General features: G+C 49.8%; 3 protein-coding genes and 2 pseudogenes across 8 annotated transcripts; 2 read left to right on the top strand and 3 right to left on the bottom strand.

Moving 5' to 3' along the window:
• Positions 1-5,752: 5,752 nt before the first annotated feature.
• On the top strand, positions 5,753-60,921 carry Nudt3 (nudix hydrolase 3). 2 transcript variants are annotated; one of them, XM_045155689.1, is made up of 5 exons: positions 5,753-5,977; positions 36,064-36,162; positions 56,169-56,213; positions 57,023-57,107; positions 59,352-60,921. In XM_045155689.1, exons 1-5 carry the CDS (start codon positions 5,879-5,881, stop codon positions 59,522-59,524), a joined length of 501 nt encoding a protein of 166 aa, XP_045011624.1. In that variant the 5' UTR covers positions 5,753-5,878; the 3' UTR covers positions 59,525-60,921. The 2 variants fall into 2 exon arrangements, with proteins under 2 accessions (XP_045011624.1, XP_045011623.1); XM_045155688.1 differs by having other exon boundaries at positions 5,757-5,977; positions 36,064-36,174.
• On the bottom strand, positions 20,943-21,627 carry LOC105944686 (annotated as a pseudogene).
• Positions 51,103-52,556, bottom strand: LOC105944739 (annotated as a pseudogene).
• A 17,822-nt stretch (positions 60,922-78,743) lies between the features above and the next one.
• On the top strand, positions 78,744-81,028 carry Smim29 (small integral membrane protein 29). Of its 3 annotated transcripts, none has more exons than XM_045157402.1 (5): positions 78,744-78,849; positions 79,848-79,962; positions 80,182-80,207; positions 80,400-80,505; positions 80,625-81,028. In XM_045157402.1, exons 2-5 carry the CDS (start codon positions 79,912-79,914, stop codon positions 80,688-80,690), a joined length of 249 nt encoding a protein of 82 aa, XP_045013337.1. In that variant the 5' UTR covers positions 78,744-78,849; positions 79,848-79,911; the 3' UTR covers positions 80,691-81,028. The 3 variants fall into 3 exon arrangements, with proteins under 3 accessions (XP_045013337.1, XP_004649623.1, XP_045013336.1); XM_004649566.3 differs by having other exon boundaries at positions 79,848-80,022; XM_045157401.1 differs by lacking the exon at positions 78,744-78,849 and having other exon boundaries at positions 79,883-80,022; positions 80,182-80,271.
• Positions 81,029-81,093: 65 nt separating this feature from the next.
• On the bottom strand, positions 81,094-89,486 carry Hmga1 (high mobility group AT-hook 1). 3 transcript variants are annotated; one of them, XM_045157403.1, is made up of 6 exons: positions 89,346-89,486; positions 88,941-89,056; positions 86,041-86,183; positions 83,657-83,740; positions 83,158-83,208; positions 81,094-82,234 (listed from the first exon to the last, which is right to left on the bottom strand). In XM_045157403.1, exons 3-6 carry the CDS (start codon positions 86,140-86,142, stop codon positions 82,181-82,183), a joined length of 291 nt encoding a protein of 96 aa, XP_045013338.1. In that variant the 5' UTR covers positions 86,143-86,183; positions 88,941-89,056; positions 89,346-89,486; the 3' UTR covers positions 81,094-82,180. The 3 variants fall into 3 exon arrangements, with proteins under 3 accessions (XP_045013338.1, XP_045013339.1, XP_004649624.2); XM_045157404.1 differs by having other exon boundaries at positions 81,094-82,231; XM_004649567.2 differs by lacking the exons at positions 88,941-89,056; positions 89,346-89,486 and having other exon boundaries at positions 86,041-86,198.
• Between the last annotated feature and the right edge of the window lie 18,666 nt (positions 89,487-108,152).

The following is a 108,152-nucleotide window of genomic DNA, read 5'->3' as shown; positions in this document are numbered from 1 at the left end:
GGTGATCCTCCTATTTCTGCTTCCCAAGTGGTAGGATTAAAGGCGTGTGCCACTATTCTTGGCTTGTTTTGAGGTTTTAAGACAGAGTCTCATGCCTATAGCCTTGAGTGGTCTGGAACTCACCATGTAGCTCAGGCAAGTCTCAAACTCATTGAAATCTTCCTGAGCCACCCTTCTAAATGCTTGGCCCACAGGCATGAGTCATGTAGTTTGATTGTAAATTGTCTCCCTTAGATTCATGTGTTTGAGTACTTAATCCCCAGTTGGTTTCACTGTTCAGGAAGGTTGTGGAGCTTTTGGGAGGTGTGGAGCCTTCCCAGAGGACGTGTGCCACTGGAGGTGAACCTTAGGCTGTGTGGGCAGGTCACATTTGGGGCACAAAGCTTGCTCTTGCTACTTGCTCTCTGCTGGTGTGAAGATGTGATGCCAGGCTACCCACTCCTGGCATGCTTTCCCACCATGATGAAACTACCCCTTGAAAATAGAAGCCAAAGTCCTTCATTCCATAAACAGCATCAGCAACAAGGAAGTCACTGCTACAAGCTGCCATGCCAGCTCCAGAGTCATTTAAGCATGGAAAATTTCCAAATGTAAACTTGCAGGGTCTCACTCTAGCCCAGGCTAACCTGGAATGCGCTCTGTAGTCTCAGGGTGGCCTCAAACTCAGGACGATCCTCCTAGCTTTGCTTCCCGAGTGCTGGGATTAAAGGCGTGTGCCACCAATGCCTATTTTTAAATTAATTAATTAATTAATGACAGAGGGAGAGAGTATATGTGTCCACTAGGGTCTCCAGCCACTGCAAACAAACTCCAGATGCATGTACCACCTTGTGCATCTCACATGGGTTCTGGAGAATCAAACCTGTCTTCTTAGGCTTTTTAGTGCGTGCCTTAGCCACTAAGCCATCTTTCCAGTCCTTTTCACATCTTTTTTTAAAAACATTTTTTTTTTAATTTTTATTAACATTTTCCATGATTATAAAATATATCCCATGGTAATTCCCTCCCTCCCCACCCCCACACTTTCCCGTTAAAAACATTTTTATTATTTGAGAGAGAAGTAGGCAGGGAGAAAGAAAGAGAGAAAGAATGGGGAGGCTAGAGTCTCCAGCCACTACAAACGAACTCCAGATATGTGCATCTGGTTTACATGGGTCCTGGGGCATCCAACTTGGGTCCTTTGGCTTTGCAGGCAAATGCCTTAACCACTAAGCCACTTCTCCAGGCCCCTCCTCACATCTTGAAGGAGAGAATGGACAGGAAGTGGGTCCCTGGAACAAGCCCTCAAAGCCTGCCCTCAGTGACCCACGTCCTCCAATGAGGCTCCACCACCTTTCAAAACAGTGTAACAAGGAACCAACTGTGTAAACACAGATGCCTGTGGGGGTACATTTCACATTCAAAGCACAATAGAAGAAAAGAGATATGTCAATGATACCTCTGACTTAGGAAATCGAATAAATTAAAAAAATGTTTTTGGAAAGCCAGGTGTGGCGGCACATGCTTTAATCCCAGCACTTGGGAGGCAGAGGTAGGAGGAATGCATCAGTTCAAGGCCACCCCGAGACTATATAGTAAATTCCAAGTCAGCCTGGGCTAGAGTGAGACCCTACCTCGAAAAAACAAAAACAAAACAAAAAAAATTTTGGAACTGGGCATGGTGCCACACACCTTTAATCTCAGCATTTAGGACGCAGAGATAGGAGGACCACTGTGAGTTCAAGGCCACCCTGAGACTACATAGTGAATCCCAGGTCAGCCTTGGCTGGAGTAAGACCCTGCCTGAAATAAATATTTTATTTATTTGAGAGGCTGAGAAAGAGAGAAAGAAATAGAGAGAGAATGGGTATGACAGGGTCTTGACCCACTGCAAACACACCACAGACACATGCACCACCTTATGCATCTGGTTTTACATGGGTACCAGGGATTCGAATCTGGGTCCCTAGGTTTTGTAGGCAAGTGCCGTAAATGTTGAGCCATCTCTCTAACCCTGAAAAAATTCTTTTTATTTTTTTGACATACGGTCTCGCTCTAGCCCAGGCTGGCCTGGAATTCACTATGTAGTCTCAGGGTGGCCACAAACTAATCCTCCTAACCTCTGCCTCCCAAGTACTGGAATTAAAGGTATGTGCCACCATGCTAGCCCTAAAAATATTCTTCACACTAAGGTGGACATGGGGAAACAGGCAATATTTTACATATTAGGCATTTTTCTTTTTTTCTCAAGTCAGGGTCTTACTCTAGCCCAGGTTGTCCTGGAATTAATCTCAGGCTGCCCTGGCACTAACAGTGATTCTCCTACCTCAGCCTCCCCAGTGCTGGGATTAAAGGCATGCACCACCATGCCCAGCTCCTTCATTCCTTTTTCTCTTTTCAAGGTAGGGTCTCACTCTAGCCCAGGGTGACCTGGAATTCACTCTGTAGTCTCAGGGTGGCCTCAAACTCACATGGATCCTCCTACCTCTGCCTCCTGAGCTCTGGGGACTAATGGTATGCGCCACCACGCCCGGCTAATACTAGACTTTCCAATGACAGGGATCAGATCTCAGGTCTTGTGCCTACTAGACAAACACTCTAGCTGGGCTACGCCTCCATCCCCTAGTATTGTTTCAAGTATTATTTGTCTTGACTCTCTAATTTTATTAATTTGAGAGAGAGAACGTGGCAGTGCCAGGGACTCTAGTAACTGCAAATGAACTCCAGACTCATGGGCCACCTTGTGCATCTGGCTTTATGTGGGTACTGGGGAACTGAACCTGGGTGCTTAGGCTTCACAAACAAGCATCTTAACTGCTAAGCCATTTGTCCAGCCCCAATTTTTGGTTTTCTTTCTCTCTCTTTTTCCTTCCTTCCTTCTTTCTTTCTTTTTTGAGACAGGGTAATACAGTGTAGTCCAAATTATCTTCAACCTTACTATGTAACAGAGGATGGCCTTGAATTCCTGATCCTCCTGCCTCCACCTTCTAGGCAGACCTGGAACTCACTCAGCCAGACTGACCTCAATCTCATGGCAATCCTACCTCAACCATCTGAGTGCTGAGATTAATAATCTAATTCTTTTAAAATATTTTAGGGCTGGAGTTATGGTTTAGCAATTAAGGTACTTGCCTGAGAAACCTAAGGACCCAGGTTTTATTCCCCAGGACCCACGTAAGCCAGATGTACATGGAGTTCCTTTGCAGTGGCTAGAGGCCCTGGCACGCCCATTCTCTCTCTCTCAAATATTTAAACAATTTATTTGAGTGAGTGAGAGATAGAGAAAATGGTGGTGAGCCAGGGCCTCCAGCCACTGCAAAGGAACTTCAGACACACGTTGTTACTTTGTGCATGTGGCGTCATGTGAGTACTGGGGAAATGGAACTGGGTCCTTAGGCTCACAGATAAGCACTTTAACTGCTAAGTCATCTCTCAAGTATATATTTTGTTCTTTCCAAGGTAGGGTCTCTCATTTAGCCCAGGCTGACTAGGAACTCACTCTATAGTGCCAGGCTGGTCTTGAAATCAGTGATCCTCCTAACTCTGGCTCCTAAGTGGTAGGATTAAAGGCATGTCCCACCAAGCCTGACACTACAGAGGTTTTTATTTTTAGTTTGGTTTTTCGAGGTAGGTTCTTGCTCTATCCCAGGCTGACCTGGAATTCACAACGTAGTCTCAGGGTGGCCTTGAACTCACAGCCATCCTACCTTTGTCTCCCAAGTGCTGGTATTAAATATGTGTGCCACTACACCCAGCCAGAGGTTTTTAATAAAGTAATATAACATGTATCGACTTATTTACTTGTGTATTTATTCTGGTAGGAGGACTGAACACAGGGCCTCAGGTTGCTGGTAGGCCAGCGCTGTCACTGAGCTACATACAGTGGACCTGGGATTGAGGTTACAACAGGTTTACTATACATCCTGTTTTTTTTTTTTCATTTGTTGCTGATTTTTTTCCTCTTTTTTGCTTGTGTACGTGTGTGGGGTATACACGTGTATGTACCCCTGCAGCACTCCATACACTCATCTGCGGTGGGGGTCACTGGCCTGCTGAACCCATTATTTAGAGACAGGAAGACTTGGTGCACCAGGGCCTTGGCTACTGAAATCGAACTCCAGACGCTTGGGCCATCTAGTGGGCACGTGTGACTTTGTGCTTGCCTCACCTTTGTGTGTCTGGCTTTCGTGGGATCTGGAGAGTCGAACATGGATTCTGATCTTTCACAGGGGTCTTAAACAGCTAAGCTATCTCTCCAGACCCCGCTTTAAGTGTATTTATTTGCAAGGAGGGGGTTGAAAGAGAGAGGAGAGGAGACAGAGAATGGGTGTGCTAGCATCTTCAGCCACTGCAAACAAACTCCAGACAGATGTTCTACTTTGTGCATCTGGCTTACATGGGTACTGGCTAATTTAATCCAGGCCATCAGGCTTTGCATGCAAGTGTCTTTAACCACTGAGCCATCTCTACAGCTAACCCCCCCCCTTTAAACTAAACCAGGGCTAGAGAGATGCATTAGCAGATAAGGTGCATGCCTGTGAATCCTAAGGACCCAGGTTCAATTCTCCAGGTCCCACATAAGGCAGATGCACCTGGTGGCGCATGCATCTAGAATTCGTTTTCAGTGGCTGGAGGCCCTGCTGAGCCCATTCTGTCTCTAATAAATAAATCTTAAAAAAAATAAAAAGCGAAACCTAATACAAGCCGATTCAAAGAGGGTAACAACCCGGCGTGGTGGTGCACGCACTTGGGAGGCTGAGGTAGGAAGACAGCTTTGAGTTCGAGGCCACCCTGAAACTCCATAGTGAATTCCAGGTCAGCCTGGGCTAGAGTGAGACCCTACCTCGAAATCCCCCACCCCCAAAAAGAGGGTAACACACTGACCAGCCCTATACAGGACTTCCCAAACCATTAGGGTATGGAAGTGATACTGTAGTTGGTTTGGTGTGGGCCACATTTTCCCTTCCTCCTGACGAATCTGATATCCACAACAGATATTCCTCGTTTACTGTCAGAAAAGAAGCTTCATGCTGTGCATCCCCCCAAACTTGTTTATTTTTCCCCGATGTAGGGTCTCACTCCAGCCCAGGCTGACCGGAATTCACTCTGTAGTCTCAGGGTGGCCTCGAACTCACGATACTTCTGCCTCTGCCTCCCTAAGTGCTGGGGTTAAAGGGACACCACGCCCGGCACACCCCCGACCCCCCACATTTTTGCAGCGCTGGGGATGGGATTCAGGCATCGCTCATGCCACGCAAGGTCTCTGCCACTGAATTCCACCCGCGGCCCATCGCCTGCCTTCTCCGGCACCCGTAACGGAAAAGGCCCGCGTGGCCCGGGCCCCGGGGACCTGCAGCGGCTCCAGGCTGCGCACGCGGAGCGGCCACACCCCGCCGCGCTTCCTCCCTCTCCCCCGGGCGCCCCGCTTTCTCCTGCAGACCTGCCGGGTGGTCCGCGGCCCCTCGGTGCCCAACGCCGAGGCGCGCGCGGGCGAACGGGCCGCCGCGGGGGACCCCGTCCTCGCCGACGCTGCCTTACGGCCGCGCGCGCCCGGCGGGCGGGGCGCGATTCCCGAGGGCCGCGAGCGCGCGGCCGTCCCGTAAGCCGCGGCGGCCTTTTACGCCGCTGACGCAGCGCGCCCAAGATGGCGGCGGGGTCGTCGTCGGGGGTGGCGGCGGCAGAGGGGGCGGCGGCCGTGACGGCGGCGACGCGGGACGTGGGCCGAGGGGAATGAGGCGGCCGCCACGGGCCGGTGGCGGAGCCGTGTGAGCCGAGGAGCGGATCTCTTCTTCGCTGCGCGCCGGGGACGCGCGCGCGTGGGGCCGTGCGCGGCACGCTCCCCCTCCCCCCGCCGCACCCCATCCAAAGACAAAACCACGAGCCCTCCCGGTCCCGGACGATGATGAAGCTCAAGTCGAACCAGACCCGCACCTACGACGGCGACGGCTACAAGAAGCGTGCCGCCTGCCTGTGCTTCCGCAGCGAGAGCGAGGACGAGGTGAGGCCGGGCCGGGCCGGGGTCGCGGCGGGGGAGGGGCGGCGGGGGCGGGGCGGCCTCCGCCGGGGCCTCCCGCGACGTACCGGCTGCCGGCGGAGGCCGGTCACCCGGGAGGGTCGTGGTCAGGGCTGTCCTTGGGCCCCAGCGCTGGCCAGCCCCGACGCACGTGCAAGAGGCGCGGGCGGCCTTGCTGGCAGGTTGGGGGGCTCCTCCGGGGTGATGGATGGATGGATGGATGGATGGATGGATGCTGGAAGCGGGAGGCGGTGTGCGCGCGTCCGGGGTGGGGTACCGGCAGGCATCCGGGGCTCCGGCGTGCACTGCCACCTTCATCGTGCACCGACTGCCTGTGGGAAGGACGTTGGACAAAATTATTGTTGTAGATTTAAAAAAAAAAAAAAAAGGCCGGTTGTGGTGGCGCACGCCTTTAGTCCCAGCACTTGGGAGGCAGCGGTAGGAGGATGGCTGTGAGTTCAAGGCCACCCTGAGACTAGAGTGAATTCCAGGTCAGCCTAGGCTAAAGTGAGACCCGACCTCGAAAAACCAAAAAGATTTAAAAAAATTCTCCTTTATTGGAAAGACCCAGAGTGGTATTTTATGATTTTTTTTTTTTCCTTGACATTCTGCTGCTGCCCCGAAGGAAGACCCTTAGGATTGAATTTGCTAGGAAAATGGAAATATTTTAGAGAATCCAGTTCTTACTGCTTAGGGTACTTGAAAAAAAATCACGGCTCTCCAAAACCGTTTCTGTGGTGATGGAGAGAATTCCGAGAAGGCACGTGTTTTGTAAATCCACCAAAGAAGAGCGGCTTTGGAAATTCATAAGATGCTTGTGGGGAACACATTTCGCTCTTGTGCATGGTGGCAAGATGGCAGTTAGCCTGGAAACAATGAGGACAGTGAAATTGAATATGATGTATTCCGGCATTCAGCAATGGGCTATGGGAAGCAGCCTGCAATACAGTGTGTCTGTTGAAATGGGGGAGAGGAACTTGACCCGTTAGCTATGAAAAAAAGCTGTGATGAAAAAGACAAGACGGACTGACTGCCAGGAGTTGCTGCCCAGAAATATTTAGAAGGAAGAGGGAATTTCTAAATTACGGCCTGAAGAAAATGAGTGAAGTGTTGATTGTGCTGTGAGAGAGATTGGTTGTGTGTATAGTCCTTTCAAGCAAAACTGATTTGGAAATTATGTGTGTGTCCTAGCCTTTATTATAAAATAAAATAAAGAAAAAAGAGGCCTTGTAATGGGAATACAAAGCTGGGGATGTCGTAAGTTAGCTGGTGTATTGAATACATACTTGAGTAAAATAAAATTATCAGGGTGACTAGTCCCAAGGTCTTGTTCTCGTCATTATCCTATGGGAAATCAGATGGGATTGCAGGACCATAACTGGGGGGAAATGAATTAGCATAATAACATGCCTAACTACACTAATATGGATGGGTAAGTCTAGCAAGCACCCCAACAATAAAGTAGAGGTTGTGTAAGTTAGTTCTAAGAATGACGCAAGACTTTTTGTTGTAAAAAGATTGTCTTAGAAATTGAAAAGATGACTGGAGAGATGGCTTAGTGGTTAAGATGCCTGAGAAGCCTAAGGACCCAGGTTCAATTCCCCAGGACCCACATAAGCCAGATATGTAAGGTGATATATGCATCTGGAGTTTATTTGTAGTGGCTGGATAGCCTGACTCACCCATTCTGTTTCTTATCTGCCTCTTTGTCTCTCTCTCCCTCCCTCACTCTTCCTCTCTCTCAAATAAGTTAAAAAAAAATTTTAAAAAGAAATTGATAGGCTGGAGAGATGGCTTCACGCATGGTTAAGGATCTTGCCTGTGAGGTCCAGGGACCCAGGTTCAGTTCTCTAGGTCCCATGTAAGCCAGATGCACATGGTGGTGCACGTGTCTGGAGTTTGTTTGCAGTGGCTACAGGCCCTGGCTTGCCCATTGTCACTCTGTCTCCTCTCTGTCTCAAATAAATAAATATAAATCTTTTAAAAATGTTAAAAAAGAAATTGAAACAGTGAGGATTTGGGGTAGATTGAAAATCTTTACAGGTCACAAGCACAGCAAGGACTCGCCACTCCACTTTCTGTTAACAGTGTGCCATAGTCTGGCTTTAGCAGCGTGGGTGCTGCTCAGGCCTTCTTGGTGTTTTGGCTCCTTCTTTGCCTTGTACAGGCCAGGCAGGCCTAGGACTTGCATTTTAGGAGCTTACTATTTTAAACTGTTAAAAGACCTCTCTTCAAGGGATTAAAGTACTTCCGAGTTTCCCTTAGTGAATTTCTTCTTGCACATTGGCTAATGAGCAGAACAATCGTGGAAGTCTGTAATTATGGACTCATTGGGGGTCATAGCTAAAGCCTGGGAAAACAGGAAAGTTGATGGAAGTGGGTCCCATTTTAGACTGGCTTCTGTTCAGTTAACCAAGCATGGCTTGCATAAAGGGTCCAGCAAGGGGCTGGCTGGGATTTGAAGATAAAAATCCTTGTCTGCCCAGAGTAGTTTTAGAAGTGGGTCCCTCAATTGGGAGGGATTTTGCACCACACAGTAATCCTTAGGGTGCTATTCAGTTCTCAGATTATATAATTGTGTTGGAAGTAATTTGATAGTTCCAGGAGAACTTTTATGTTCTAAGTAGCTATTGCCAGAGACTGAGGTATTTGCTGCCCGCCACACACTGTGGGAAAGTGAAACACTCAATAGGACATGCAACCCAATTTTATTTCCTTATTTTGGTTTTTTGAGTTTGGGGCTCTCTCAAGCCCAGGCTGACCTGCAATTCCCTGTGTAGTCTCAGGGTGGCCTTGAACTCATGATGAGCCTCCTACCTCTGCCTCCCAAGTGCTGGGATTAAAGGCATGCACCACCACTCCCAGCTGCCAATTCTATTTTTTAATATATTTTTAATTTTTATATTAATTAATTAATTATTTATTTGAGAGTGACAGAGAGAGAGAGAGAGCGAGCACGCGCATGCATATCAGGACCTTCAGCCACTGCCACTAGACTCCAGATGCATATGCCACCTTGTGCATCTGGTTTACGTGGGTCCTGGGAAATTGAACCTTGAATCAGGGTCCTTAGGCTTCACAAACAAGCACATAACCACTAAGCCATCTCTCCAGCCCCTGTATTTTTTTTCTTGTTATTTTTTTTAATATTTTGGTTTTTTTAGCCCCTATGTCTTTTAAAGATTTATTTGAGACAGAGAATGAGAATGGGCGCGCCAGGGCTTCTAGCCACTGTAAACGAACTCCGGATGCGTGCACCACCATGTTCATCTGGCTTATGTGGGACCTGGAGAATTTTTTCTTGTTTTTTCGAGGTATGGTTACACTCTAGCCCAGACTGACCTGGAATTCACTATATAGTCTCAGGATGGCCTTGAACTCATGGTGATCCTCCTACCTCTGCCTCCTGAGTGCTGGGATTAAAGTCAGTTCTGTTTTTTTAATGGACATGAGTGGCTTGAATCAGAATTGTGGGGCTGGAGAGATGGCTTCGTGGTTAAAAGCTTGAAAGCCTTATGGCCTGAATTCGATTCCCCAGTACCCATGTAAAGCCAGATACACAAAGTGGTGCATGTACCTGGTGTTTGCAGGGGCAAGGGGTCCTGGCACACCCATTTTCTCTCTCAGCTTACAAATTAATAAAAATAAAATATTTTAAAAGAGAATAGTTTATAGATTATTAGCCTAATAGGGTAGTAATGTAAATACAAATGGGATCTTAATTCATAACTTTAATTAACTAGTCTCAGGAAACATATACAATTTGAAAAAAAAAGATGAAAATATTAGAAGGTAATTGAGGGGCTTGAGAGATTGGCTCAGTGGTTAAAGATGCTTTTTGTAAAACCTGTTGGCCCAGGTTCTATTCCCCAGTACCCACGTAAAGCCAGTTGTACAATGTGGCACATGTGTCTGGAGTTCGTTTGCAGTGACAGGAAGCTCTGGTGTGCCCATGCTTTCCCTCTGTCTCTCAAATAAATAAATAAAAATACTTAAAAGAAGCCAGAAGCGGTGGTGCACTCCTTTAATCCCAGCACTTGCAGGATCACGGTAAATTCAAGGCCAGACTGGGACTGCAGAGTGAGGTCCAGTCAGCTTAGGCTGGAGTGAGACCTTACCTAAAAAAATAAAATAAAACAGATTGTTTATTTTATTTTATTTTATTGTTTTTGTTTTTTTTTTAATTTATCTGAGAGCGACAGACAGAGAAAGAAAGGCAGATAGAAAGTGATTGAGAGAGAATGGGCGCGCCAGGGCCTCCAGCCACTGCAAATGAACTCCAGATGCATGCGCCCCCTTGTGCATCTGGCTGATGTGGGTCCTGGAGAATCAAGCCTCGAACGGAGTCCTTAGGCTTCACAGGCAAGCGCTTAACCGGTAAGCCTTCTCTCCAGCCCAAATTGTTTATTTTAAACTAAAATAAAAGATGAGAATTGACTGAATCAAACCCTCTAGCATTCTGTTGTTTTGCCTCAGAAATCTAGTGATGGGTCAGCAGTGAAAGCTGACATTCTGATCCAGTTAGGACATTTGAATGCAGTTAGCCAGTGTCTTAAAGACTCACTGAGTGCCAGGCTCTCCATCCTGGTCTGAAGACTGAAGGGAATGGAGCGTTCCGTGGAAGAAACAGAAGAATGGTTCCAGTGCAGGGCATGCAGTTTTTGGTGGCCTTTCCTGTTGATAAAATGAAATTTGCTGTGGTGCTTTGAGCCTGGTGTGCAGTGGGCCATCCTGTAACCAGCCTCCTCCACCTCAGCCAGCTGAGCAGTGTGCTTGTCACTCAGCAGGCTGCCAAGTCTGGAGTTCCCTGGCCAGGGTATCCTGTGTGCTTGTTTAGGTCATCATACATCATATATGTTACATGTTGCTTTGATGATGCAACTTAAACATGATATAAGCCAGTGATATTTGAATTAAGGATAGTTTGTCTTTTTTTTTTAAGGCTTTTATTGTCATAGTTTTGTGAGAAGTATTTCACTTTTAAAAAATATTTTGTGGGCTGGAGAGATGGCTTAGCGGTTAAGCGCTTGCCTGTGAAGCCTAAGGACCCTGGTTCGAGGCTCAGTTCCCCAGGTCCCACGTTAGCCAGATGCACAAGGGGGCGCACGCATCTGGAGTTCGTTTGCAGAGGCTGGAAGCCCTGGCGCGCCCATTCTCTCTCTCTCCCTCTATCTGTCTTTCTCTCTATGTCTGTTGCTCTCAAATAAATAATTAAATAATTAAAAAAATATTTTGTGTATTAGAGAGACAGAGAGAGGAAGAGAATGGGTGTGTCATGGCTTCCATCTACTGTAAATCAACTCCAGAAGTGTGTGCTCCCTTGTGCATCTGGCTTACATAGGTCCTGGGGAATCAAACCTGAGTCTGTTGGCTTTGTAGGCAAGTGCCTTAACCGCTAAGCCATCTTTCCAGCCCTTATTTTACTTTTATTAACAATTTATTTTATTTTATAAATATTTTTATTTATTTGACAGAGAGGGAGAAAGAGAGAATGGGCACACCAGGGCCTCCAGCCACTGCAAACAAACTCCTGATGCGTGCGCCCCCTTGTGCATTTGGCTAACGTGGTTCCTGGGAAATTGAACCAGGGTCCTTTGGCTTTGCAGGCAATTCCCCCCAGCCCTATTAACAGTTTCTTTTTTATATAGATTTTATCTATTTATTTATTTATTTTGAGAGAGACAAAGCGGGAGAGAGAGATAGAAGGGGCACACCAGGACCTCCAACCGCTGCAAGCGAACTCCAGATGCATGCGCCACTTTGTACATCTGGCTTATGTGGGTCCTGGGGAAGTCAAACTGGGATCCTTTGGCTTTGCAGGCAAACACCTTAACCACTAAGCCATCTCTCCAGCCCCCTATTAACAATTGTTAAACGTGTATTAACATATTTAAAAACAATAACTTTATTTACTTAGAGAGAGAGAAAGAGAAAGAATGGATGTGCTGGGGCCTCCAGCCACTGCAAAAAACACTCCAGATGTGTATCTGGCTTATGTGGGTACTGGGGAATCAAACCTGGCTCCTGTGGCTTTGCAGGCAAACTCCTTAACCACTAAGCCATCTGTCCAGCCCTAAGACTTTTTTGTTTGCTTGTTTGGTTTTGTTTTTCCAGGTCGGGTCTTGCTGTATCCTAAGCTGACCTGGAATTCACTATGGAGTCTCAGGGTGGCGTTGAACTCACAGCGATCCTCCTACCTCTGCCTCCCGAGTGCTGGGATTAAAGCCCGGCCTAAGACAGTTTTTTAAAAACATTTTATTTGGCTGGGCCACCCTGAGACTCCATAGTGAATTCCAGGTCAGCCTGGGCTAGAGTGAGACCCTACCTCGGAAAACCAAAAAAAAAAAAAAAAAAAAAATTATTGGGCTGGAGAGATGGCTTAGCGGTTAAGGCACTTGCCTGTAAAGCCTAAGGATCCAAGTTCGATTCTCTAGGTCCCACATAAGCCAGATGCACAAGGTGGCACATGCATCTGGAGTTCATTTGCAGTGGCTAGAGGCCGTGGCACATCCATTCTTTATCTATTCTAATAAATAAAATATTTTTATTTATTTACTTAGAGAAACAGGCAGAGAGAGATATTAATGTATTTTGATCATAATCTCCTTTTATTATCTTCTCTTGTTCCTCTACCTGTCCCCCTTTCACTGAACCCCTTCTCCTCTGACGTGTGTGTGTCCCACTGAGTTTAGTTATGGGTGAGGGATTATTCACCAGAGCATGTGCAGTTTACCAGTGGCTATGCCACTGCAGAAAATGTCTGTAGCTCCTCCAGCAATCGTTAAAATGCACAGAATGGCGCATGTGTCTGGAGTTCATTTGCAATCCTGTTCTCTCTTTTCCTCTCAAATAAAAACATAAGTAAATGTTAAGTAAAGGAAAAAAAGATAGAGCCAGGTGTGGTGGCGCACATTTTTTAATCCCAGTACTTAAGAGGTAGAGGCAGGTAGATCGCTGTCAGTTCAAGGCCACCATGAGACAACATAGTGAATTCAGGTCAGCCTGAGCTAGAGTGAGACCTTAACCTCGAAAAGCCAAAAAAAACAAAAGAAAAGAAAGAAAATAGAGACAAGGGGCTGGGGAGGTGGCCCAGCGGTTGAAGGTACTTGCTTACAAAGCCTGTCAGCATTGAAGCTAGAGCTCATGGTTTGGTTAGTCTAGTTTGCCAGCTTGTCTGTCTCCACCTCCTGAGTGCTGGGAGTATTGCCCCCACTACATAGGTATTGAGATTCAGAACTCAGCTCTTCACACTTTGCTGGCAAGTGCTTTACCAACTGAGCCCTCTCCCCAACTCCTTCTTTTCTTTTTTTTTTTGTTTTTTGTTTTGCCTTTTCAAGGTAGGATCTCACTCTAGCTCAGGCTAACCTGGAATTCACTCTGTAGTCTCAGGGTAGCCTCGAACTCACGGCAATCCTCTTACCTTTTCCTCCCTAGTAGTAGGATTCATGTGCACTACCACACCTGACTTCTTTTCTGACTTTTAATCTGTCATAGCATTCAGTTGCTACTTTCAACACCAAATACTGAAATCGGGTGATATGACATTCATTTTTAAAAAAATTTTTTAAATTTTTATTTATTTGAGAGCAGCAGATAGAGAGAGGGAGAATGGGCGCGCCAGGACCTCCAACCACTGCAGACGAACTCCAGACGCATGCGCCCCCTTGTGCATCGGCTAACGTGGGTCCTGGGGAATTGAGCCTCGAACTGGGGTCCTTAGGCTTCACAGGCAAGCACTTAACCACTAAGCCATCTCTCCAGGCCTGACTTTCATTTTTGCCACATGCATTTTGGGCCCTCCAAAAGCAATTCCTGTTCCTTTTCCTGGCTCCTCTGTCTTGAGACTGGACAGATGGTGGGGGTAAAGGCTGTGCTTTTCTCCTCCTGGTGGGAGGGCTGAGGAGTAGAGCACAGGAATTTCAAACAGTTGAAATTCTCGGAATGTGTGATATTCTGAGAAAGGTCATGATGCTGAGTACATACCAGATGATGTCGCAGTGCCTGGGAGCACCAGCATGGCTCTGTGGAAACTGAGTCCTCAGCATGTCAGTCACATTCCCTGTGTGGGCCTCACTCTAGTCCAGGCTGACTTGGAACTCACTGTTAGTCTCAGAGTGACCTTGAACTCACAGTGATCCTCCTACCTCTGCCTCCTTTAATCCCAGCACTCTGGAGGCAGAGGTAGGAGGATCACTGAGTTTGAGGTCATCCTGAGACTACATAGCAAATTCCAGGACAGCCTGGACTAGAGTGAGACCCTACCTCGAAAAAAACAAACAAAAAGTTTGGGGCTGGAGAGATGGCTCCACAGGTAAGGTGCTTGCCTGCAAAGCCTGACAGTGTGGGTTCAGTTCCTCAGCATCCATGGAAAGCCAGATGCATGAAGTGGCAGATGTGTCTGGGGTTTATTTGTAGTGACTGGAGGCCCTTGTGGGCACATTCTTTATGTCCCGTCTCTTTCTGCTTGCAAATAGAAAAAGAAAAAAGAGGGCTGGAAGGATGGTTTAACATTTAAGGCACTTGTCTGAGTAGCCTATGGACCCATCTTCAAATCTCCAGGTCTCACGTAAACCAGATGTGCAAGATCCCACGTGTGCACAAGGTGGTATGTGCATCTAGAGTTCAGTTGCAGTGGCAGGAGTCCCAATATTCTCAATCTCTCTCTCATAAAAAAAAAAAAGAAGAAGATAGCCAGGTATGGTGGTGCACACCTTTAATCCCAGCACTTCGGAGGCAGAGAGGTAGTTCAAGGCCACCCTGAGAGAGACTCCATAGTGAATTCCAAGTCAGCCTGAACTAGAGTGAAACCCTACCTCGAAAAATAATAAATGAATGAATAAAATAAAAAGAAGAAAAACTCACTTGACATCACATTCCCTCTAGCTGTTCTCCCATGTGTTCCCTTTGGTGGCAGAGTGTTTGCATGGTCACTCTGTGCCCTTCCTCTCTTCTTTCCTCTCCTGAACTCATACCAGCCAGGCGTTTCCTTCTACCATTTGCCACTCCTTAAGAAAATTCGCCCATCTTGTAGTCCTCAATCCTTATGTTACTTGGCTTTTTATTTTCCATTTCTCTCTTGTAGTCTACAGAAAAACTTTTTTAAAAAAAGGGCTCTCTTTTGAGCTGGGCATGGTGGGCCTTTAATCCCAGCACTTGGGAGTTTGAGGCCATCCTGAGACTGCATAGTGAATTCCAGGACAGCCTGGAGTAGAGTGAAACCCTACCTTGAAAAACTTAAACAAAAAAGCTTTGTAGTCTAGGCTAGTCTCTAACTCACTCTCTAGCTGAGGGTGACTCCTTGTTCTCTTGCCTCTATCTGCACCATGCCTGGTTCCTTTTATTTTCTTCACTTTCTTCAGTTATTTATTTATGAGAGAGGGAGAGAATGGATGTGCCAGGACCTCTAGCCATTGTAAACGAAATCCAAATGCATGTGCCACCTTGTGCATCTGGCTTATGTGGGGACTGGGGAATGAAAACTGGGTCCTTAGGCTTTGTAAGCAAGCACCTTAACTGCTAAGCCATCTCTCCCATCTTTTCCTCTTCCTAGTGTCTCAGAGAGGGTGTTTGATAATGTTGATTATCAGCCCAATGGAGTCTATGGTTTATATTGTAAATCTTTTCTGAACCTTTTTGTGGAGGGGGGATTGTTTTGAGGTAGGGTTTCACTATATAAGCTTAGGCTGGCATTGAACCTCTTGATCTTTCTGCCCCAGCCTCCTGAGAGCTTGGATTATAGGCATGTGCTACAAAGTTCTGTGTGTGTGCGTGTGTGCAGCTGACCTTCATATTAGGCAGGTTCGCTTGTTTTTGGAGTGCCTGTGGCATGGGCCCACCTTTCAGACCTGGCTACTTGAATTTTCTGAACCACCTTATAGTAAATACCTTTTAGTTTTAGACAATGAGGCGTGGTCTCTGTTTTTCTAAGAGCCTCAGTGTATCATCACCTTGGTGGTGGTGAAGTCAACCTTCTCAATAATCCATTATCTCAAACAAATTAGTACATGTTGACTCATAAAATTTTAGTCTGTTTTCCTGTGAGAGCTTTTTCATTTTTTTTCTTATGAAGTAGGCTTCAACATTTCTAATTTTTTGGAGAAGGAATTTCTTCATATTAAAATTTGTAAAATTTGTTTTATTTATTTTTGGTTTTTTGAGGTAGGGTCTCACCCTAGCCCAAGGTGCCCTGGAATTCACTATGTAGTCTCAGGGTGACCTCCAACTCACAGTGATCTTACCTCTGCCTCCCAAGTGCTGGGATTAAAGGCATGCACCACCATGCCCTACTGTAAAATTGATTTTAAATGGGAAAAGTAATCCAGTCACATTAGAGCAGATGTAATAGTCAGTGCCTGCCCTCTGGCACTTGAAAGACATGCTTCCTAGCATAGTCATGCTTCCCCACACTTGACACTTAGTTTCCCTGTGTGTGTGTGTGTGTGTGTGTGTGTGTGTGTGTGTGTGTGTGTGTGTGTAGGTTAGAGGACAGCCTCAGGGTGTTGGTCCTTGTCTTACATCTTGCTTGAGACATGGTCCTTGTCTTTCCCACTGTCAGTGCCAGACCAACTGGCCTGTGAGCTTTGTGAATCTCCTGACTCTGCCTCCCTTGCCACAGGCATGCTGGGATTACAAATGCTTGTGCTTCCATGTCTAGTTTCTTGTGGGTTCTGAGGATCTGAACTCCAGTCATTTTGAAGTAGGGTCTCACTCTACTCCAGGCTGTCCTGGAACTCACTTGGATCCTCCTACTTCTGCCTCTTGAGTACTGGGATTAAAGGTGTGAGCCACCACACCCAGCGAGGTTCCTTTTTTTAAGTCAGATCACCTTTTGATTTATGGGAAGTGTTTTGTTTTTTCTTTTTAAGGTTTTATTTTTATTTATTTGAGCCAGAGAGAGAGAGAGAATGAGCATGCCAGGGCTTCTAGGCACTGCAAATGAACTCCAGATACATGCAACATCATGTACATCTGGCTGACGTGGGACCTGGAGAATTGAACCTGGGTCCTTAGGCTTCACAGGCACGCACCTTAACTGCTAAGCCGTCTCTCCAGCCTTTTTTTTTTTTTTTGTGGTAGGGTCTCTCTAGCCCAAGCTGGCCTGGAAATCACATTCACTACGTAGTCTCATGCTGGCCTGGAACTCACACTGATCTTCCTATCTCTGCCTCCCAAGTATTTGGATTAAAGGCGTGACCTACCATTCCCGACTCTATACCACCTTTATAGGAGAGGTGAGACTCAAGGTTACCATATTCAGATTTGTAAGCTTTAGACATGACCTATCCAGCTACCTCAGTGAGATACAGAAACTGAATGCACTAGGACATTCTAATTCGCCTGTGCAGATATTTCTGGGAAACCAGTATACAGAAAGACAGGACCTGAGCCGGGCGTGATGGCGCACGCCTTCAATCCCAGCCCTTGGGAGGCAGAGGTAGGAGGATCGCTGTGAGTTCGAGACCACCCTGAGACTACATAATGAATTCCAGGTCAGCCTGGGCTACAGCGAGACCCTACCTTGAAAACAAACAAAGAAAAACAAAAAACAGGACATGCATGTATTCTGACAAATTCACAAAAGGAGTTTAACAAGTAGAACAGAAAATGTTTGAGTAAAAATATATTTCTGCAACAGACTCTGCCAGGCAGCAGCAGCATGGCTCTGTTTTCCCCATTAGCCGTGGCTGATCACGAAGCCTGGCACCAGGGCATGGATATTGTAGGCAGAAGACCAGTTTGTCAGAAACACAGCTATTTTGGACAAATATTAAATGCCATGAAACATGTTTGAAGGCCAGTATGGTGATCTTTTTCTCATGGTAAACATGCTTCACACTAATCACAGCAAATTGGAAAGACTCTTCAGAGCCATCAGGGTGTAAGTTAGCAGAGTCCTCACATGTCCCTGGCTGCATGGTGCCGCGCGGTGGCCAGCATCACTCTTCCTCCAGCCCCTGGGGTTCGGTTTTACAACACGGCCGGCTTGTCTTGTGTGCATGTGAGCAGCTTGTCTTCCTAGTCTGAATTCTGTCCATTTGTGCCCTAAACAGATAAACTCACCCCTGTTGTAGATACTGGAGCTGGGCATGGTGGTTTACTCCTGTAATCCCAGCACCTAGGAGCTGGAGACAGTAAAGGACGGACTTCAAGGTCAGCCTGAGCTACATAGTGTCAGAACATCCACCACTCTTAAGGAGTCTGAGAGGCTCTGAGCAGGGAAAGTGAGGAGTTTATTTTCCGGCGCTTGCCACAATCAAGTGCAGCCCCCAGAAGATGGTGGCATCAGTCTGAGCACAAAAAATAGCTTCCGCCAGGTGCGGTGTGCACACCTTTAATCCCAGGTAGGAGGATCACTGTGAGTTTAAGGCTAGCCTGGGACTCCAGGGTAAATTCCAGGTCACCCTGGGCTAGAATGAGACCCTACCTGGAAAGACCAGGAAAAAAAAAAAAAAGAAAGAAATGTGAGGTAGTGATTATGATTATACTTTCTCATTTCCCATGTTGCGTCTGTGTCCACTGGATATGAGACTTATTTTGCATTAGCTGTAAGTTGCTTTTTAGGACACACAAGAGTGGAAATAGATTTTGTGTGTGTGTGGAGCTGAGACTTGGAACACAAGGCCTCACACATACCAGGCAAGAATCGTACCGCTGAGCTATATCCTCAGCCCAGTAGTAGACAGTTTTATGGCGTCTTCTCTGCGTTGATTGTTGCCAACAGATGAGCTGAAACAGTAGTTGTGTGGAACATTTTTTAAAACGTCTGTCCAGCACACTGCACACCGCTGACTTGACGGGCAGTCCAGTCTAAAGGTAACGCATGGTTCAGGTGCTCAGAAAAGGACGTTGGGCAGAGACTTCCTAGTTCTGGCTCAGCCTCTGTGTGATAGCACTGTCCTTTGGCTGACTCCCTAGCACAAAGTGCTTCCCAGAGTGCCTTGCAGGTTGGGGTGGTTTGTGACCCAGAAGCAGAACAGATGTGACTGGCCTTGTTCTCACCTGTTCTGTCTCCAGTAAAGTGTCTAGCATTGTAGCCACTACTTTATAAAAAATAATTAAATCTTTTTTTATTTGAGAGAGAATGGGTGCACCAGAGCCTCTAGCTACTGCAAAGGAATTCCAGACACATGCACCACCATGTCCATCTGGCTTATGTGGGTTCTGGCAAATCTAACCTGGGTCCTTAGGCTTTTCAGGCAAGGGCCTTAACTGCTAAGCCATCTCCCCAGCCCTCAGCCACTACTTTTGGTAGTGAGGTGACACTCACAAGGAAATATAGGATGCATGGTTACAAACGCTGGGTCATTATGGGGCCACCAAATGGTCAGTCCAGCACACGTTCTGTCTTCCTCACATTTCCAGTTGTAGAAAGAACATAATTTTGTCTGTGGTTCCTTAGGTTCTCTGAGTTTCTACTGGATACATCGTGAAGCCCTTGCAGAGTTAACCCTTGACCTTTCCACTCTGACTTCTCCTGTGCTTTAGTTCTTCTAGATTGGAGGTGGGGAGATGGCTCAGTAGGTTAAATGCTTGCCACACACTCAGGAGGACCTGAGTTTGAATCCTCAGTACCCTTGTAAAAATGCCTGTCATGATGGCAGGGACAGGTGGATCCCTGGTTGAATCTGTGGCTCTAAGTTCACTGAGAGACCTTGTCTCAGAACCTGAGTTGGAGAGCAAGAGCAATTGAGGCGGGTCACCCGAGGTCTATCTCTGGGCTCCTCATGCATGTGTATGTATGTGTACAAACACCCATACATGTGTGGTCCCCCATATGCACACACACGTGCCAAAAAGCAACTCCTTCAGCTTAATGACTATTGCAGTCAGGTTCGTATTGCTGGTAGAAATCACCTGACCAAGAGCCGCTTGTGGGAAAAAGATATTTTGGCTTACAGACCTGAGGGAAGTTCCACAATGGCAGGAGAAAACGGTGGCGTGAGCAGAGGGTGGACATCACCCCCTGGCCAACATAAGGTGGACAATAACAACAGGAGAGTGTGCCAAACACTGGCAAGGGGAAACTGGCTTTAACACCCATAAGCCTGTCCCCAACAATACACTGCCTCCAGGAGGCGTTAATTCCAAGTCTCCATCAGCTGAGAACCTAGCATTCAGAACCCCTAAGGACCCATGTAAGCCAGATGGATAAGGTGGCACATGCTTCTGCAGTTTGTTTGTAGTGACTGGAGGCCCCCTGGCATGCCCACTCATTCATTTTCTCTTTCTCTCAAATAAAGTTGTTTTTTTTTAAAAAAAAAAAAAGCTAACTTAAGCATATTGGCTTTTTACCCCCAAGATAGGGTCTCGTTCTAGCCCAGGCTGACTTGGAAGTCAATATGTAGTCTCTGGGTGCCCTCAAACTCATGGCAATCGTTGGCTTCTTGAGTGCTGAGATTAAAAATGTGTACCACCACACCTAGTTTGGCTTGCTTTTTAAAAATCACTAAAACAGGGCTAGAGAAATGGCTCAAATGTGCTTGCTTACAAAGCCTTATGGCTCAGGTTCCATTCCCCAGTACCCAGGTAAAATGAAATGGAAAGAGTTGTTCATACATTTGTAGTTCATTTGCAGTAGCAAAAAGCACTGGTGTGCCCCATTCTCTCTGACTTTCTGCCTCTGTATGTTTCTCTGCTTGCAAATAAATAAAAAATATAAAAAAAAAAAGTCAAGCTAATGCATCTTGGTCATCCTTACACAAATGATTCTGATTGGTGTACATTTTCTTTTTGCTTATTCAGCAAATCCTGAGTGAATTCTCAGTCAATGATTAAATAAATATCACTTTAAGGAAATAAAAATGTTTAAAGCAGTCTTAGATCTTGGTGTCATTTTGAAGTTGCAGCAAAGTTTATGTCGTGATATGAGGGCCCTTTATCTGCTTTTACTTAGTCTGGGTTAACCAAATAAAAAGCACCCTTGCTTCTGAACAAATCAGCAACAATGTAATTAAATCATTACTTGAAACACTTTATATAGGAATAATTTATCTCTTTACACTGTGAAGCCTTGCATTTCAGTATCTTCTATAGCTTCTGTATCATCACCTGAAATTTGCATGCCGGCATTGAATACACTTCAGCTGTTAACAGTACTTTTTATCCCCAGATTTGACAAGCCACCTTTGATTAGGTCACATGTAAATGCTACCGATGATTTGTCCTTAGATTGTCAATTTGTTTCTTGAATACTGTAGTCCAAAAATCTTTGCATATGAACTTTATGATGTCTAACTCATCCTTGAATCTTGCCGTATCTTTTGTAAACCTGGAAGAAAATTTTCAAATCAATACTGCTCACCTTTTTATCAATCCTTGTCCCACTTGTAATCCCATGTTTTCCAGCTTAGTAATGCATCGACCATTTTCCACCTCACCCTGCTCCACGGACTTGTACACTCCTGACATCATCTCGTTGTGGAGAAGCAAAAACAATGCTTGGTCGGCCACTTCCGACTTATTCCCACACACTCCAAGAGGGTTTGGTTGCTGGGCCGCTGCCCTGCCCTCGTTGCTGGGAGATTGGGATGGCACCTGGCTCTCCAGGGCCCGGCTCTCCAGGGCGGACAGAGCCCTTGCCCAGGGCCACTGAGCCCAAGGGCTGAGCAAGGGCGCTGACGCCTGTGCCACCGCATCGACACCGATGTGGCCCTGAGCGGAGGGCCAATACCCTTCTTTTTGTTTGTTTTGAATAAGGTTTTAAGCTATAGTCCAGGCTGGCCTCGAACTCACAGCAATCCTCCTACCTCAGCCTATCAAGAGCTAGACTTAAAGGTGTACACTACCACACTCAGGTGCTGTTTTAAACTCTTAAAAATTAGTGAAAACCTAAGGCTGGAGGGATGATTTAATGGTTAAGGTGCTTGCCTGTGAAGCCAAAGGACCCAGGTTCGATTCTCCAGGACCCCTGTACACCAGCTGCATAAGGGGTGCGTATGTCTGGAGTTCATTTGCAATGGCTGGAGGCCCTAGCATGCCTATTATCTCTCTGTCTGTCTCCTCTCTATCTCTTTCCCTCTGCTTGCAAATAAATAAATTAAATAAAAATTATTTTAAAAATACTTGTTTCTTTACAAAATTAGTGAAAACCTAAAAACAGTTTTTAAAATTTTAAAAGGGACTGGAGAGAGAGCTTAGTGGTTAAAGCGTTTGCCTGTGAAGCCTAAGGACCCAGGTGCGACTCCCCAGAACCCACATGAGCTAGGTGCACAAGGTGCTGCATACACACAAGGTGGGACACGCATCTGGAGTTTGATTGCAGCGGCTAGAGATCCTGGCACACCAGTCCCTTTCTTTCTCTGTCTCTCTCTGTCTCTCTCATAAAAAAAAGCCAGTGAATGCCCTACAAGAGCTAGCTTTCTAGCTGGGACTCCCCGGTCTGTCTTGCTCTCCTGGTCTTTGAGACAGTGTCTTGCTGTGCAGCACAAAGCAGGCCTTGAGTTCTCAGCAGTCTTCCTAACTTCCAGATTACAGAGAATGTGCCACATGCCTGGCATAAAATACAGAAATTTAAAAGTAGTTTTGAAAAGACAGCAACAGCACTAGAGAAATAGTTCAGCAGTTAAATGCATTTACGGCCCAAGTATGAAGTCATGAAGGGGCCTGAAACTGCCTGAGTTAGAATCTCCACATCCCTCTCCTGCAGCTGGGGTGGCCTGTAACCCCGCCCCTCCAAAGCGAGCAGACTAGGGGATCGGCCACTTGTAAAAAGCAGCTGGAATGTGCCACTTAGAGCAGTGAGTCTCCTCTTGCCTGAGCTTGATGCAGGGCGGTTAGCTAGCACATAACCTCCCTGTTGGGGAGGATTTGTGGGAGGCATCCATGAGTCTTCCTGCTTATTCCTAGGCCGTGCCCATCACACCCACCCACACGTCAAGCCTGGAGACCGGGCTGGGAAAGAAGGGTGCGTGGTGGGAGGAGGAGCTGTCCGTCTGGTTACATGTGGGGCTCTGACAGTGGCTGTGTAGCATTTCTGAAGCTCTTAGCTGGGTTCATTTTGAAATGGACATGTGACAGTAATAAATGTAGCATTACTAAAAATATGTGCTGGTCAGAAGTCTCACCTCGTTGTGCTTAAGCTTCTATTTTGGTCCACTCCCCCACTGCCAGGACTTCCTTGCCTCCCTCGCTGCTGAGCCTGCTTCTTGCTCTTGAGTGACAAGGCTGCTGCCTTTGCTCGCCAGCGAAGGCCTCGAGTTCAGCTACTTGCCAGTGCTGCCTTGGACAAGTTCAATCTGCCCTTTCTGTTTTTCTTTGCTTTTGGTTACTTGCTACTCTTGGGAATCTCTTTTACCTAGCTACCTCCATCTAATGAAAGTTACGAAGTACCAGTTGAGGGCCGGAGAAATGGTTCAGCAGTTAAGGCACTTGCCTGCAAAGTCTAGCGTCCGGGTTCAGATTCCCAGTACTCACGTGAAGCCAGATGCACAAAGCAGCGCATATATCTGGGGTTCATTTGCAGCGGCTAGAGGCCCTGCTGTGCCCATTCTCTCTGTCTCTCTTTCTCTTTTTTCTCTCTCTGCTTAAAAGATAAATAAAATAAATAAATGCCAATTGACTATGGATATAGTTATGATCAAAGTTAACTTGCAAAGGGACCCAAGTTTCCCCTTACCTTTGGCTGAGTTAAGAGGATTGCCATGAGTTTGAGGCCACCCTGAGACTGCATAGTGAATTCCAGGTCAGCCTGGGCTAGAGTGAGACCCTACCTCAAAAAAAAAAAAAAAAAAAAAAACCAGGGAAAAAAAACCAAAACCCTTTAAAGCTCAGTGCAAGCATGTAACAGAAGTAAATCCACTGACGTCTACCTCCTAGAGTTATGTGAACATTCAGTCAGATTATATATGCATGAATAGAACTTTCCAAGTTGATTTAGAAACATCAGTCATAGCTGCTATCCATAATTTTATGAACTTAGATTAATACTTTGCTGACCCATTGAAGTAATCCAACATTCCTGTCTCTGGATTGGGGAGGATGGCTCAGTAAGTTAAATTTAGACCCTAGAACCCACATACAGCTCAACACTGTAGTGGGCGTTTGTGATCACAGCTCACCTCTGGCAACATGGAATGTGGAGACAGGAGACCCCCCCAGAAGCTGGCCTGGTGAACACAGTGGTAAATAAGAGACCCTGCCTCAAGACAAGCTGGGAGGCGAGGATGACACCTGAGCTTGTCACTGACTTCATGTAGTTGGAAACATACAGTGTGGAGTTCTTTCACACTGATTTTTTTTGGGGGGGAGGAGTGTTTCGAGGTAGAATGACCTAGATTTTACTGTGTAGTCTCAGGGTGGCCTGGAACTCATGGTGATCCTCCTGCCTCTGCCTCCCGAGTGCTGATTAAAGGTGTGCGCCACCACACCCGGCTTGTGACTGTTAAAAAAATACATTATTTTATTTTATTTATTTGACAGAGAAAGAGGGAGGGGAAGAGAGAGAATGGGCATGCCAGGGCCTCCAGCCACTGCAAATGAACTCCAGATGTATGTGCCACCTTGTGCATCTGGCTTACATAGGTCCTGGGGAATCAAACCTCTGTCCTTTGGCTTTGCTGGCAAATGCCTTAACTGCAAAGCCATTTCTCCAACTCTGGTTGTTTTTAATGTTGTTATTTTTTATTAGTTATGTACACAATGTATACAGTCACGTTGGTACCATCGTTAGCCTCCTCCTTGCCATTCCCCCTCCTCAGGGACCTCCTTGTTGGGGAATATGGGTTGTACCTTGTAAGGTTAGCCATCAGTTATGGGGAAGAGACATTGTTTTTGTGCATAATGGCCTCACCCAACGTATGGCTCTAACATTCTTTCCATCCCTTCTTCCGCGAATTTCCCTGAGCCATGTTGGGTTCATTTTAGGTCTGCTTCAGTGATGAGGTTTTGGGAGCCTCTGTGTCTCTGGATGTCTGGTTTGGTAGGAGTTGAGTGTCCTCTGTGTCTGTCTTCTTCACCCTGGTGCTGGTACCAGCCCTGGTTTTTTATCTTTTGTGTATGCATGCATATTCATGTGTGCACCACTGCACACGTGTGGAGGTCAGAGGGCAATCTTGAGCGTCAGTCCTTGCCTTTCCATCTTTCCTTGAAGCAGGTCCCTTGTTCACAGCTGCTTGTCAGGTTGGCTGGCCCTCAAGCTTCCTGGGACTGTCCTGATTTCTTGTCCTGGGTGCATTGAGATTAGAGATGCTCATGCCTCGCACCACCTTCCCATGCGCTCCGGGGTCTAAACTCGGGTCCTGCGTGGGGCTTTATCTGTGGGGCCATCTTCCTGCCGCCATAGCTTAAGTGTTGACTAGAGCTGCTGATCAGGTGTTTGTTGCTTGAGGCTTGCAGGAACGTTTCAGATCCAAACCATAACGTGTTGCCTGTGATCTCCGAGACTCATGGCCGTCATAATGCAAAGTTACTTCAACTTGAGCCAGAGTCTTCCTAGTTCGCCACTGCTCAGAAGTCTCACTGGGGGGTGGAGCTCAGTGGTAGAGCACTTGCCTAGCATGAATTTAAAAGCGACACAAAAGCCTAAAGTCTTCTGAGACTCAGGGTAGTTTCAGCCATGACCCTCTGTAGAATCAGTTCTAATCTTCCAGTGTACAGCAACACGTAGTCAGCGTTCGTATGCCAAAGGAGGAATAGGCTGGTGGCAAGGAAAGAGTGGACCAAAGCAAGAACAAAACCCAACAGGACAAACAGCAAATCAGCAGTTCCACATCCAGGATCTGGGGCATGTGTTGGCATCTGGTTTCCAACAGGGAAAGCAGCCCCGCCCTGATGGCTTTGCCATTTTTAACACAGGTGGCCTCTTTCTTAAGCCAGCTGCACTGGTGTTTGCCCTCCTTTCTCAGCAGACACCCCGCCTTCCTGGCATCGCCAGTACCCTGGATCTTCATTGCAACGTAGGTGTCACCTTCATAGCTTCCCGCGTAGTCTGCTCACAGGTCCCTTGTAGGGAACCTGACCTTGCTGGCCTCTCCAGCTTCTCTCTAGAACCTTGTATAAGCTTCATCACCCTGTCGCCCTTGGATTCTGCATGTCTGCAAAGCCAACACTAGGTGGAGGGTGCCAAGTTCTGCCAGCCAAAGATGTAATTGGGCCCTCCTGGGCCACAGCTGCACTGCCCTCTGAATGCCTGCATGGCTGAGCCTGGGACAGCATTTCCCTGGGCAGTCTCTTTCTAGCAGGGTATTCCTTTGGCTCTCTCTCTTTTCTAATTTATTTTATTTTTCATTTATTTTTAACTTTTAACAAATTATTATTTTTATTTTATTTATTTATTTATTTTTATTTATTTATTTGAGAGCGACAGACACAGAGAGAAAGACAGATAGAGGGAGAGAGAGAGAATGGGCGCGCCAGGGCTTCCAGCCTCTGCAAACGAACTCCAGACGCGTGCGCCCCCTTGTGCATCTGGCTAACGTGGGACCTGGAGAACCGAGCCTCGAACCGGGGTCCTTAGGCTTCACAGGCAAGTGCTTAACCGCTAAACCATCTCTCCAGCCCAACAAATTATTATTTATTTTGAGAGAGAGAGAATGAGCATGCCAGGACCTTCATTCACTGTTAACAAACTCCAGACACATGCGCCCTCTTGTGTGCATTTGCGACATTGTGCAATAGTGTCACTGTGCGTCTGGCTACGTGGGCCATGGAGAGTCAAATATGAGTCCTTAGTCTTTACAGCCAAGCGCCTTAACCCCTCCGGCCCCCTGCCTTTTTTTTTTTTTTCCTCTTTCTTTCTTTTCACAGGCAAGAACTTAACCGCTAAGCCATCTCTCCAGCCCCTGCCTTGTTTTTAATATAGGTTGTGGTGATCAAATTCAGGGTTTCATGCTCACAAGACAAATGCTTTACCAAATGGGATAGGGATATAGCCCTTTTCGTTTATTTATTTATTTATTTATTTATTTATTTTGTTTTTTTGAGGTAGGGTCTCACTGTAGCTCAGGCTGACCTGGAACTCACTATGTAGTCTCAGGGTGGCCTCGAACTCAACCCTCCTACCTCTGCCTCCCAGGTGCTGGGATTAAAGACGTGCGCCACCACGCCTGGCTCATTTATTTTTTTCATATAGGGTTTCACTGTGTTAGCTCAGGGCTGGCTTGGAACTTGTTATTAGGCAGTCCTCTTGCCTTGACCTCCCAAGTGCTGGGACTACAGGCGTGCACCACTGTGCCCAGCTTCCTCATTCATCCTCTTCTTGGTGCCTGTGTACATGTGTGTGGTCATGTGTGTGAGTGTGAATGCATATGTGCCACTGTGTATTGGAGAGGTCAGAGGACAACTTTGGGTGTCAGCCCTCGCTTTCCATCCTGTTTGAGGCACTCTGTCTTACTGCTGCTCACTGCTTGGTTCTTCAGGCTACCTGGGTCACAAGCTTCTGGGTTATTCTTCCATCTCTGCCTCCCTTCTTGCTGCGATAGGCACATTTGCGCTGTAATGCCTTCCTGGCTTTTCGGTGAGTGCGAGGCACCTGAACCCAGACACCTGTGCTTGCTCAGCATGTGCCGTAAACTGAGCCATCGCCACCTTGAGTACTTTCTCTCCCTCCCTCTCTCTCTCTCTCTCTCTCTCTTTTTTTTTTTTCTGAGGTAGGGTCTCACTCTAGCCCAGGCTGACCTGGAATTCACTATGTATTTTCAGGGTGGCCTGAAACTCATGATGATCCTCCTATCTCTGCCACCTGAGTGCTGGGATTAAAGGTGTTGTGCCACCATGCCCGGCTATACTTTCTCTTTTTTTTAGGTGAGAATCTTTGATGAGGTAGAGAAACTGAGGAATATGCTTGAAACTGTTGCCTGGCTTCCTCGAAGATGTACATGCACGCACTCCCATAGACTGGAGTAGAGGAGCGGGGGGTGGAGGCTCGAGCTTTGTGCTTTCACAGCCGGTCAGCAGGGTGTGGTGGGTGTCTTGCCTTTCCTTTTGGCCCTCTTGTCCCAGCGCAAAGCGAGGCCTGCTTGTCTTCAGCTTTAAACACATGACAAATGGCACACTTTCCACTTTCTGCTCTACTTTTTTTTTTGAGGGAGGCCTCACTGTAGCGCGCGCTGACCTGGAGTAGCCCTGGGTGTAGCCCAGGCTGGCCTAGAACTCATTGTCATCCTCCTGTCTCCTGTGTCTTGGTTTTAAAGTGTGCACCCCACACTCTACTTTTCTGCTCCACTTTATACTTACAGGTGCATACGCGTATGCACACTCGTGTGTGTGTGTGTGTGTGTGTGTGTGTGTGCGTGCGCGCACATATGTAGGTATGTGAGCATGGATGCATGTGCATGTTTGTGCGTGTGCTTCTAGAAGCCCGGGGACAACTTCAGGTGCTTTCTTCAGTTTCTCTCTTCCCTGTTTTTGAGGCGAGGGCAAGCACTTTACCAGTTAAGCCATCTTCCCAGGCCCTTTGCTCCACTTTGGCTCGACTGTGCCATGGCCTGCTGTATGCTGTCTTGAAATTTCTTCTGATCAGCCCACCACACTTGTGCTCGCTCACATTCGCAGGTTGTGAGCAAGACTCACTGAGCTCCCTCGCCAGGATTGCCGTGAGTGGCCCCTAACCTGGCTCTTCAGTCTGGTTCCCTTTGTGAGCTTGAAAGCAGTCTCCACTGCCTGCCTTTCTGTTGGCAGTCTGCTTTTCCTAACTCCCCAAGTACTGGACCAGTACGCGGTGCTTACAGCATCTCCAACTCCTTCCACACTCTTTCCATAAGCTAGGTCCCGGCCTGAGAACCGCATGGCCAGGTTTACTTACTAACCCCTCCCGTGCCAGTGTTTGGTATTAGTTATTTTTACATCACTTTGAATATATACCTGACAAAACAGCTTAAGGAAGGAAAGATTTATTTTGGCTCATGGCTTCAGAAGGGTTTCAGCCCATGATGGCAGGGGAGGCAGGGCAGTGCCCCGGGCAGCAGGACCCCATGGCAGACGCTCCTCATATTCTAGCAGACCAGAAGACTGAGAACACAGGCCAAAGCCAGGGCACCTATACTTCAAAACCTATGTCTGCCAGCCAGGCCCCCACCTATAGGCTGTAGTGCCTTCAAAATTGTACCAAAGGGGCCTTTGTTCCCAGCACTCAGGAAGCAAAGGGAGGAGAAGCTCTTGAGTTCAAGGCCAGCCTGAGACCACAGAGTGAAACCCTACCCTGAAAAAAACAAAAACACACAAAAAAGTGCCACAGGCTGGCAACCAAGTGTTCAAAACCTGAGACTGTGAGGGTATGTCTGATTCACAGGACAGGCCTCTTCACTTCCCCCTGTTCCCTGGCAGCTAGCAGTCTCTTTTCTCTAGTTTCACTATATTTCACCTCAATTTAAAAAAAGAAAAGAGCCGGGCATGGTGGTGCACACCTTTAATTCTAGCACTCGGAGGCAGAGGTAGGAGGATTGCTATGGGCTCAAGGCCACCCTGAGACTACATAGTGAATTCCAGGTCAGCCTGAACTAGAGCGAGACCCTACCTCAGAAAACAAAACAAAACAAAAAGCCAGGCTTGGTGGCACACGCCTTTAATCCCAGCACCCAGGAGGCCGAGGTAGGAGGATCACCATGAGTTTGAGGCCACCCTGAGACTCCATAGTGAATTCCAGGTCAGCCTGAGCTAAAGTGAGACCCTACCTTGAAAAACAAAAAAACAAACAAACTAAAATATCAGTTTTATGATTCAAGTTTTGTAGGGCTGAGGATTGAACCCAGAGTCTTGCATGTGCTAGTCCAGTGCTACCATTGAGCTGCACCCCAGATCTCAGTCATTTCTTCAGGTGTTCACGTAGAATGGTCCTCTCTGAAATGTCAACTTACGCTTTAATTGCCTGGATGAAAAGGCTTTGTTTTCTGCATATTTTATTAGGTGGGTGTTGTGAGGCTTTCATTCTCAGAATGCCTTTAAAGTACAGTTGAAAGACAAGCCTAGCATCAAGTTTTTCTTTTAAATAAATACAATTAAATTTTTATTTATTTTTGGATTTTCGAGGTAGGGCTTCACTCTAGCTCCGGCTGTCCTATGTTGTCTCAGGGTGGCCTCAAACTCATGGGGATCCTCCTACTCCCGAATGCTGGGATTAAAGGCGTGTGCCACCATGCGCAGCTAATTTTTAAAAAAAAAATGTTATTTGAGAGAGAAGCAGATAGAGAAGGATAGAGAGAGAGAGAGGAAAAACTGGGTGTGCCAGGGCCTCTAGCCACTGCACACAAACTTCAGATACTTGTGCCACCTTGTGCTTACGTGGGTCCTGGGGAATCAAACCTCAGTCCTTTGGCTTTGCAGGCAAGGACCTTAACCACTAAGCTATCTCTACAGTCCTAAATACAGTTTTAAAAAATGTTTATCTGCAAGGAGAGAGAGAGAATATGAGAATGAATGTGTGTGCCAGGACCTCTAGCCACAAATGAACTCAGATGCATGCACCACTTTACATGGGTAGTGGGGACTCAAACCCAGGTCGTTAGGCATTTCAGGCAAGCACCTTAACCACTGGGCCATCTCTCCAGAGCCAGGATCAAGTTTCCAAACAGCATCATAAGAATATAGGTAAACATAGGCTGCGAGTGGTGGTGTACACCTTTAATCCCAGCACTTGGGAGGCAGAGGTAGGAGGATCGCCATGAGTTCAAGGCCACCCTGAGACTACAGAGTTAATTTCAGGTCAGCCTGGACCAGAGTAAGACCCTGCCTTGAAAAACCAAAACAAAAAATAAAATTAAATACTCAGCAGGGAGTGGTGGCGCACACTTATAATCTTAGAACTCGGGAGGCGGAGGTAGGAGGATTGCTCTGAGCTCAAGGCCACCCTGAGAATACCAAGTGAATTCCAGGTCAGCCTGGGCTTAGAGCAAGACCCTACCTGGAAAAACCAAAAGAAAATAAATAAGTAAATAAATAAAATACTAATACTGTGGAGTATAGATAAATAAACCAAAATGGACAAGTGATCATCATTGAAGCTAGATAGTACTTGGGTATTCACTGTATTTTTTCTCTGCTTTTATTTATATTTGGAATTTTTCTATAATGAAGTCTTTCCTTTTTTGGGGGGGGCTTTCAAGGTAGGGTCTCACTCTAGCTCAGGCTGACCTGGAACTCACTATGTAGTCTCAGGGTAGCCTCAAACTCACAGTGATCCTCCTACCTCTGCCTCCTGAGTGCTGGGTTTAAAGGCGTGTACCACACTGGGCTATAATGAAGATTTTATTTTATTTTTGTTTTTTGTTTTTTCGAGGTAGGGTCTTACTCCAGCCCAGGCTGACCTGGAATTCACTATGGAGTCTCAGGGTGGCCTCGAACTCACGGCAATCCTCCTACCTCTGCCTCCCGAGTGCTGGGATTAAAGGCGTGCGCCACCACGCCCGGCTTATAATGAAGATTTTAAAGTTACGAGTTATTTAAAAAAGCGTTTAGACACAGTGGCCAACCATGCATTCCCAGTTCTTGGGGAGGTTGAGGTGATGGGATTACGTTTGAGATCAGCCTGGGAAATGGAGGGGGACCCTCATACCAAATAACAGCAAAGAAACAAAGAGGGCTATGGAGGCTGCTCAGTAGTAATCTCAGGGTGGCCTCGAACTCACGGCAATCCTCCTACCTCTGCCTCCCCAGTGCTGGGATTGAAGGCGTGCGCTGCCACGCCCAGCTCATGTTAACATTTGAGGGGCCACCAGGCTGCTTTCCCCAGGAGCTGAGTCACTTGCGCCCCAGCAGTCCTGGTCTCCTCACGCAGCGCAGGGCTCCTTGCCCTTGCCGCACTTTTCCCTCCTGCCCTTTGAGTCGTGGCTCTCCAACTGGGGTGAGGGAGGCCTGGACCTGCAATGTAGAAGAAACTCTTACTAAGCAGAACACATGAGACATTCCTCCCAAGAGCCTGTGCCAGAGATTGACATGCATGAAAAGGAGGCCTGTACCACCACTCACTGGTGACTCCATTAAGAGCACATGAGGTCCTCCCTCATAAATACTGTGTTGCTTGTGCTTCTGGTGTCATAACTAAGAATTTGGCATATCTGGCAAAATCTGAAAATGCAGAGATTCGCCTCTCTGCTTGATTCCGAGTGCTTAGGTTGTTAGTCTATTTTGAGTCCATTTTGAATTAATTTTGTATCATCTGAGCTATGAGTCCTGTGAGGACTTTGTTTAGTGTGTACATGAGTGGTGTGCATGTTGGTGCATGTTCACAGGTATGTGGGTACACATGCACATATACACATATGCACAAGGAGGCCACAGGTCAGTGACAAGTGTCACTCACTCTCCACCTACTTACTCTTTGAGACAGAGTCCACTGAACCTAGAACTTCCTGATTTGACTAGTCTAGCTAGCCAGCCTGGCCTGGGTATCCTGTCCCCCACCCCATGAGTTCAAGGCCACCCTGAGGCTACATAGTGAATTCTAGGTCAGCATTAGGTAGAGTGAGACCCTACCTAAAAAAAACAAACACACAAAAAAACCTTCTCAAAACAGTGCTTGTAAGTATGACATTATTTTCCCAAATTGTAGTTCATATGTTAATGACTACAAATGGGCTCATAGGTTCCTTTCCCGCAAGTCCATGGTGTCCTTCCTTTCTATGCATTGTGGGGCTTTTTAATTTTTTTAATATTACTCATCTCCAAGTAGAGAGAAAAGACAGAGGTAGAGCCGGGCGTGGTGGCGCACGCCTTTAATCCCAGCACTCGGGAGGCAGAGGTAGGAGGATCACCGAGAGTTCGAGGCCACCCTGAGACTCCATGGTGAATTCCAGGTCAGCCTGAGCCAGAGTGAGACCCTACCTCGAAAAAAAAAAAGACAGAGGTAGAGAGTGGGCATGCCAGGGTCTCTAGCCATTGCAAATGAACTCCAGACACACGCACCACTTTATGCATCTGACTTCATGTTGGTACTGGGGAAGTGAATCTGGGTAGCTAGACTTTGTAGGCAAGTACCTTAACAGCTAAGCATCTCTCCAGCTCCCCATTGGCTTATTTTATTTTATTTTTTATAATGGTAAGAATTAGGAGAATCTATCAAGATGGGGGAAAAAGAGATTAAGATAAGGTGTAGCCAGGTGTGGTGGCACACGCCTTTAATCTCCGTTCTTGGGAGGCAGAGATAGGAGGATTGCTGTGAGTTCCAGGACAGCCTGGGACTACAGAGCCAGTTCCAGGTCATCCTGGGCTAGAGTGAGACCCTGCCTCATAAAAAACAAAAACAAAACAAAGAATGAAGATGGAAGGCTGTAGAAATGGCTCAGTAGTTAAGACTACTTTCTGTGCAAGCGTGAGTGTCTGAGGAAGCCTGTCCAAGTTCAACTCTTTGGATCCTGTGTAAAACAGCTGGGTGTGGCCATGTGTACCTGTAGTCTCAGCCCTCAGGGGAGCAGAGACCTGGCAATCTTGGGGGTCCCCCAAGCTGTGGGAGCTGTGAAAGCAGACTGGCTCAAAGCAAGATGAGGTGGGAGATACCCAGATGTGGAGCACATACATGTGCACGCACACCACACAAGCAAAACGTAGAAACCTGTGTTCTTTCTAGATTTTTCTTTTGTTTGTTCGTTTGTTGTGGTGGTGCATACCTTTAATCCCTGTACTCTACCTTGAAAACACCTTCACCCACCAAAAAAAAAAACAAACCCCCCCCCCACTACTATCCATTCTTGTATATTTGTTTTTTTTTTTTTTTTTTTTTTTTTTTTTTTTTTTTTTCATATTGTTTTGGGCAGGCCTTTTATTCCTTTCTTTCTGTCTTTTTTTTTTTTTTGAGGTAGGGTTTCACTCTAGCCCAGGCTGACCTAGAACTCATTCTGTAGTTCCAGGCTGGCCTTGAACTCACCATGATCCTCCTACCTCTGCCTCCCAAGTGGTAGAATTAAAGGAGTGCACCACTATGCCTGGCTCTTTCTTACCATTTTTTTAAAATTTTATTTATTTATTTATGCGAGAGAGAAAGGGAGGTCTCAGATAGAGAGAATGTCCGTGCAAGGGCCTTTAGCCACTGCAGACAAATTCCAGATGCATGCACCATCTTGTGAATCTAGCTTTTACATGGGTACTGGGGAATCAAACCTGGGTCCTTAGGCCTTGCAGACAAGTGCCTTAACCATTGAGCCATTTCTCCAGCCCTTTCTCCCCCCCCCTTTTTTTTTTTTTGAGGTAGGGTCTCCCTCTAGCTCAGGCTGACCTGGAATTCACTATGTAGTCTCAAAGTGGCCTTGAACTCTTTGTGATCCTCCTACCTCTGCCTCCCAAGTGCTGGGATTAAATGCATGCGTCACCATGTCCAGCCTTTCTATTTTTAAATTCTATGCTACATAGTGCTACTCCAACCTAAGTTACATGAGACCTTGTCTCAAAAAAAAAACAAACAAACATATAATGAAGATAAGAGTGACTAAAACCAGCCAGGCGTGGAGGCGCACTCCTTTAATCCCAGCACTTGGGAGGCAGAGGTAGGAGGATGGCTATGAGTTCGAGGCCACCCTGAGACTACAGAGTGAATTCCAGGTAAGTCTGGGCTAGAGGGAGACCCTACCTTGGGGGAAAAAAAAAAGTTACTAAAGCCTAGCTACTAAGAGTAGTATTCAGATTTTAAAATCCAACCCTCACCTCAGCTGAGTAACTGCTGAAAAGAATTTCTTTTTTTCTTCTTTTTTTAAAAAATACTTTATTCATTTATTTATTTGAGAGAGATGGAAGAGTGAAAGAAGCAGATAGAGAGAATGGACATGCTAGGGCCTCTATCCATTGCAAATGAACTGCAGATGCATGCACCACCTTGTTCATCTGACTTTTGTGGGTACTAGGGAATGAAACCTGGGTCCTTAGTCTTCACAGTCAAGCACCTTAGTCGGTAAGGCATCTCTGCGTTTCCCCCCCACCTTTTAAATTTTATTTATTTACTTTTAGTTTTTTGTTTGGTTGGTTTTTAGGGTAGTGTCTCACTCTAGCCCAGGCTCACCTTGAAGTCTCTCTGTAGTCCCAGGCTGGCCTTGAACTCACAGTGATCCTTCTACCTTTGCCTCCCAACAGCTAGGATTTAAAGGCTTGTACCACCATGCCTGGCTCTGTTTTTGTTGTTGTTTGTTTGCTTGTCCCACTCTAGCCTAGGCTGAACTGGGACTTACTCTGTAGTCCCAGACTGGCCTTGAATTTACAGCAATCCTTCTACCTCTGCTTCCAGAGTGTTGGGATTAAAGGCATGTGCCACTGGCTGTTTTAAAAAATTTTTTTTGATTCTCCTTTTTATGCATCTGAGAGGACTTGGTTCTCAGAATGCTCTGAGTTTACGGGTAGAGCCATGCTGGCCTGTGGCCATGTGATAGAGCAGGAACTTTGGAGGGAACCACAGCCAAGTCTTTACCACCTCCTTCTGACCAGCTCTTGCAGACTCACCAATTTCTCTCTATATATATCTTAAAATATTTTCTTTTGTTTTGCATATGTAGAGTATTTGTGTTGTGTGTTATGTATGGCATATACACACATGTATGCAGAGGCCAGAGGAGAACATCTCTCTGTCCCCCCTCCCTGTTGCCACACCCAGCTTTCCACTTGTGTTCTAGAGGGTTGAACATAGTGATCTCCGTCCCAGGAGACTGTCATACTTAAGCAGCGAGTGCTCTTAACAACTGAGCCGAGATTATTTTTAAGTCTTTGTCACCTTGCTAGGTATGTGTTCTCAGGGCTTTTAGAGAAAGGAACATGAGATGAACTGGACAGTCCACTGAGTCTGAGGGGAGGGCTTTTGCCAGAAGATGCCCTTGACCTGCACTGGGCAGAGCAAGGGAAAGTCAGATTGGGAAAGGTTACTTGGAAGAGTGTAAACGGGGAGAAAAGTTCCTTGTCTCTTCGCTATGTATGGTATAAGCTCTGAGTTTACATGGAGGTGTCCTTTTGACTTTTCACTTTTTTTGTTTGTTTTTGGTTTTTCAAGGTAAGGTTTCGCTCTTGCCCTGGCTGACCTGGAATTCACTGTGGAGTCTCGGGGAGGCCTCGAAGTCAGGGCAATCTTCCTGCCTCTGCCTCCCGAGGGCTGGGATTAAAGGCGTGCGCCACCGTGCCCGGCTGTGTGGGTCGTTTTGAATCCTAACCTCCCTGTGCCCTCTGTGACTTAGGTGCTGCTCGTGAGCAGTAGTCGCCATCCAGACCGATGGATTGTCCCTGGAGGAGGCATGGAGCCCGAGGAGGAGCCGAGCGTGGCAGCAGCGCGGGAAGTATGTGAAGAGGTGGGCTCTGAGGCGGGCCGCCGCGGCTTGTCCTGTCCGTGGGTCTGGGCCCGCACCACTCGCTGAGGAGACGCGCTCCTCCCCACAGCCAGGCCGCACCGAAGGCTCACCTGCCCCTTGCTGGCTGATATGGTGCTGGAAGAGGGCTGCAGCGGCACCTGTAGAAGGGCCCGTCTGTCCTTCGTGTCTTCTTGTGGCTCTTGTCCAGTGTTGCCTCTGCCACCTGCGACGTGGGGAACAGCCTGGGTTAGTGTCGAGGAGAAGGAAGGGGCCCATGTCTCCTTTGCATTCCTGGCCATGGGCTGCAGGCTGCGCCCGTGAGTGTGAGCCGGAGTCAGCAAGGAGGCCCTCTTCCGTTGTGTGTAGCCGTCTTAGGTGCAGCGTACGTGGGCTGAGCGCCTGTCTATGCTCCCTTACCAAATACTCCACAGCAACCACAAGCGAAGTCACGAACCCTTAGTCCCCTCATTCTCAGCTCTGACAGTAAAGAAGGCTGGGAGTGGGAGTGTGGCTGAGTGGAGAGCACTTTCCTAGCATGTGCAAGGCCCGGCGTTCAGTCCCCAACACCAGGTTGGCAGTGGTGGGGTGGTTAGCGTAGGGAAAGCGGGAAACACTGCAGCTCAAAGCGAAGAGGAAGGAGCCAGTCCTCCTCCCCAGCCTGTGCTGACAGCCCGCTCTGCTCTTCAGACGCTTCTGTGTTTAGGACTTGAGCCCAGCAGTGTTTTGCTGTCCCTGTGTATTTCTGTAGCACACATGGGCAGCATTTTGAAAATGCCTTTCCTTGCATGACTATAGGGACATATGGCACTTAGAACATAGCCAGAGGGCTGGAGTATAGCTCAGTGGTGGGTGGGGCACTTGTCTAGCGTGTGCAGGGTCCTGGGTTCTACCCTGAGTGCTGCAAACAAATTAAAAACAAGCTGGGGATGTGGCTGCTGGCCTGCCATGCTTGAAGCCCTGGGTTCCACCCCCAACACTACGTAAACTGGGATTGGCGGCACACATCTCTGCTCTCAGCACTCAGGAGGCGGAGGCAGACGGATCACTTCAGGGTTATCACCAGCTACATGTTGAGTTCAAGGTCAGATTGGGATATATGAAGCCCTGACTCCAAAAAGTATAATGATGGGACTGGAGAGATAGTTAAGGCACTTGCCTGCAAAGTCAAAGGACCTAGGTTTGATTCCCCAGGACCCACCTAGCTTAGCTTTTTGTTTGATTTTTTTTTTTTCTTTTTAAATATGTCACAGCCAGGTGTGATGGCACACACCTTTATTCCCAGCACTCTGGAGGCAGAGTTAAGAGGATCACTGTGATTTTGATGGCACTCTGATACTACATAGTGAATTCCAAGTCACCCTGGGTTGGAATGAGACCCTACCTCAGAAAACCAAAAATTGATTGATTAAAAAAATATATTATTAGGCAGACAGAAGGACATCGACTATGGGCACACCAGGGTCCCCTGCCACTGCGAACAAACTCCAGACACAGGCTATGCTTTGTTCATACAGGAAATCAAACCTGGACCACCAGCTGCCCTTAACTCAGCCATCTCTCCAGCCCCCACCCCTCACCCTCCCTTTTTTGAGACATCTTGCTGTGTAGTCCAGGCTGGCCTGAAACTTGTATCCTTTTGCCGCGTCATCTATATAGTCTTAGGCTGGCCTTGAACTCACATTGACCCTCCTACCTCTGCCTCCGCGCACTAGGACACCCGGCTTATAAGTGCTTACTCTGAGCAGCCGTATGGAAAGTCCTAAACTGGGAACTGTGGAAGACAGTGGTGCGGTGGACGCCGCTTTTCCTAAACCACCTTCATCAAGGCTCCGTGTCTGTCTTTTCTTTTTCTTTCTTTTTTTTTTGAGAAGTGTTTCTGACATTGAGTCAAAATTTTATTCAGGAACTTTACTTTTTTTAATTCATTTGATTTACTTGAGAGTTAGAGGGAGAGAAATAGGCAGGTAGAGAGAGGATGGGCACACCAGGTCCTCCAGCCAGTGCAAATGAGCCTCAGATGCATGCGCCCCTTTGTGCATCTGGCTTACATGTGTCCTGGGGAATCAAACTAGGGTCCTTTGGCTTTGCAGGCAAGCACCTTAACTGCTAAGCCATCCTTTTAGCCCTCTCTTTTACTTGGTGACCTGGTTTGCAGCATCATGAGACTCATATCTCTGAGGACACTGAACAGATGACCTTAGTCTGCCAATGTCTTCCTTTAAGGACCCGGGTGGGAATTGGGCTCTGTCATAAAGTCTTAACCAGCCTTCATCACCCAGTGCCATTGCTGTGTGAGGAAGCATCTTGATCTTACTTTTCATTTTTTGGATTTTCAAGGTAGGGTCTTGTTCTAGCTGAGGCTGACCTGAAATTCATTATATAGTCTCATGGTAACCTCTTGTTTTGTTTTTTTCGAGGCAGGGTCTCTGTAGTTCAGGTTGATCTGGAATTTCAATATGTAGTCTCAGGGTGGCCTCAAACTCAGAGATCTCCTCTCTCTGCCTCCCAAGTGCTGGGGTTAAAGGCATGCACCACTACTCCCTTGGCTTTTTAGCCTGCTTCTTTAGGTAAGTAGATAATGGAATTAGAGAGGCCAAAAGCTTGTTCTTAGGTGAAACAACTGACTTTAAAAGTGAGGCAGGTGTGAGGCCATTTTATACTAGAGGATGGAGTAAATCCCACAGCTCTCTGGGTTAGCTTTCAGATCTGTAACTGGATCGGTATTAAATCTCCTGCTTGGAGCTGAGAGCTTGGGAAGGGCTTGCCTTCTCAGTTTCAGGTTGGGGATAAGGAACCCTTGGCATATCTGGCTCCAGGCTGCCCTCACAGGTGATCACTAGCAATTCAGCTCTGGCTGCTCTTCAGAGGAATGCCTCTCTGCTCCAAATGGTTGGGGATGAGCTGGCAGCTCCTGGGTTATGTCCATGGTCACTGCTGGAGCCATCTTTAGGGTTCAGTTAGTATCATTTTGGCTTTTGCCAAAACTTCTGTAGATACATTGACTCTAAGAAAACATGAATTCTGAGTTTTATCTCATGTTTTGAGTTGGTTACCATATTAATTAAATATATGGGTGTTTTGACTGGGATAATCTATTAGTGTGGTTTATAAAATGTTATCATTAAAAATAGAGACAGATAAGGCCAGACTGAAACTACAGAGTTCCAAGTCACCTTGAGCTAGAGTGAGACCCTACCTTGAAAAACTAATAATAATAATAATAGAGGCAGCACCAGGTGTGGTAGATGGGCCTTTAATCCCAGCACTCAGAAGGCAGAGGTAGGAGGATTACTGTAAGTTTGAGACCGCCCTGAGACTCTATAATGGATTCTAGCTCAGCCTGGACTAGAGTGAGATCCTACTTCAAAAAAGCAAATAGAGGCAGGTTGGGCTAGGGAAATGGCTCAGTGATTAAAATCATTGCTTGCAAAGCCTGCCAGCCTGGGTTCAGTTCCCTAGAACTATGTAAAGCCATATGCACAAAATGGTACATGTATCTGGAGTTGGTTTGTAGCTGTAAGAGGCCTTGGCATGCTCATTTTTTTTCTCTCTCCTCTCTCCTTGCAGATAAACAAAAATTTTTAGAGCTGGGTGTGGTGGCGCACACTTTTAATTACAGCACTTGGGAGGCAGAGGTAGGAGAATCGCTGTGAGTTTGAGGTCACCCTGAGAATACAGAGTGAATTCCAGGTCAGCCTGAGCTAGAGTGAGACCCTATCTGGAAAAAACCAGAAAAACAAAAAGGAGGGAGGGGACTGGAGAGATGGCTCAATGGTTAAGAAGCTTGTCTTGGGCTAGAGAGATGGCTTAGAGGTTAAGGCATTTGCCTGCAAAGCCAAAGGATCCAGGTTTGATTCTCCTGGACCCACATAAGCCAGATGCACAAGGAGGTGCATGCATCTGAAGTTCGTTTACAGTGGCTGAAAGCCCTGACATGCCCATTCTCTCTCTGCCTCATTCTCTGTAGCAAATAAATAAATACATAAATAAAATATTTTTTAAGAAAAGCTTGTCTACAAAGCCTAAGGATCCTAGGTTCGATTCTCCAGGTCACCCGTATACCAGATGCACAAGGGGGTGCATGCATCTTGAGTTAGTTTGCAATGGCTAGAGGCTCTGATGCACCCATTCTCTTTCTCTCTGTGTCTCAAATAAAAATAAATACATAAATAAACTTTTAAAAATAAGATAAAAGTAAAAATAAAGTTGGGCATGGTGGCACATGTCTTTAATCCCAGCACTTGGGAGGCAGAGGTAGAGGATTACCGTTAGTTCGAGGTTTCAGGTCAGCCTGGGCTAAACAAGACCCTACCTCAGGGGGAGGGGAGAAGCCTAAATTAAAATAAAATAACAACATAGATAGGTATGAGATCATGTTTGTAATCTCAGCACTAAGGAGGCAGAGACAGGTGGATCCCTGGGGCTCTGCTGGCCAAATAGACTAGCCTACTTGGCGAGTCCCAGGCCAGTGAGTGAACCTGTGTCAAGAGATCATATGTCACCCGATGTGGCGGCTCACGCCTTTAGTCCCAGCCCTCGGGAGGCAGAGGTAGGAGGATCACTGTGAGTTTGAGGCCACCCTGAGACTATGTATTTTTTTTTAGGTTTTTTTAGTTTATTTTTATTTACTTGAGAGAGAGAGAGAATGGGCACACCAGGGATTCCAGCCACTGCAAATGAACTCCAGACGTGTGTACCCCCTTGTGCATCTGACTAACGTGGGTCCTGGGGAATAAAGCCTTGAACCTGGGTCCTTAGACTTCATAGGCAAGTGCTAACCACTAAGCCATCACTCCAGCCCCACCCTGAGACTATATAGTGAATTCCAGGCCAGCCTGAGCAAGAGTGAGATCCTACCTCAAAAAAGCAAAAAAATAAATTAATAAATTGTAAAAATAAATAAAGGCAGGACTGGGGAGATAGCTCAGTAGTTAAAGGCACTTGCTTGCAAAGCCTGCTGGTATGGATTCATTTCCAGTACTCACGTAAAGCAGATATTTGTTTGCAGCATCTAGAAGCCCTGGCATACCCATACTCTCTCTCTCTCTCTCTCACACACACACACATGCACTCAAATAAGTAAAATGTTGAAGCTTAGAGTTAAAAAATTTTTTTTTCTTTAAAAAAAAATTTAAAAAGGTGTGTGTGGTGGCACATGTCTTTAATCGCAGTCCTTGGGATGTAGAGGTAGGAGGATCACTGTGAGTTTGAAGCTAATCTGAGACTACATAGTGAATTCCAGGTCAGCCTGGGTTAGAGTGAGACTTTATCTGGGGAAAAAAAAAGGGAAGGGGGGAGCTGGAGAGATGGCTTAGTGGCGCTTGGCTGCAGAGCTAAAGGACCCATGTTCAGTTCCCCAGGACTCACATAAACCAGATGTGCAAGGTAGCACATGGGTCTAAAGTTCGTTTTCAGCAGCTGGAGGCTCTGGTGTGCCCACTCATTCCCTCTGCCTCTTTCTCTGTCTCTCTCTCTCTCTCCCTCTCTTAAATAAATAAGTAAAAATAGAAATAGAAACAGTGTGGGGCTGGGGGTGTGGTTCAGTGGTAGAGCACTTGCCTAACCTGTATCAGGCCCATCTCTAGTACACCTGCATGCAAAAGCAATAGTTTTAAGGTTCTTATTCTTTTTTTTTTTTTTTTTTTTTTTGAGAGAGAGAGAAAAGCAGATAGAGAAAGAATGGGCACACCAGGGCCTCTATCCACTGCAAATGAACTCCAGACGCATGTGCCACCTTGCGTATGTGGCTTTACATGGGTACTAAGGAATAGAACCTGGGTCCTTAGGTTTCACAGGCAAGCACTTTAACCGCTAAGACATTTTTTCTATAGCCTTTTTTCTTGTTTTTTCTTTTCTTGTTTTTTTTTTTTTGTGGGGGGGGGGATTTCGAGGTAGGGAGGGTCTCACTCTATCTAGCATAGACTGACCTGGAATTTACTATGTAGTCTGAGGGTGTCCTTGAAGTCTCTGCCTCCTGCGTGTTGGGATTAAAGGCAGGCACCACCACGCTTGGCTTGTTTTTTTTTTTTTAATATTTTATTTTTATGTGTTTATTTGAGAGAAAGGAGAATCAGCACACCAGGGCCTCCAGCCACTGCAAACGAACTCCAGGTGTATGCTCCACCTTGTTCATCTAGCTTTATGTGAGTCCTGAGGTATCAAACCCTGTCCTTAGGCTTTGCAGGCAAGCACCTTAACCACTGAGCTACCTTTCCAGCCCCTTAAGGCTCTTATTCTAAGGCATCATCATCATCATTATTATTATTTTGGCTTTTCGAAGTAGAGTCTCACTCTGGCCCAGGCTGACCCGGAATTCACTATGTAGTCTCAGGGTGACCTTCGAACTCAAGGCAAGCCTCCTACCTCTGCCTCCTATGTGCTGGAATTAAAGGTGTGCACCACCACACCCAGCCTCTAAGGTATTATTTGATTGATGATTGATTGGTTGATTTTTAGAGACAGGATATTACTGTGTAGCCCAGGTTGACCTTGAACTCACAACCTGTTGTTTCATAGTTGAAATTTACTGTAATTTTTTTTAAGATTTATTTTATTTATTTGAGAGCGACAGAGAAAGAGGCAGAGAGAGAGAGAGAGAGAGAGAGAGAGAGAGAGAGAGAGAGAGAATGGGTGCACCAGGGTTTCCAGCCACTGCAAACAAACTCCAGATGCATGCGCTTCCTTGTGCATCTGGCTTATGTATGTCCTGAAGAATCCGTCCTCGAACTGGTGTCCTTATGCATCACAGGCAAGTGCTTAACCGCTAAGCCATCTCTCCAGCCCATAGTGTAATTTTTAAATGAATTTATTTGCACGTATGGGGGAGCGTGCCAGGATCTCTTGCCACTGCAGGTAAGTGCCAGATGCTTGCTCCCCTTTGCACCTGGCTTTATGTGGCTGACTATGGAATTGAACTTGGGCCATTAGGCTTTGTAAGCAAGCACCTTAATAAACCATTGAGCCATCTCCCTAGCCTTCAGTTTCTACTGTTAAGATTTTTAATTGGTTTGTGACACTTGTCCATGCTAAAGGACAAAACTGGAGAAAGGAGATTCAAATAGAAGCACCAATATGATCAGGAGCGTCCCTGTGGAGCCTCAGGTGTCTTTGAGCTATGGCCTGTTGGCTCCAGGGAGGAGCTCTGGTGGAGGCCAGTCAGTCTTTGAGATAATTCGGAATATTTAGGAATTAAGTCTAGACCATCTGAGCATGAGCTAGCTGAGGTTTTCTCCTAGAACTGCTCATTGCATGACACAGTAGTGTCTGAAATGGCCTGAATCTGTTTCTGTATGACTTGTTAAATAGTCGAGATATTAGCAGTAATCAGAAACATACACACAACATTTAACTTTGATACCATATTTTGTATAATAGCCTTCCAGAGTTGTACCTTTTTTTAAAAATTATTTATTTATTTATTTGAGAGTGACAGACACAGAGAGAAAGACAGATAGAGGGAGAGAGAGAGAATGGGCGCACCAAGGCTTCCAGCCACTGCAAACAAACTCCAGACGTGTGCGCCCCCTTGTGCATCTGGCTAATGTGGGACCTGGGGAACCGAGCCTTGAACCAGGGTCCTTAGGCTTCACAGGCAAGCGCTTAACTGCTAAGCCATCTCTCCAGCCCCAGAGTGTACCTTTTTAAATTTGTCCTGGGGGTAAGCAGGGCCAAATGTTGGTACCATTAAAGGCTGTATAAATACATTTTTGGTCTCAGGACTTATTTAAGGATGTCCTGGCACAAGTTAGAAGAGATTCACCATTGTTCCCAGTATAAGGAAGTCTTTTGAACTAAGCGACCTTTGGTCAGTCATCTATAGATATTCCAGTTTGTTTTTTTTTTAAACTTTTTTTTTTAAATTTTTTATTTATTTATTTGAGAGCGACAGACACAGAGAGAAAGACAGATAGAGGGAGAGAGAGAGAATGGGCACGCCAGGGTTTCCAGCCTCTGCAAATGAACTCCAGACGCGTGCGCCCCCTTGTGCATCTGGCTAACGTGGGACCTGGGGAACCAAGCCTCGAACCGGGGTCCTTAGGCTTCACAGGCAAGCACTTAACCGCTGAGCCATCTCTCCAGCCCGATATTCCAGTTTTGAAAATAACGCTTTTGACATCTGTGGTTGTTTTTCCTTATCATAGAATTGGAACTAGTAGAGCTGGTGACAACATGTCTTAAGACCTTGCTTGTTTCTCCTCTTAGAAAGCTCTTGTTTTATAACTTAATAGGCCATTTATATATTGAAGGGTTTTTTTTAACCTTTGGTTATACATTTCTCTCTTGAGTGTTTAAGACCATGCAGATAGCCAAAATTTAATTAAGGATTAATTTTGGAGGAGGTTACTAATGGCTCTCCAAAGAGACTTTAGGGGTCCAGGAGTAGCCCTATAGCTTACTGGTGTTTTCTGTCTGTTGGGAGGAGTCAGGGCTGTGCTGGCCAAGTAGTTTTCCCTTTTTTGGAAAGTCAGGAGGACTGATTACTCCTCAATTGTGACTCCTGTTTCAGACTATACACCAGTTTTGTTTGGGTCTCCGTATCCTCCCTGCTCAGGAAGACAGGTGACTTCCCAGGGGGCCAGTGTAGACGTGTCAGTCATCCCCAGTGGCCTCATGACCTGGGAGCACAGGACAAAGTATTGGCGTTTTTAGCTCCGATGACTCCAATTGGCTTTGACTTCCATGTAGGTCACAGACCTTCCTTAAGGCTACAGAGCATCTCGTCAGTTCATCCCGTCCTACTATGTGACAGTCACACAAACTGACACCATCAGGAAAAGCACCCGCGTCCACTATGTTGGCAGGTCTCAGGGTTCCTTCTGTCCCCAGATCCTGGTTGCTGGGTTACTCCTGCTTGCTTAGTAACCCGCAGACTCCCGCTGTGGGCCTGTGATGCACAGAGAGAGCCTGGCCATGAGGCCATCGGGGTGCTGGAGGCTGTGATAGCCTGGTTGAGGAGTCACAGTTGTGAAGTGTTCTGGGCCAGAGGAGAGCAAAGTACTGCTCAGTGACCTACCAGCCCTAGACAGACTGGAAAGGTGAGCACAGTTGTTCTTCCCTGACTCTTCCCATGTCTAGGTGGAGAGAAGAAAGTGAAAAAATATCTATCTTATTGACAGTGGTCATCAGATAAATGCAAATTAAAACAGGCTGGAGTTAAATTCTTATAAAATTAGCCAGAATTTCAAAGTCTGGGCTATATAAAAAGATACTTTCAAGAAAAAGGAACCTAGGCTGGACAGATGGCTTAGTGGTTAAGCACTTGCCTGTGAAGCCTAAGGACCACGGTTCGAGGCTCGATTCCCCAGAACCCACGTTAGCCAGATGCTCAAGGGGGCACATGCATCTGGAGTTCATTTGCAGAGGCTGGATGCCCTGGCACACCCATTATCTCTCTCTCTAACTGCCTCTTTCTCTCTCTCTGTCACTCTCAAATAAATAAAAATAAAAATACACAAAAAATTTTAAAGAAGAATAAGAAAAAGGAACCTGAAGCTGACTCAGTGGTTAAAGTACTTGCTGCATAAGCATTAAAAGAAATAGAAAAAGGTGCAGCCGTGGTGACACACGCCTTTAATCCCAGCACTTGGGAGGCAGAGGTAGAAGGATCGCCATGAGTTCGAGGCCAGCCTGAGAGACTCCATAGTCAGCCTGTGCCAGAGTGAGACCCTACCTCGAAAAGCCAAAAAAAATTAAAAAAGAAATAGAAAAAGGAACCTAATAACATAACCATTCTTGTCCCTGTCTCTCGAGGAATTCTGAAGGGATATTTTTGAGTTCAGGTTAAAAGTAGAATCACAGCTGGGCATGGTGGCTCACATCTTTAATCCCAGCACTTGGGAGGCAGAGGTGGGAGAATCACCGTGAATTCAAGGCTACCCTGAGACTCCATAGTGAGTTCCAGGTCAGCCTGGGTTAGAGGGAGACCCTACCTCGAAAAACCAAAAGAAAAAAAAGTAGAATTGTAGCTGGGCGTGTTGGGCCTCACGTCTTTAATCCCAGCAGCACTTGGGAGGCAGAGGTGGAAGGACCACCATGAGTTGGAGGCCACCCTGAGACCCCATAGTGAATTTGAGGTCAGCCCGGGCTAGAACGAGACCCTACATCGAAAACAAACAAACAGAAAAAGCAGAATTGCTGAAATTCTCCCTGGAGTTCCTTCCTTGGACGTTAGGAAACAGGCAAGCTCTCACCTAAGCCCTCATTGAGCTTCAGCTAGGCGCTTGCTTGATGCTAACTTACTTTTTGCTTCAAAACTTTTCTTGCTATTCTTCCAGTTTAGCTTTTAAATTTTGGTTACAGTATTCCATGTAGGCAAGGGAGTTTTGAAAGAGTGGGTCACGTGCAGATCACTGAGTAGACTTGCAGTTCCAGGTGTAATGTCAAAGGGTGTAAAATGCTTGCGTCAGAAGTCTTTCATAAGGAATCATCAAGCTGGCACACACTGGTAACCCAGCACTCGGAGTACAGGCAGAAGCAGGATTCAGGAGTTTAAGGCTAGTCTGTGCTACCAACATGAGACCCCCTCCCCAAATCAAATATGCTAATCAGCTGAGAGTGAAGAGTCCTGAGGCTGTGCATATTTGCGACTCCTTGGTGGCGATACTGGCTTAGTTTAGAGAGTGCATCAGCCCTGGAGGCCTGCTCACAAAGCCTGGATGAGTCTTTGCACCGCACACTTCCTCCCAGGAAGTATGTGTCCATGACTGCAGACAGGTGCCACATGCCCGTGACCGCTAGGGCTTCTGGGAGAGGCACCGCCCACCAGGGGCAGAGTATTGTTAGGCAGGAGAGCCTGAGTAACCTCCTAGTGCTTGCTCAGTGTCCCTTCCACATCTTTGCCAACACCTTACCACCTTTCCTCTTAGTGTTGTTAGTGTTGAATCCAGTCTGCCCTCACCTGCCTCTCATTTATTCCTTGGTGACTGCAGGGCTTTAAACATGGGGTGCGTGGTTGGGCTGCTCATGCCCAGTGGGCATCTGGATCCCAGGCACACAGCTCTTACTCTCCTGCTGCCGCCGACCTGCTGCTCCAGCAGTCCTCACCCTGCCTGTCAGTTGCCTAAACCAGTACACTAGAGGACATCTTTCTTTTGCCGAAGCAGAGTCTCCCTCTAGCCCAGGCTGACCAGGAATTCACTATGTAGTCTCAGGGTGGCCTCGAACTCATGGCAAACCTTTTACCTTTGCCTCCTGAGTGCTGGGATTAAAGCATGGGCCACCACACCCGGCTTTAGACACCGTCAATTTTTTTTGTTTTTGTTTTTCAAGTAGGGTTTCACTCTAGCCCAGGCTATCCTGGAATTCACACTATGTAGTCTCAGGTTGGCCTTGAACTCACAGTGATCCTTCTACCTCTGCTTCTGGGATTAAAGATGTGCGCCACCGGGCTGGAGAGATGGCTTAGCAGTTAAGCGCTTGCCTGTGAAGCCTAAAGACCCTGGTTCAAGGCTCGGCTCCCCAGGTCCCACGTTAGCCAGATGCACAAGGGGGCGCACGCGTCTGGAGTTCGTTTGCAGAGACTGGAAGCCCTGGCGTGCCCATTCTCTCTCTCTCCCTCTATCTGTCTTTCTCTCTGTGTCGGTCGCTCTCAAATAAATAAATAAATAAAAATTAAAAAAAAAAGATGTGCGCCACCATGCCCAGAAAGGATCCTTTCTTTTTAAAAATTTATTTGGGCTGGAGAGATGGCTTAGCGGTTAAGGTGCTTGCCTGCGAAGTCTAAGGAATTATACGGTTTTGGGGTTTTTTTTGTTTGTTTCATTTTGTTTTCTTGAGGCAGGGTCTCAGTCTAGCCCAAGTTGACCTAGAATTCACTCTGTAGCCTAGTCTGGCCTTAAACTCAAGGTGATTCTCCTACATTTGCCCCTCTGAGTACTGGGAGCCACCACCTCTGGTTTAGGGATTGCAGTGTTTTGGTGATCCTCCTTGTGTATTGAAACTGGGAAATATAGTAGAAGTAAAATAGAAATTGGCTAAGAGGTGTTTTCATTTATTTTTCTTCAGCTAGTTCATTTGATAAACCACAAAAGACCATATATGCTCAGCTTTTATAATTTATAAACATGTAGTCTTATATAACTTGTGAGTAGATCTTATTTTTGAGGAGGATTAGTCAGATGAAAAGGATTATCTATAAGGAGTACATAATTTACAAAACCCATTTCTTTCTCTATGGTATTCTATATTTGGCCATATTAAGCTGGAAATACAAGTTGAGTTTTACTAACTTTAAAAAAATATTTTAAGCTGGGTGTGGTGGCACATGCATTTAATCCCAGCACTTGGGAGGCAGAGGTAGGAGGATTGCCATGAGTTTGAGGCCACCCTGAGACTACACAGTGATTCCAGGTCAGCCTGGGCTAGAGTGAGACCCTACCTCAGAAAACCAAAATAATAATAATTGCCAGGTGTGGTGGCACGTGCCTTTAATCCTAGCAATCGGAAGGCAGAGATAGGATCACTGTGAGTTCGAGGCTAACTGAGACCACATAGTGAACCCATAGTCTGCCTGAGCTACAGTGAGATCCTAGAAAAAACAAAAAAAGAATTCATTTTTATTTATTTGCTCATGGCTGGGCAGCACCTCTTGCCACTACAAATGAATTCCCACCCAGCTTAGCATAGATAATTGGGAACTGAACCCCTGGGCAACAGGCTTTGTAAGCAAGTGCCTTTCACTGCTGAGCCATCTCCGCAGCCCTTGGATTCGTTCTGTTCTCATCCCCAGGGTAGTTGTCAGCAAATCCTGTTGGCTCTGCCTTCAAATATAATATATCCACTTTTCACCATCTGTCTCTATCAAATCACCGTCTCCTCTCACCATGACTCACTCGTCCCTCCTACACCCTTGCCCACTTAAGTTTATTTTCAGCATAGCAGGCAAAATTCCTTTAAAAGAAACCACATCAAGCTGAGAGTGGCCATGCATACCTGTAACCTCAGTCCTTGGGGAGCCAGGAGCAGAGAATTGTAGGCACTTGCTGGTCAGCCAGTCTGACTGAAAAAGGCAGTTCTGGGTTCAGTGAGAGACCCCACCTCAAGAAAGCATTGCAAACAACTGTAGAGGACATTAGTGGTCTCCTGTCCACGCGTGCGCACATGCACACACGCACACACGCATGCACGCGCACATGCACGCACCAGGCCACACCCCCCACACTACACACACTACACACACTCCCAGCGAAAATAAAGAAGCCAGGTCAGACCACGTTTGGAAAGCTGAGGCCATTAGATTGGTCTGGAGCAAGACAACCTCTGCTCTCGCGCTGCTTCTCACTGTGCCTCGGCCATACTGGTTGCCTCCTTGCTATTCCTGCAGCATCAAAGCTTTTCCCCTTAGGATGTTTGCAAAAAGTGCCTGAACTGCTGAGCCATGACCCCAGCCCCTCAGGACCGTCGTGAGAACCGCCTCCTGTCCCCAGTTCTCCACGGCTGGCAGCACAGGCGTGGACGTTAAGCTGGGGGGGTCCATCTGCTGCATCTTCGTGACCCTCTGTCCTGTCGAGCCAGTGCTTGTTGCCGAGGGTAGGAGAGTCAGCGCTCCACACAGCAGGTACAGTGTTCCCACTGCAACTAGTAGTGGCCTCTGCGCCCAAGAAGTACTTTGACTAGTCCGTGACTCTCCCTGGTTGTTGATCTCTTCGATCCTGTCCTTCGGACAAGGTGGAAGGGGTCAGGTGGCCTTTGTTGCTGTTGTCATGGTGTTCTTTTCTGTTTAAAGAAAATGTTTCTTAGAGAGAATGGGAGCATAGGGACCGCTGCGTACAAAGTCTGCCACTGCATACAAAGTCCAGATGCATCCTCCACTTTGTGAATCTGACTATCAAACCCGGGCCTTCAGGCTTGCAAGCAAGTGCCTTTAACCACTGGGCCATCTCCCCAGCACCAGTGGTGGTCTTTTTGAGGCGGGTCTCACTTTAGCCCAGGGAGAGTTTTAGCTCACTCTGTAGTCCAGGCTGGCCTTGAACTCTGGGAGATCCTCTTGCCTGAGTCTCCAGAGTGCTGAGACTAAAGGCATGCGCCCCAAGCCGGTCAGGTGGCTTGTTTTTTGTTTTTTTTTTTTTTGAGGTAGAATCTCATTCTAGCCCAGACCTGGAATTCACTTTGTAGTCTCAGGGTGGCTTCGAACTCATGGCAATCCTCCTACCTCTGCCTCCCGAGTGCTGGGATTAAAGGTGTGTGCCACCACACCCGGCTCCACATGGCTTCTTGAACACCACTGTATCCGTGTCATCTGGCTCTGCTCTGCTTTGTTCCTCTCTGCCACTTTTGTGGTTGAGGATGTAGAGGATAGTCCCAGTGCCACTGACCCACAAGTTCTGTCAGTCCAGCCTTTACTTTGCTTTTTTGAGAAGAAGTCTCATGTAGCCCAGGCTGGCCTTGAACTCATGATCCTCCTGCCTCCACCCCCCAAGTGTTGGGATTACAGGGGTGGGGCACCATACTGGCCTCAGAGAGAGTATAGTTTCTGTTTGTGTTGAGGCAAGATCTCACTGTAGCCCAGGCTGACCTGGAGCTCATAGCATTTCTCTTACCTTGGCCTCTAGAACACTGGGATTATAGACATGAGCTGCCAAGCCCAGGTTAAGGTTACATTATAGAAAAAGTCCTTACACCTGAGAATCTGAGGGAGTGTTCCTGCCTATCCAGGGACTGTGATGTTCAGTGGAATCTATTTCTGTGATGTCAGAGAATCACTTTAGTTAAAGGATTATCAATGGATTATCTAGTAATAACTGTTCTTTTTTTCATATCATCACTTAAACTTTATTATTTACAAGTTAAATTACATAGCAGCTTTACACAGCATGAAATGGGAAGGGAGGAAGGGAAGGAGCGAGCAGAGTGGAAGGCAGCTGGCTCGGGAGAAACTTGGCCACCTCCACCTCTTGTGCGTCTTCAGTGCTGCCTCCACCAGAGTTTGGATCAGGCCTTGGGACACACATGTAAGCTGGGCTCCGGCTCTGACAGCCCCAGGGCCACCAGAGCTCCCATCAGCAGCTTCTTCACAGGCGCTGAAGGTGACTGTGAAGCATCAGCTTGTCTGTGTGATGGCAACAGATGAGTCCACTGGAATTCACGTAGAAGGTGGAATAGGCATCGTAGGCCTGGGATCCCCTCTTTATCATGCTTGTAGAAACGCAGTCAAAGCATGTGGATAGGTTGTCCCACCAGCCACCAGCAGGCTTGCAGAGTCCAGTTCTCAGGGTGGCGGGTCAGCTGTAGAACCTCCACCCGAAGCTGTGCAAAATAGTCCCAGGCCAGGAAGTGGCAAAGAGTCAGTACCATGTCCGGCCTCTGTGAAGAGGGAATATGACAGCAGACTCAGAAAACCAAGCTGTCTTCTGTCCAAGGAATTAGGGAACAGTTGTGAGGAGCAGCCCAGGATCTTCCTGGAAAAGGGCTAAGTGCAAAGCACTCAGTCCTCCTCCAAGACCTACCCTTGCCCCAACTCTCACTTGGTACGCAAGTGCAGGATCTCATTGATGAACTCCACATCGGATGAATAGAGAGAGTAGTCGTGGGAGTGAAGAAAGAGGTTGGGAAGCTAGGTGGAAGAAGATGGCATCAACTCAGTGGGAAAGCTAGAATCTTTTTTTGCAGTGTAGCTCAGTCTGGCCTTGAATTCACAATCCTCCCTTGGCCTCCTAGGTGATGAGACTGCAGCTGTGCCACAAGTCTGATTCATTTCTTGGGCCTCCTTGTCTTCCCCCGTCTAAATGAAAGGTCATCTTATCCTATGTGTAACTCCCCTAATCCAAATAAGGGGGAATCTGTTCCCTCAGGAAAATGTGCATGGCACCATTTCATGCCTGCCTCATGGTTCTAAGAACTCGGATGACCGTCTCCATATCCTTCCCACTATAAATGAATGCCACTTTTCAACTGACTTACCTCTTGTCTCAGTCTCTCGTACATGACAGCCAGGTGTTCCTCCATACTTTCATCTCCTGATGGAGTGGCAGGGGTAGGATGGGCAGGTCCAGGGGCTTGGAAAGGGATTAAAGCCCCAGGATAGGGGCAGGGCGGTCCTTCAAAAAGGCTCCTAAGCCCATCCAGACAACCACTGTGCAACTCAGGTCCTGGTACCTCCTCCCTCTTTCTCAGAGGGAGGACTACCCATGGTGAGTTGAGGGCCTGAACCTGAGGGAGAGGTCGTGGGGCAGGCAGGGAAAGAGAGCAGACGAGAGGGTGTGGAGGTGGAGGGGACCAGAGGAGAGAGAAAGATGGGGCAGCAGGTGTAGTGGAGGGGTCCCGGAGGGGCGGGAATGGTAGAGTCCTTGAAGAAAGCTGGTCCTCCTGGTGCCTGTGTGGCAAGGACACGCCCGCCCTCCTCCTCTTCCGTGCCCCCCATCGGACCAGGCAGACCCCGACCCCATCCCGTCGTGCCGGAGGCCTTGTTGGGCAGGGCCAGTAATAGCTGTTCTTTGAGTCAGCTTTGTAACACTCAAGCTTCTGTGTCTGTGAGCTCGTATCTGTAAGCAGTCTTCTTGTGCAGCATCTCAATGAGCCATGTTAAACATTGGGATCAAGAGGGTTACTTTGCCTGACAGTCACCATGAGAGGCCACTCTCCACTGTTAGAATAGCTAATGAATGAACCAGGTCATGAGGGTAAAAATGGTGGTTGCAGGGTTTTGCTTTTTTGGTTTGTTTTTTGGTTTTTCAAGTTAGGGTCTTGCTCTAGCCCAGGCTGACCTGGAATTCACTGTGGAGTCTCAGGCTGGCCTCAAACTCACTTAGGCCTTTCCACCTCCAGTAATCTGTTCTTCTGCTTACACATATACAATACCACCCTCTTAAGTCCTTCCTCTCCTCCCTCCCTTATAACCCCTTTCTAGCTTACTGGTCTCTGCTACAGATTTTTACTCTAACTCACATACAGGTATAAACATTCATAGCTAGGCTCCCCACATATAAGAGGGAACATGCAATGTTTGGCTTTCTGGGACCGGGTTACCTCACTAAGTATAATTCTTTCCAGGTTCATTCATTACCTTGAAAACTTCATAATTTCATTTTCTTTACTGCTGAATAGAACTCCGTTGCATAAATATACCACATCTTCATTATCCACCCATCAGTCAAGGGACATCTAGGCTGGTTCCATTTCCTAGCTATTGGAAATAGAGTGGCAATAAACATGGATGTGCAAGTATCTCTAAGGTAGTGAGACGAATCCTTAGGATAAATGCCCTGGAGTGCTATAACTGGATCATATGGTAAATCTAATTTTAGCTGTCTCAGGAGCCTCCACACTGATTTCCACAGTGGCTGTACCAGATTACATTCCCGCCAACAGTGTAGAAGGGTTCCTCTTTTTCTGCATCCTCACCAGCATTTATTGTTACTTGTTTTATTTATTTGAGAGCGAGCGAGCGAGCATGCGAGAAAGAGGCAGATAGCAAGAGAATGGGCCCGCCAAGGCCTGCAGCCACTGCAAATGAAATCCAGATGCGTGTGCCCCCTTGTGCATCTGGCTTACGTGGGTCCTGGGGAATTAAACCAGAGTCCTTAGGCTTCTCAGGCAAACACCTTAACTGCTACACCATTTCCCCAGCCCTGTTATTTGTTTTCTTGATAATAGCCATTCTGATAGCAGTGAAATGGACTGTTGGAGTAGTTTTGATTTGTGTTTTCCTTATGGCCAAGAAAGTAGAACACTGTTTAGATGTGTAGACGCCGTCTGTACTTAGTTCCACATGCTGAAGTGCAGGCTATGGCTTGCCTGCAGTGTGTCATGAAGAGTCCTGCCCCTCTCACGAACAGGCTCAGGAGTGCCACACGTGACTCAGTTCTGGGTAATGGCTCCTGGAATGCTGTCTCTTGGGAACTTGTGGGAAAGCTGTTCCTCCTATATAGAGGAGAGGGACTACACAAAAAGAAATTACACTGCCAGACGGGGCCAGACATGATTGTTGCTGTCAGCTGACCACAAAGGCAAGGCCACAGGCACCTTCAAGAAGCTGGCTGATGCCACCAAGATGCTGTGCTGAGGCCATGTGGACTTCTGGATTTATGTGAAGAAACAGACCCTGGCTGAGGAAGCCACTTTAAGTCAGGCAGTTTATCATTGGTGGCAGAAAACTTCCTCATACTTTTCCCTTTGATGTAAAAGGCAGCTTTCTGAGAAAATCCAAGGATCCTTAAACCCCAGACCGAACATCAAAGAGCTGTGGTGCAGCACAAATACCCGCTCTAATGCAGTCTGCACAGCCCTATACTGGGTGCTGTGGAAGTTCAAGGAAGCACTTTTGTCAGGTAATGGAGGATAGTAGATAATCCAAATTTAGATAGACTCTTCTTGAATTGGGCTTTTGATAAAGAGATTGAAAGATTTTTTTTTTCAAAAGCTCATACCAGTATGCCTGCCTGGGCCCAGCTGACATGTCCCTTTACCAAATGTGTAAACCCGGGTGTCTGTCAGCTGTGCCACCGTCACCTCTGCCGCCCTGCAAGCAGGGTCATGTGAGAGGTAAAGATAGCCTGCTCTCAGATTGCTGGCAGAACAGCTGTGCACGGCTCAGGAGTCGAAAGTTGGCTTTAGAGTCAAGACAAAGTACAATGAAAAAGCAAGCTCTTAGAGGACCTTGCCTACTTTATTGTTGCTGTTGCTGCTGTTGTTTGAAGCATAGTCTCACTCTAGCCCAGACTGTCGTGGAATTCAGTTATCCTCCTACCTTGGCCTCCCGAGTGCTTGGATTAAAGGCACATGCCACCATCCCCTGCTCACTGGGGCTTTTAGAAGACCTAAGCTGAGGTAGGGGGAAAAGACAGATGCATTGCCAGCTAAGGACAGAGCCATGCCACTGTGTGATTCTCTGGCTTTCCCTTCATACCCTACATTGCTTCAGAATAAGCCATGGTCTGCATGAGGACCCTAGTATAATTGTCAGAACCCACATTATGAGGAGAGGGGCCACCGGACGTGGTGGCACACGTCTTTAATCCCAGCACTCGGGAGGCAGTGCTAGGAGGATCATGGTGAGTTCAAGGGCACCCTGAGACTACATAGTGAATTCCAGGTCAGCCTGGGCTAAAGCGAGACCCTACCTCAAAAAAAAAAAAGTAAAAAAAAAAAAAAAAAAAGAGGGGGCACCGGGTGTAGTGGCTCTCAGGAGGCAGAGGTAGGAGGATTGCCATGAGTTCGAGGTCAGCCTGATAACTGTGAGACCCTGCCTTGAAAAAGAAAAAAAGGGGGAGACTGGAGAGATTGCTCAGTGGTTATGACATTTGCCGGCAAAGCCAAAGGACCTGGGTTTAATTCCCCACTACCCATGTAAAGCCAGATGCACAAGGAGGCACATGCATCTGGAGTTCATTTGCAGTGGTAGAAGCCCTGCTGTGCCCAGTTTTTCTCATCTACTTTCTCTCTCACTCTCTTTCCCTCTCTCCCTCTCTTCCCCCCCCCCCCTTTCTCTCTCTCTCTCTTAATAAATAAATAGTTCTAGGCAAGTGAGAGACCCTGCTTCAGAAACAAAGGTGGACAGTGCCTTAGGAACAGCCCCTGGCCTGATGAAGAACTTTAGTACTTTTGTTTGTTTGTTTTTTGAGGTAGGGTCCCACTCTAGCCTTGGCTGACCTGGAATTCACTATGTACTCTCAGGATGGCCTCAAACTCGTATCGATCCTCCTTCCTTGGCCTCCCGAGTGCTAGGATTAAAGACATGCACCACTACACCCGGCCCTATTCTTTTTTTTTTTTTCTGAGGTAGGGTCTTACACTAGCCCAGACTGACCTGGAATTCAGTCTGTAGTCTCAGGGTGGCCTCAGACTCATGAACATCCTCCTGCCTCCGCCTCCCAAATGCTGGGATTAAAGGTGTGTGCCACCTCTGTGTGTGGCCAGCTTTTCAAAGCCCAGGTGAGAGAAGAGGAACTCTCATCTCTCCCAGAGTGTACCCACTGTATGGCCTCTCTGAAAGTGACATCCGAGAAGAGACTTGGGATGAGATCAGCAGCTGACAGTCACTGTGTTCATTTTCTTTTCAGGCTGGCGTGAAAGGGACATTGGGAAGATTGGTTGGAATTTTTGAGGTAAGTCTGCTCAGCTCCTTAATACTATGGTGTATTAATAACCACGTAACCAGTCTTGGAAGAGGCTGTCTGTGTCTCTGACTAGTCAGAGCAAGGCAGCACAACACAGCACTTTTATTATAAGTATTGTTTACCATATTCCTACTGTTCTTCTACTTCTTCCAAGGTGGGGGGACAGTGAGGGGAGAGGTAAGAGTAGAGGAAGCCGGGCGTGGTGGTTCACACCTTTAATCCCAGCACTTGGGAGGCAGAGGTAGGAGGATCACCGTGAATTCAAGGCCACCCTGAGACGACATAATGAATTCCAGGTCAGCCTGGGCTGGAGTAAGACCCTACCTTGAAAAAACAAAAATATAAAAATAAAAAAAGAGAAAACAGGACAAAGAGAAGGTAAGTTGCTGTAGCAGAAGTAAGGAAAGCACAAGGCAGTAGAGTGTGGTAGAGACTGTGGAGGTAGAAGATTCAGAAATGGCAGGATGAAGAACAGGTCCGTCTGCCAGGAGAGCTGTGCCTCAGTCAGCTGGTTCAGGAGGTGGCAACCAAAGCAGGGGTCGTCTTGTCCCGCCCATCTACAGTCTCCCCTCTGTCTAGTCAGTCTGCTTTTGAGAAGTCACCGCAGACCTGTGAGGCTGTGGGAGGGAAGAAGGTAAGACCTGACCAGAGTCCTGCTGCGGACACAGCGCACCACTTAACTGCAGCGACGGGCAGCAGAGGGAGTCAAGGCCCAGGCCTGGGCACGGGTGTCAGCGCCGCTTCTCTGAGTGAGTTCACCCTCTGAGGAAATCCCCTGTCCCTCTCTGTACCTTCAGAACCAGGAGAGGAAGCACAGAACGTACGTCTATGTGCTTATTGTCACCGAGGTGCTGGAGGACTGGGAGGACTCGGTCAACATCGGTAAGCCAGGCACTCCCCACCCCGCCCCGCAGAGCCAGAATCAAGAGAGATGAGTCACCCGTGGGCAGAGGCAGACGGATCACTGCAAGTCCAAGGCCAGCCTGGTCTACATAGAGAGATCTTGTCTCGAGGAAAGGGAGGGGAGGTGAAGGAGAGAAGAAAAGCAATAGAATTGAGTGATTAATAAAATAAGCACAGACATGTTTTTGAAGTTGAGGAAGTCAGTATTTTGAAATGCCTAAAGTGGCTGAAGTTGGGCGTAAGGTCAATAAATTGGAAACATGGCTCTTAAAAAATTAGACAAGTTTAGCCAGGCGTGGTGGGGCACGCCTTTAATCCCAGCACTCGCCTTTAATCCCAGCACTCGGGAGGTAGAAGGATCACAGTGAGTTCAAGGCTACCGTGAGACTCCATAGTGAATTCCAGGTCAGCCTGGCCTAGAGTGAGACCCTACCTCGACAAACCAAAAAAAAAATTAGACAAGACCCTCTCTCGAAAAATTAAAAAAATAAATAAGTATACAAGTTTCTGGGCTGGAGAGATGGCTCAGCAGTTAATGTGCTTGCCTGCAAAGCCTAACAACCTGGGTTCGATTCCACAGTACACACGTAAAGCCAGATACACAAAGTAGTGCATGCATCTGGAGTATGCACTGTTTGCAGTGACTGGAGGCCCTGGCATGCCCATTCTGAATCTCTGTTGTCTCTTTTCTTTCTCTCTCTCTGCTTGCAAATAAATAAGTAAAAATATTTTATTTTCTTTTTTTATTTTAAGTAAAAATGATTTTTAAAGAATTAGACAAGTTTCTAAAATCAAATTGAATTTTCCCAAAAAAGGTTAATCTCCTAAACATATTGATATCTGTCAAGCTGGGCTGCTGCTGGCCCTGGGGCCAAAGGTGAGAGCTGGACCTTAGTTTTGTGTCTTAGGACACCCTTTCGTCCTGTTTGTGTGGAGTGTGCTTCTGTGGTAGAGCACTTGCTTATTGTGCGCAAGGCCCTGGCTTCCAGCCCCGGCACCAAAAGAAGCTAAAGTCTGAGAAATTGGGTTCTGCTGTAATTGCAGCCCTGGGAGGATCTCAGCTTGGAAACCAGCCTGGGTACATAGTGAGTTCTATCTGAGCCAGATACAAAACCTGTTTCACAAGCTAGTGACTGAAGATGCAGCTCAGTTGTAAGGAGAAACAATAACAACAACAAAAACTCGTGGGGCTGTAGAGATGGCTTAGTGGTTAAGGTACTTGCCTGTGAAGCCTAAGGACCCAGGTTCAACTCCCAGATCCCACATAAGCCAGAAGCATAAGGTGGAACATGCTTCTGGAATTCGACTGCAGTGATTGGAAGCCCTGATGCACCAGTTCTCCCTCCCCCTCCCCCTCTCATTAAAAAAAAAAACAATCCTCCACAGTGTTTAGGAAAGCTGTTGTCTTGGTGACTGAAGCCCTCCAACAGAGCCTGGGCTAGTGTACTGAGATGGTCTGATGGTTGGAGCTTTCAATGCCGAAGGAAAACATATTCTGGAAAAGTAATAGTGATGTATATCACAGTACGCTGGCAGATGGATCAACTTGCTACCTGCTTCCAGATGTGTTAATCTGGGCAGTTTGTAGTCCTTTGGCTCTTAAAGGAAGATTAATATATATATATATTATTTATTTTCAAGCAGACAGAGATAATAGAGTGACATACAGAGAAAATGGGTGCACCAGGATCTCCAGCCCCTGCAAACAAACTCCAGATTCATGCACCACCTGTGCATCTGGTTTTACATGGGTACTGGGGAATTGAGCTGGGACATTAGACTTTACAGGCAAGCACCTTAGCCACTGAGCCAGCTCTCCAGCCCAAGCATTGCTTTTTTTTTTTTTTTTAATTTTCGAGGTAGGGTCTCACTCTAGTCCAGGCTGACCTGAAATTCACTATGTAGTCTCAAGGTGGCCTCGAAATCACAGCAATCCTCCTACCTCTGTCTCCTGAGTGCTGGGAGGCGTGCGCCACCACGCCCGGACTAAGCATTGCTTTTTTATTGGTGGGTGAGTGGTTAGCCTTTTTGAGACAGTCTCATGTTTCCCAGTCTGGCCTTAAATTCACTTGTGTAGCTGAGGATGACCTCCAAGTCCAAGTGCTCCACACCCAGCTGTGAGGCACTGACTCCTTGGCATTCTTCTACTTCTCAGAGCTTGGAGGCTCAGAAATGTCTCCTTGCTTCCCACTTGTCCTGATTTCTTTCTGCATTCCCCCGCAGGAAGGAAGAGAGAGTGGTTTAAAATAGAAGACGCCATAAGAGTGCTTCAGTACCACAAGCCTGTGCAAGCCTCATACTTCCAGACGCTGCGGCAAGGCTACTCAGCCAACAACGGCACCCCAGTCCCCACGTACTCTGTTTCTGCCCAGAGCTCCGTGTCAGGCATCAGATGACTGCAGACTGACTGACTGTGAGAGCTGCGGCGTGGGAAGCAGGCTGAAGCGTGGGTCCTCTTTCTCACCCGCTCCTTCCACCCCCTCACAGGCCTCTCTTTCACAAGGCTTGGTGGGCAGCCGAGAGGGTCCTGACAGCGCTGCTGCTGGGTGTGGAATGACGGGCCTGTTTGTCTTTCCTGAGGGTGGGCTGGGGGTAACTCGTGAGTACTTCGTGCATGATCTGTCCCTCCTCTCTGCCCACTCTACCCTTCTGAGCGAGGGGTTGCTTTGCCCTCCTTGGGTCCTGAAGTGTTCCCATTCGTCTCATCCATCCCTAGCCAGACATTTTCTCTGATTTTTAATTTTTTTATTAAGATACCCTATGAGATAAAGCTTCCTAAGAATGTCCTGTGATGTGCTTGGAGTCTGGTAGGCTGGTCACTTTCCCTGCAGGATACATTTATCTACACATTATATACTGGACATATAATATGTAAATAAATGACTTTTAGAAAGAGGAGCTTAAATGTTTAAGTTTTTAAGGTTTTGTTTTTGTTTTTGATTCTGGGTATTCTGATCTGGAGTTCCTCACAATTACTTTGCGTTTTTATTTTTGATGCTAGCAGCGAGGCGCCTTTCTCTGTCGCGTTCTCCCAGCGACAGGCTGTAGTTGGGGAGGTTCAGGGAGAGCCTTCCTCATGTCCCCGGACACACAGCCACCTTTCTCGGCTGTCTCCACACAACGAAAGACAGGAAAACCTGCTCCTATTGAAGCCCAGCCTTGGCCCAGGTCCTGAGAAGCATGTTCAGGGATTGAATTCAGTCCCATAGGCTCACAATAGGATTTGAGCTGTATGCTTTTACTGGCGCAGAAACTGGAGCATCAAGCACCATCTCTGATGGCCCGCTCTTCTCCATAGTGCTGCTTGCTGCCGGCCTTGACCTCTCTCTCTTGCCTTACACCACTCTCACCTGGACATGGTCCTGTGCCCTGGAGCACAGCCCTGCCCTCGTGCCAGGTGACCATGTTACAGCCACAAGTGTGCAGAGGAGGCGTGCTGTCTGTAACCGGGGAGCACTTGACATTGCATAGGAGCACACTCTGCACGGGATGGGAAAGGCCACGGCGTGCCCTAGCGTGGCCGTGTAATCGAGCAGCTTGCTGCGGGCCATGTGTTGGCCTTTAGGACAGGCTTTGTGCTGGCCTCACCTGCCACTTGTGGTGTCTAGTTGGGAAGTAAAACGGTTGTGAAAGGGTTGTGAGTGGGGGTAGGGCACTGATCAAACCCTGGCCTGACACGAGAGGTCAGTGCACTTCCTTCATGGTGTCTCCTGTGGCCAAGCAGAGCCAAGGCGTGGGGCTGAAGTAGTCATTCTCTTTATTTCCAATGTCTAATAAATACTCAGACTTGCAATGGCTTTGTTCTTCCCTCACACTAGCAGAAATGGATGTATGTAGCAGGCTGTGCTGTCTTAGTGCTCAGCATTTGGAGGCAGCATTTGGTGGACTTTGCACTGTCTTTCCCATGTTGGAGCCCAGAACCCAAATCCAGCAAGGCAGTTTTCCTCGGGTCCCATCATACTACTGGGACAGGAAAGATATCCCCAAGCAGGACACAGTAGATTGGAAACAGCACCAAAGGGTCCACAGGTCCTGCTTATAGACACTGCTTCCTGGCCCCTGACTAGAGTCCTGACTTGAGATGAAATATATTCAGCCAGACCTCCAGTGGAATCCTGAAGACACATTGTCGCAGGTAGACTCTGCCTTTGTGGCATGGCTTGAATGACTTTGGAAGGAAACTGCAAGCACCCCAGGAGGGAAGTGCACTTGTCATGTCCCTGTTCCCCTCACCCTTCCCCCTTTCTTTTTTGGAGCTGTGTTCACTGGTGGAGTCTTCACATCCTACCCTTAAAAGACCTATTTTGAAGCCGGGCATGGTGGTACACGCCTTTAATCCCAGCACTCAGGAGGAAGAGGTAGGAGGATCGCCGTGAGTTCAAGGCTACCCTAAAACTACAGAGTGAATTCCAGGTCAGCCTGGGCTAAAGCGAGACCCTACCTCAAAATAAAAAAAAGAAGGCGGCTGAAACAAGAGTATTGCTGTAAATTACAGGCTAGCCTGGGCTACAGTGAGACCCTCAAACAAATCAAGAAAGAAAGAGAAGGACCACTAGGGGTCAACCATACTGGATTTCCTGGAGCTTCCAGAAACTACAGCAGGAAGCAGGAGTCTAGGCTCCCTCAAAGCAGGCATGAGGGGTGAGAGAGTGAACTGAAGATTTTGTGTTCAGGAGAACGCTCCACCTATTTGCTCCACAAGGTCAAGGCTCCCTTGGAAGAAAAGCTGTGAGAGTGTCACACCCTCTGAGGCCAGTGGGAGGCCGACACGCTGCAAGATTCAGACCACAGCGCTGTGCTGCACAGTCCTGGAACGGGGTGTCTGAGGCTGCCTTCCTGCAACCTCCTGGGGAGGGGGGGACAGAGGGACCACTGGCCCCTGGGTGTTTCACAGTCGTTTTGTGGGTGAGTGGCTGCGCCATTGGGTTCTATGGTGGCAGAGACGCGCTTTCTTCCCAGATGTACAGAGTTGGTCAGTGTGCCGTCCCTGTGTGCTTAGGGGGGGGGGTGGGCGCCTGTGTGGCTTGGAAAAGAGCAAGTCCTGTGCAGAGATGCCCCTATCCCCGTGTGTTCTCCGAGTCCCAATGCTCACTGGAGGCTGCTCAAAGCTAGACAGCCTGGGCGTCTGCTCTCTGCTGTACATTGGCCGTTCCTTCACTGAAATCACATTTTCATCCAGTGCTGGCCAACACCTTCATGGAGTCGCTGTCTTCGTTTTTTACAATTTCTCAGATCACAGGAAGGGTTGCGCAACACAGGGAGCTCCCTGCTCCAGTGTCCAGCATTACTCTTCCTCATGTGCTGTAAGCCTGCATGGCTGAGGGTAGGTTTGGAATTTGGGGAGGGAGTTACCTGGAGAAACGGTTTTCTTTTCCGTAAGAGAGAGACATTGGCTCTAGCTGATAAAACAGCTTCATCTTCACAGAAGGCAGGAGACAGGCAGGACAACAAAGGCGACAGCGTGGGTGGTTTCCAGGCCCAGCCATTTGCTTCTTCCCCTGCCAAGGCCCTGGATCCCCTCTTGGAGCTCTGCGGGGCGGAGCCCGGTTCCCCCAGGCGCCATGCTGCTGTCACTTTATTGAGCGGGCAAGGAGGGGCTCCATGACCGACCCCGGGGCTTCAGTGACCTCTGTGCCGTTTGTCATGTCACTTTAGGTATCACCTAAGGCAGGGAGACATTTGAGTTTTTTTTTGTTTGTTTGTTTGTTTTAGGTAAGGTCTCACTCTAGCTCAGGCTGACCTGGAATTCACTATGGAGTCTCAGGGTGGCCTCGAACTCAAGGTGATCCTCCTACCTCTGCCTCCCTGTGCTGGGATTAAAGATGTGTGCCACCACGCCCGGCAACATTTGAGATTTTAAGGAAACAACTGCTTTGAAGAGTACTGACTTCAGTCCATATTGTCAGTGCATCCCTCAATGTATGTTGCTGTGTCCTGGGAGCCTGGCCATGGGTGCAGGCAATAGCATGTGGTCTGGACACATGCCCTAAACTGATGCTAGGAGAGAAGCTGACCTGGGTGGGCTTAGGTGACACCTCTCACCTTGAGTCACTGACTAATGTGTCTTCCTAAGCCCTTTAAATTCATGCATAAAATTCTAGGACCTCATCTGGGTTATTTGAACAGTGAACTGAGTTCCCAGTGCCGTGACTTGGACTGTCTCTGACACGAAGCTTTGGAACTAAGGAATGTCTCTGCACAGTCCTGACTTGGTGGGCCTAAGCTTGTCTGGGGAGAGAAAGCTTTGAGCAGGTTGAGGGGGGACTTGCTATTGGCTCTTGTGGAGACGAAGTCAAGGTGACCGCCTGGAAGGGGGCACAGGACATGGTGTCTTCCTCTGGAAGTCAGTTGTTGAAACACTAGGTTCCCTCTGCTTTGCAGAGAGCCAGTTTGGAACCCTAGCCCTTACCTGGCTTACCAGGCAATACAAGCCCTGAGCAGCAGCTTGGAAGGGCACAAACCCAGCAGTGCCATGTTGCAAGGTTTATCACATTCGATGCACTCCCCATCCACGTCCAGGCTGGGCCAGATAGGATGGTTTTCAGAACCACGGAGCCAGAAAACAACCCTTGTGGAAGTACTCCTGTTTTTTATTTCCATGGGGGAACCCTTCAGAGAGCATCCCCAAAACCGTGCACAGTGGCTGCCCCCTGCAGATGGTCAAACAGGCTTTAACTCCTTAGGGGAAAAAGCAAGATGTCCCAGTCTGGGTGCTGGGCTGGAACTCTTCCCTCTGTGGAATGATGGGCACTCACCCTCGGCTCGCTGGGCTCAGATCACCTGCAGGTCCCGTTCTCACCTGAAGTCGCAGTGTTAGCAGGAGCTTTTCAGGGCCAAATCTTTGTGCTAAGTTACCCTTGATATGGAGAAAATGTGTCATTGTGAATGTTCTGGAAAACTTACAGTTTGGTTACTACTCCCATGAAGCAGATCAGAGATGACTTTGCCCTAGAAGGTCAAGGCCAACTGGAGACCTAGGGACAGGACAGCCAGGGGCATGTATGAGGCTGGCGTTGCAGCCTTAGACTAGAGGCTGTGTCAGAGGGAAGGATAGACTCAGACAAAAGCCTCTATGGCTGAGAGCACTGACGCTCAGAATCTTCTAAGAGGACGCTCCCTTGGAAAACCCAGTTGGTGGGCTGAGGCTCTGGCCCAGTCAGCGAGCGTTTGCCAAGAATGCATGGGGTCCGGGCTTCAGCCTCCACGGGGCAAAAAAGCTGCCTTGCTCACGGAGTGACTTCCTCATCCGTCTGTGAACCTTGGACTGACAGGAGTGCTGCACAGGGGTCAGGGCCAGTGCTGCACTTGTAGTGAGAACTCTCTTGTAAAAGGAGTAGTAGGTGAAATGACCAAGTGCTGAGTCTGTTCTGTTTCAAGGTCTGAGCAGCTACAACTGCTTAAAATCAGGGGCAGGGGGCGGGGGAGTGGTTAGAAATAAAATCTTTTTTTTTTTTTTAATTTTATTTTTGGTTTTTTGAGATAGGGTCTCACTCTAGTCTAGGCTGACCTGGAATTCACTATGTAGTCTCAGGGTGGCCTCGAACTCACAGAGATCCTCCTTCGTCTGTCTCCTGGGTGCTGGGATTAAAGGTGTGTGCTACCACACCCGGCCTAGAAATAAAAACATACTGTGGGGCTGGAGAGATGGCTTAGTGGTTAAGGCGTTTGCCTGCAAAGCCAAAGGATCCTGGTTCAATTCTCCAGGACCCACGTAAGCCAGATGCACAAGGGGGTGCATGCATCTGCAGTTTGTCTGCAGTGGCTGGAGGCCCTGGTGTGCCCATTCTCTCTCTCTCAAATAAAAATGCTTCGAAGTAGGGAGCTTGATGACCTTGGGAACTGCTGTAAAATGAAAGCCTGGCCCACACTTCTTCAGGAACCCTGCCTCTAGCCTGGCCTCGACTCAGTGTGGGTAGCAGGACTCAGCTCTGGACACGGGCTCTTAGCTGTGGGGTGTCCTCTCAGCTGTCAGGTGTTCTCTCACCTATGGGGTATGTTCTCATTGTTTTTGTTTTGTTTTGTTTTGTTCTCCAAGGTAGGGTCTGTCTCTAGCCCAAGCTGACCTGGAATTCTATGTAGTCTCATGGTGGCCTCAAACTCATGGCGATCCTCCTAGCTCTGCCTCCCGAATGCTGGGATTCAAGTCGTGTACCACCACGCCTGGCTCTCATTGTGTTTTAAAAGATGACATAGCTGAGTTTCTCCCCTCCCCTAGGTGAACCCTCCCTCCACAGGCAGTCTTCGTCCAGCGAACCCATTGGATGAGGGCAAAGTATGAGATATGTTGAGTTTAACTTCCAAAAGACCTAAGTCCTTCTCCCCCTTCAGACATGTTAGCTGTGGCTTAAATGGCCAAGTTCAGTTATGTCTCCAGAACTGAGCAGAGGCCACTGCCCCTGGAGGGTTCATAAGTATAGAGAGGGTGTATAGCTGAACAAGCAAATGGCTGAGTGTTCTTTGAAGAGGGGGTGGCAAGAGGGGCAGTGACGCCAAATGAGCTGGACAGAACATCTGAAGGAATAGCACTGGTGGTGGGGGGAGGGTTGGCATAGTCCCTAAACCTCTTGGTGCTGGGCAGAGGTAATAAAATAGAGTTGGGGATAGTGGCCTCTGGACCTAGGAGCTGTGCAGCCTGTGGTGTGTCCTCCTACTTTCCCCTGGCTCCCAAACAACTCTGCTTGGCATTGCATGGGCAGTCCGGCATTTCTAGCCCATCACAGCCAGCAGCCCAGGCCTGGCCTCCTTCCCAGTGCCCTACAGCTCTCCTAAGGAGGTTTTGGCTGTACTCCTGGGAGCTGCAGGGAGTGGAATCTTGTCCTGAGAAAGCAGAAGGAAGTGGGTTTTCCTGTTTCCTTTCCTCAAGGTTGCATTCTTGGACTCCTCACACGTTGTCCATGGGCACTGGCCAGTGCAGGAGGACTGCAAAGAAAGGGGACTTACCCTCCCCCGGATTGGGCATCAGACGAGCCGTCCTCCTTCCCCTTCCCTTGGGTCTTAGGCTGACATCTCCCCTCACGTGGTGCCAGTGTCCAGTGACAGGTGGCCCTTCCCCATGGTGCACAGAGTGCATTGGAACAATCCTGGAATTTCCCACTGCCACTGTCCACCTCTGTGAAAATTGCTTCAGCCTGTGAGCCTGCCACCCTCCCTTTCCATGTGCTGACAGCTTCTCCCCATCTGCCAAGCCCGAGGGAAGGGCATTGCAACTGTAGACTGTAACCTGGTGCCAACCAATAAAAACCAGTATTCCACACACAGCCCTGGGAGTGTCTAGTCTCTTTTTTCCAGAGGTTCTCCTTTAAAAATTTATTTTATTTTATTTTTTAATGTATTTATTTGTGTGCCCAGAGAGACAGAGAGAATGGGCACACCAGAGCCTTCAGCCACTGCAAACAAACTCCGACATATGTGCCACCTTGTACATCTGGCTTTACATGACTATTGGAGAATCGAACCCAGGTTACTGGGCTTTGCAAGCAAGTGCCTTAACCACTGAACCATCTCTCCAGCTGTTGCAGTCAGGGTCGCATTGCTGGCAGAATTCACCTGGCCAAGAGCAGCTTATGGGGTGGGGGAAAAGGTTTATTTTAGCTTACAGACTCAAGGGGAAGCTCCATGATGGCAGGAAAAATGATGACATAAGCAGAGGGTGGTCATCATCCCCTGGCCAACATAAGGTGGACAACAGCAATAGGAGAGTGTGCCAAACACTGGCAAGGAAAGACTGGCTATAACACCCATAAGCCCACCCCCCCAAAATACACTGCCTCCAGAAGGTGTTAATTTCCAAGTCTCCATTGGCTGGGAACCTAGCATTCAGAACATCTGAGGTTATGGGGGACACCTGTATCAAACCACCACATTTTGCTCCTGACCCCCATAAACTGTTAACCATCCACGATGTAAAATGCAGTGCATTCAGTCCAACTTTCAAAGTCTCCACATTTTTTATCTATCCTAATGATGTTCAAACATCCTCATAATCCAAGGTCTTTTAACTGAGCAATAATACCAAAAAAAAATCCCCCTAAAACCCATAAGGGCACAGAATAAACATTCATGCTGCAAAAGATGGCATTGGGCATAGCAAAGAAATAGTCAACCAATACAAGATTTAAACAGGGCAAACATCAAACACAGTAGTTCCAAGACCAACAGCTACCCAGTGACAAGTCTGATCATCCTAACCACCAAAAAGTCTCTGGAGTTCCAATTCCACCCCTGCAGCTAGGTACTCACGGTCCCGGAAAACTTCATCCAGGGCCGGCAGCTTTCCTTAGCAGCCATCTCATGGTCCTAGCATCTCCACTGGGGTTCCATTGCAACTCACGGTTCCATCGGGTCTCCATTCAGGCATCCAGCAAGCCTGCTTCACACTGCCCATGGCCATTTCCAAAGCACAAGACCACATTGCAAACTCAATGACCCTCTCTTGCATTTCTTATACTCCACAATAAATACCAGGTAGGGTGCCAGTTTGTTAATGGGGGCCGGTGATAAAGCAGACTTTGAAGAACAGGACACTCCTTGAGCACTCAGGCCCCTTCAAAAGAGTACATTCTTCCTCTTGCCTCAGTGCAGGTCAGCAGGCCCAGTCTTAAAAGGTTGTCATCTCTCATATAATTGCATTGAAGGGGTAGAAGTTTCAGCCCAAAGGTTTCTTTTTTTTTTTTCTGAGCCATATCCTTCTGCTCTGTTTCTACGCAAAGCAACCCTGTGCAATTTCTCAGGGCACGGGCATAACAGCGAGCTTTTCACACAAACTGCCTCTAACCCAGTCCAGGAAATGTTCTTTCTCACCCTCACAGGCCAAACCTCATAGTCCATAGTTCTTACTGCATTCAGCTCTTTCAACTCTGAGCAGAATAGCCCATCAAGCTGTACTTACAGCACTGCAAGGCGTCTCTTAGGCCAAGGTTTCAAATCCTCCCACATTCCTCTTGAAAATCAGCTCCAAAAGGCCAAAGCCACACAGTCAGGTGTCTAGCAGCAAATGATACCACTCTTGGTATCAACTTTACTGTTTCAGTCAGATTCGCGTTGCTGGTATAAATCACCCAACCAAAAGCAGCTTGTGGGGAAAAGTTTCTTTTGGTTTACAGGCTCAAGGGGAAGCTCCACGATGGCAGGGAAAACGATGACATGAGCAGAGGGTGGACATCACCCCCTGGCCAACATAAGGTGGACAGCAATAGGAGAGTGTGCCAAACACTGGCATGGGGAAACTGGCTATAACACCCATAAGCCCGCCCCCAACAATACACTGCCTCCAGGAGGCGTTAATTCCCAAATCTCCATCAGCTGGGAACCTAGCATTCAGGACATCTAAGTTTCCTGGGGACATCTGAGTCAAACCACCACACCAGCCCTATTTTTATTTATTTATTTATTTTCCAAGGTTAAGGTCTCTAGCCCAGGCTGACCTGGAATTCACTCTGTAGCTCCAGACTAGTCTAGAATTAACGAGGATCCTCCTACCTCTGCCTCCTAAAGGCTGGGATTAAAAGTACATGCCGCCGTACCTGGATCTACAGCCATTTTTGGATTTCATACACCTCCAATCCATACTCTCCTGGGTTGTTGGGAATGTCTCCAAAGGCTCAAGGGTGGCGTGTTGGAAGATTTTCCCCAATTTGCCATCGAGGGAATCGGAATGAGGACCACAGAGATGGCAGAGGCGCTGGAATCTGCTCTCTTCTGCACAGTGCTACAGGCAGGCAGCGTGCAGGGAGAGTGCCCGCAGGTGTGCGGTGGGCCCCCCGCCCGCCCGCCCAGCGGAGCTCTGTGCGGGCCTAGAGAGCAGGACAGGGAGGCACAGCTAGGAGTTGCTTTCCTGCCGGGCGTGGTGGCCCACGCCTTTAATCCCAACAGAGGCAGAGGTAAGAGTTGCTGTGTGAGTTGGAGGCCACCCTGAGACTACAGAGTGACTTCCAGGTCAGCCTGAGCTACAGTGAGACCCTGCCTCGAAAAACCAAAAAAAATGAAGATAAAAAGCCCAACAAGTTGCTTCCCTTTCTGCGGGTTGTGTTGGGAGGGCGATGTACTGAAGAAGTGCGGGGTAGGACTTACAGGCAGGGCTGGGGCATGGCTCAGTGGGTAAAGCTTGTGGCACAAGGGTGAGGGCTTGTTTGGATACCACATAGATGTCAGGCAGCTGTAAACACTGTCTTGAATGCCAGTGCCCAGGAGACCAGAGACAGTGGCTCTCCAGGGCCAGCTGGCCAGTTAGACTAGCCCGGTGAGTGAGCTCTGGGCTGAAGTAGAGACCCTGCCTTTAAACAAGGTGGAAAGTGATGAAGGAAGAAAGAGACCCTCAAGTTAACTCAGTGCTGCTCACATGAGCCCACACACACTGCAAAAAAAGGAAGGGCACTAGCTGAGTAAGAGTAAGGTCAGTGAGGTGAGACTCAGTAAGCTATGCCTATGCCCCTTCAAAGAACACTTTGTTGGGGATTTTTTTTTTTTATTTGAGAGCAACAGACAGAGACACACATACATACATATATATACATATGGAGAGAGAGAGAGAGAGAGTGTGTGAGAATGGGCGCACCAGGGCCTGCAGCCACTGCAAACGAACTCCAGACGCATGCGCTCCCTCGTGCTCCTGGCTAACATGGGTCCTGGGGAATTGAGCCTTTAACTGGGGTCCTTAGGCTTCACAGGCAAGCGCTCAACCGCTAAGCCATCTCTCCAGGCCTGCTGGGGATTTTTTTTTCCCCCCAAGGTAGGGCCTCACTCTAGTCCAGGCTGACCTGGAATTCAGTCTCAGCGTGGCCTCATACTAATGGTGATCCTCCTACCTCTGCCTCCCAAGTGCTGGGATTAAAGGCGTGCGCCACCATGCCCGGCTGCTTAGTGTTTTTTGAGTTTTGCTGTGTAGCCCTAGCTGGTCTGGACCTCGATACATAGACCAGAGTAGACTCAAACACACAGAGCTCTGCCTGCCTGGTGGCAAGGGAGTGCTGTTCTGGCAGGAATACATGTTAGAGCAAAATGGCTTACTTACCTCCTGGCCAGGGTGGAAAGAGGAAGTTGGTTCTCATCCTCTTCAAAGACAGTAGTGACCTGAAGACTTCCCACCAGGTCCCACCTCCTGAAAATTCCAGGCCTTCCAAGGTGCCAATGTGGGGGCCAAACCTTTAGCACTCTTAGATGTTCCAGATCCAGCCAAGCGGCCACTGGCGATGCGGGCGGATGCCACAGGCCCCTGTGTGAGACCCCATCAGGCATCTGGCAGCCACCTACTGAGTGGTGGTGCTACAAATGGGTGCAAAGAAGCTACTAGAAAGCCAATTAGTCTGCCTGGGACCGCAGAGTGAGTTCCAGGTTGGCATGAGCTAGACTAGAGAAACAAACCAAACCAACAAACCAAGCAAACAACTACACATCTGTGAAGTCTGATCCCTCCACCTGATGTTTTTGTTCTCTACAATTTGACCTCATCACACCATTTCTCATTAAAATGCTCTTCAAGGCCAGGCGTGGTGGCGCACGCCTTTAACCCCAGCACTTGGGAGGCAGAGGTGGTAGGATCGCCTTGAGTTGGAGGCTACCCTGAGACTACAGAGTGAATTCCAGGTCAGCCTGGGCTAGAGCAAGACCCTACCTTGAAAAACCAAAAATAAATAAATGAAATTAAATGCTCTTCAAACCGAGCATGATGGCTCATGCCTGTAATCTAGCACTCAGGAGGCAGGAGCATACACAGCCAGGTGTGGTGGCACACTCCTTTAATTGCTGTGAGTTCCAGGCCAGCCTGAGACTACAGAGTGAATTCCAGGTCAGTCTGGGCTAGAGTGAGACCCTACCTTGAAAACAAAACAAAACAAAACAAAAAGCCAAATTAACTGGGTGTGGGGTGCCTCACACCTGTCATCCCAGCACTCAGGAGGCAGAAGCAGGAGGATTGTCACAAAGTGATGGCTAGCCTGATCTACACAGCAAGAGTTCCAGTCTAGCCAGAGCTGCAAAACACAGACCTGTTTCAACAGCAGAAACAGCAGCAAACCTTTGCCTGGTAGCACCAGCAGGATTTGGGGGCTGCTCCAGTCTGCGCTTCCTCCCGCCCCTGCTCATTTCACAGCTCTGGGGACAGGCTCCAAGAGAGGGACTGTTTATCCGCGTTCTAGTTTGGAATCTTTGGTGATGAATCTAGGTCACTGCTCTTGCTGGAAATAGCTGACTGCTCTGGCTTTGTAGTCATGATAATCTGTTTTTAAATGGCAATCTTACTGTGTATTGATGCAGGATTTGGGGGTTCAGGGAATCCCCAGATCCATGAACCCCAACTTCTGGGTCCTTATCTGATTTTAGCAAAAAATTGATAAAAACAGACACCAAGAAGGGTAAACTATAGATGCTGTTTATTTTGAGAGAAATTATGAGGAATGTAAAGGGAATTAAGATCCAGGGAGAAACAGTGTGGTGGTACACGCCTTTAATCCCAGCTCTCGGGAGGCAGAGGTAGGAGGATCACAGTGAGTTCCAGGCCAACTTGATACTACATAGTGAATTCCAGGTCAGCCTGGGCTTGATCCAGACTAACTCAAAGAGCCAAATTAGCCAGGCGTGGCGGTGCACACCTTTAATCCCAGCACTTGGGAGTCAGAAGTGGAAGGATCGCCATGAGTTCAAGGACACCTTGAGAGTACAGTGAATTCCAGGTCAGCCTGAGATGTGTCCCTGGTGTGACTCTGTCCAGCACACCCTCCCACCACACACTCCTCTGAACTTGCCCAGATCCTTGGGGCAAATACAGGGTGGCCTGAGGTGCTAAGGGAGGACGTGAGGAGGCCCACAGTAATGGCTAGCTGCTTTATTTTGTTTGTTTTAGTTTGGAGACAGGGTCTCACTGGTTGCCCAAGAACTCATCCTGTAGCCGAGGCTGGCATCAAACGTGCAGCCCTCCAACTCGCAGTCCTTCTGCCCTAGCCTCCCTGGTGGTTGGGATTACAGGCCTGCACACTAGGCTGGCGTTAACAGTTTTCTCTCCTGCCTCCCCCGTTTACAAAACGCTTTCCCATGGGAGGGGGACAGACAATTCCCTGAACACCGACTATTCACAGAGCCTTGGAGGGACGGAGACTTCCCATCCACCCGGAGACCAGCATTTCCACCCCACCTCATCCTGGGGTTGCTGAAGCCTGGAGGAGACGGGACAAGAGGGGAAACCACCTGGGTGTGGATAAGACCCTGAAGGTGGTGGGATGCGAGCTGGGCAGGGGGAAGGACAGTATGCATCCTGCAGGTCAGGCCTCATCCCTCCATGCCCTCAAGATCCACTTGTCCCTCCTCAGGCCCCTTGTGGAGATCCTCAGCCTTGCATGCTGAGCCTGGACCTGCCCAGCCTTGCAAGAAAGGAGTGTGTCCTGCTGTGCAGAAAGGAGCTGCCTGCATGGAGACCCCTTCTGTTGGGACCCTCAGGAGACCACCATGGAGGACCTGGGGCACAGTCACTGCAAGCTCAAGGCTGGCACTGTGGGGTATGACCCAGGATTGTCACGTGCCTGTTCTCTGGGCCACCTGGAATCGAGCAGTTCCTCTGTCTCAACCCCGGAGCGGGCTGCGGCCCAGGGCTGACCCACGGCTTCAGCGTTCGGTGCCTTGGAATCCCAGAGTCTGTAACTGCTAAAGCACAACCGAGAGAGTAAAGGGTCAGCCAGGTGTGCGCCCCCACAGCTGCCCTTGAGGGACTGGGAGAAAGAACTGTGAAAGAGGTGAGACCCAGAGTCAGGTTTTGCCCCACATAGTTGAGTTCCAGGACAGCCTGGGCTACATGAGGCCTGCCTTGAGGCTGGACAAATGGCTCAACAGTGGTTAGGGGCACTTGTTTGCAAAGCCTGATGGCCTGGGTTCAGTTCCCCAGTACCCACATAAAGCCAGATGCACAAAGTGGCACATGTAGCTGGAGTGGGGTTTTTTTGTTTTTTTTTTTTTTTGGCAGCAACAAGGGGCCCTGACATGCACAATTTCTCTTTCTCCTCTTGCAACTAACTAACTAAATAATATATACATATATTTTTTTATTTATTTTATGTTTTATTTTTATTTTTGGTTCTTCAAGGTAGGGTCTCACTCTAGCCCAGGCTGAACTGGAATTCACTCTGTAGTCTCAGGGTGGCCTTGAACTCATGGTGATCCTCCTACCTCTGCCTCCTGAGTGCTGAGATTAAAGCCGTGCTCCACCACGCCCGGCACTTTTTTTTAAATATCCCTTTCAGGGTCTAGAGATGGTTCAGTGGTTAAAGTCACTTACTTGTAAAGCCTGAAGGCCTGGGTTCTATTCCCCAGTACTCACATAAGCCAGATACACAAAGAGGTGCATGCATCTGAAGTTCATTTGCAGTGGCAAGAGGCCCTGGCATGCCCATATTCACTCTCTCAAAATAAATAAATAAATATTTAAAAGAAATATCCGGGGCTGGAGAGATGGCTTAGCGGTTAAGCGCTTGCCTGTGAAGCCTAAGGACCCCGGTTCAAGGCTCGGTTCCCCAGGTCCCACGTTAGCCAGATGCACAAGGGGGCGCACGCGCCTGGAGTTCGTTTGCAGAGGCTGGAACCCTGGCGCGCCCATTCTCTCTCTCTCCCTCTATCTGTCTTTCTCTCTGTGTCTGTCGCTCTCAAATAAATAAATAAAAAATTTAAAAAAAAAAAAAAAAGAAATATCCCTCCCAAGCCAGGCATGGCAGCTAATGCATAAAATCCCAGCACATAATAGGCTGAGATAGGAGGACTGCCATGAGTTTGAGGTCAGCCTGGGTTAGGATGAGGCCCTGACTCAAAAACAAAAAGTATGGTGGCACACGCCTTTAATCCCAGCACTCAGGAGGCAGAGGTAGGAGGATCACCGTGAGTTCAAGGCCACCCTGAGCTAGAGTGAGACCCTAACTCAAAACCCTCCCTCCCCCCACAAAAAAAGAAGAAAAAGAAAGAAATATGGGCCTGGAGAGATGGCTTAGCAGTTAAGGTGCTGGCCAGCAAAGCCAAAGGACCCAGGTTCTATTCCCCATTTAAAGCCAGTTGCACAAGGTGGCTCATGCGTCTGGAGTTTGTTTGAGGTGAGGCCCTGGCTCGCCCATTCTCTGTCTGCCTGTCTTTCTATTGCAAATAAATTAATTAATTAAAAAAAAAAGAGTTGGGTATTGGTGGCACATGCCTTAAGTGCTGAGCATCTCTTTAACCGCAGATCATTTCTTTTTCTAAGTGCTTTCTGGTTCTGAGCCCCTTGTCCCTGCCCTCAGGGCATCTTTTGTCACTGGTTTTGAGCGTTTTGTTGTCATGCTGGGACCTGAATACAGACACACAGAGCCTCACACACACTGAGCCACACTCTTGACCCAAGATCCATTTTCTTTTCTTTTCTTTTCTTTTCTTTTCTTTTCTTTTCTTTTCTTTTCTTTTCTTTCTTTTTTTTTTTTTTTTTTTTTTTTTTTTTTTTGCTTTTCTGAGGTAGGGTCTCACTCTAGCTCAGGCTGACCTGGAATTCACTATATAGTCTCTGGGTGGCCTCGAACTCATGGTGATCCTCCTACCTCTGCCTCCCAAGTGCTGGTATGAAAGGCGTGCGCCACTACGCCCGCTCAAGATCCATTTCAACCAATGCCAGCTGAAGGCTGACTTTGCTGCAGGCTGGGCAGTTTTGCACTCCAGGGCACTCACTGAGCTTTGCTGCAGGATGCGCTAAGTTACTTAAAAACAGCCTTCCTGCATCTTGGTTTACGGCTTGTCCACTGGGGTTCCAGCTAAAGGCCGTAGCTTGTGGGAGGCAGTGGTAGGCGCATTTCTCAGTGCCAACTGCAGCAACCCTGAGAGACACGGCAACAGGACGGAGCTCAGTGACAGGACAGTCACGCAGCACTGTGGAGGCCCTCGTTCACCCCCCCACCCATCGTCAGAAAGAAACTCTCTCAAGAGCCTTGAAGCAGCTACCAGTGCACAGCTGTCCAGGAAGAAAGAGCCGCCCATCAGCCATTGTGCTCTTCACGACTGTGCCACGATCAGGGCCTCAGCTGACTCCCTTATTAACTGCAGTCAATCCTGCCTGGCGTAGCTCACCAGCGTTTCTGTCCTAGGAGTAAGGAAAGTAAGACCTGGCGTGGTGGCACACGCCTTTAATCCTAGCACTAGGGAGGCAGCGGTAGAATTTCGAGGCCACCCTGAGACTACACAGTGAATTCCAGGTCAGCCTGGACCAGAGTGAGACCTTACCTCAAAAAGAAAAAAGAAAGAAAAGTTGAGACAAGGGGCTGGAGAGATGTCTCTGGTTGAAGGTACTTGCTTGCAAAGCTTGCCTCCCCAGGGTCAATTCCCTAGTACTCATGTAAAGCCAGGTACACATGATGGTTACTGTATTTGGAGTTCATTTACAATGGCAGAAGGCCCTGGCACACCCATACACACACACTCTCTCTCTTTATCTCTCAAAATTAAAAAAAAAAAAAATTTAAGTCAAGGCTTTGCTATGTAGCCAAGACAGGCTTTGAAGTTTCCATCCTCCTGCTTCCACCTCCGAATGCCAGACAGCTCAGCTGCGGCCACATATCTTGAGAATCCTCTAAGGCCTAGTGGTTACACTGCCTAGGCCATGTGTGGAAAGGACTAGAGTCTCTTGGGGCTTCTTTTCTTCTCCTCTCCCTCTCTCTTCACCTCTCCTTCCCCTCCCCCACCCTCTCCCTGTCCTTCTCATTTTGGCTTTATCTCCACTTAAAAAAAAAAACAACAAACAAACAAAAAAAAAACTTTTATTTATTTGAGGGACAGAGAGAAAATCTGGATATGCCAGGGCCACCAGCTGCTGCAGAGTCTAGATTTATGAGCCACCTTGTGCATTTGGCTTTATGTGGGTCCTGGGGAATCAAACCTGGGTACTTTGTCTTTGCAGACAAGCACCTTAATCACTTTGCTATCACTCCAACTCTCAAAATTTTAGAACAGTTACTATGTTGCTAACGTCCTGTGGAATGGTGCCAGGGCCAAAGCTGCCTGCCTAGGTTCTGAGTCCATTACTTGCTGCCAAAGTCCTTGGAGATCAGAGAGAAGCCTGAGATGGGTGGTATCTCTGCTTTCCAGATTTTAGATCCCAAAGAGATCCATCTGATCCCCCTGGAACCTCCACACAGTGGCTTCCTTCATTCTTTTCTTTCTTTCTTTTCTCTTTGTTTATTTTTATTTATTTGACAGAGAGGAGGCAGAGAGAGAGAATGGGCATGCCAGGGCCTCCAGCCACTGCAAAGGAACTCCAGATGCATATGCCCCCTTGTGTATCTGGCTAACATGGGTTCTGGGGAATCGAGCCTCGAACTGGGGTCCTTAGGCTTCACAGGCAAGCGCTTAACCACTAAACCGTCTCTCCAGCCCCTTCTTTATTTTTCTGGGGGGAGAAATGTTGAGGTAGGGTCTCGCTGTAGTCTCAGGGTGGCCTTGAACTCATGGTGATCCTCCTGCCTCTGCATCCTGAGTACTGTGATTAAAGGCATGCACTACCACTCCTGGCTTTCTTTTATTTTTTATGGGACCCCACATTCACCAGTCAGAAGGGTGGGCTGGAGAGATGGCTTAGCAGTTGAGAGCTTGCCTATGAAGCCTAAGGACCCTGGTTTGAGGCTTGATTCCCCAGGACCCACATTAGCCAGATGCACAAGGGGGCACACGTGTTTGGAGTTCGTTTCCAGTGGCTAGTGCTCCTTCTCTCTCTCTCTCTCTCTCTCTCTCTCTCTCTCTCTCTCTCTCTCTGCCTGTTTCTCTGTGTCTGTTGCTCTCAAATAAAAATATACAAAAAAAATTAAAAAGGGGCAGGGGTGGAGAGATGGCTTAGTGGTTAAAGCACTTGCCTGCAAAGCCAAATGACTCATGTTTGATTCCCCAGTACCCACATAAGCCAGGTGCAGAGTGGCACAAGCATCTGGAGTTTGTTTGCAGTGGCTGAAGACTCTGGTGCGCCCATTGTCTGTCTCTCAAATGAATAAATTTTAAAACACAAAACTCGGGTGTGGTGGCACATGCCTTTAATACCAGCACTTGGGAGAGAGAAGTATGTGGATTGCTGTGAGTTTGAGGCCAGCCTGAGATGACACAGTGAATTCCAGGTCAACCTGGGCTAGAGTGAGACCCTACCTGGAAAAACCAAACAGAAAAGAAAGAAAGAAAGAAAGAGGGCCAAAGCAAACCCAGGTCAACTACTACTCAGCCTCACCAGGTGCTAAGGAGACCCGATCTCAATAAAAGGGGGAGGGGCCTGTGAAGCTCAAAGATCCAGGTTCGACTCCCCAGAACTCACATAAGCCAGATACACAAGGTGACCCATGTTGGGAGTTTGTTTATAGTGGCCATTCTCTTTCTCTCTCTCTCATAAATAAATAAAAATATTTTTAAAAAAATATAAATAGCAGGGTGTGGTGGGGCACGCCTTTAATCCCAGAGGCAGAGGTGGGAGGATCGCCATGAATTTGAGGGCACCCTGAGACTACAAACTACAGTCAGCCTGTAGATATAAAAAGATATAAAGGAGGGAAGGAGGGAAAGAGAAAGAAAAATGACCCTTATTTTCATTCCCACATGACGACCCAGAGCTTCACTGGATTTACTGCCAAAACTGACTTCAACTTTCTTCCACCCCAGGATAGAGCTTCCAATCATTTGATTCTGAGGTGGAAACGGGGCCATATGTGCGTCTCTACATGAGTTACATGTGTGTACACACTCGCTTAAGATAAGTGGTTTCCTCTCTATCTGGCTGTTTCTCAGATAAAAAACAAATACATACATATATATTACATATACATATGTATTTATTTATTTTAAAGGGCTGGGAAGATGGCTTAGCGGTTAAGGTGCTTGCCTGCAAAACCAAAGAACCCAGGTTCCATTCCCCAGATGCACAAAGTAGTACATGCATCTGGAGTTTGTTTGCAGCAGCTGGAGGCCCAGACACACCCATTCTCTCTCTCCCTGACTGTCTGTCAAATAAACAAATATTTTTAAATATATGTGCTTTCCCACACCGTATGGTAAGAAAAGAGACCCCCCGCCGGGCACGACTGTAACCCCGGCACTCAAGGCAGAGGCAGAAGATCGAGACTGGACTGAGCTCCACACGGAGTTCCAGGTCAGCCAAGTTCTTTGTCCAACAAAAAGACAAATATGTGTGATCACAAACTGGATGACACCGGTTAGCGCCTCAGCTACATCACTTCAGTGACCAAACCAAGCGGGAAGGAACCCGAGCGCACCAGTGCACGTGACCGAGAGTCCGGCTGTCCACCTGCGTCCCCGAAGCTGGAAAGCGGCGAAGGTGCACAGACTCCTCCTCCATGCCCTCATTTCACGGGCCTGCGGCTCCCGTCGACGACTTGTTAGCCTGGCCAGCCCGGTCAGCCGGAAAGCGTAGAGCGTGGTGCGACCGCGCGAGGCTCCAGCCCGCAGCGACGCCCGGAGGGAGCGCGGCCCGCGCCCGCCCCTCCGCCGCAGTGCTCCCCGCCGCGCGGCCCGCGCCCGCCCCCTACAGCCGCAGCGCGGCCCTGCAGGCCCGGCGGGACCCGCCCTCGCCCCGCCCACCCGCCTTCGGATTGGTCGCTCCTGAAACCGGTTCTGCCGCGGGATTGGCTGCGTCCCGGACGGAGACCAAGCTCCCCTCCCCGGGTCCTTTGATCACGCGCCGGAGGGCTCTTCCGGGGCCCCGGAGCCAACCCAGGGCGTTCCTGCCAGGGCTGCTCGGCGGGAGGTAAGGCATGGCCGGGTTGGATGGGCTGCAGAGCGCCGGCCGGGTCACCTCGGGGTGCCGGGGTCCCAGAAACCCAGGCGGGAGCGGCCCCAGGGCGCGGCCCCAGCGCTCCCTGAGGCGCCAGCGCCCCGAGAACCCCTTCCCGCCCGCCGCTGCAGGCCAGCAGCATCCTAAGAGCGGCCTCTTGCCCTTCCCGTCCTGGCTAGCTCTTTCAGCCTGGGGCATGAGCTTGCGACCGGGTACGGCCGCACTGGTGCCCCGCGGACACGGGGCAGGTGGCTCTCACCTTGTCCTCTGCTAGAATGTCCGGGGCAGGGACCTGGGACATCTCCATGCCGCTGCCCCTGGACGATCTCATTAATATGGATGGGAGCTGAGCCTCTCCACCTCTGCCTGTCAGCCCAAGCCACGAGGGGAGGGACGTGGGCGGAGCCTCGGGTGCACCAGATGCAAGTGACATCATTCGAAAATACTGTCCAGCCCTACTCACTGTGTCCACACTGACACGAGACCGGTGCAGGGTCCATGTCTGGGATGACACCGGATACCAGAAGATCAAAGAGCCCTCAGCCTGCAACATGGGAACTGGACCAGGATTCCTTCAGTCGCTCCCACCAAATCCCCAACAGGACCCTCCCATTCTCTTAATCCACTGCCTAGATGCTGAGAGCCCAAGACTCAGATCTGAAGCAGGAGCTCTATATAGGCCCTAACCTAAGCCCCGTCAGTTGAGAGCTACAAATGTCGGTCTTGCATCTAAGTTGGGCCCCACCCTGACATAGGCATAGGCACTGGGCTGGAAGCAAGCCCTGTATCCAGTACTTCTTAGGACTCGTCAAAAAGAGCCAGTGGACAATTATATTCTCTTACTTGGAGGGTGCCTCTTCCCAGTGTTTCTCATGGAAGCATTCCTGGGTCTGTAGCTCTTGGGGAGGGAGGGATAAGGTGTGGGTCACTGTAGGTAGATACAATTGATAATCTCCATTCCTCCTCCCCAGGGAGGCACCCTCCTGAGGTCACCACTGCCCATGTGGACCACCTAGCTCTCCAGCTTCTGATGTCATGAGTAATACAACAGTGCCCAATACCCCCCAGGCCAGCAGCGACTCCATGGTGGGCTATGTGCTGGGGCCTTTCTTCCTCATCACCCTTGTCGGGGTGGTGGTGGCTGTGGTAAGGAGTGCCCATATCAATGCAGACAGCTAAGGCAACTGGGCGGCTCTGGCCAGGTGCCCACAGTATCTCAGCTGTCCTTGAAGGGGTGAAGGGTGTGGGGTAGGCGGGTCCTCCCGATGAGTTGTCCTGGACACCTCAGTGATGTCTCTGTTACAGGTAATGTATGTCCAGAAGAAAAAGCGGTGAGTGCCCCACTCCAGTGCTCCACCCTCGTGCATGTTTCCTGAAATTGTTTTCCCTGCTCAGGTCTGGCTTAATGCACTGGAGAGGTCCCTTTTGTCACCCAATGTGTCCCTGATCTGGGGGAGGCTGCAGGCAGGAGTCTGACAGGGCTCCAGTGGCGGTGGGCTGAGCACAGCCCTCCCGTTCCCTAGGGCAGACAGGCTCCGGCACCACCTGCTCCCCATGTACAGCTATGACCCAGCAGAAGAGCTCCACGAGGCGGAGCAGGAGCTGCTGGCCGACGTGGGAGACCCCAAGGTGAGCACCCCAAACAAGGACCTGTCTGACCTTAGCTGTCCTCACTTGCTATAACCAGCAAAATACCTCCAAGTACTTGAATCCTCTAGACCAGTCTGGTCTGGTCTCCCCCCCGACAGGTGGTATCTGGCTGGCAGAGTGGCTACCAGCACAAGCGGATGCCATTGCTGGATGTGAAGACGTAACTTGATTCCCCACTTTCAAGCCTTGGTGCCCTGCAGCCTGCCCATCCCTCCCTAACTGCCACCCATCTAACTGGGAGCAGAGCCCGTGGATGCCTGGGGACACCTTCAGCTGGCTCTGGGCCAAGCCTGCTAGGTACTATGGGGGTCTTTGGGAATTGTTTTTGGTGGAGGTCTAGGTGGCAGTTTTGCTTTTCCCAGCCCACCTGGACTTGGCCTAATCCCAACGAGTGGTTTCCATGGTAAAAAGCCCAGTTGTATAGAACTCAGTGTGTGTGTATATATATATATATATATACATATACATATTTTGTAAATAAAGTTTTATGACTTCAAAAGCTCAAGAGTTACCCTCCCCAGCACAACCCCATTGCTTTCCCCACTTGCCCCACACCAAAAACTCCACTCCAGAAAAGGGTTTTTTATTCAAGTAACTGCAAGTAGGAAAACAGAGGGGCCTAGGCTGGGACAAATGGCCACCCCCCTCTCCAACAGAACAAGGGGGGAGGTGGCCCCTATACCCTTGTGGTCAGTGTGGGGCCACCCTCCTCACTTTGCTGCAGCATCCAGGGGGCTAGGCCCCACCCTCCCTGGGACCTGGGTGGTCAGCAATCCCGCCAGCGGTGCCCCAGCCCCCCTTCCCTGTCTGGGGAGGGATTCAGGCAGAGCAGGTGACGAGGATGAACGTTCGCGCTGGTAGCAGCAATGGTGGATTTCTAAGAATGAACATTGAACAAAAACAACACAACTGTCCAGAGGTAGTTTGTGAACAGAGGAAAAGATGGAACCAGAACCTTGGGGGGCAGGGTGGAGCAGGAGGGGCGGGGCTAGCTCCTTATTAGTGCCCCACTGGAAGGAAAGCCTAGGTTGGAAGCAGGGAGGTTGGGAGCACCCCAAGCCTGCCAGAGGAAACTTAGGTAAGTGGTGATGGTCACAGCAGTGGGTACCAGGTCTCAGGGAATGGGAAGTGGAAGGGGCTTCAACACATGCCCTGCTGCTCCCCGTACCCCAAGAGCTTGTCCTACACCAGGTAGTGGGAGGAACTGGGTGAGAACCCCCCTGACAGTTTTGGTTGGGGCATCCTGGGCTCTATGCATCCCCCTATTCTGGGAACACCTGCTGCCAGTTCAGCCGAGTGGGCTTGTCAGAATGAGATGGGGCTTGGGACCCCTTTAAGGCCAGGGGAGTGCTCCCAGACAGAGGCCACAGGAGCTGCGGCTCCCAAGCCAAGGGCCTGAGAGCAGCGTCTCCAAGGGAGGGACGGGGCAGGCAGGCTGCGGCTACGAGGACGTTAGCCTTGTCTGGGAAGAGAAGAGGCAAGTGTGTGCGCGTGGGCAGGAGGGGTGCGGGACTGAGGCCCCCCACGCGGCCGCAGAGCCCTGCAGCTGGTGAGCGGTAGTGTGCGGTGGGGCGGGCGGGCGGGGCGGGGCCGGAGCCAGCGTCCAGTCCCAGAAGGAAGCGGCTCCTCGCGGCCCCCAGGCGGCACTGCGCGGTCACTGCTCCTCCTCCGAGGACTCCTGCGAGATGCCCTCCTCTTCCTCCTTCTCCTGAGGACAGAGCAGCGCTGGGCCCTGACCCTCCCTCGCCGCCCCCGCCCCTGCACTCCCAGGCTCTCCAGAAGCCGATGAGTCAGGGCTGAGTGTGTGGGTGACTCAGCAACCTCCACGCTTTCATTCATAAAAATGAAGGATTTAAAAGGAGGAAAAAACCACACACATGCTCTCACTCACAGCCGGCCAGGCCCCTCGGCCCCGGGCCCAGGGCTCTGCCCGCCTCACGTGCCCGCGGAGAAGGGGGAGGGGCTCCTGCCCGGGAGTGCGCAGGCAGGTGTAAGTCTGGTCCCGGCCTGGGTGTTCCGGGGTCAGCCCGCCCGCCGGAAACGTGTGCAGCAGGGGCTCACTCACTGGGCCGGAATGTGGGGACACCACAGGGCCCCATAGCCCGCGTGCCAGGCAAACTCCAAAACAACTTGTTTCCTGTTACTCATTCCTGGGGTCTGGCCAGCAGCGCCCCCTAACCCCCACCCAGTGGTGGCTCAGCGCAAGGAATGCTGGAGCAACTAAGGTTAGGCGTGGGTGGGTCAGGGGCAAACGCGGCCTGTCCCCCCACCTGAGGGCCCCTCAAATAAATGGGATGTGCCTCTCCAAGCAGGGCCCAGGCCTAGTCCTCTGCCACCTTTCCTTTCTACCCTTCCACCTGCATGTGGAGGTCTCCCTTCCAATGGACAAAGGAAGGCGCTGGCCCGCTGGGCCATGAGGGTGACTGGTGCTTTGGGGGATGAGACAAGGTCGCATGTAGCTCCCGCTGGCTTCAAACTCCCTGACCTTCAACTTCAGATTCTGTCTCCACAGGTGTGCACCACGCCAGGTGTCTGGTGTCAGGCGCGGACCCCAGGGCTGCATGCACGCCAGACAAACCCTCCCCAGACATACTCCATTATGTTACCACTCTCCCCACAAGAAGCACCTACCAGTTTTTTGGGTCTGCCCCTTGGTTTCCTCCCTGGAGCTGTGGTGGTTTTCTAGAGGGTCAGAGAAAGCATCCCTTAAGTCTAAAGTGCCAGTGCTCTGAGATACCAATGTCCCATGTGAAGGAAAGGTGCCCTGGAACCCCTCCCAGCAGGCCCTACCCAAGTCCAGCTGCTGGTGACTGGCCAGCCACTTGCCCCCCCACCCAACATACACACATGCCCCCCTCCCTCCTCCTCTGTGACTCAGAGGATATGAGTCGTGTCTTGGGGAAAAAAAGGGCTCTAAAAAAGCTAACTGCACTAAATCTGGCCTCCCTGCTTGTCCATCACCCGGTTAGTCCCCAGGGACCGCAGAAAGAGGCCCTCTGCTCTTCCCATCACATCTTTTCCAGAAGTCCTGGGCAGGACCAAGACCTCCACCATCACCCCGTGGCTGTCCTTGCACCAAGGACAGGGGCTGGGACAAGCAGGCAGCTGTGCTCTACTTCCGCAGTCTCACCCGGGTCTTGGCAGTGCCCTTGTTTTTGCTCCCCTTTGGTCGGCCTCGAGGTCGCTTGGGTGTTGGCACTTCACTAGGCTCCTTCTGTAATAAGACAGACAAGGAAATTCAGGGACAGTCACCACCGTGTCTCTTTCAGCAATCCCTGGGAAGTCATCTCTAGGCATGCACAGATCCAGCAGTGGAGTGGACCCTCTGCTTCAAGGCTTGGGCCAGGCCTGATCATCTTGGCCCTGCTCGTTTGTTCCTTCCCTGAGGTTTCAGGAGCAAAGACAAGGCAGCTGTGAAAGGTGCTACAGCCCCAGTTTCCTCATCTGTAAATGGAGGTCACTGAACATGTGGCTGGGTATTATGAACACTAAACCAACAGTATACAGTGGCTGTCCCACACGGGCCAGAGTTGTGACCCAGCCCTCAGTTGTCCTACGAAGACTACATGGACTCCCTCTGAGGAACAGAACTCAGACACCATGTTGTACTGGCCACTGACATTTTAAAAAGTCCAAGCCAGAAGACAAAACCCTTGCATAAGCTGGGCATAGTGGCACACAACTTCAGCACTGGGAAAGGTGAGGCAATGATTTCAAGGCCAGACTGGGCTAGAGATGAGACCCTATCTCAAAGCCCAAACATGATGGGGGCTGGAGAGATGGCTCAGCAGAGTGCAAAACCCAATGGCCTAAGTTTGATGCCCCGGTACCCGTGTAAAGCCAGATGCACAAAGTGGAACATGCATCTGGGGTTCATTTGCCTTGGCAGGAAATCTCTGCACAGCATAGAGGCTGGGCAGCAGAGGTACCAAGTGACTCCAACAGGAAGGACCACCAGCTGTGTTCCACCCACCACTAGGATTCTCCATCTTGACTCAACCTAGGTAGGGGAGCTGGAGAGCCAACCTCCTCCTACCCTAGCGCTCTCTTCATCCTCAGTGAGGTAAGGAAACCAGAGTGCGCCAAGGCAGCCCCCAGCAGAAGAACACCAAGAGTAGACTCCACCCCAGACTCCTAATGCTTTTAGTCTCTGGGGCCTCACTGTCCAGGCCAGGCTGACCTAGAATTTACTGTGTAGTCTCAGGCTGGCCTTAAACTCAAGGCAAACCTACCTCTGCCTCCTGAGTGCTGGGATTTAAGGTGTGTGCTACCACACTCCACACTTGAGCCCATCTTGATAACCTCAGACTGAGCTGGAGATGGCTTAGTGGTCAATAGGGTGCTTGTGGGACTGGATAGATGGCTTCATGGGTAACGTGCTTGCCTGCAAAGCCTAACGGCTCAGGTTCGATTCTCCAGTACCCATGTTAGCCAGATACACAAGGTGGTACATGTATCTAGAGTTCATTCGCAGTGACTAGAGACCCATGTTACACCCTTTCTCTCAAAAAAAAAAAAAAAAAAAAAAAAAAAAAAAGGGCTGGGGAGATCGCTTAGTGGTTAGGGTGCTTGCTTGCCTGTGATGCCTAAGGACCCAGGCTAGATCCCTCAGAACCCTAATGTGCAAGGTGGTACCATGTATCTGGAGTTTGCAGTGGCTAGAGGCCCTGGCATGCCCATTCTCTCGTAAATAAATAAAAAATTAAAATTAAAATACTTAAAAAAAATCTTTAGGGGTGGAGATGCCTATTGGTTAAGGCACTTGCCTATGAAGCCTGAAGACCCAGGTTCAACTCCCCAGTACCCACAGAAAAAGCCAGATGTACAAGGTAGCACATGCGTCTAAAGTTTGTTCGCAGTGGCTAGAGGCCCTGGTGCACCCAATCTCACTCGCTCTCTACATAACTGTCTCTCACTCAAATAAAATTAAATTAATAACAAAAACTTTTTAAGGGCTGCCTTAGCGGTTATCTATTTGCAAAGCCAAGGGACTCAAGTTTGATTCCCCAGAACCGATGTTAGCCGATGCACAAGGGGGCGCAAACGTCTGGATTTTGTCTGCAATGACTGGAGGCCCTGGTGCGCCCATTCTCTCTCTCTCAAATAAATTAAAAAAAAAAAAAAAAAGCTTTTTAAGGTACTTGAAAAGCCAGGCTTGCTGGCACATACCTTCTTTAACACCAGCACTTGGGAGGCAGAGGTAGGTGGATCACTGTGAGTCCAAAGCCACCCTGAGACTACATAGTAAATTCCAGGTCAGCCTGGATTAAAGTGAGACCCTCCCTAGAAAAGGAAAAAAAAAAAAGCTTGTGGGGCTGGAGAGATGGCTTAGCAGTTAAAGTGCTTGCCTGATGGCCCAGTACTCAATGTGGCACATGCATCTGGAGTCTCCAGTGGAAGGAGCTCTGGCAGACCCATTTCCTCTTTTATTCTCTTTGCAAAACTTTTTAAATAAGGGGCTTGGAACCCTCAGACCCCAGGTCAGCACCCACCTGACAACCTACTAGGACTCACCGGAGGCTGCTTGCGTGGCCTACCTCGGCCGCGCTTCTCAGTACCGTCCTTTTCCTGCTTGGAGGCCAAGGGCTGGCTGGATTTGGAGCTCGACTCGCTCATCTTCCTTCTCTACGAAGTGGTAAGGACTGAGTGCTGGGATGCTGGGAGATGGACGGTCCAATGAGATAAGGTGCTTCAGTCACTCCCTGCCCCTGCCCCACCCCAAGGCACACTTGTAAGAAATGCCAATGGCCCCAGGAACCCCCCCAACACAAAGGGCTTGCCCACTCCAGCAAATGCTGGGGTGGGGCAGGGCGGTTGGCCCTAATCAGCTTCTTATCTCCTGTTAAGAAAGACTCTGTTGTCCTGCCAGGGTGGTGCCCAAGAGGTATAGCCAGCTCAGTCCTGGCTCCAGACTGGCCTGGGGCAAAGGTACAGGCAAGATGGGGGTCCCACTGCCAGGACCATCTTAGCCAGGCTACTGCACTGAGGGAAAAATCAAGCTCTACAGGCACTGCCACGAGGTCACTGTGCCCTCAGTGCTGAGACTGCCAGGTGACCAGCTACAAGATGGAGTCAGAATGGATCACACATGGGCCTCTGCTGAGCACACCCCTAGATTTAGGGACCCGGACACGCGAGGGAAGGCGGCTGAGTCTGTATAGCAGGGAGGATGGGGCTGAAGTTGTCCGGAGCCCAAGGATCCAGAATCACATGGAACTTCATTGACCTTTTTTGGGGGGGTAGGTATGGAGGGCAAATTCTGAAATGGACCCTTCCTTAAAGGGATCCTCCTGGATGGCCGCCTCACCCCTCAACCCCCTGGGGGGCCTGACTGCTACAATGTGTGCATGCACCTGTACTGGGGAACCTCAGAAGACAGCTGTCTCCCCCAGTGATTACCCCCAAGTCTCAGCCACAAGCCTGTGAAATGTTCCGCTTTCACTTCAGCAGGGACCAACTCTGACGGTCTTGAGTGAGGGGCAAGAGCAAGGACCTGCCTCCACCTCCCCTCCCCTCCAGAGCTGGTGTTGAGGGCAGTCCTCGCTCTCAAGCTGAGCCTGAGACCACTGGATGGTACCCGCTTCTCCAGCCCTTTCCAGACTTTGGAGGCTAATTTTAACCCAGTGACAGGAAAGCATTTTTGGAAACTTGTGATTTTTAGAGGGCTTAATGTCCCTAATTCAAGCATCTAGAGGCCCTCCAGATGGCAGGGTTTGAGCAATTATTCTATTATAATATTTCAGAGTAAAGAGACCCTTTTAAAGAGGGTGGTTGGTGCCTGCTCCTGCTCCGTCATTAGTGGCTTGGTCTGCTCTGTAATCACACGCAGGGATTAGAATCTTGCATTACACCACAGGTCCCCTTCAAACTAAAACATCAAAATTAATCAGCTAACGGAGGGCCGACCTCACATGAGGTCTGCTTGAGGGGAAAAGTAGTCCATTCCAGAGAGCGCGGGTCCAGCACGCCAGGGGATCCAGGCGGGTCTCCCTGGAAGCAGTTATGCCATCTGGTGCCTCCACCTCTTGCTGTTGGGGACCCTTTAATCCACAGACTCCTCCTCCCCCTCAGCTAGGTCCCCACTGAGTGAAGAGCTTAGGCCCTGTCTGAGGAGGAAATGTTTGTCTCTTCCACCTGTTTCTGAACATCAGGGAGAACTGGACTATAAAGACCTCATTTAGGGCTCAACAGCCCTTTGGGGCCTCTAGCCTGTCTGCTCACCAACGGTGCACACCCTGTGTGGCCCTCAAACGCTTAACTGAAAGAATGACCACAGGAAAAACCTTGGCAGTTCCATTGTTTAAAAAAAGAAAATGTAGGCCAGAGAAGCCTGATGAGCGGCTTTAGTCACACAGCAAGTTGGAGACAGGGATGGAGGAGGATTCTGGTTATCTTGGAGCCCGCCACTGGGCACACTACACAGAAGCTGCTTAAGACCTTGTCGCCTCCTACCCCAGACCCGGGTGACTCTGCAAGTGCCCGGGCGCCTGGCAGTTATAGGCCAACGTGCCTAGAAGCTAGGGCCCGCGGGGGGAGGGGCGCGGGCTCTTCCAGCAGGCGCGGGAAAACAGCGCACCCCGACCACATGCACCACCACGCGGGTGCACCCGGCCCCACTTCCTGCCAGAGGGGGCACCCAAGACCGCCCTGGGGCAGGAAACCTGGTGCGCGCTAGAGGAAGAAGAACCCCTTCCTCCGCACCCTCCCCGAAAAAACAAAACCCCAGGAGGGAGAAAAAAAAACAACAAACGGGGAGTCAAAGGAACTAGTTCCAACAGCGCCCAGCAAAGCAGAGAAACCAGTTTGTGGGGGCGGAGGGCAGGCCTGGCCCTAGGGGCTGAAGAGGCGCGGGTCGGGCCAGAGGTGGGGTTGAGGTGCAAACCCCAAACCCAGGCCCGCGAGCCAGCCTCGTCTGCGGGAAGGACCGGCAGGAGGAGCGAAGGCCGAGAAGGGGCACGGTGGAAATGTCGGGGCTCCCGGGCCTTCCCCCTCACTCCTTCCAACTTCCCGGGACTACGAGGGGGACCGCCCGCCTCCCCCCCACGCCCGGCCCGGCCCGGCCCCGCGAGGTGCACGGGCTCCGCCGGGTGCACAAGTCGCGCTCGCCGCAGCCGCACGCCCCCTCCCCCACCGCGCGCTTTCCCGGGTCCCCGCCCCCCCGCGGGGCGACCGCCGAGACGGGGACGCGGTTGCGGGCGTCCACCCCGCGCCCGCCACCCGGGCCCCGCCAACCGCCCCCGCGCCGCGCCGCGCGGCCCTGCCCGCCCGAGGCCCGCGCCCGCCCGGGGCCTGGGAATAAAGCCGGCGGCGCGCGCTGCAAGCCCGGGGCCGGCGCGGTGCGGGGGCGCGGGAGACCACCCCCGTCTCCCCCGAGAGGGCGGCCGGCGCCTCGGCGGGCCCAGCGGACCACTCACCGCGAGCTCGGGCGCCGGCCTGTGCTGCGCTGCGCTGCGGGGACTGCCGGGAGCGACGGTGCTGGGCGCTGAGGACCGGCCTGGCTCCGCCGCCGCCGCCGGTAGCAAATGCGGATCTGAAACCGGGAGGAGAGGGGCAGAGGCGCTCAGAGACCCGCCGCCCGCCGCCGCCGCCGCGTGCTCGCCCAGGCCCCCGCGAATATTTATATGTCACATCCCAGCGGCGGGGGGGAGGGGGAGAAACGACAAACGTCTTCCCCCGGAGGATGGCGAAGGGGCAGGAAGCTGGGCACGGCCCGAGTGCGGCCTCAATAAATAAATAATTTAATTAAATTATAGATATTTAAAAAAAAAAAGAAGAAGAAGAAGAAGAAGAAAAGCCACCGGAGCGGCGACGAAACTCACGCCTTCTTGGAGCCGCGCCAGCGCCAGAAATAGCCCCGGCTCGGAGTCCCAATTAGAGGAGCGCAGCCCCGGCTCAGGGGAGCTTAAAAAGAGCGACCCAGGGGCAGGGGGGACGGGCCCGCCCGCGCCAGCCGTGTCACGGGGGGCGGGGACATGCAAATGAGCCCGGGGATTTAAAAGGGCGGCCGCCCGCCAGGCAGCGCCGCCGCCGCCGCCGCCGCCGCCTCCTCGCGGGCGGGGAGCCGTCCGCCGCCCCCTCGGCCGCCCCCGGCCCCGGCGCGCTCGCTAACAGTGCAGGGCGTGGAAAACGCCGCTCGGGGCGTCGTGGGTGGGGGAACCACTGGCAAGAGGTGGGGTTCCCTTCCTGCCCGGAACTGAGTCCCCCGAGCACACTCACCTCTCGGGGCCTTCCGGGCGCGTGGGCCCGGCCCCCCGCATGGCCAACGGTGTGGGCGGGGGGGGGGGGGTGCGCTCGTGCCCGCGGGGGGCCACCCCGAGGGTGGGCGGGGCGTGCCGCGGCCTACGACGCCGGCCCTCGTGAAAGCCCGGATCGACGGCCCGTCGGTTTCCTTCCTCCCACCCCGCTCCGCCGGGCGGACAGGTGGCGGCACGTGCACCTCCGTGACCGCCCCGCGCGTGGCCCGGCTAGCGACACACGAAGTCCCGTGCGGGTCAGACGTTTAAAACTTGGGGAGGTTCAAAAGGCTCGCCGCGGATGCGCGCGGCCATGCCCAAGGTGCCGGCTCCGAGCGCGACGAGCGATTGGCTCGTTCGCAGGTACACCGGAGGGAGGAGCCGCCCGCGACCTGCGCGGTGCCTGGCGGACGCGCGAGCCCACTTGTGGGGGTGGGGTCTCCCGTCCTGCGTGTGATTGATCCGGAGTGCACGAGAGTCGCAGGGGGGGCCCAGGTGCAGGAGGTCGCCTGGAAGCGCCTCGAGGGCAGGAGCCGAGTGTGCGCCCGCCCGGCGCCCCGGACTTCACAAAGACTTGTTGCCAAAGTGGGAAGATGGCGCGCTGGGCAGTGGGGGGCAGAGGGCCGCGGGCCCTGGACACACCTCCCCGCGCCTGGCTCCCCGGAGGAGGCCCTCCGCACCTCCTGTGTGATACACGGAATTGCAATGCGGGGCCCCGTGACACACACATACAGGACTGTGACTCATTTCTCTCTCCTTTCCCTTTTTTTTTTTTTTTCCTCCTCTCGGTCAGCCGAGGCCCCGGCCCAGCCCCCTCCCCTAGAACGGGCCGAGCGGGGCGCTGGAAGAAGGGCGGGGAGGGGTGGGGGGGACCGCCGGGCAACGCGTGCGCCCGGCCGGGTGGAGGAGGGGTGGGAGCTCGAGGGGCCGGGCCTCCAAGTTGCTGGAATGCTTCAGGAATGTTTCCGGTGGGGGTGGGGGTGGGGAGCTGGCGGGCAGCGGCCCAGCCCCCACCGGGGCGGTGGGATGGCGCCCTGGGCGCGGGGCCGCACGTGCTCGCCGGTGGGGGCGGGGCGGGGCCGGCCCCGGGCTCCCAGGCGACCCGATCTGGTGTGGCGTCGGGGCTCTCTACCCCCAACCCCACCTCCAGTCGCCCTGAACGCCAATTACCTGCCGCCCTGGTGCCCAGGTGAAGCGCTGGGCTCCGGACTGGGGCCGGGGCGCCCCGGGAGGGGAGAGGAAGTCACCGAGGGCCGGCTGGGGGAGGGGCAGCTGCCCCTTTGTCTGCAGCCGCGGTGGGGTGGGGGTGGGGCGGGGTGGAAGCGCGCCGCGCCCTCCTCCATCTTGGTGCCCCGCGACCGGAGTTGGCTGGAGGGGGCACACTTTGAGTTCCCTGGCCAGCCCGGGGACCCAAAGCAAGCAACCGCGTTGAGGGAAGGAGCGAAGCTGCAGTTCCCGCCAGGTCACTGGGCCGCCAGGGCGAGCCCCCAAGGATCGCGAGTGCTCCCCAAGAACTCTCCCTAAAGCTGGTCAGGCCTGTACACCCGCTGTGCTGCTACTGCTGGCTGGGCCTGGGGTGATCGCAGCATCCTGGCTGCCTCTTCCCGCTGACACAGGGGTGACCCTTCCCCGTGGAAGGCCTAGGACATGTGGCCATGCCTACGAGGGAAGTGGACAGGAGAGAGGGACTTCCTGTAGTGGGCTATGGGAACGCTTGGCCAACTTTTTGGCCCAATTCTAGTAAGATGACGATCTTATTTCTCCACTCTTATTTTCCTTTCGTCCTTGTTTCCTCACCCACTTTTATTTACCTGGCATTATGTGTCGCTTTGTAATTGTCTTCAAACCCGTCTTATAAGAAGTAAGGAAGAAATAAATTCGTGAGCGATAAATAGAGTAGCGGCCTCCCTTGCAGGATAACCCACACCCTTGAAATCCAAATAACTGCCCACTGACCACCCCCTTCCTGGATTGCACCTGACCTGAATTCACTTTGCACTAGTACGTTTTCAGCAGATATGAAAAGGTAGGGAATACCAGCCAATTTCATGTGTGTAGCCAACAAGGCAAGAAACATCCCAGAAAGTTACTCGTCTGCACTTCCCTGATTTGGACCCAGGGCTTAGACTACAAGAAGTGATGAGAAATGTTGGCCAGGGGCAGGCCCTCCTGGAATTTGGGCAGGTGGGTGGATGGAATCAGTGCAACAGGTAGAGGAGAGCCGTCTATCCCTGGCCTGGGGTGTCAGCCGGGTGGCCAAGCCTGAGAGGTCTCTGGGGAGTTGGCTGCCATCAAACTGTGTCCCCAAAGAATCCGAGTTGGCTTACAGTTCCTAATGGAGGATGCAGTAAGTGTCCATGAACCCAAGGGGAATGGGAGTTTGGGTCGATTTTATTTTCTTTTATTTCGGTTTATGTATTAGAAGGGCCTGTGTGAGTGGTTCCATTTAGTTTCAGGGTTAGTTTTCAGAGGCATATAGGATAAGTGTGCCTTGAAATGTATATGGAGGCGCAGAGGAGGAGAAGACAAGGAATTGCTTAACCTATTGTCCAAAAATTCAACACAAAAAGTAAACCCCAGTGAACCCCAGTGTGAGCTGGAAAAATGGCTTAGCAGTTAAAGCATTTGCCTGCAAAGCCAAAGGAACCCAGCCCAATTCCCCAGGACCCACGTTAGCTATATGCACAAGAGGGGTCATGGGTCTGGAGTTTGTAGTGGCTGGAGGCCATGGCACACACATTCTTTGTCTCTCTCCTCCTTTCTCTGTCAAATTAAAAAAAAAAAAAAAAAAAAGAGGCAAAGATAGGAGGATCGCTGTGACTTCAAGGTCACCCTGAGACTACATAGTGAATTCCAGATCAACCTGTGCTAGAGTAAAACTCTACTTTGAAAAACAAACAAAAGCACCAGGCTGGAGAGGTGGCTTAGCGGTTAAGGCCCTTGCCTGAAAAGCCAAAGGACCCAGGTTTGACTCCCCAGGACCTATTAAGCCAAATGCACAAGGAGGTGCGTGCATCTGTAGTTCGTTTGCAGTGGCTGGAGACACTGATACACCCATTCTCTCTCTCTCTCTCTCTACCTACCTGTTTCTGCATCTCTCTCTCTCTCAAATAAGTAAATAAAAATAAAATATTAAAAATAAACTCAGGCCGGGAAGATGGGGCAGTGGTTAAAGATGTTTGCTTGCGAAGACTGCCAGCCTGGGTTCCTACTCCCCCAGTACCCATGTAATGCCAGACAAAGTGGCATATATGTCTGAAGTTCATTTGCAATGGCAAGAAGCACTAGCACAGTCACTTTTTGCCTGTCTGCTCACAAATAAATAAAAATCATTAGAGCCGGGTGTGGTGGCGCACGCCTTTAATCCCAGCACTTGGGAGTCAAGTGGTAGGAGGATCACTGTGAGTTCGAGGCCACCCTGAGACTCCATAGTGAATTCTAGGTCAGCCTGGGCTAGAGTGAAACCCTTCATGGAAGAAGGAAAAAAAAAAAAGGAAAATTTGTGAGTCATACCCAGCGAGTGCTTTTGTGTCGCCAGCAGCTGGATGAAGAAGCAACAGGGCAGCCTTGCGGGTCCTGGGCATGGCGGCGCACGGTGCAGTCCTACAATGTGGATGGACCCTCCTGGACTGCCTCCCTTCCTCGGTCTCCTGTCTGGGCGACTCCTCCATGCCTCTGCACTTGGCCGTGACCACAGAGTTCATTCTAAAGGTTGTGTAGTTTCCTGTTGTTAATGTACCACAATTTAGTTACCCATTCTGTCAAAGGGCCTCTGAACAGTGCTTGGGGCTGTTACATAGAGAGCCGCCACAAGTGTTCTAGAAAGTGTTGAGTAAACATTCAAGTCTCCGCTGGGTGCATGCCTAGGAGAGGAATCACTGGACCACAGGATATGCAAGCTTGGCCTCAGCCCTGGAGCAGGACACTGCAGAGTGAAAGGGGCGCTATTAATAACTATGAGCCTGACCCTGACCCAGCCCATGCCAGGCGGGACTGATCCCAGCCAGCCAGAGGAAGGGTCACCCTGGCATATCGTGTTTGCCTGCTCTCCCCTAGACTCACTCAGCTGCTGGTGCGTCTGGTCATCTGGCAGGCTCAGTCCTCCCCAGGCCCTGCTCACCACAGGCTCGGCTGCCAGAAAGCCTGGCAGGCCAGGAGCAGGAGGAGGGCCTCGTCTGGTTCCAACTTTCGAGGGAAAAACTGTCAAGTGCAAAGGAGGGACCGGGAAGCAGCATCTCTGCCTCCCTGCTGTGAGCCAGGCACCCTGCCTGGCCGGGCCCCAGGATGCCAAGGACTGTGAGCTTCCTTCAGACTGGATCTGCAGGCAGGCCCAGCTCCTGTCCAGCCTCAGAGCCCAAAGAGATGGGGTTGGCCAGCAACTACTGAATGCAGCAAGCTCTCGCCTGGCTAAGCCTCCCTGCCGGTGGTGCTCCTGACCCCATCCTGCAGGGTACAAGTGACACCCGAGAGCTTCTGTCCGCCCGGACAGAGGTAGCCCTCCAAACGCCACAGTCAGTACTGGCCTTGACCGTGGTAGCCACGTGAGTTCTCAGGAGGCTTGCACTGGGTGGAGGAGGGACAGGGGAGTATAAGGACAATATTGCTATCATCATTGTGGTCTGCAACGTAAGGGGAGCCTGGGGAAGCCCAGGGCAAGGCATCAGGAGCCAGGGGAAGTGGGCAGGTGTAGGTAGATGTCTGGCATGGGGGTGGGCTTGCGAGTGGGCAGGCATGGTAGGCTGGCATTGGACCCATTCCCCACCCCACCCAGCTTTCTTTGAAGCTACTGCTTTGGATGAGAGTTAACTCTCAATAAAGAGATTTGGAACCAGGTGTGGTGGAGCACTCCTTTAATCCTAGCACTTGGGAGGCAGAGTAGGAGGATCACCATGAGTTCAAGGCCATCCTGAGACTACATAGTGAATTCCAGGTCAGCCTGGACCCTACCTCCAAAAACAACAACAACAACAAAAAAAAAGAAAACGAAAAAAGAAACACAGACAGATATTTGGATTTGTATTAGTCAGGTATGCTTGTGCAAGACTTTAATCACAGCACTCGGGAGTCTGAGGTAGGAAGATGGCCTGGCCATGAGTTCGAAGCCAACCTGAGACTACAGACTACATAATGAATTCCAAGTTAGCCTGGGTTAGAATGAGTCCCTACCTTGAAAAACAAACAAACAAAAAACAGAGAGACAGAGAGATGGCTTAGTGATTTAGCAATGAAGTCACTAGCCTGTGAAGCCTAAGGACCCAGGTTCCACTCTAGAATCCACATAAGCCAGATGCACAAGGTAGCACATGCGTCCGGACTTTGCATATTCTCTCTCTCTCCCTCTCTGTTTCAAAATAAAATAAAACAAAAACAAAGCGAGAGGCTGGAGCAAGTGAGGGAGAAGAGAGTGCTCTGTGGGCAGTGGAGATCTCTGCAGGACTCGCAGTGCAGTGTCCAGTGTGGGGCCAGGACGCGGGAACCCTGGCGGCCAGGCCGCCCTCCCGCTGCTTGAGCACAGCCCTGACATCTTACCTAGGGGGCGCAGGCCAGCAGCTCAGGCCTGCTGTAGGAGGCCCAGCCAGAAGCAAGCCCCTTCTGCTTCCCAGTAGTTTTGTAAGCATCTAATTCCTGATGCTAAACCTCTTTATCTGAAATGTAAGGCCTGTCTCTCCTCTGCTCTTGAGGGGAGACAGGGAAGTTCTCATCCCAGAGCAAAAACAGTGGCCTCACAAGGCCCTGTTATTTGTCCCCATGAACACTTGCTCCCCACACTCCCCGACACGCTTTTCTCCGCCATCTTCAGGGCTTTAGGCCCCTATCCAGGATTCCTTGTCTGCGTTATCTAAACTTGAGCATCTTGGGCTGGAGAGATGGCTTAATGGTTAAAGTGTTTGCCTGTGAAGCCAAAGGACCCAGGTTTGAGTCCCCAGGACCCACGTAAGCCAGATGCACAAAGGACACATGCGTCTGGAGTTTGTTTGTAGTGGGTACAGTCCCTGGCGTGTCCATTCTCTTTCTGTCTGTCTCTCTTCTCTCTATCTCTGCTTGCAAATAAAAAATTAAAAAATGATGGAGAGATAGATGGCTTAGCAGTTAAGGCGTTTGCCTGCAAAGCCAAAGGATCCCGGTTCAATTTCTCCAGGACCCACGTAAGCCAGATGCACAAGGGGGCACAAGCATCTGGAGTACCTTTGGAGTGGCTTGAGGCCCTGATGTACCCATTCTCTACCTTTTTCGCAGAATAAAGGGCTGGGCATGGTGGCACAGGCCTTTAATCCCAGCACTCAGGAGGCAGAGGTAGGAGGATCGCCGTGAGTTCGAGGCTACCCTGAAACTACGTAGTATGAAACCCTACCTTGGGAAACCAAAGAAAATATAAAATAAATAAACTTGAGCATCTCCCCTGCATCTCATGCCCAGTCTGCCATGACTAGTGTAGCCTGTAACACATTAATTTTTAAAATATATTTATTTATTTAAGAGAGAGGCAATTAGAGAGAATGGGCATGTCAAGGCCTGTAGCCAATATTTTATTGGGGCTGGACAGATGGCTTAGCAGTTAAGGCACTTGCCTAGGAAGACTAAAGACCCAGGTTTGATTCCCCAGTATCCATGTAAGCCGGATGCACGACGTGGTGCATGTTTCTGGAGTTCGTTTGCAGTGGCAGGAGGCCCTAGCATGCATGTGCGCACTCTCTGTGTGTGCCAAATAAGTAAATAAAGTATTTTACTTACTATTTTTGTTTATTTGTTTTTTGTTTTTTTTTTTTGAGGTAAGGTCTCACTCTACCTCAGGCTGACCTGGAATTCATTATATTCTCAGGGTGGCCTCAAACTCTTGGTGACCCTCCTACCTCTGCCTCCCAAGTGCTGAGATTAAAGGTATGCACCACCATGCCCTACTGTAAATAAAATATTTTTAAAAATATTCTTTATTTATTTGCAAATACAGAGAAGGCCAAGTCCTCTTGTTACTGCAAACAAACTCCGGACACATGCACCACATTGAACATCGGGCCTTATGTGGATGATGGGGAATCAAGCTGGGGCCATCAGGCTTGCTAGCAAGCACCTCGAGCCACCGAGACATCTCTCCGCCTCCACATTAATTACTTTTCAATATCCATGAAAATAACTATCAGTAAGGGACATATATGTCCAGTCTCCTCCCCTGGAATGCCAGCCAGCTTGGTTAGATCAGAGAATGTTATCGTCTGTGTTTTCTGGGGGTATTTCCCCGGGCCTAGCAAGTGTTCAAATGGAAAAGAAAAATGTGTTGAAGCCGGGTGTGGTGGCACACGCCTTTAACCCCAGCACCTGGGAGGCAGAGGTAGGATGACGACCACAAGTTCAATACCACCCTGAGACTACATTGTGAATTCCATGTCAGTCTGGGCTAGAGCCAGACCCTACCTCAAAAAACCAAAGGAAAAAAAAATGTGTTGAATGAAGAACAACTGGTCAAAGCAGTGTGTGTTGTCCCCAGATGTCAAGCCCTAGGGTGTGTGTCCTTAGGCAGCTCTGAGGCAGAGGACAGGGATTGCCATGGGGAGGCAGGGTGGCCCAGCCCAACACAGGTAAAGGGGCTTCTGCTCCCTCCAGAGACAGCTGTCTTGTCTATTCCCAACTTGCTCCTTGGTGCTCTTCCCTCTCCTGCATTCAGATCAGGTCCTTTGTCACCAGTTGTGGAAAAATGCTTTCCCCGAGTCTCGGGTTGAGTCCTCAGGAGCTGGTGGCCACCTGAGATCCCTGCCTCCCTTTGGGAGGGGGACTGGCCAGGTTGCCTGGCAGTGTGTCCATCGAGTAGCTCAGAGGCATAGGAGTTGGCCTTAGCAAGTGTGAGATTGTCACAGGAAAACACATAGTTCCCCTTGGTCCAAGGAACTGACAGCATTCAACACAGGGCCCAACCAGTAAGACAGGCCCCTCCTACACGGAGCACCGTGGGGCCAAGGAGTGCCCTATCTGTATGAGTCAGGGCAGTAGGCAGGCTAGGACAGCGACCAAGAGCCTGAGGCCAGGTACCCACCGGCTGGATGCTGAGGAGCTCTCTGGAGGCCGTCCTGAGGCCCTGAGCTGGGCTTACCCTCCAGGCCGCACTGCAGAGCTGGTAGTCGGGTCACTACTCAGCACCCTGCTGCCAGGAAGCCCCACCCTGTGACAGCGGCCCGGACCCTGAGGTCTCAGCTGATCTTCACGAGGCCTGCAACCTGCTTCTCAGTCTATCCTTCAGACCCGTTTTCTTTCTTTCTTTTTTTTTTTTACTTCACAGATCCTTTTAATAAACAGTATTACACAGCAGTTCCCTCAACTATTAACAACATGTTGCTTTCAAAATATTTTATGACACTACAATAAATGCATGTACACATTGATATGTGGAAACATCATCAAACATACTGAGTTTTTTTAATGTTCTTTATTTTTTGATATATAATTTATTTATTTGATAGAAAGAGGCAGAAAGAAAGAGGGAGAGAATAAGCACCAGGGCCTCCAGCACTGCAAGTGAACTACAGATGCATGTATATGGCTTATGAGGATCCTGGATAATCAAACTGGGATCCTTTGGCTTTGCAGACAAACACCTTAACTGCTAAGCCATCTCTTATTTTTTTATTTTTATTTTTAAAGATTTTACTTTTATTTATTTATTAGAGACAGAGAGAGGGAGAGGAAGAGAAAATGGGCCCACCAAGGCCTCCAGCCACTGCAAAGGAACTACAGATGCATGCACCACTATGTGCATCTGTCTTACGTGGGACCTGGAGAATTGAACCGGAGTCTTTAGGCTTTGCAGGCAAGTGCCTTAGCCACTAAGACATCTCTCCAGGACCCCTGAATGAGTTTTAAAATAAGGTTACTGTAAACCAGGCATGGTGGCACATACTTTTAATCCCAGCACTCAGAAAACAGAGGTAGGAGGATTGCTGTGAGTTTGGAGCCAGTGTGGGACTACAGGGCGAGATCCAGGTCAGCCTGAGATACAGTGAGATACAGAAAAACTTAAAATGGTTATGTTAAGGATTTAACCAGTAAATTAGGATTTGTAAACTCAGATATATATATACACATACACACATATATATATATGTCAGACCTGTTTTCTAAGCTGAGCGACTGGCGGTGTGGATGTGTGCCTGAGATGTGGAGGCAAAAAATGTCTGGCACAGGCTGGGCACGGTGGCGCACGCCTTTAATCCCAGACCTCAGGAGGCAGAGGTAGGAGGATTGTGGAGAGTTTGAGGCCAGCCTGAGACTCCATAGTGAATTCCAGGTCAGCCTGGCTTAGAGATACCCTGCCTTGAAAAACAAAACAAAAAACAAACAGCAACAACAACTGGCACGGGCTGCTGCCTCTGGGCCTGAGGAGGACGTGAGGTCCTGCGGACGCTGGGGAGGCCTCCTGGCTGGCAGCCTGGACTCCGCAGGCTCCTTCTGTCTCTCTATGCGGTAGGTACCCATTTGTCCCGGGAGGGCCACCACTGAGGTGCTGCCTGCTGTGGAAAGAGGCATGCTGGTGACAGGATTCCACCTTCAGTCTTTACCCTGACCCTTTCTTAGGCCCGAGAAGGTGATCCAGGGTCTCCATCATGGCCAAAGGCAAGAGGGGAGATCCCAGGAAGCACATGGCTGCTGGGGCCATGTGCACAAATGGAGGGGGAACTGAGCACAGGGTTCAAAGTGGGGGAGGACCAGCACCCTGGAGGAGGTCTGTCAGACACCCCACCGCTTTGTTTTCTTCCTCCACACGGGGGCCAGAGCTGCTGCACTCGGGGCCTGCGCTCAGGGAAAGTTTGGTGAATGGATGACGGGTGGATGGATGAATGGGAGCCCAGGGCTGGAGGAGGGGCCGAGGAAGTGGGAGTTGGGGGAGGGGAGGGTCCACTGGCGGGAGAACTAGGAGGGGCGGGAGCTGGGCGAGCCTGCAGGGCCAGAATCTGGCTGGGAGATGGCGGCTGCCCCCCTTCCCCACTCCCACCTCGCTGGCCTCCATCTCCCTGCGCTTCCCAGGGTCCTGGTGCTTCCAGGAACTCCTCCTCCCGGGAGTTGAGCGGGCAGCCTTCCTCGCCTCCTTCTAGGACTCGCTTCCCGCGGGTCAGTGGCCCTCTTAACCCAAGTAACCCGGTGGCCTTGAGGGTGGGTAGTGTGGATCTGCGGTCTGGGCAGGAAACGACCCACTCGAGAGCGCGTGGGCTGGGGTCCCTCCGCACTCACTGGGGCGCAGAGAAGCCAGGAGCTGCCCTGCTGGCAGCGCCAGCGACTCCCTTTGCCGTGGGCAGTGCCAGGCAGGATCTGCTCACAGCCAGGTTTCTGGGTCACAATCTAGGGTGCCCTGCCAGTTCCCAGGCCTTGGTGAAGAGCACGTGCGCTCTGCCTCCCCAGCCCCGGCCCAGCCGCTGCCTCTTTGTCCCTGTTCTCGGCCCGCTCCCATCCCCCACCTCCAGCCTGGCGCCAGCCTTACCCTCGGCTCTGGAGCCCCAAAGAAACAGCTAGATGTTGGTCCCTGGGCGCCCCTTGGGCTTGAAAAGCTGGTACCGAAAGGCAAAGGTGACCCAAAGCCTCCAACACCAGCCGATCTCGGGGTGCGCCCTGGCCTCACCTGGCCCCTGGGCCTGTCTACAGCTCAGATGGGACCCTGTCGCAGAAGTCGGCTCTGGGGAGAGGAAGAGAGCTATTCTTTCTCCCCGGTGCCTAAGGGGGTGTGCTGAGGTGGTCACCTGATGTCCCCAGCCACATCAGCATTGGTCACACACCATCTTAACGGGGTGGCTTGGCCCCCTGGAAATCTGCAACGCTTTCCCCCCCCAAAAAAAAAAAATCAAGGCACTCATTAATCCCACAGTCAGCGAGTTAAATACCTTGCTACAGCCAGGGATGGAAATGGATAAGATGCATTGTGGGGAGGGGGCTGCTGTGGGCCACCTGTGTGGGGATGGAGACGATGGGAAGGGAGCCCGGGAAGCTGTGGTCTAGCCCTCTCTAGCCAGCTGGGAGGATGTCTAAGTGGGACGCTTCTCTGAGAGTCTTGCTGCCCTAGGAACATCAGGACCCCCATCCAAGCAGCAGGAGGGAATGTCCCAGTTTAGGGTGAGGAAGTGGGCCCAGCAAGGGGCCTCCTCCCTCCCTGCTCACCAGCCTGCCCACACCCAGGTCAGCCCTGCCTGCTCTACCGCCTCCCTGGAGACCGCTGAGCTGCCCACGAGCCTAGGACAGGCGCCGTGGCAGCCTGGCGCTTCATGTGCGGAGCCTGAACGGCAGTTACATGGGAAGACTCCCCCGAACTCATTGGGGTTTCAAAAGGCCCCTATTTGGAACCGCTCCCTGATGCAGGGAGCTGTTACTTCACTTTTTTTTCTTTCTAAGTAGGGTCTCCCTCTATCCCAGGCTGACCTGGAATTGACTCTGTATTCTCAGGGTGGCCTCGAACTCACAGCAATCCACCTACCTCTGCCTCTGGAGTGCTGGGATTACATGAGTGTGCCATCAGGACTGGCCAGGGTGGCTTTTTGTGTGCGATCATATATTAAGATGTCTCCATCTAGCCTAGGCTGACCTTGAATTCACTATGTACTCTCAAACTGGCCTCCAACGCACAGAGATCCTCTCACTTCTGCCTCCTGAGTGCTGGGATTACCGGCATGCACCACCATGCCTGGCTTGTACAGCTATAAAATGTTTTTTTGTGGGCTGGAGAGATGGCTTAGCGGTTAAGCGCTTGCCTGTGAAGCCTAAGGACCCTGGTTCGAGGGTCAGTTCCCCAGGTCCCACGTTAGCCAGATGCACAAGGGGGCGCACACGTCTGGAGTTTGTTTGCAGAGGCTGTAAACCCTGGCACACCCATTCTCTCTCCCTCTATCTTTCTCTCTGTCTGTCACTCTCAAATAAATAAATTAATTAATTTTTTAAAAAAGTTATAAAATGTTTTTTGTTGTTGTTGGTGTTGTTTTCAAGGTAGGGTTTCGCTCTAGCCCAGGCTGACCTGGAATCCACTATGTAGTTTCAGGGTGGCCTCGAACTCACAGGATTAAAGGCATGCGCCACCAAGCCTGGTAAAAATATTTTTATGTATTTATTTGAGAGAGAAAGGCAGATAGCGAGATATGGCGAGAATGTCACACCAAGGCCTCTAGCCACTGCAAACAAACTCCAGATGCATGTGCCACTTTGTGCATCTGGCTATATGTGGGTACTGAGGAAATGAACCTGGATCCTTTGGCTTTGTTGGCAAGTGCCTTAACCATTGATCCATCTCTCTAGTCCCTGTACAATTTTTTTGAATCCATTTTATGTGAGTAGCTTGGGAATTGAATCCCAAGGACAGCAGGCTTGGCAAACAAGTGCTTTAACCACTGAACAATCTCCAGTCTCCCAAGACTTTTTTTTTCTTTTTCTTTTAGAGTTAGGGTCTCACTCTAGCCCAGGCTGACCTGGAACTCACCATGCACTTTCAAGGTGGCCTCAAACTCACATAGATCCTCCTATCTCTGGCTCCTGAGTGCTGGGATTAAAGGCGTGTGCCACCACTCCTAGTAAGACTTAAAAAAAAATTATTTATTTATTATAATTATTATTATTTGGTGGGGCTGACCTGGAATTCACTATGTAGTCTCAGGGTGGCCTCCAACTCATGGTAATACTCCAACCTCTGCTTCCCATATTTTTTGTCTGGTCAGTTGGTTTTTTTCAAGGTAGGGTCTTACTCTTTTTAGCCTAGGTTGATCTGGCATTCATTCTGTAGTCCCAGGCTGTCCTCCTACCTCTGCCTCCAAGTGCTGGGATTAAAGGTGTGCGCCACCACACTTGGCATATACATACACATATGTATAACATTTATTTATTTATTTTGCTAGCACAGAGAAATAAAGGACAGACAACAATAAAATGGGCATGCCAGGGCTTCCAGCTGCTGCAAATGAACTCCAAATGCATGCATTGCTTTGTGCATCTGGCTTTATGTGAGTACTGGGGAAATCAAAGCCAGGTCATTAGGCTTTGCAGGCAAATGCCTTAGCTGCTGAGCAATCACTTCAGCCCTACTTTTTGATCTGTAGGGTCTCACTCTAGCCCAGGCTGACCTAGAATTCGATATGTAGTCTCAGGCTGTCCTCAAACTCACAGAAATCCTCCTACCTCTGCCTCCTGAGTGCTGGGATTTGCCCAGCATTAATAATATATATATATATTTTTTGGGGGGGGGGGTGAGGTAGGGTCTTATTCTAGCCCAGGCTGACCTGGAATCTACTATGTAGTCTCAAGTTAGCCTTGAACACACAGTTATCCTCCTGCCTCTGCCTCTGCCTCCCAAATGCTGGAATTAAAAGTGTGCGCCACCATGCCCAGCTATTGATATGTTTTAAATAAATATTTATCTTTTTTTTTTTTTTTTTTTGCAAGCAGAGAGAGAAGAGACAGACAATGCACTAGGGCTTCCAACCCCTGTAAATGAACTCCAGGTATATGGTACACTTCGTGCATCTGGGTATATGTGGGCATTGGGGAGCCAAACTCTGGACGTTAGGCTTTGTAAGCAAGCTTCCTAACCGTAGCCATCTCTTTAGCCCTATGATATATGTCATTATATATATAAATATATATATTCATATAATTTTATTTATATTATTTATTTATTTTTGAGGTATAGTCTCGCTGTAGCCCAAGCTGGCTTGGAATTCTCTATGTAGTCTCAAACTGGCCTTGAACTCATGGAGATCCTCCTATCTCTGCATTCAGAATGCTGGGTTTCAAGGTGTCCACCACCATGCCCAATGTTAATTATATGTGTGTATATATATGTATAATATATATAATTATATATATATGTATATGTATATGTATATGTATATGTATATGTATATGTATATGTATGTATAATCTCCAGCAGTTTCCTCATCCTCCTCTTCCTTCTTTTTTGCAAGCAGAGAGAGATAGAGAGAAAAGTGCAAGGAAGAGAGAGAGAGAGAGAGAACGGACATGCCGGGGCCTCCTCCAGCCACTGCATATGAACTCCAGATGCGTGGGCCACTTTGTGCAGCTGGCTTTACATGGGTGCTGGGGAATCGAACCCAGCTCATTATGCTTTGCACTCAAATGACTTAACTGCTGAGCCATCATCACTCCAGGCCCTCCAGCAGTTTTCTTGAGGCAGTGCCTCATTGAGGCCCAGGTGCCTGGGCCTCACTATGTAGTCTAGGCTGGACTCAGACTCACCGTCTTTCTGTCTCTCCTCCCACGCCTGCGTTATAGTCCAGTGCCGCTACCCCTGGTTCATGGTTAGGTTCTGCGCTCTTAGCTCCGTGGTGTGCGTGCTACGGGGAAGGCCAGGTGGGGACATCCTTTGCTCTCTGGAAGCCTGGAGGTGTTGCACAGCGTTTCTGCCATCGAGGACAACCTCAGAGCACGGAGGGAACTGTCACCCGCCGTCCTCAGGGCTGCAGAACCTCACCTTACTCTCCCGCCCCGGTGGCTACATAAGGTGACTTGAAAGACCCCGAAATGTGCCCCCGACCCCCACCGGGGAGGAGCCGCGCTGGCCGACGGTCGCGGAGCTTGGGCGGATGAGCGGGAGGACTGGCCCCGGGCGTGGGCTCGCCTCGCGCCAGGTCACCGTGTCCACTTTCTCTTTCCCGGCGGGCGGCCCCTCCGGCAGCGCGGTCCGCAGGGACCTCCCCGCGCCTGACTCACGCTGCCTCGTGCGCGTGACTCAGGCGGCGCCGCGCCAGCCCGGGAGCCGCGGGTCCCCGCTGCCCGGGACGGGGTCGGGCGGGGGCGCGGGGCCGCCTGCATCCCGGCACTCGGGCGGGAGGGTCGGGGGGTGCAAGATCACCCTCGGCTGCGTAGCGAGCTTGAGGCCAGCCTGGGGGATTGCAGCGCTTTCAAGGCCAAAGTGGTCTACCTGGGGGGACCCTTTCTCTCTTTCCTCACCCCCCCCCTCTCTCTCTCTCGGCATGGGTGTGTCCACTCGTGCATACCACGGTGCACGTGTGACTTCGTGAACGATGTTGGTGCTAGCTTCCACCCTTGTTTGAGGCAGGGTGTCACTGTTCACACCGAGCCCCCCAGGCTAGCAGGCTTGTAATCCTCTGGGAAACTCTGTCTCTAGCCGGGCGTGGTGGCGCACGCCTTTAATCCCAGCACTGGGGAGGCAGAGGTCTGAGGCGATATCGCCAGTTCGAGGCCACCCTGAGACGCCATAGTGAATTCCAGGTCAACCTGAGCTAGTGAGACCCTACCTCGAAGAAAGAAAGAAAGGAGAGAGAAAGAAAGATTCTGTCTCTACCTCCCACCTTAGCGAGCTACAGCATCCAGCTTGACATGGCTTCTGGAGATCTGAACTCGGGTCCTCATCAAGTGCTTGATCCACAGAGCCATCTCCGAGCCCAGGAGATCCTTTCGCAAACACACGTGTGTGTGCGCGCGCACACACACACACACACTTGTGTGCACACTCACAAAGAGGGAGAAACTGGATTCTAGGCAGAACATGGTGGTCAGAGAAAGAGCCCAGAATGGGCAAGGACTGGGCATAGTGAAATCAGCCGAGAGGGAAGGAGCGGGCAGCAAATGCTTGGGAGGAGACGGGCTCTGGAGACAGGCACGCCTTCATGGAGGCAGGGGTAGTGTGGCATCAGGGGGAGAGAGAAGTGAGGGGGAGCAGGGGGAGACCAATGCTGTGCTGCCCCTCGCCTCTTGTCCAGACAGGGGATGGAGCTGCCCTAGGAGGCTAACGGAGGCCCCCGGCCCAGGAGCCTTCCCTCCTCCGGCAAGTTGCTCTATGCCTCTGGGCCTCAGTCTGTTTTTTATTTATTTTTATTTTTATTTTTATTTAATTATTTCAGAGAGAGAAAGAGGCAGACAGCGAGAGTGAGTATGGGCACACCAGGGCCTCCTGCCACTGCAAACGAACTCCAGACGCGTGCACCACTTTGTACATCTGACCTTACTTGGGTACTGGGGAATTGAACCCTGGCCATCATGCTTTGCAGGCAAGTGCTTTTAACTGCTGAGCCATTTCTCCAGCCCCAGGGCCTCAGTCTTGTCATTGGCAGAATGGTGGCAGCAGAAGGGATGGGTGGGGAGGAGAGGCCAGCAGCTGCGGAGGACCCCTGCTAACTCCCCTCTGGTCCCTGGCCCTGTTTCAGGCCTTTCCAGAACACAGTGTCCTCCACATTATCCTTTCAGCAAAGGAGCCCAGTGGCTTTGCATCACTGTCCCTCCAGCACCTCACCTCCAGCCCTGAGCCTCTGGCCTGCCGGCCCTCCTGCTACCAGCTCTGGTCGGACTCCTTTTCCTGTCAGGGCCCAGAAGCTGCACGCTGGATGGGCACCAGGTGCTGAACACCAGGGCTTCATTCTTAGCAAGTGTCTCTTGCCCTTCCTCAGGCTGGGTGGGCGAAGGTGAGGGTGCTGAGCAGTGTGGTGTGGCGCCAACCCAGGCGTGGGTACGTGAGGCTCCACCATTCTAGAGCCACACAAGGGCACAGGGAGCTGTGCCTGGCTAACAGGCCAGGGCGGGGATGCCGCCGTCTGCCACAGTAGAATCCACTCCCACTGATCCGGGGAGCAGCCAGGGTTCTAATGATCCTTACAATAACTCCACAAGGTGACTGCTCTCCTTCCGGCCAGTGACAGGCTTGCAGAGGTGAAGTGCGTCTCTAGGTCACACAGTAAAGCTGGACTCCAAAGACTTAGCCACTCAGGTTCCAGATCTGCCACTCTGCATCTGCTCTAGTGATCTGGGGGTGGCTCGGTGGTAAAATGCTTGCCTAGCACTCGTGGAGCTGAAGTTTTTACCAACAGGATGAACAGAAAAAAAAAAAAAAAAAAGTGAAACCGAGCGTGGTGACCCATGCCTTTAACCCCAGCACTTGGGAAACAGACACAGGAGGATCACCATGAGTTCAAGGCCACCATAAGACTCCTGAGTGAATTCCAGGTCAGCCTGGGCTAGAGCAAGGAGAAAAAAAAAAAAAAAATGAGGGATGGAGAGATGGCTCAGTGTAGTTAAGGCACTTGCCTGCGAAGCCTCAGGACCCGGGTTTGACTCCCCAGAACCCAGTAAGCCAGACGCACAAGGCGGCACATTCGTCTGGAGTTCCTTTGCAGGGGATAGAAAGCCTGGTGCACCCATTCCCTCTCTCTAATAAATAAATAAGTAAAAGCCCACCAGGCTCTGTCCTCCGACATGATTAGAAAAGGGTCAGAGATTTATGTCCCATTTCATCTTTATAAGAATAATGAACAGGGGTATGGGGATGTGGCTCAGTCAGTAAAGGGCTTAAACAGGAGGATCTGAGTTCAGATCCACAGTAAAACACTGGGCATGGTGGCACATGCCTTTATTACCAATGCCGGGGAGGTAGAGACAGGAAAATCCTTGGGCCTACTGGATATCTAAGTGGAATTGTTAAGCTCAGGTTCAGTAAGAGACCCTATCTCAAAAAAAGAAAAAAAAAAAGCCAGGCATGGAGGTAATAGGATCACTGTGAGTTCAAGGCTATCTATAGACTACAGAGTGAATACTAGGTCAGCCTGGTCTAGAGTGAGATCCCACCTTGAAAAAAAATAAAAAAATAAGGCGGATAGGTTGGGGAGATGGTTCAGTGTTTAAAAGCACTTGCTGGCTTGGGGTGGATTCCCCAGTACCCCTGTGAAGCCAGATGCACATGGTGGTACATAGATCTGGAGTTTGCAGCAGAAAGAGGCCCTGGTGTACCCATTTTTACCTTTCCCTCTCCCTTGCAAATAAGCAAAAATATTTAAAAAAAAAAAAAAAAGGTTGAAGCTGGGCTGCAGAAATGGCTTAGCAGTTAAGGCACTTGCTTGCAAAGCCTAGGTTCAATTCTCCATTACTCATGTAAACCAGATGCACAAGGTAGCACCTGTGTCGGGAGTTCGTTTGTAGAGGCCTTGGTGAACCCATTCATTTTCTCTTTCTCAAACAAACAAACAAGCAAACAAATAAATAAGAAATAAGGTGAAAGCCGGAAGTGGTGGCGCACGCCTTTAATCCCAGCACTTAGGATGCAGAGGTAGGAGGATGGCCATGAGTTTGAGGCCATCCTGAGACTATATAGTGAATTCCAAGCCAGCCTGGGCTAGAGTGAGGACCCTACCCTGAAAAAAATAAAAAATAAAAAACAATAGCAAAAATAAGGTGGAAAGCCAGCTGGGCATGGTGGCGCATACTTTTAATCCTAGCCCTTAGGGAGGCAGAGATAGGAGGACTACCTTGAGTTTAAGACCATTCTAGGGCTACAGAGTGAACTCCTCTGGCCTCAGAGTCGAGGCAATCATGCTACCTCTGCCTCCTGGGAGCTGGAATTAAAGGCATGCACCATTATGCCCAAGAACCCCCCACTTTTTTTTTTTTTGGTTTTTTGAGGTAGGGTTTCAC

Source organism: Jaculus jaculus, chromosome 8, assembly GCF_020740685.1.
Source record: "Jaculus jaculus isolate mJacJac1 chromosome 8, mJacJac1.mat.Y.cur, whole genome shotgun sequence".
Taxonomy (NCBI): domain Eukaryota; kingdom Metazoa; phylum Chordata; class Mammalia; order Rodentia; family Dipodidae; genus Jaculus; species Jaculus jaculus.
Note: the sequence above shows the minus strand (reverse complement) of the source record. Positions and strands in the feature narration are given on the sequence as shown.

What these genes read in the sequence shown, in the direction of transcription:
- Nudt3 (XM_045155688.1), top strand. Translation starts at nt 5,879, where the DNA reads ATGATGAAGCTCAAGTCGAACCAGACCCGCACCTACGACGGCGACGGC. An exon ending in GCAGCGAGAGCGAGGACGAG is followed by an intron (nt 5,978 to 36,063) that starts GTGAGGCCGGGC and finishes TCTGTGACTTAG; the next exon opens with GTGCTGCTCGTGAGCAGTAG. An exon ending in GATTGGTTGGAATTTTTGAG is followed by an intron (nt 56,214 to 57,022) that starts GTAAGTCTGCTC and finishes CTGTACCTTCAG; the next exon opens with AACCAGGAGAGGAAGCACAG.
- Smim29 (XM_004649566.3), top strand. Translation starts at nt 79,912, where the DNA reads ATGAGTAATACAACAGTGCCCAATACCCCCCAGGCCAGCAGCGACTCC. An exon ending in TATGTCCAGAAGAAAAAGCG is followed by an intron (nt 80,208 to 80,399) that starts GTGAGTGCCCCA and finishes CCCGTTCCCTAG; the next exon opens with GGCAGACAGGCTCCGGCACC. An exon ending in CCGACGTGGGAGACCCCAAG is followed by an intron (nt 80,506 to 80,624) that starts GTGAGCACCCCA and finishes CCCCCCCGACAG; the next exon opens with GTGGTATCTGGCTGGCAGAG.
- Hmga1 (XM_045157403.1), bottom strand. Translation starts at nt 86,142, where the DNA reads ATGAGCGAGTCGAGCTCCAAATCCAGCCAGCCCTTGGCCTCCAAGCAG. An exon ending in GGCCACGCAAGCAGCCTCCG is followed by an intron (nt 83,741 to 86,040) that starts GTGAGTCCTAGT and finishes GTCTTATTACAG; the next exon opens with AAGGAGCCTAGTGAAGTGCC. An exon ending in AGGGCACTGCCAAGACCCGG is followed by an intron (nt 83,209 to 83,656) that starts GTGAGACTGCGG and finishes CTGACCCTCTAG; the next exon opens with AAAACCACCACAGCTCCAGG.